Consider the following 144179-nt stretch of genomic DNA (forward strand, 5'->3'; position numbering starts at 1 on the left):
CATTTGCTGGGTCTGTCCCATACATCCAGGCCCAGAAGCAGATTCTCACCCAGGGAATGTGCCAAGTACTATAATCAACTCATTGCAAAACAACGTCTTGCTCTCTTGTAGTTGCAAAACTCCCTCATATATCTTTTGGCCCCTAGCTAAGGCTGCTTTATCTCTCAGGATCCCAAATGTGTCATCGTATTATGGAAATCTGCAGGTCGATATATTCTTAGCTCAGAGGAAGACTGTTCATTTCCTTAAGAAATGTTTTATGGAATTCCTGCCAAGAAAGACCTAACACTGTTCCAGCAACTGGGAGTACAAAGTTAGGCCAAATCACCTCTTTCTCTCATGTGTGTTGGGAAAGTAAAAACAAGAACTACAAAGCCCTTGGTTTTGTGGGACTTAAAATCTATAGGAAAGACTGATGATTGGCCCAGTAGTGTTGGAAGGTAGTTAAATGTGAAGATAGGGGAAGCACACTATAATGGGAGAATGGAGCAAGGGAGCCTGACTCCCAGAAGAGGTGTCAGGGAAAACTTCCCAGAGTGAGGGACATGTTAGTGAGACCTAAAGGGTGAGTGGGCACCCCTGATGGCTCAGGGGTAAAGAACTTCCAAATGCAGGAGATGTGGGTTTGATCCCGGGTTGGGAAGATCCCCTGGAGAAGGACATGGCAACCCACTCCAGTATTCTTGCCTGGAGAATTCCATGGACAGAGGATCCTGGAGGGCTACAGTCCACGGGGTCGCAAAGAGTTAGACGTGATTTAGCAACAGAGCTCAAAAGGGGGAGTAGAAGTTAGTCAGGTGAAGAAGGTTAAAAAGATTATCAGGCAGTGGGAACAGCACATGGAGAAGACCAAGGGTGAAAAGAATCTCAGTTTTGCTAGAGAATGAAGTGCGTGAGTGCATGTCTCCCCACATGAGGTGGGGAGACAACAGGGTAACAGAAGGCATCTCAAACATAAGATGCCTACCAAGTAGCCAATCTGCCGCTTCTTTCTAAACAAACCCCAGTGGACATTCCTTAATCACAGGGAAGAAGACACATGAAAAGAGAAGCCTCCCCTTGAGAGGGACACAGGAAACGGTTAGCCTCTGGGCAGAACTGGACTCCAGTTGAAGCCAGAAGAGAGTTAAAGATGGAGAAAAGCTTGTCAGTTATAGGAAACATTCCGTGGAAACTTTGGGTGGGAGGACAACAGCAGGAAATTGAATCAAAAGCACAGAACACAGGGACTTCCCCTGTGGTCCAGTGATTAAGACACTGTGCTTCGACTTCAGGGTTGCAGGTTTGATCCGTGTTTGGGAAGCTAAGATCCCACATGCCATGGCCAAAAGATTTTTTTTTTTAAAGCACAGAACACAGAGATGTGAGTGGAGGGGTAGATAACCAGAAGAGATTGCATACTAGGAGGTGAAAAAAAAATAAATGGTTACATGGCAAAACGGACTTAGCTAATTAGGATTCTTTTAGTTAAAAGTAATAGAAAGTCCCTTGAATTGGTATGATATAAAAAACAAGTGAAGGGGCATTTGGCATAAAGATACAGAGATCTTTCATGGATCCGAGGGAGAGAATGCAGGAAGAATGAACCCTGAAGAAGAAGCTAGAAACAAGAACTATTACGTCTTTGCTTCTCTCTGCCTATTTTCTTATATATAGCTAATTAATTTTATCTGCTTTTTTGTCCACAGAGTGGATGCAGATCTCAAATTTACACATTCTGTTTCTAATAAAATGCGCTAGCAAACCATAACCAACTTCAGACCCAGTTCCAAAATTCCTTCAGTGATTTGATTGTCACAACCTGGGTACATGTCCGTTCCTTTTCCACATGGGACAAATGTGACAGTTAGCCCTGAACTCAGGAGCAGGGCTCCAAATTGTGATTCAGGAAGTTGACTCTAATACCCTCAAAATAACTTTCAAATGCTTTTCTGGCTATATGGGGTTGTCAGTGGTGGAGGGGTCCCTCTGGCCTTTCAGGGATTAGCAAACTCCTGGGTAAGTTCTTACTGAGGCGTATTGGAGGTCTGATGACTGTGAAGACCCCAGTTGCTCCGCATGGTGTCTCCTGTGGCCCAAAATGAATGAGACTTCCAAACTACACAGCTCCCAAGGAGGTGACTTGAGGCCTACAGTATATTGTGTAAAGGTACAGGTGGAGAAGTTCCCTCTCTTTCCTCCATGCAGCGGCTGCTCTTTGCCCTCCAGGTGCTCATTACACTGCAGAGGGTCTCATTTTTTTGTGGACACCAGAATCTACACATGCCATGGTTAAAATTCAAATTCATGGGTCCAATCTTAACAATTCCAATTCACTGGTTTGATTCAGTATCTAGGAATCTTCATTAAAATTTTTTTTTAAATTTTATATTGGAGGATAGTTGATTTATAGTGTTATGTTAGTTTCAGGTGTACAACAAAGTGATTTAGTTATACATATGAATATATCCATATCCATACTCATATTTCCATTCTTTCTCAGTTTCTTTTCCCACATAGGTTATTACAAATTGTTGAGTTGAGTTCCCTCTACTACACAGTAGGTCTTTGTTGGCTGTTTTATATATAGTAGTGGGTAGGAATCTTCATTTTAAACAAGTACCTCAGGTGAGTCCAGTGCATGAAATCCTTGAATCACACTGAGAAATTTGGCAATGCCAGTTTGATGGCAACTTTCAGGATCTTAATCATGCAACCAGCTAAAAATCACTCCTTAAAGCTATATTTAACTCATTTTATATATCTACATACATCAGATTATTTCATTTGTGACTCAAATTTGTATTAAATACAAAAATGTCTTTTTTTGCATCATGTTTATTTGTTTTCTGATTTCACACCCAACATTGAAATTGCTCCTGCTTAATAATTCTTTTTTTTTTTTTTTTGTCTCTGCTTTTTATTACACTGTCTAGGCTTGTCATAACTTTCTTCCCAAGGGGCAGGCATTTTTTCTTTTTCTTTTTTTAATTTTATTTATTTCTTTTTTTTTACTTTACAATATTGTATTGGTTCTGCCATACATCAACATGCATCCGCCACAGATGTACACGTGCTCTCATTCTGAACCCCCCCACCACCACCTCCCTCCCCATACCATCCTTCCGGGTCATCCCAGTGCACCAGCCCCAAGCCTCCTGCATTCTGCATCGAACCTGGACTGGCGATTCACCTCCCATACGATATTATACATGTCCCAATGACATTCTCCCAAATCATCCCCCCCGTCCCTCTCCCACAGAGTCCAAAAGACTGCTCTACACATCTGTGTCTCCTCTGCTGTCCCACATACAGGGTTGTCATTACCATTTTTCTAAATTCCATATATATGAGTTAGTATACTGTATTGGTGTTTTTCTTTCTGGCTTACTTCACTAATGTTTCTGACTCTGTCCTCTGAGCAAACTCTTTTTCTTTAGTAAATAATTTACTACCGGTGACAGTCTGGTGATCTTTGCTTGTATCCCTTGGCTAACTTAGTTGTAGAGGTAGGAAACAATGTTTTGCTTTTTAACCTGTTACTTCTGTACTTTTTAGGTCAGGCCTGCATGCACGTGTGTGTGCTAAGTCACTTCAGTCATGTCTGACTCTTTGCGACCCCATGGACCACAGCCCCCCAGGATCCCCTGTTCATGGGATTCTCCAGGCAAGAATACTGGAGTGGGTTGCCATGCCCTCCTTCAGAGGATCTTCCTGACCCAGGGATCAAACCTGTGCCTCTTATGTCTCCTGCATTGGCAGGCAGGTTCTTTACTATTTGGGTCAGGAGCAGGTATAATAACATGCAACAAACAAAAATGTTAGGGTAAGTATGAAACTGAGAACCAGGAGTTCCAAATTATCTGTTTATCCTGAAAATAATAAAATCCCAGAATGCCAGAAGTGGTAGAGATTTAGAGTCAATCCATCATTAGGTTGGCTGTAATAATATGAACTGTTTGTTAAGTAACTTCTATGTGTGGGGAATTCTATGTGCTTTGTATGTATTATTTCATCTAATCTTCACAGTAACACTTGAGAAAGGGATCATTATTCCTAATCGAGCCAGGGTTTTAAGAACATCTCAATAGGCTTGATCAGTGAGGACAGTCAATTAATAGGGATTAATATAAAGCCAGTCACAGCCGCATGGACAGGGAGGCCTGGCGTGCTGCGATTCATGGGGCCGCAAAGAGTCGGACACAACTGAGCGACTGAACTGAACTGAATATAAAGCCGTTTACCTGGCCTCCAAACCTGGCTGCACGAGTTTGGGATGGGTAAGATTGGACTCCACAGAATTTTTGCATGAAATGACATGTGTGTTTTCACTGTGTCTGTAAAGCTACTAATAAATAGGCAATAGAACCACTGCCAGCAAAGCTGTTTTCCTAAGCATCAATACACGGACAGAAGTTTTGTTCACTCTTTTCTCTGCTCATTGTTCTGTGTGGTTGATTCTAGACTCCATAGTTTATGAGAAATTTTGACCAACCAATCTCCAAAGGAGAGATACAGGGTCCTCAAAGACATTTCCTCTGAAGAACATATAAAGGAATGGAGGTTATTTAAAACCCCCTCAACATGAAAGCTACTTTGAATCCTTGAAGAGCTATGAGATGCACTCAGGAAGACAATGTGTGGTTCTGAGAACAGTAAGAGGTATGATGGATGGCCCTCATAGGGAGACAAATTTCAGCACAAGGTAAGGAAGCACTTTCCAACAACAAGGGCTGTACAACTACAATATGGAGCCCTGTGTGAGGCAGCAGGCTCCCCTCCCTGGAGCATCCATGAAGATGAATCACTTACCCGGGAAGTTTGGGAGGAGATTCATTCCAGGATGTGGGATTGGGTCCTATGACTTCTCAGATCCCTTCCAATTCTGAGAACTTATTATTCTGGTACCACAGATAGGTTTTAGAAAGCTACCATATAAAAGACACTAAATCAGTGCTTTGAAGCACAGAAAATAAGGCATGATTCTTGCATTCAAATTACTTACCACCTAATGGATAAAAAGACAGGTTAAAAAGTAAATATAAAAATGCATAGTTCCTATTTGCAGGAAAGGAATGGAGATGAAGAGAATGGACTTGTGGACACAGTGGGAGAAAGAAAGGGCTAGGCAAACTGAGAAAGTAGGACCGACACACACGTATATATATATATACTATCATGTGTGAAATAGATAACTCCTGGGAAGTTACTTTATAACACAGGGAGCCCAGCCTGGTGCTCTGTGATGACCTAGATGAGTGGGATAGGGGGAGGGGAGGAAGGCATAAGAGGGAGGGGATCTATATATAATTATGGCTGATTTGCATTGTTGTATGGCAGAAACCAATACAACACTGTAAAACAATTTTCCTCCAATTAAAAATCAAATTAATAAAATGTGTAGTTCAACCCCCTTTTACAGCTGAGGTTAAAGTCAACATCTTCGTAGCTTCATTTATTGATGAAAAGAATTGAGATTGAGGGATAGAGTGGATATTGGATCAGGTGTTGTACATAATAGAATGGAGATTCTATTATAGGGTGACGTTAATACTATATTAAAGTGATATTTTATTCAGGGGTTTTTGGGATTCTGTATAACCCTTCCGTTTAAATGATTCTGATGGTTATAGACAAAAGGTGAAGTAAACCAGAGAAAGTAAAGTAATATTGTGCAATGTCTGTAGACTAGTCTCTATGTTCCGGTGGTCTAGGCTGTACTGTTTGGAGAAATTGTTTCTCTAAGTGGGTTGGATTGAATTGCACGGAAACAAAGCAGGCTGTTGGGCCCACTCTTTGTAAATACCTTCCACAAAACCAAACCCTCCTCCCTGATCCTACAACTATAACAGGCAACAAGGAAAAGACAAGTACCAGTTGCAGTTTGCATGTGGACTTGACCTCTGCTACCTGCCATGGATCTTCTCACTCAGATCCTGCCATCACGTGGGAGACAAGGAGGAAAGATTGCCAAGGCTGCCCCTGGAAGGAAACAAAAGGAGAGAAGAGAAGAGAAACAAAACACACTGAGACTGTTTTCTTTAAGAGCTTTACCCGCTGGTAACTGGCCAATCCAAACTTGGACTCCTCCTCTAGGGGAGAGTCTCCCACTGTATCCCAAGTCACCCTGTGAGAGGGCAGGAGACAGGAGTATTAGGTGAGAGAGCCCAAGAGAGTCTTGGACTTTATTCTCCCAGAGGTCAACATTGCTGTTTTATATCATAAAGTTAATGATTCCTGTTTCTAAGTTACCTTTGGTGTGTTCATCACACCTTTTTAAAATTAATTTTTATTGGAGTATAATTGCTATACAATGTTGTGTTTCTGCTGTGCAGCAAAGTGAATCAGCCGTACGTATACATATATCTCCTTTTTTTGGATTTCCTTCCCACTTAGGTCACCACAGAGCATTGAGTAGGGTTCCCTGTGCTATCGGAGAAGGCAATGGCACCCCACTCCAGTACTCTTGCCTGGAAAATCCCATGGATGGAGGAGCCTGGTAGGCTATAGTCCATGGGGTCGCTAAGAGTCGGACACGACTGAGCGACTTCCCTTTCACTTTTCACTTTCATGCACTGGAGAAGGAAATGGCAACCCACTCCAGTGTTCTTGCCTGGAGAATCCCAGGGACGGGGGAACCTGGTGGGCTTCTGTCTATGGGGTTGCACAGAGTTGGACACAACTGAAGCGACTTAGCAGTAGCAGCAGCCCTGTGCTATACAGTAGGTTTTCATTAGTTCTCTATTTTATACACAGTATCAATAGTGTATGTACACGAACCCCAATCTCCCAATTCATCCCACCTTCCTTACCCCACTTGGCATCCATATGTTTTGTTTCTACATTACATCTTTTTAAGGGCTATGAGCTCTTTGAATAAATGTTAACTAGTTGTATGGCTTAAGACTTGAACATTAGTTGGAATCTCAGATAATTTTTTGAAATACCTAGACAAGAATTTAATGATTATGAACTATGCAATAGGCATTCTGCATAAATTAATAAGTTACAAAATTTATTATAATAACCCTGTGATTCAAGGATTATTATTAACAAAAGATTTTGTTTTCCATCACACTGAAGTTTCACACAAACATACTTCTGTTCATTCTGCGGCAAACTGAAAAACTTCTGAGAGTGTAGTTCTTAGTAATCTGAGGTGTGTTTGTGTTTCACAGGTTCCTTCAATCTTGGATCTTCTTTGCCAGTACCCAGCCTTGGGTTATTCCTCATGTAATTCTTCATGTCTGTTCTGTCTGCTGCCACCCCTAGGCAGCACAAAGAATTTCTGTGAGTAACAAATAGCTCAGTTGGTAAAGAATCCACCTGCTGTGCAGGAGACCCTGGTTCAATTCCTGGGTTGGGAAGATCTGCTGGAGAAGGGATAGGCTACCCACTCTAGTATTCTTGGGCTTCCCTTGTGGCTCAACTGGTAAAGAATCCACCCATAATGTGGGAGACCTGAGTTTGATCCCTGGGTTGGGAAGATTGCCTGGAGAAGGGAAAGGCTACCCACTCTGTATTCTGGCCTGGAGAATTCCAGTACAGTCTATGGGGTCACAAAGAGCCGGACACGATTGAGCGACTATCACTTTCATGAAGCCACACTCCCAGGGTTCACTCTGATATATGCATGCTCTCCTGGGCAGGAGTCTCATTGCTCTTCATGTAATCACTTTACACATCACTGTTAACTCCCTGACACATCCCTCTTAGTATCGATTCTATATTTTTCCATACTCCCTAAACCTTCCACCTTTGACCCGACTCCTTCTCCACAACTTCATTCTTAGCAGATGGCCATTCTACTATAATATGCCCCCCACTTCAAATGGATGCTCACTGACTTTTCTTCATAGAGACTTGATCACCATAGCAACCACTGCTAGCTTTGGTTCATTTCCTCAGAAGCCCATACTGGCAGAGATAGCTGAATCATGGAACTTTTGCAAGGAAATGCTGGGAACCCTTGGTTCTGGGGCCTGAAATCTCAAGGGCAGCTGTAAATTCAACTAACCAGAAAGAAACAGATCCAGAAGGACAAAGGGAAAGCAAAAGGGAGTCTAGAAATAGCCATCTCTTGTCCTGCCAGCTTCTTGAGGGAAGTCATAGGTTCTGTGAAAAAATAGAGGTAGAGCTGAAATTTGAAAGCCTAATATCAAAAGACATCATGCCTTGTTTCTTGCATTACTTTGAATGCATTAAAAATGTGAACTTTAAAGAAAGAAAATGAATATCTGACACTGTTTATCCCTTCAGACTTACAGAGTTAAAAGATGGAGTGATATAGAAGGATCCGCAGGGCTCCAGACCTGCACGCCCGCCAAGTGGCCCCGCCGCCAGAAACGCAAGCCTCAAACACCAAGGAGGCGCCCCGTGAGCCCGGCTCCCGCTGCCCGCCGGCCGGCCCCGTCCTTAGGCACGTCCTCCCGTCCACTTGCTCGCCGGAGACATGGAGTCCTGAAGGAGATCCGAACTCTTCAGAAGACCACACACCTGCTGTTAAGAAAGAACCCCTTATGCCGCCTGGTGAGCTCCAGGGAGCCTCCCGCCAACCCCTGTGCAGCCTCCTTTGTTTAAATTTCCCGGGTGTTGGGGCCCTGTCATCTCTTGCCCAAACGGCAAGGGACCTCTTCTATAATCTGATCAGGGACACTTCAGCTCCTGAAAACTTGAGCCTGCCGAGGGCAACTTCTCATTCTTTATAGAGTTCGTTTCTAACCCCCACCACCTTTGAAACTGTGCTCTTTGATTTTGTAAAAGGAACTCTCTCATCCAACCACCCTCTCATCCCTTCTCCTGCCCTAACAGATTCTCTCCTCCTCTCCCCACACCATGACCAGGATAGATGTGCCCATCTCTGACCTCCTTGGAGTTGACACCTAGTTAGGTGTTAGCTACTAGTTAGGTCCCAAGGTTAAGCACCAGGAAGGAAGAACAGAAGTGAAGATTCATGGAGGCTCACAGACAGAGTCTGTCTTCTTTGAGTCTCCTTTTCCTCTCTACTCTTCCCCTTGCTCCCCATCCCCGCTCTTTCACAGGCAAGAGAAATATGTGTTCAATTCACTCGTGGTGTGGACTTCAATTGGCAAGCCCAGGCCCTGTTGGCCCTACAAGAGGCGGCAGAAGCATTTCTAGTTCATCTCTTTGAGGATGCCTATCTCCTCTCCTTACACGCCGGCCGCGTCACGCTCTTCCCGAAGGATGTGCAGCTGGCCCAGAGGATCCGAGGCATTCAGGAAGGGCTTGGCTGAGCTCTGGCCACCCGCCCAAATCTCTGGTTGATACCAGAGCTTCTGCCTGTAGCCAGGACCAGATCCACGGAGTACAAGGTGTTGCCTGGACTTGCTCTCTCAAAGCAGAGCGTGCGAGTTGCTTTTGTAGTTAGTTGTTTTTTAGAAGAAGACTGCATGGCTTTCCTCTGTAACAGAGGCAATATATGAGAGAATCAACACATTCCAGAAATCCTGAGAATAATTTTCAGATGAAGAGACTCTAAGGTTGACTTCACTTTGCAAATTATTCATGTGACTGATGATTTGGAAGACATCAGATTTTCTAGGTTATAGGCAAAAAGGATATTTACTGATTATTTTAAATCTTCTTGTACCATTTAAATTTTTTTACCATATATATATATTTACTTTTATTTAAAACATGATGGAAAAAAATAAGAGAAAACCAGTCAGTTGCATGGAAGAGCCTGGTGCATCCAGCGTACAAATCTCTGTCTTCAGATTGACTTCATCATTAACGGCAGAAGCAAGTTTGTATGTGGACTGTACCTGTCAACAGATTATACAGCTTTTCAAAAACTCAATTGGGATGAAAACAGAAAATTGTTAAGGTTTGATGTTCTGGCTCCTTCTGGTAAATTCCTGCCAAAATCATTCAGAAATTCCAACTTGTAGAATTTATTTTATTCTTTATTTGCAAATCATAGACAATGTATCATAATTTATACTTCAGAATTTTTCATTCCAGGATTTTAAAGAGCCTTTTCAATGTTTTTACAGGTATTTTTATAACTTCCTTGTGGAAAGAGAATAAAAATAATTCTTAATGAAAAAAAAAAAAAAGATGGAGTGATAGTTTAAGCCTATTTAACAAACATTTGTTATGGTCCTCTTTAGATAATGAAAAAGAATGAATATAATATAGAATCTGTACTAATGGGAGATATATACAGCTAGGGGAAAACAAAAGGTTTCCAATTAGACTTAAGTCAGTTCTTACAGAGGCATTTCTGTCACAAAGCACAAGCCTACATGGAATCTCCATGAATTTGGGGAATGCTGTCCAATAAAGAAAGCATTTAGCCTTTACAGCACATCCAAATTACCAAGGCAGTTCATTCTCTTTTGATTTAGTTCACCATGAGACAGTAGCTTCCTTATAGGGGACTTATCAGTCACAGTTCTTGGGGTTTTGAGTTTTCCCTTTCCTTCATCACCCTTAACCTTACTTCTACAGCAGCTGAGAAAGAAGTGCTCTCTTGGTCAAATTTTGAGGACAAGTTTAGGCTACACCAGAGAAGGCAATGGCACCCCACTCCGGTACTCTTGCCTGGAAAATCCCATGGATGGAGGAGCCTGGTGGGCTGTAGTCCATGGGGTCGCTGAGAGTCGGACACGACTGAGCAACTTCACTTTCACTTTTCACTTTCCTGCATTGGGGAAGGAAATGGCAACCCACTCCAGTGTTCTTGCCTGGAGAATCCCAGGGACAGGGGAGCCTGGTGGGCTGCCGTCTATGGGGTCGCACAGAGTTGGACACGACTAAAGCGACTTAGCAATAGCAATTAGGCTACACAACAAAGCACTACAATAAAACAGAGTCACACTGTACCCACGTAAGAACAAAGTACAGTGAAAACACAGACAGGGCAATTTATGTTGTCCTGGGGACTTGAGAGAGGAAGGGCTGGCAAAAGCTTCATAAGAGAGAAAATATTTGAGCTGTATTTTGCCCTCCTCCTTTATTCCTAGGTGATATTTTAAATCATAGTCTCTTTTGGAGGAAATTTTTTAAAATTTATTTTAATTGGAGGCTAATACAATATTGTGGTGGTTTTTGCCATTGACATGAATCAGCCACGGGTGTACATGTGTCCCCCACCCTGAACCCCCCTCCCATCTGCCTCCTCATCCCATCCCTCTGGGTTGTCCCAGTGTACCGGCTTTGAGTGCCCTGCTTCATGCACTGAAGTTGGACTGGTCATCTAATTCACATATGGTAATATTCATGTTTCAATGTTATTCTCTCAAATCATCCCACTCTCACCTTCTCCCACAGAGTCCACAAGTCTGTTCTTTACATCTGTGTCTCTTTTGCTGTCTTGCATATAGGGTCGTTGTTACCATCTTTCTAAATTCCATATATATGCGTTAATATACTGTATTGGTGTTTTTCTTTCTGACTTACGGAAATTTTTTTTTTTAAGTTGGAAAAGAAGGGAAGCTATCCAGAAAGCTAATTCCTTTATAATTCTTCTCAGCCTCAGTCTAGGCTTGCCAGGGTCTCTGCTAGGTTATGCTCTTAGGTGGTATTACTGAGGATTGTGTGAGATATTCCCTCTCTATCCCAGAAGGCAGTAAATAGTTACTGATTCACTCTCCATATCCCTTAAGCTTGCATTACTTAATTTATTTCTTCCCATTAAATTATTGATAGGGAAAAAAAATCTCTTACTCTTTTCCTCAAAGTGTTTTGAAACGATCAAGGAAACTATCATCTTAAGAGTGTTGGAAACCTTGGGGACATATGGCATTCAAATATTAGAGAGAATCTCTAATGATATAATTTTTAAAATGTCTTTCATTATTCTGTCATGTCCTGAAATCCCAATCCCATAAAAGCATAACAGAAATGGGGTTGGGGATTTTACTAAATTAAAATTTGTAAAGGAGGCAGGAAAGAAATTATGGTTTTCCTTACTTTCATTATTGTTCATTCCCCATTCCAGAAAACAAGTAAACTATTAGTTAAGAGTCACAATTAGATAATTCTATATAGGAAGCCAAGGCTAGAAGTTCAAAATTTAACAGGGCTGATGAAATTAGAAAAGTATCAGCCATCAAAATCTCATTTCCCTTTGGCAGCACTTTCTATGCAACCCCCCAGAAGTTTCTAGGGCTTCACCTATTATACTTAGAGTCATCAACATTACTGAAAGCACTTTAAAGGTATTAATTATTTTACTTTCCTAATTAGTGATGGAGCACACCTCTGAAGAATCGGAAGGGGATGGGTATCAGGAACCTCTGCTTGATGACAGGAAACCAAGTGACAAGAGAGAGTTGATCTGTCCCGAGACATCTAAAGGCAAATTGGAAACGACAGCTAGACTCAGGTTTGGTTCAACCTGAAAAAAGAAAAATGCTACCTCACTCACTGACACCAAAATATTCACCTTCACTTACAGAATGATTTTCTTCCTGGCATAATTTTTTTCCTTCGTTCAGCCTCAGAGATAATACTAATGATTACCAGAGATGGTAGTGAAAGCCAAACTTAATCACCATAATTGACAATTAAGTTGGGTAACAACACAGAGACAGGTGATTTCACACAGGGCTAATGAAAATGGGCTATTAAAATCTGCACACGTTTGGCAGCAATTATGAGCTCCTGGAACCATTTGCTTTGAAATGTGCGCATTTCACAGGCGGCTGCCTGCCAATGAGACAGCTCTGAGCAGGACCAAGAAAGAAAGAGGAAAAGGCAGAGTCACCAGAGGTTTTTGTAGGTGCCATTTGCTTTTGTGGTTTGCTGGATCTTTATTATTACATACCTGATATTTTAAAGCCAAAGAAAAATGCTCAGTTCACAGTTTTAGGGAATGATGACCCATTTTCCTACAAAACCACAGTGGGACTGGCAGATGATAGGGAGTAGGCATGGACAAATGCGTTAGAGTTGAGTAGAATAGAGGGGACCCGTGGAGTTTTAAGTGTGGGCCATGTGGGAGAAAGTTGGGTTTCCTGTCTAGAGTGCATCAGAGACCCTTATTTTAACAATTTTCATAAAATGAAAGGGCTCAGACTAAAGGATCTGCCTGCAATGCAGGATACCCGAATTTGATCCCTAGGTTGGGAAGATCTGGAGAAGGGAATAGCTACCCTGTACTCCAGTATTCTTCCCTGGAGAATTTTATGGAAGGGAGCCTGGCAGGTGTTAAAGTCCATGGGGTCACAGAGTCGGACTTGACTGAGTGACTAACGCTTTCACATTTTTACAAAATGTAAAGTAGAAGTAATAATCTCTGCTTCCCAAGGATAACAGAGAATAGTCATCCTTAAAGGCACTTGGATTAAGAAGGTGAGGTTACTTGACTGGTTCAACACTATTACTCCTTTATGTTCAGTCTGCCACCATTTTGCTAAAAGCCTCTCTCTATGAAGTTCATACTATCTGGATATGCCAGTTAGTAGGGAAGCTAATTAACTATTTTTAATAACAGGAAACCAGATGACAAAAAGCAGTTGTCTTAAGGCAATCTGGGAATAACATCTATATTTAAATATGGTGATTGAATCTTACTTTTTATTCACTCTGATAATCTCTCTTTTAAATGATACATTAGGACCACTCATATTTTAAGTGATACTCCTTAACTTAATCCTTAATCTAAGTGATTACTGGTATCACTGGATTAATACCTACTATGTTTATACTGCCTCTTGAGAAATTTGTATGCAGGTCAGGAAGCAACAGTTAGAACTGGACATGGAACAACAGACTGGTTCCAAATAGGAAAAGGAGTTCGTCAAGGCTGTATATTGTCACCCTGTTTATTTAACTTACATGCAGAGTACATCATGAGAAACGCTGGACTGGAAGAAACACAAACTGGAATCAAGATTGTCGGGAGAAATATCAATAACCTCAGATATGCAGATGACACCACCCTTATGGCAGAAAGTGAAGAGGAACTCAAAAGCCTCTTGATGAAAGTGAAAGAGGAGAGTGAAAAAGTTGGCTTAAAGCTCAACATTCAGAAAACGAAGATCATGGCATCCGGTCCCACCACTTCATGGGAAATAGATGGGGAAACAGTGGAAACAGTGTCAGAGTTTATTTTTCTGGGCTCCAAAATCACTGCAGATGGTGACTGCAGCCATGAAATTAAAAGATGCTTACTCCTTGGAAGGAAAGTTATGACCAACCTAGATAGCATGTTCAAAAGCAGAGACATTACTTTGCCAACAAAGGTCCATCTAGTCAAGGCTATGGTTTTTCCAGTGGTCATGTATGGATGTGAGAGTTGGACTGTGAAGAAGGCTGAGCGCCGAAGAATTGATGCTTTTGAACTATGGTGTTGGAGAAGACTCTTGAGAGTCCCTTGGACTGCAAGGAGATCCAACCAGTCCATTCTGAAGGAGATCAACCCTGGGATTTCTTTGGAAGGAATGATGCTAAAGCTGAAACTCCAGTATTTTGGCCACCTCATGTGAAGAGTTGACTCATTGGAAAAGACTCTGATGCTGGGAGGCATTGGGGGCAGGAGGAGAAGAGGACGACAGAGGATGAGATGGCTGGATGGCATCACTGACTCGATGGACGTGACTCTCAGTGAATTCCGGGAGTTGGTGATGGACAGGGAGGCCTGGTGTGCTGTGATTCATGGGGTCGCAAAGAGTCGGACACGACTGAGCGACTGATCTGATCTGATCTGATGTTTATAATTGGCTTATTTATTGAACTTGTTCTTTTTATCTGCCCCTCTTTTTCTGCCTATTTTGGTTTTAACTGAGTATTTTGCGTGATTCTATTTTATCTCCTCTGTTAGCATCCCAATTACACTCACTTTCTGTGTAATTGAGTGTATTTTTTTAGTGGTTGCTCTATAGTTTGCACCTGCTGCTGCTAAGTCGCTTCAGTTGTGTCTGACTCTGTGCAACCCCATAGACGGCAGCCCACCAGGCTCCACCAACCCTGGGATTCTCTAGGCAAGAAGACTGGAGTGGGTATAGTTTGCAGCACGCATTTACAATTAATTTGCCTGTTTCTTCATGCTTATCGGAGGTATCTTATAACAAAGTATTCCCAATTCCTCCCTCCCATCTCTTATAAAATTTTTCTCTTGTGTTTTATTTTTTATTTACTAAATTAATATATGTTGCTTTTTGTTTAACCCTTTACATTCCTCTCTGGCTGACATGCACAAAACAAGAAAAACTGGAAAGGCCCAAAGCTAATAGAGTTAGCAAAGACAGGTGAGAAATTTCTAGAAGTAAATGGTATGGTTCTGATCTAGAATAGCCTTTATATCAATAGAATTTAAAACTTTTTTTTTGTGAATCACTTGAGAAGGCAAAATAGGTGACACTTCATCCATTTCTGAAGGAAGAACTTGGTGACAACAGATCTGAAGGAACAAAATGTACATTGCTGCTATAAACGTTTTCAGAGTAGCTTTTTATGAATCTGTTATTTATTTGTTAAATATAGAATATACTGATAAATCATGGGCCCTAGAGATAAAAATTGCCTAGATACTCGATTATACTTACACTGAGTGCACACTACAACTGTCTTAAGTGGCAGAGCTCTGTAAGTAGTATGCTGGCTTCTCGTCAAGCTCATTGCCTCTCCCCTCAGCAGTATCCAGTTTACCCTCAAAGGCATTATTCACTTCTCTTACAGTGTTTTTGATTTATAGCATTTATAGCATTAATAGAAATAAAATATTTTTTATAAAAAATAAGGTTATAAAACAAATGATTTATAGCATTTCCTTTGATTTGTAGAGTTTATTTCTCCTTGCTTATATTACTTATCAGTTATTTGCATGTTTTCTACTTTTTCCACTAGAATCCTTAACCTATTAATCAGTTATTTTAAGTTCCCTCTTCAATAATTCCAAAATATGTATAATATCTGAATCTGGTTATGACACATGATTTGTCTCTTCAGATTTTTAAATTTTTTTGTCTTTTAATGTACCTTGTGATTTTTGTTGAAAGTAGGTGTCTTTTTCTAGTTGATAAGTTTTCTAGTTTTCAGTAATTTGATTGTGGAATGGTGTGTGTGTTTTGCTTAAGAGTTCATTGATAGTCTTCATTCTGTGTGTTTATTCCCCACCCTCCCCCCCAAATTAGAAACTGTTGAGCCTTTATTTCTTCAAATATTTTTCTGCCTCATTCTCTGTCTTTGACACTAAAAATCTGGGATATACTATACATCTTTAACATTGTCCCAAAAGTCACTACAACTTCTTTTTTCAGTCTTTTTTTCCTCTTTGATTCATTTTGGATAAATTCTATGTCTTCAAGTTTAATGAAAATTTCTTCTGCACTTTCTAATAGCCTATGAACCATATCTAGTAATATTTCTATTTATGATATTTTATCATCTTTTGGAGTTCCATTTATAGTATATCTTCCATTTCTCTCCTTATGCTCATATTTCTTTTCCTTTTTGAACATGTAAGAATAATTAAAATATATGTTTTGACATTTTTGCCTAATTCCATCATCTCTTTCATTTCTGAGTTTGTTTTGATTGTCTGAATTTTATCCTGGTTCTGGGTCATATTTTCCTGTCCTTAGTGTATTTTGTTTTTAAAGATTGTTGAAATTTGTTCTCAGAAGTTACTTGTGTTCAGTTTGATTCTTTTGAGAGTTGTTTTAAAATTCTTTCAGGATGAGTCTATAGTAGTCATTGCTCAAGGGCACTTGGACCTGCTTTTAAATCTTGGCCCTTTCCTTCATTTTCTACTGTGACTGTAATGATCTCCAACCCAGTGTGATCTCTAGGAATTATTTGCCTTCTCCTAGTCACTCTTCTTTGCCTGGTATCTGTTCTTTCCCACTACCCTACCATACACAGACTTCTATTCAGCTATTGATTCGTGGTGCCCATTATATATACTTTGGTAACTCTTCTGCGTGTCTTCCTCCTGTCAGTTACTCTGTGCAAAAATCCAAGATTCCTTGTCTTTAAAAAAAAATTTTTTTTTTAATTTAACTCAACAGTTTTCCACACCTTTTTTGTTTCTTCCCTGTGCCATATCCCAGGAATTGTCTTTAAGAAGAAAACTTGGGTGTGGTAGATTTCACCTTATTTCTTTCAGAGATCACAGTTCAGAGCTTCCTGTTGTCCGATGTCTGAAAAGTTTTTTTCCTATATTTTTTCCAGTTTTCTAATTGTCTATTCTGGCAGCATAATTCTGGACCCAGTTTCTCACTCATGATCAGAAGCAGAAGAAACCTCCCAGTTTTTGGAGCTATTTCTCTTAAAGCTCATCTAAGAACTTCCACCTATATTATTACTAGCCAGAACATGTCATTACATGGCTGTTTCTAACTGCAAAGGCCGTTGGAATGTGTAATTGTTTAACTGAATACATTATGCACATACATAGATTCCCAATAAAACAGTATTCTGTTACATGGAGAAAATAGAGGAAAGGAAGAATTAATATTTTGGCAACTAGTAGTTCCTGCTATAACTCTTTATCTTGTTTTTATCAATAATATAAAACTTTTAAATGGCTGCAAAGTGTTTTACAATGTGAATATTATCATTTATATGTCCATTCCTCCTCTGTTAGTGGACACTTGTCTGTAGTTTGGGTTTTTTGTTTTGGTTTGGTTTTTGTCACTACAAACCTAATTTACATACATACATTCTGTCATATATATACATGTATCTGAGATATTAATGTCCAACCTTACAACAACTAAATTCTTGCCTGGAGAATTCCATGGACAGATGAGCCTGGTGGGCTACAGTCCACGGGATCATAAAGAGTCAGACACGATTGAGCAACTTAACAGTTTCCTTTACTTTTACAGCAACAAAGAAAAGGGATGATTTTCATGAGAATACTAATTACCAAAACCTTGACCTAAAAAGAAAGAAGTAAAAAGCTAGAATAAACAGGACTAAGAAAGAAGAAAGAAAGAAAGAAAGAAAGATAGTGCTAAGTCATGTCTGACTATTGCGATCCCATGAACTGTAGGCTTCCAGGCTCCTCTCTCCATGGGATTCTCCAGGTAGGAATACTGGAGTGGGTGGCCATTTCTTTCTCCAAGACTAACAAGACTAGACCATAGGAAAAAAAGTAAATAGAAAAAAGAGCAAGTCCAAGTGGTTAGCAAATATATAAAAAGTCTCTGCCAGCACTGTATGTGGGTGTGTGTGAGAGAGAGATGTACAAACTGCTGGCAGTAGACATGATCACTCTAATTTCTGGTGAGATTATATTATAGTGTTAGTTGCTCAGTCGTGTCTGACTCTTTGTGACCCAATGGACTGTAGCCTGCCACACTCCTCTGTCCATGGAATTCTCCAGGCAAAAATACTGGAGTGGGAAGCCATTACCTTCCCAGGGGATCATCATGACCCAGGGATAGAACCTGGTCCTCTGCTGTGCGGGCAGGTTGTTATCATCTGAGCCACCAGGAAGATTTTACTGGAGTGATGTTAGAAACAGTAGTAATCAGTATGACATAAAACCCAACCAGCCAGAAGTTTTGCTAACTCTAATAGATACTAGCTGTACACAAACAGTATGATCATTCTAGTGTTCAGTGACGAAAATCATCTGTGCATCAGTTCAGTTCAGTTCAGTCGCTCAATCGTGTCTGACTCTTTGCAACCCCATGAATCGCAGCACGCCAGGCCTCCCTGTCCATCACCAACTCCCGGAGTTCACTCAGACTCATGTCCAATGAGTCAGTGATGCCATCCAGCCATCTCATCCTCTGTCGTCCCCTTCTCCTCCTAACCCCAATCCCTCTCAGCATCAGAGTCTTTTCCAATGAGTCAACTCTTTGCATACATATATGTAAACATATCATTACATATTTGTGCTCATATCTATGTAATAAATCTCACAGAATGGGAACATGCAGTATGTTGGGTGTGTGTGCAGATGAGAAGTCTGACACAAGTCTCATCTTTTCATTTTAAGAACAGCTTGATTTTTCTCTTTGGGAATTTATAAGATTTACCTTCATGCCTGGAGTTCAAGAATTTTAGCTCAGATGGTAAAGCATACACCTGCAATGCAGGAGACCCAGGTTCAATCCCTGGGTTGGGAAGACTCCCTGGAGAAGGCAATGGCAACCCACTCCAGTATCCTTGCCTGGAAAATTCCATGGACAGAGGAGCCTGGCAGGCTACATTCCATGGGGTCGCGGAGTCGGACATGACTGAGTGACTCACACACACACACCTTTGTGCCTGGAGTTCAATAATTTTATACTAGAATGTATGCCATTTTTTATGGAGAAGGCAATGGCAACCCACTCCAGTACTCTTGCCTGGCAAATCCCATGGACGGAGGAGCCTTGTAGGCTGCAGTCCATGGGGTCGCTAGGAGTCACAGACGACTGAGCGACTTCACTTTCACTTTTCACTTTCATGCATTGGAGAAGGAAATGGCAACCCACTCCAGTTTTTGCCTGGAGAATCCCAGGGACGGGGGAGCCTGGTGGGCTGCCGTCTGTGGGGTCGCACAGAATCGGACACAACTGAAGCAACTTAGCAGCAGCAGCAGCCATCTTTTAATATAATATCTCTGAGTTTGGAGTATTTCTTTCATTTGATCTTACAGGTCATCCTATCATTTAGTTTCATCCTATCCTAAAATGTATTATAAAATTTCAGTTCAAAAAACCATACTGTTAGTTCCAGGAAATATTTGGGGGGGCATTCTAATTATTTTTATTTTCAAATTGTTGTCTATCTATCTCTTTCGGCTGCTGTAGTTAGTAAGGGGCTTATTCAGAATGTTTACTTATCCTTCCCTCTCTCTGGCTGCTGGTCCCTCATAGGTGTGGTGTTACTTCTCTTGTCTCCTTAAACTAGCTGTGTTCTTCTGCCTTAAGTGGTGGAATAGTAGAAGGCATAAGAGTATCTGTCCCTGTGGGTCAGTAAGACAGGTTGTTGTCTGATTCCAGTCAGGTTACTATGAGGAAGCTTCTTTACCTTGCTTTCCTTAAGCTTTCCAAGTCTTAGGTATGGAAAGAAATCAGGAACTCAGTCACTCCAGTTCAATAGCCACTCAGCTCATTCTTCTTCATTAGTTGAACCAGTTTTAAAAAATTTTATAGCTGCATATTATTTCATTGTGTGGTTGTGCCATAATTTTTCATCCTGTATTCTATGTATGAATATTTAGGTGGCTTCAGTATTTTGCAATTAAAAATAACGATTAAAATGAATCACGAGCATTTATATTTTCTTCAGACATATATCTTCAGGGTATATTTCTAGAAGTGGGATTAATTGTTTAAAGAGTAAATGAATATGTAGTTTTGTTAGATACTGCCATACAGGTAATTTGTATTCCCACTAGCAATATAATAATAGTGCCTATTTACTTATATCTCTAAAAAAGCTTGTCGTCAAGTATTTACATTTTTGCCAATCTGGTAAGTGAGAAATGGTTCATAAAGGAGTGTTGAATTTCACTAATCATGCATGAAGTTGGGTATCTTTTAGGGTTATTGTAATAAAATTCTTGTAAGTTATCTGCTCATATCTCTTGTCCATTTCTACCCTGGTATTTAAGAATTTTTGGTATATGTCTATCTCACAGGTATTATTAATATTTTTCTGCCACTTTATCACTTGTTTTGATTTTGCTTATTTTTTGTCATGAGTGGTTTTAAGTATTTGAATTTATCAATATTTATCTTTTTTGGATTTTGAGCTCTAGTTAGGAAGACTTTTCAAAACCCAGTTTACAGAGGAACTCTCTCACATTTTTCTAGTATTTATATATTTTCATTTTTTTCTAGTTTTATTAAGGTGTAATTATTATATAACACTATGTAAGTTTAAAGTGTTCAGCATAATGATTTGATTTATACATATCATGAAATGATTATCACAGTAAGTTTAATGAAAAACTTTCATCTCATATAGATACAAAATTAAAGAAATAGTTTTCCTTGTGATGAGAACTCTTAGGATATACTCTGTTAACAACTTTCATGTATAGCATACAGCAATGTTAATTAAATTTATCATGTTGTACCTTACATCATTGAAAAAAAAAAAGGATGCTGAATTAAAAGATGCCTGCTCCTTGGAAGGAAAGCTATGACAAACCTAGACTGCATATTAAAAAGCAGAGACATCACTTTGCTGACAAAGGTCCATATAGTCAAAGCTATGGTTTTTCCATTAGTCATGTAGGGCTGTGAAGAGTTGGACCATAAAGAAGGCTGAGTGCCAAAGATTTGATGCTTTTGAACTGTGGTGCTGGAGAAGACTCTGGAGAGTCCCTCGGACTGCAAGGAGATCAAACCAGTCAATTCTAAACGAAATCAACCCAAAATATTCATTGGAAGGACTGATGCTAAATCTGAAACTCCAATACTTTTGCCAGTTGATGTGAAGGGCCAACTCACCGGAAAAGACATTAATGCTTGGATAGATTGAAGGCAAGAGGAGAAGAGGGTGGCAGAGGATGAGAGATGGTCAGATAACATCACTGACTCAATGGACATGAATTTGAGCAAACTCTGGGAGATAGTGGAGGACAGAGGATCCTGGCATGCAGTTCATGGAGTTATAGAGTTGGACACAACTTAGCAACTAAACAATAACCTTACATCCATAGTATTTATCTTATAACTGAAAGTGTATCTTTTGACTCCCTTCACCCAGTTCCCCCTTCCCTCACCCCACCCCCGACCCCTGCCACTAGTAACAAATCTGTTTGCCAGAGGGAAGGGTTCTGCTTTGTTATGTCTGTTTATTTGTTTTTTTAGATCCCACATGTAAGTGAAATCATACAGTATTTGTCTTTTTCATCTAGATCTGATTTGTTTGTTTGGTTTTTTTTCTTGTGTGAGATATGCTTCCAATTTTCTTTTTCCAAATGGTTATCTGGTTGTCCCAATACTATTTATTATAAAGTTCATCATTTCCAGTAAGTTGAGATTCTACTCTAATCATACAAATTTTCATTATATTTCAAGGACCTACTTTTAGACTTTCAATTCTATTGTCAAGTAACAGTAAGACATTTATTTATAGAAAATTTACCCTATACTTTTAAATCTTCTTTTCTTATTTAGGCCTTCTTCACTAAATACTAAATACTGTGAAATTCAATATGAAACTCTAGGTGAAAATACATGGTGTTTTCATTTGGATTGCATTTAATTTCTCAGAGGACATTTTTGAGTAAACCTGCATCTGGTAGTTTAGATGGTAAAGAATCAGTCTGCAATGTGGGAGACCCAGGTTTGATCCCTGGGTCTGGAAGATCCCCTTGAGGGCATGGAAAGCCACTCAAGTATTCTTCCCCTGAATGAACCCCATGGATAGAGGAGCCTAGAGGGCTACAGTCTGTAAGGTCGCAAAGAGTTGGATATGACTGAAGGGACTTAGCATGCATGCACCTATGCATAACTGAGTATTTAGGTAAACTCTCATAATACCTTTTAACATAGATAGTCTCACATCATCTTTTCCAATTCTTATGTCTCTAATTGTTTTTGCTTTCTAGTTACATTTTTTTATTGGATTATAATTGCCTTACAGGATTGTGTTTCTGCTATACAACATGAATCAGCTATGTATACATATATTTCCTCCCTCTTGAGCCTCCCTCCCAGCCCTTCCCTACTAGGTCATCACAGAGCACCAAGCTAAGCTACCTGTGATATACAGCAGCTTCCCACTAGCTATCTATTTTACAAATGGTAGTGTTAAAGTGCTGTACTCAATATGCCAGCAAATTTTGAAAACTCATCAATGGCCACCGGACTGGAAAAGGTCAGTTTTCATTCCAATCCCAAAGAAGAGCAATGCCAAAGAATGTTCAAACTACCACACAATTGCACTCATTTCACATGCTAGCAAGGTCATGCTCAAAATCCTCCAATCTAGGCTTCAACAGTACGTGAATCAAAAACTGTCAAATGTTTAAGCTGGATTTAGAAAAGGCAGAGTAACCAAAGATCAAATTGCAACACCCGTTGGATCATAGAAAAAGCTAGAGAATTCCAGAAAAAAAAACTACTTCTGCTTCATTGGCTTCCCTGATAGCTCTGTTGGTAGAGAATCCACCTGCAATGCAGGAGACTCTGGCTCCATTTCTGGGTTGGGAAGATCCCCTGGAGAAGAGAACGGCCACCCTCTCCAGTATTCTGGTCTGGAGAATTCCATGGACAGTATAGTCCATGGGGTTGCATAGAGTAAGACACAACTGAGCAACTTTCATTTTCACTTTTCTGCTTCATTGACTTCACTAAAGCCTTTGACTGTGTAAATCACAACAAAATGGAAAATTCTTAAAGAGATGGGAATATCAGACCACCTTACCTGCCTCCAGAGAAACCTGTATTCAGGTCAAGAAGCAACAGTTAGAACTGGACATGGAACTGGAACATGGAACATGCAAAATTGTGAAAGGAGTACATCAAAGCTATATATTTTCACCCTGTTTATCTTAAATGCAGAGTACATCATGTGAAATGCTGGGCTGGATGAAGCACAGGCTGGAATCAAGATTGACAGAAGATTAATAACCTCAGATATGCAGATGATACCATCTTAATGGCAGAAAGCAAAGAGGAATGAAAGAACCTCTTGATGAAGGTGAAAGAGGAGAGTGAAAAAGCTGGCTTAAAACTCAACATTCAAAAAATGAAGATCATGACATCCAGTCTCATCACTTAGGGGAAACAGATGGGGAAACAATGGAAACAGTGACAGACTTTACTTTCATGGGCTCCAACATCACTATGGATGGTGATTGCAACAATGAAATTAAAAGATGCTTGTTCCTTAGAAGAAAAGCTATGACCAAACTAAACAGCATATTAAAAAGCAGAGACATCCCTTTGTCAACAAAGGTTGGTATAGTCAAAGCTATAGTTTTTCCAGTAGTAATTATGGATGTGAGAGTTGGACCATAAAGAAGGATGAATGCTGAAGAATTGATGCTTTCAAACTGTGATGTTGGAGAAGACTCTTTTTTTTTTTTTTTAACTCAACACTTTATTTATTTATGATTTTTTCTTTTTTTTAAAGATTTATTATACTTGGAGGCTAATTACTTTACAATATTGTAGTGGTTTTTGCCATACATTGACATGAATCAGCCATGGGTTTACATGTGTTCTCATCCTGAACCCCACTCCCACCTCCCTCCCCATCCCATCCCTTTGGGTCATCCCAGTGCACCAGCCCTGAGCACGCTGTCTCATGCATCGAACCTAGACTGGCGATCTGTTTCACATATGATAATATACATGTTTCAGTGCTATTCTCTCAGATCATCCCACCCCCTCCTCCTCCCACAGAGTCCAAAAGACTGTTCTATACATCTTTGTCTCTTTTCTTGTCTTGCATATAGGGTTATAGTTACCATCTTTCTAAATTCCATACATATGTGTTAGTATACTGTACTGGTGTTTTTCTTTCTGGCTTATTTCACTCTGTATAATAGGCTCCAGTTTCATCCACCTCATTAGAACTGATTCAAATGCATTCTTTTTAATGGCTAAGTAATATTCTATTGTGTATATGTACCACAGTTTTCTCATCCATTTGTCTGCCGATGGACATCTAGGTTGCTTCCATGTCCTGGCTATTATAAACAGTGCTGCGATGAACATTGGGGTACATGTGTCTCTTTCAATTCTGGTTTCTTCGGTGTGTATGCCCAGCAGTGGGATTGCTGGGTCATAAGGCAGTTCTATTTCCAGATTTTTAAGGAATCTCCACACTGTTCTCCATAGTGGCTGTACTAGTTTGCTCTCTCACTAACAGTATAAGAGGGTTCTCTTTTTTCCACACTTTCTCTGGCATTCTTTGTTTGTATATTTTTGGATAGCAGCCATCCTGACCGACGTGAGATGTTACCTCATTGTGGTTTTGATTTGCATTTCTCTGATAATGAGTGATGTTGAGCATCTTTTCATATGTTTGTTAGCCATCTGTATGTCTTCTTTGGAGAAATGTCTGTTTAATTCTTTGGTTTATTTTTTGATTGGGTCACTTATTTTTCTGGAATTGAGCTGCAGGAGTTGCTTGTATATTTTTCAGATTAATTCTTTGTCAGTTGCTTTGTTTGCTATTATTTTCTCCCGTTTTGAAAGCTGTCTTTTCACCTTGCTTATAGTTTCCTTCGTTGTGCAAAAGCTTTTAAGTTTAATTAGGTCCCATTTGTTTATTTTTGCTTTTATTTCCATTACTCTGGGAGGTGGGTCATAGAGGATCCTGCTGTGATTTATGTTGGAGAGTGCCTATGTTTTCCTCTAGGAGTTTTATAGTTTCTGGTCTTACATTTAGGTCTTTAATCCATTTTGAGTTTATCTTTGTGTGTGGTGTTAGAAAGTGTTCTAGTTTCATTCTTTTACAAGTGGTTGACCAGTTTTCCCACCACCACTTGTTAAACAGATTGTCTTTTCTCCACTGTATATTCTTGCCTTCTTTGTCAAAGATAAGATGTCCATAGGTGCATGGATTTATCTCTGGGCTTTCTATTTTGTTCCACTGATCAATATTTCTGTCTTTGTGCCAGTACCATACTGTCTTGATGACTGTGGCTTTGTAGTAGAGCCTGAAGTCAGGCAGGTTGATTCCTCCTGTTTCATTCTTCTTTCTCAAGATTGCTTTGGCTATTCAAGGTTTTTTGAATTTTCATACAAATTGTGAAATTATTTGTTCTAGTTCTCTGAAAAATACCATTGGTAGCTTGATAGGGATTGCATTGAATCTATAGATTGCTTTGGGTAGTATAGTCATTTTCACTATATTGATTCTTCCAATCCATGAACATGGTATATTTCTCCATCTATTTGTGTCCTCTTTGATTTCTTTCATCAGTGTTTTATAGTTTTCTATATATAGGTCTTATATTTCTTTCAGTTCAGTTCAGTTCAGTTGCTCAGTCGTGTCCGACTCTTTGTGACCTCATGAATTGCAGCATGCCAGGCCTCCTTGTCCATCGCCAACTCCCGGAGTTCACTCAAACTCATGTCCATTGAGTCGGTGATGCCATCCAGCCATCTCATCCTCTGTCATCCCCTTCTCCTCCTGTCCCCAATCCCTCCCAGCGTCAGAGTCTTTTCCAATGAGTCAACTTTTCGCATGAGGTGATTTCTTTCTTTAGGTAGATTTATTTCTAAGTATTTTATTCTTTTCATTGCAACGGTGAATGGAATTGTTTCCTTAATTTCTCTGTTCTTTCATTGTTAGTGTATAGGAATGCAAGGGATTTCTTTGTGTTAATTTTATATCCTGCAACTTTACTATATTCAGTGATTAGCTCTAGACTTCTGGTGGAGTCTTTAGGGTTTTATAGGTAGAGGATCATGTCATATGCAAACAGTGAGAGTTTTATTTCTTCTTTTCCAATTTGGATTCCTTTTATTTATTTTTCTGCTCTGATTGCTGTGGCCAAAACTTCCAAAACTATGTTGAATAGTAGTGTGAGAGTGGGCACCCTTGTCTTGTTCCTGACTTTAGGGGAAATGCTTTCAATTTTTCACCCTTAAGGATAATGTTTGTTGTGGATTTGTCATATATAGCTTTTATTATCTTGAGGTATGTTCCTTCTATTACTGCTTTCTGGAGAGTTTTTATCATAAATGGATGTTGAATTTTGTCAAAGGCTTTCTCTGCATCTATTAAGATAATCATGTGGTTTTTATCTTTCAATTTGTTAATGTGGTGTATTACATTGATTGATTTGCAATATTAAAGAATCCTTGCATCCCTGGGATAAAGCCCACTTGGTCATGATGTATGATCTTTTTAATATGTTGTTTTCTGATTGCTAGAATTTTGTTAAGGATTTTTGCATCTATGTTCATCAGTGATATTGGCCTGTAGTTTTCTTTTTGTGTGTGTGTGTGGCATCTTTGTCTGGTTTTGGTATTAAGGTGATGGTGGCCTCTTGGAATGAGTTTGGAAGTTTACCTTCCTCTGAAATTTTCTGGAAGAGTTTGAGTAAGATAGGTGTTAGCTCTTCTCTAAATTTTTGGTAGAATCCAGCTGTGAAGCCGTCTGGTCCGGGGCTTTTGTTTGCTGAAAGATTTCTGATTACAGTTTCGATTTCCGTGCTTGTGCTAGGCCTGTTAAGATCTTCTATTTCTTCCTGGTTCAGTTTTGGAAAGTTATACTTTTCTAAGAATTTGTCCATTTCTTTCAAGTTGTCCATTTTATTGGCCTATAGTTGCCGATGTAGTCTCTTATGATCCTTTGTATTTCTGTGTTGTCTGTTGTGATTTCCATTTTCATTTTAATTTTGTTGATTTGATTCTTCTCCCTTTGTTTCTTGATGAGTCTGGCTAATGGTTTGTCAATTTTATCTTCTCAAAAAACCAGCTTTTAGCTTTTTGATTTTTGCTATGGTCTCCTTTGTTTCTTTTGCATTTATTTCTGTCCTAATTTTTAAGATTTCTTTCCTTCTACTAACTCTGGGGGGTTCTTCATTTCTTCCTTTTCTAGTTGCTTTAGGTGTAGATTTAGGTTATTTATTTGACTTTTTCCTTGTTTCTTGAGGTAAGCCTGTATTGCTATGAACCTTCCCCTTAGCACTGCTTTTATAGTGTCCCATAGGGTTTGGGTTGTTGTGTTTTCATTTTCATTCATTTCTATGCATATTTTGATTTCTTTTTTGATTTCTTCTATGATTTGCTGGTTATTCAGAAGCGTGTTGTTTAGCCTCTATATGTTTGAATTTTTAATAGTTTTTTTTCCTGTAATTGAGATCTAATCTTACTGCATTGTGGTCAGAAAAGATGATTGGAATGATTTCATTTTTTCTGAATTTACCAAGGCTAGATTTATGGCCCGGCATGTGATCTATCCTGGAGAAGGTTCCGTGTGCACTTGAGAAATTCATTGTTTTGGGGTGAAATGTCCTATAGATATCAATTAGGTCTAGCTGGTCCATTATGTCATTTAAAGTTTGGGTTTGTTAATTTTCTGTTTAGTTGATCTAGCCATAGGTGTGAGTGGGCTATTAAAGTCTCCCACTATTATTGTGTTATTGTTAATTTCCCCTTTCATACTTGTTAGCATTTGCCTTACATATTGCAGTGCTCCTATGTTGGGTGCATATATATTTATAATTGTTATATCTTCTTCTTGGATCGATCCTTTGATCATTATGTAGTGTCCTTCTTTGTCTCTTCCCACAGCCTTTATTTTAAAGTCTATTTTATCTGATATGAGTATTGCTACTCCTGCTTTTTTTTTTTTTGGTCTCAATTTGCATGAAATATCTTTTTCCAGCCCTTCACTTTCAGTCTGTATGTGTCCTTTGTTTTGTTGTGGGTCTCTTTTAAACAGCATATATAGGGGTCTTGTTTTTGTATCCATTCAGCCAGTCTTTTTCTTTTGGTTGGGGCATTCAACCCATTTACATTTGAGGTAATTATTGGTAAGTATGATCCCGTTGCCATTTACTTTGTTGTTTTGGGTTTGAGTTTATACACCCTTTCTGTGTTTCCTGTCTAGAGAAGATCCTTTAGCATTTGTTGAAGAGCTGATTTGGTGGTGCTGAATTCTCTGAGCTTTTGCTTGTCTGTAAAGCTTTTGAATTCTCCTTCATATCTGAATGAGATCCTTGCTGGGTATAGTAATCTGGGTTGTAGGTTTTTCTCTTTCATCACTTTAAGTATGTCCTGCCATTCCTTTCTGTCTGAAGAGTTTCTATTGAAAGATCAGCTGTTATCCTTATGTGAATTCCCTTGTGTGTTATTTATTTTCCCTTTCTGCTTTTAACATTTGTTCTTTGTGTTTGACCTTTGTTAATTTGATTAATATGTGTTTTGGGTGTTTCACCTTGGGTTTATCCTGTTTGGAACTCTCTGGGTTTCTTGGACTTGTGTGACTATTTCCTTCCCCATTTTAGGGAAGTTTTCAACTATTATCTCCTCGAGTATTTTCTCATGGCCTTTCTGTCTTCTACTGGGACTCCTATGATTCAAATGTTGGGGCATTTCATATTGTCCCAGAGGTCCCTGGAGTTGTTCTCATTTCTTTTAATTCTTTTTTCTTTTTTCCTCTATGCTTCATTTATTTCTACCATTCTAATTTCTAACTCACTTATCCTATCTTCTGCCTCATTATTCTACTGTTGGTTCCCTCCAGAGTGTTTTTTATCTCATTTATTGCATTATCCATTATTAATTGACTCTTTTCTTCTAAGTCCTTGCTAAACATTTCTTGCATCTTCTCAATCCTTGTCTCCAGGCTATTTATCTGTAACTCCATTTTGTTTTCAAGATTTTTGATCATTTTTATTATCATTATTCTGAAGTCTTTTTCAGGTAGACTCCTTCTCCTTTTGATTCCCCCTTTTCTCCCCCAGCTCACCTCTATCTCCTTCCTCCCTCTTCTCTTCTCTATGGAACTCCGTGAACCTCTCTGAGGGTTCCAGACTGTGGAGAGCACATAGGGAATTGTTTACTGGCTAGACTGCTCTCTCCCCTTTTGATTCCCCCCTTCTCCTCATGGTCACCTCTATCTCCCTCCTCCCTCTTCTCTTCTCCATGTAACTCTGTGAACCTCTCTTTGGTTTGGTTTGGTGGGCATTTATTATGTTCTTTTACCTGCTGAGTATTTCTTTGCCTTTTCATCTTGTTTAGATTGCTGCATTTGGGGTGGCCTTTCTGTATTCTGGCAGTTTATGGTTCCTCTTTATTGTGGAGGTTCCTCCCTGTGGGTGGGGTTGGATGAGTGGCTTGTCAAGGTTTCCTGGTTAGGGAAGCTTGTGTCAGTGTTCTGGTGGGTGGAGCTGCATCTCTTCTCTCTGGAGTGCAATGAAGTGTCCAGTAGTGAGTTTTGAGATGTCTATGGGTTTGCTGTTTGGGCAGCCTGTATATTGAAGCTCCAGGCTATGTTCCTGTGTTGCTGGAGAATTTGCGTGGTATGTCTTGCTCTGGAACTTATTGGCTCTTGGGGGTGCTTGGTTTCAGTGTAGGTGTGGAGGCTTTTGGATGATTCCTTATCAATTAATGTTCCCTGGAGTCAGGAGTTCTCTGGTGTTCTCAGGCTTTGGGCTTAAGCCTTCTGCCTCTGGTTTTCAGTCTTATTCTCACAGTAGCCTCAAGACTTCTCCATCCATACAGCACTGATAATAAAACTTCTAGGTTAATAGTGAAAAGATTCTCCACTGTGAGGGACACCCAGAGAGGTTCACAGAGTTACATGGAGAAGAGAAGAGGGAGGAAGGAAATAGGGGTGAGCTGGAGGAGAAAAGGGGAAATCAAAAGGAGAGAGATAGATCTAGGCAGTACTATTCCCTAAGTGTTCTTGGCAGCCCGGAACACCCACAGAGATTCACAGAGTTGGGCTGAGAAGAGAAGGGGGACGGAGGATATAGAGATGACCCGGGGGAGAAAAAGGAGAGTCAAAAGCGGGAGATAGTAATCAAGCCAGTGTTCACACTCCTAAGTAAAAATGGGTACTGAAGATTGGATTCTTATATGTACAAAATTCATAACAATTACTATAAAGCAAAGATTAAAAATCTAGAGCAGAGGTTAGACTCTCAAAAATACAATATTAAAAAACAATTACAAAATGTATAAGAAATATACATGAAGTTTGCTTTAAAAATAGGGTCTTTTTTTTTTTGCAAGGTAGTAGTAGGTTATAAAAATGAAAATTAAAGGAGTAATAGAGGATTTAAAAAAAAGAAAAAAATTTTAATTAAAAAAAATGATAACAGTACAAATATATCTAGGAATTTCTCTGGAACTGTTACGGGCAGTGTAGGGTCAGCTCAGTTTCAGATAGTTCCTTGTTCCAGCTTATAAGTTTCAAGATCTATAGGCCCCTTCCAGTGTAGTCAGTGTTAACTACAGGGATTTTAATCTATCACTTCCAAAGCGCTTGCCTCTGTTTATTTGGCTACTTCTGTTTGCACGTCTCTTCAGTGTCTAATTTCCGCCCTGACACAAGGGGGCGAAGGTGGTCTCTTGTTCAGGCTCACTTGTTCAGTCGTGCTGTAGGGAGGGAGGAACACTGCAAACAAATATCACTGGCGTGTGCTCACAGTGTCTCGGCCACACTGGGTTTGCCCCTGCTCACGGCGTGTGTGCTTCCCCAGTCTACACTGCTCAGGCTTCAGGTTGCTCTGCAGGGAGCAGGCCCTGGGTTGCGTGCACTTCCCAGGTCTAAGCCGCTCAGGTTCAGGTTCTTGGGTACTCCACAGAGGCGCAGACTCGGTTGGGCCTGCGTTTTGTGCCGTTCCCGGTCGGAGCAACTCAGGAAACCTGGTGCTTGGCGAATGCACTCTCTTCAGGTGCAGTGCGTCTTATCACCTCCCTGGTCCCAGCGCTCAGGTGTGCCGTGTGTCTCTTCTGAGGAGCTGATCTCTGGCTACGACCCTCCTGGTAGATGTCAGCCGTCCAGAATCTCAGGAAGTCTTTGGTTAGAAATTGGAAGCCTGTTCGCAGTTTGGTAGGGGATGCCCTCTCTGGGGCCGAGTTTGCCCCTTTCCGGCTCTGGCTGGCACCCGCCTGCCCACTGTGTCCGGCGGGGGATGGGCCGGTCCGCAGCCGGCTAGCTCTCCTCTGGTATTCGCTCAGTCCTTTGTTCTGTGAGCCGGGCGGCAGTGCCTTAGGTTAGGGCTTTTCGCGGGATAGTTCTCTCTCTCTCTCTCCTTCCCCCGCCTGCCCCCCCCCCCCATCCCCCGTGGCTATCCCACAGTTTAGGTTGCTGTCTCACGTTAGCTCCCTCAGATTGCCCTCAGGGCATTCAGGGCTGGTCCTTACCCTAAGCAATGCAGCCCACTCCTCTCCATTCAGCCCCCGCTTGCTGGTGGCAGATGTGAGGGTCTGGGGTACTTCTCTGCTGGGAGTTGCCTTTATGCATGTAATCTGTGGGTTTTATTTATTTATAGTTCCCCCCAGTTATTTTGCCCACCAAGATTCGAAAACTTCCCTGGTGAGAGGGTTTCCTGGTGTTTGGAAACTTCTCTGTTAGGACTCCCTTCCCGGGACGGATCTCCGTCCCTAACTCTTTTGTCTCTCTTTTTATCTTTTGTATTTTGTCCTACCTCCTTTCGAAGTGGGTGCCTGATGTCCTCTGCCAGCGTTCTGAAGTTGTTTTGTGGAGTTTGCTCAGTGTTCAAATGCTCTTTCGATGAAATTGTGGGGGAGAAAGTGGTCTTCCCATCCTATTCCTCTGTCATCTTAGGACCAGCTCTGGAGAAGACTCTTGAGAGTCCCTTGGAGTGCAAGGAGATCAAACCAGTCAATCCTAAAGGAAATCAACCCTGAATATTCATTGGAACCACTGATGCTGAAGCTGAAGCTCTTCCTGTGGTCATGTATGGATGTGAGAGTTGGACTGTGAAGAAGGCTGAGCGCCGAAGAATTGATGCTTTTGAACTGTGGTGTTGGAGAAGACTCTTGAGAGTCCCTTGGACTGCAAGGAGATCCAACCAGTCCATTCTGAAGGAGATCAGCCCTGGGATTTCTTTGGAAGGAATGATGCTAAAGCTGAAACTCCAGTACTTTGGCCACCTCATGTGAAGAGTTGACTCATTGGAAAAGACTGATGCTGGGAGGGATTGGGGGCAGGAGGAGAAGGGTATGACAGAGGATGAGATGGCTGGATGGCATTACTGACTCGATGAATGTGAGTCTGAGTGAACTCCGGGAGTTGGTGATGGACAGGGAGGCCTGGCGTGCTGCGATTCATGGGGTCGCAGAGTCAGACACGACTGATCACCTGATCTGATCTGATCTGAAGGCACTGCCGGCCTGCTCACAGAACAAAGGACTGAGAGAATACCACAGGAGAGCTAGCCGGCAGCAGACTGGCCCATCCCCCGCTGGAGGCAGGGAGGCAGGCAGGCAGGCAACAGCCAGAGCTGGAAGGCAAGGGGCATCCTCTACCAAACTGCGAGCAGGCTCCCAATGGCTAATCAAGTCATCCTGGGATCCTGGATGGTTGACATCCACCAGGAGGGTTGCAGCCAGATCAGCTCCCCAGAGGAGACACATGGCACACCTGAGACAGCACTCTCACTGTGCACCCAGGAAACTGAGCAGCTGGGACGGGGGAGGTAATAAGATGCACCGCTGGCCAAGCACCTGGTTGCCTGAGCTGCTTGGACCTGGAAACGGCACAAAAGGCCGAGGCAACTGAGTCTGTGCCTTTGTGGAGTACCTGAGAACCAGAACCTGAGCAGTGTATATCTGGGAAGTGCACACAACCCAGGGCCCACCTTAGTGCCCCTGCAGAGCAACCTGGAGCCTGAGCAGTGTAGACTGGGAAAGCACACACGCCGTGAGCGGGGGCAAACCCAGTGCAGCCCAGACACTGCGAGCACTCCCCACACATGCCAGTGATATTTGTTTGCAGTGTTCCTCCCTCCCCAGAGCACAACTGAACAAGTTAGCCTAAATAAATGACCACCCTTGTATCAGGGCAGATGTTAGATATTGAAGAGACTTGCAAACAGAGGAAGCCAAAATAAACAAAGAGGGAATCGCTTTGGAAGTGACAGGTGCAACAAATTAAAACCCTGGAGTTAGCACTGGCTACACTGGAAGGGACCTATAGACCTTGAGAAGAAGTATAAGCTGGAACAAGTAACTATCTAAAACTGAACAGACCCCACACTGCCCTCAATGGCTCCAGAGAAATTCCTAGATATATTTTAATCTTTGCTTTTTATATTTGGTATCAATTCTGTACCTTTAAGAATGCAATCTTCAGTACCCATTTTTACTTAGGAGTGTGATTACTGGCTTGATTGCTCTTTCCCCTTTTGACTTTCATTTTTTCCCCCCAGGTCACCTCTATCTCCGCCCTCCCCTGTCTCTTCTCTACTTAACTCTGTGACTCTCTTTGGGTGTTCCGGGCTGTGGAGAACACTTAGGGAACTGATCACAGGCTAGACTGTTCTCTCCCCTTTTGATTCCCCCTCTTCTCTTCCTGGTCACCTCTATCTCCCTCCTCTCTCTTCTCTTCTCTATGTAACTCTGTGAACCTCTCTGAGTGTTCCAGACTGTGGCGAGCAAATAGGGAATTGATTACTGTCTAGATAGTTCTCTCCCCTTTTGATTCCCACTCTTCTCCTCCTGGTCACCTCTATCTCCTTCCTCCCTCCTCTCTTCTCTATGGAACTCCAAGAACCTCTCTGAGTGTTCCAGACTGTGGAGAGCACATAGGGATTTGATTACTGGCTAGATTGCTGTCTCCCTTTTTGATTCCTCCTCTTCTCCTCTTGGTCACCTCCAACTCCCTCATCCCTCTTCTCTTCTCCATGTAACTCTGAACCTCTCTGGCTGTCCCCCATTGTGGAGACTCTTCTAATGTGAGAAGACATTAGCCTAGATGTTTTATCATTGATGTATGGATGGAGAAGTCTTGAGGCTACTGTAAGTATAAGACTGAAAGCCAGAGGCAGGAGGCTTAAATCCAAAACTTGAGAACACCAGAAAACTCCTGACTTCAGGGAACATTAATCGACAAGAGCTCATCCAAAAGCCTCCATACCTACACTAAAAACAAGCTCCACCCAAGAGCCAACAAGTTCCAGAGCAAGACATACCAAACTAATTCTCCAACAATGCAGGAACATAACCCTGAGCACAAAAATAAAGGCTGCCAAAAGTCACACCAAACCCACAGACACCTCAAAACTCACTACTGGACACTTCATTGTACTCCAGAGAGAAGAGATGCAGCTCCACCCACCAGAACACTGATACAAGCTTCCCTAACCAGGAAACCTTGACAAGCCACTCATCCAACCCCACCCACAGGGAGAAGCCTCCACAATAAAGAGGAACCATAAACTGCCAGAATACAGAAAGGCCACCCCAAATGCAGCAATATAAACAAGATGAAACGGCAGAGAATATTCAGCAGATAAAGGAACATGATAAAAGCCCACTACACCAAATCAAAGAGGAGGAGATAGAGAGTCTACCTGAAAAAGTATTCAGAACAATGATAGTAAAAATGATCCAAAATCTTGAAAACAAAATGGACACAAATAGTCTGGGGACAAGGATTGAGAAGATGCAAGAAAAATTTAACAAGGACGTAGAAGAAATAAAAAAGTCAATCAATAATGAATAATGCAATAACTGAGATCAAAAGCACTCTGGAGGGAACTGACAGTAGAATAACTGAGGCAGAAGACAGGATAAGTGAGGTGGAAGATAGATTGGTGGGAATAAATGAAGCAGGGAGGAAAAAAGAAAAAAGAATCAAATGAGAACCACCTCAGAGACCTCTGGGACAGTGTGAAATGCCCCAACATTTGAATCATAGGAGTCCCAGAAGAAGAAAATAAAAAGAAAGGCCATGAGAAAATACTTGAGGAGATAATAGTTGAAAACTTCCCTAAAATGGGGAAGGAAATAGCCACCTAAGTCCAAGAAACCCAGAGAGTCCCAAAAAGGATAAACCCAAGGCGAAACACCCAAAACACATATTAATCAAATTAACAAAGATCAAACACAAAGAACAAATATTAAAAGCAGAAAGGGAAAATAAATAACTCACAAGCAGATCCTCATAAGGGTAACAGCTGATCTTTCAATAGAAACTCTTCAAGCCAGAAGGGAATGGCAGGACATACTTAAAGTGATGAAAGAGAAAAACCTACAACCCAGATTACTGTACCCAACAAGTATCTCATTCAAATATGAAGGAGAAATCAAAAGAATTAAAGACAAGCAAAAGTTCAGAGAATTCAGCACCATCAAACCAGCTGTTCAACATATGCTAAAGGATCTTCTCTGGACAGGAAACACAGCAAAGGTTTATAAATGGGAACCCAAACAACAAAGTAAATGGCAATGGGACCATGCTTATCAATAATTACCTTAAAGGTAAATGGGCTGAATGCCCCAACCAAAAGACAAAGACTGGCTGAATGGATACAAAAACAAGACCCCTATATATGCTGTCTACAAGAGACTCACCTTAAACCTAGGGACACATACAGACTGAAAGTGAAGGGCTGGAAAATGATATTTCACGCAAATGGAGACCAAAAGAAAGCAGGAGTAGCAATACTCATATCAGATAATATAGACTTTGAAGTAAAGGCCGTGAAAAGACAAAAAGAAGGACACTACATAATGATCAAAGGATCAATCCAAGAAGATATAACAATAATAAATATATGCACCCAACATAGGAGCACTGCAATATGTAAGGCAAATGTTAACAAGTATAAAAGGGGAAATTAACAGTAACACAATAATAGTGGGACACTTTAATACCCCACTCACACTTATGGACAGATGAACTAAACTGAAAATTAGCAAGGAAACACAAACTTTAAATGATACAATAGACCAGTTAGACCTAATCGATATCTATAGGATATTTCACCCCAAAACAATGAATTCACCTTTATCTCAAGTGCCCACGGAACCTTCTCCAGGATAGATCACATCCTGGGCCATAAATCTAGCCTTGGTAAATTAAAAAAAACTGAAGTCATTTAAAGCATCTTTTCTGATCACAATGTGGTAAGATTAGATGTCAACTACGGGAAAAAAACTACTAAAAAGACAAACATATGGAGGCTAAACAACACACTTTTGAATAACCAACAAATCACAGAAGAAATCAAAATATGCATAGAAATGAATGAAAATGAAAACACAACATCTCAAAACCTATGGGATTCAGTAAAAGCAGTGCTAAGGGGAAGGTTCATATCAATACAAGCCTACCTCAAGAAATAGGAGAGAAATCAAATAAATAACCTAACTCTACTAGACCTAAAGCAACTAGAAAAAGAAGAAGCACCCCAGGGTTAGTAGGAGGAAAGAAATTATAAAAATTAGGGCAGAAATAAATGCAAAAGAAACAAAGGAGACCATAGCCAAAATCAACAAAGCTAAAAGCTGGTTCTTTGAGAAGATAAATAAAATAGACAAACCATTAGCCAGACTCATCAACAACAAAAAAAAAGAGGAAGAATCAAAACAAAATTAGAAATGAAAATGGAGAATCACAACAGACAACAAAGAAACCCAAAAGATCATAAGAGACTACTATCAGCAACTATATGTCAATAAAATGGACAACCTGGAAGAAATGGACAAATTCTTAGAAAAGTGTAACCTTCCAAAACGGAACTAGGAAGAAATAGCAAATCTTAACAGACCCATCACAAGCACAGAAATCGAAACTGTAATCAGAAATCTTCCAAAAAACAAAAGCCCAGGACCAGATGGCTTCACAGCTGAATTCTACCAAAAATTTAGAGAAGAGCTAACACCTATCCTACTCAAATGCTTCCAGAAAATTGCAGAGGAAGGTAAACTTCCAAACTCATTCTGTGAGGCCACCATCAGCCTAATACCAAAACAGACAAAGATGCCACAAAAAAAGAAAACTACAGGCCAATATCACTGATGAACATAGGTGCAAAAATCCTTAACAAAATTCAAGCAAACAGAATCCAACAACATATTAAAAAGATCATACATCATGACCAAGTGGGCTTTATCCCAGGGATGCAAAGATTCTTCAATATTTGCAAATCAATCAATGTGAAACACCACATTAACAAATTGAAAGATAAAAACCACATGATTATCTCAATAGATGAAGAGAAAGCCTTTGACAAAATTCATTATCGATTTATGATAAAAAAAAAAAAAAAACCCTGTGCTCGCTTCGGCAGCACATATACTAAAATTGGAACAATACAGAGAAGATTAGCATGGCCCCTGCACAAGGATGACACGTAAATTCGTGAAGCATTCCATATTTTTAGCGATCTTGAGAAAGAAGAATGGAACTGGAGGAATCAACCTACCTGACTTCAGGCTCTACTACAAAGCCACAGTTATCAAGACAGTATGGTACTGGCACAAAGACAGAAATAGATCAATGGAACAAAATAGAAAGCCCAGAGATAAATCCACACACATATGGACACCTTATCTTTGACAAAGGAGGCAAGAATATACAATGGAGAAAAGACAATCTCTTCAACAAGTGTTGCTGGGAAATCTGGTCAACCACTTGTAAAAGAATGAAACTAGAACACTTTCTAACACCATACACAAAAATAAACTCAAAATGGATTAAAGATCTCAACGTAAGACCAGAAACTATAAAACTCCTAGAGGAGAACATAGGCAAAACACTCTCTGACATACATCACAGCAGGATCCTCTATGACCCACCTCCCAGAATATTGGAAATAAAAACAAAAATAAACAAATGGGACCTAATTAACCTTAAAAGCTTCTGCACATCAAAGGAAACTATTAGCAAGGTGAAAAGACAGCCTTCAGAATGGGAGAAAATAATAGCAAATGAAGCAACTGACAAACAGCTAATCTCAAAAATATACAAGCAACTCCTACAGCTCAACTCCAGAAAAATAAATGACCCAATCAAAAAATGGGCCAAAGAACTAAATAGACATTTCTCCAAAGAACACATACAGATGGCTAACAAACACATGAAAAGATGCTCAACATCACTCATTATCAGAGAAATGCAAATCAAAACCACTATGAGGTACCATTTCACACCAGTCAGAATGGCTGCGATCCAAAAGTCTACAAGCAATAAATGCTGGAGAGGGTGTGGAGAAAAGAGAACCCTCTTACACTGTTGGTGGGAATGCAAACTAGTACAGCCACTATGGAGAACAGTGTGGAGATTCCTTAAAAAACTGGAAATAGAACTGCCTTATGATCCAGCAATCCCACTGCTGGGCATACACACTGAGGAAACCAGAAGGGAAAGAGACACGTGTACCCCAATGTTCATCGCAGCACTGTTTATAACAGCCAGGACATGGAAGCAACCTAGATGCCCATCAGCAGATGAATGGATAAGAAAGCTGTGGTACATATACACAATGGAGTATTACTCAGCCATTAAAAAGAATACATTTGAATCAGTTCTAATGAGGTGGATGAAACTGGAGCCTATTATACAGAGTGAAGTAAGCCAGAAAGAAAAACACCAATACAGTATACTAATGCATATATATGGAATTTAGAAAGATGGTAACAATAACCCTGTGTACGAGATGGCAAAAGGGACACAGATGTATAGAACAGTCTTATGGACTCTGTGGGAGAGGGAGAGGGTGGGAAGATTTGGGAGAATGGCATTGAAACATGTAAAATATCATGTATGAAACGAGTTGCCAGTCCAGGTTCAATGCATGATACTGGATGCTTGGGGCTAGTGCACTGGGACGACCCAGAGGGATGGTATGGGGAGGGAGGAGGGAGGAGGGTTCAGGATGGGGAACACATGTATACCTGTGGTGGATTCATTTTGATATTTTGCAAAACTATTACAATTTTGTAAAGTTTAAAAAAAAAACAAAACCCTCCAGAAAGCAGGAATAGAAGGAACATATCTCAACATAATAAAAGCCATATATGATAAATCCACAGCAAACATTATCCTCAATGGTGAAAAATTGAAAGCATTTCCCCTAAAGTCAGGAACAAGACAAGGGTGCCCACTCTCACCACTACTATTCAACATAGTTTTGGAAGTTTTGGCCACAGCAATCAGAGCAGAAAAAGAATCCAGATTGGAAAAGAAGAAGTAAAACTCTCACTGTCTGCAGATGACATGATCCTCTACATAGAAAACCCTAAAGACTCCACCAGAAAATTACTAGAGCTAATTACTGAATATAGTAAAGTTGCAGGATATAAAATTAACACAAAGAAATCCCTTGCATTCCTATACACTAACAATGAGAGAACAGAAAGAGAAATTAAGGAAACAATTCCATTCACCATTGCAATGAAAAGAATAAAATACTTAGGAATATATCTACCTAAAGAAACAAAAGATCTAAATATAGAAAACTATAAAACACTGATGAAAGAAATCAAAGATGACACAAATAGATGGAGAAATATACCATGTTCATGGATTGGAAGAATCAATATAGTGAAAATGAGTATACTACCCAAAGCAATCTACAGATTCAATGCAATCAAGCTACCAATGGTATTTTTCAGAGAACTAGAACGAATAATTTCACAATTTGTATGGAAATGCAAAAAACCTTGAATAGCCAAAGCAATCTTGAGAAAGAAGAATGGAACAGGAGGAATCAACCTGCCTGACTTCAGGCTCTACTACAAAGCCACAGTCATCAAGACAGTATGGTACTGGCACAAAGACAGAAATATTGATCAATGGAACAAAGTGAAAGCCCAGAGATAAATCCACGCACCTATGGACACCTTATCTTTGACAAAGGAGGCAAGAATATACAATGGAGAAAAGACAATCCCTTTAACAAGTGGTGCTGGGAAAACTGGTCAACCACTTGTAAAAGAATGAAACTAGAACACTTTCTAACACCATACACAAAAATAAACTCAAAATGGATTAAAGATCTAAATGTAAGACCAGAAACTATAAAACTCCTAGAGAAAAACACAGGCAAAACACTCTGACGTAAATCATAGCAAGATCCTCTATGACCCACCTCCCAGAGTAATGGAAATAAAAGCAAAAACAAACAAATGGGACCTAAAAGCTTTTGCACAACAAAGGAAACTATAAGCAAGGTGAAAAGACAGCCTTCAGAATGGGAGAAAATAATAGCAAATGAAGAAAGTGACAAAGAATTAATCTGAAAAATATACTAACAACTCCTGCAGCTCAATTCCAGAAAATTAAGTGACCCAATCAAAAAAAGGGCCAAAGAACTCAACAGACATTTCTCCAAAGAGGACATACAGATGGCTAATAAACACATGAAAAGATGCTCAAATTCACTAATTATCAGAGAAATGCAAATCAAAACCACAATGAGGTACCATCTCACACTGGTCAGAATGGCTGCTATCAAAAAGTCTACAAACAGTGCTGGAGAGAGTGCAGAGAAAAAGGAACCCTCTTACATTGTTGGTGGAAATGCAAACTAGTACAGCCACTATGGAGAACAGTGTGGAGATTCCTTAAAAAACTGGAAATAGAACTGCCATACAACCCAGCAACCCCATTGCTGGGCACACACACCAAGGAAACCAGAATTGAAAGAGACACGTGTACCCCAGTGTTCATTGTAGCACCGTTTAAAATAGCCAGGACATGGAAGCAACCTAGATGTCCATCAGCAGAGGAATGGATAAGAAAGCTGTGGTACATATACACAATGGGATATTACTCAGCTATTAAAGAGAATGCATTTGAATCAGTTCTAATAAGATGGATGAAACTGGAGCCTATTATACAGAGCAAAGTAAGTCAGAAAGAAAAATACCAATACAGTATATTAATGTATATATATAGAATTTAGATGATGGTAACAGTGACCCTATATGCGAGGCAGCAAAAGAGACACAGATGTAAAGAACAGACTTTTGGACTCTGTGAGAAGGTGAGGGTGGGATAATCTGAGAGAATAGTATTGAAACATTATATTATCATATGTGAAATAGATCGCCAGTCTAGGTTCAGTGCATGAGACAGAGTGCAGTGAGCTGGTGCACTGGGATGACCCTGAGGGATGGGATGGGGAGGGAGTTGGGAGGAAGAGTCAGGATGGGGAACATATGTACACCCATGGCTGATTCATGTGAATGTATGGCAAAAACCACAATACTATAATTAGCCTCCAATTAAATTAAAAAAGAAAAAGTTCAGGAATCATGAACTTAGTCTTCAACTAAATTGGTCTTCAACACAGATTCTAAATTGTTGACGGGTGAAGAAGCCAGGGAGGAAGTCAAATAGAACAGTACAACACAGATGCTAACATCACTGCTTTCCTTAGAAGGTCATGGCCCCAGCTCTGAGACCCCCTAGTAGCCAAGGTTCCCTGAATCAAGAGCCCAGGCCTGAGGCTTCTCTAGGTATTAAGGGCCTCAAAGCAGCAGAAACCAGGTTGGTTGAGGACAGCCAGCCAAGACTGAGACTTCATGTACAAAAATGTGAAAAGTCACAGATTCTATGGTATCTCCTCTTACAATTCCTTCTCTGGTGGTTCTCATCTCTCTGTCCTCCCCAATCTGACATTTGCTGTCAGTTTTGTGCCACTTCCACAATTCCCTTCTTTTTATTTTTTTTGTTTGTGTCAAGTCTTAGTTGCAGCACATGGGATCTTCCATCTTCGTTGTGGCATACAAACTCTTAGTTGTGGCATGTGGGACCTGGTTCTCTGACAGGGATTGAACCCGGGCCCTCTGCATTGGGAGCACAGGGACTTACCCAGTGGACCACTAGGGAAGTCCCCACAATCCCTTCATTTATTGAAGCTGAACTGAATTTAATGGAAGGGGGAAAGGTGATCCTTGGCTTCTATGAAGCCACTTGTGTTCCTCTGGATCTGAATGTTGAACTGTATGAACAGAAGGCAGGAGGGACTCTGGTTGTCTGGATCAGCAATCTCTCTTCTCAGTCTTTCCCCTATAGACCTGTCTTTCCAAGGCATGAACTGACTGAAGGCATTTCCTTCCGCCAGAACCAACCTGTTCTATTTCCCTTCCTTTCTCCTTAATGCACTTACCTTTCTCACCATAAAGAAATCAGTCTGAGAGGAAGAAAACTAGATTGAGGGGAAAGCAAGCTAAGAAACCTTTAGAGAGAGAAAATGTATTTTTTATTATTATACAAATAGCTATGCATACTGGGGCACTGGCAAACTGCCAAAGGATTTTCCCAAATAACTTTTGCATAGCTGTATTACAGGTATTACACATCAGTATAACACATTCAGGAGAACAAAATTAGAATTCAGAAAACAGAGCCTCTCAGAGGCCCACCAGATCCTGATTCCTTGAATACTCTATTACAGTGGCTTTGACCAACTAGCTTTTTTTCCCCAGCTTTTTCAGCTGGTTGCTGAAGGCTGAATCTGATGCTGAGCTGATTGTTAAGATACTAGCTGTCCTGAGGATGAAGATGAGGCCTGTAGATGAAGGATGGCAGCCTTGCTTCTAGGAAAATAGTAGCTGAATAGGGCGGTCAAGGAATATTTTTCATCACTTTAAAATCGACTCTACTAAAACTACTAGTTCTTTAGTAATTACTGAAATAATCACTCCAGAGGCGTACGCCTTAATTTCCTTTTACCATGTAATAAATCTTTTCAATATTGTTAGTACTTATTACTGTAGAATTATGATGATATACTAAAACTCTTCTGATACTGTCTGAATTGTGCAAATGTATAAAACTTCTCTGCTAAGTTTTTATAGTGATTTAAATAAATCCCCACCAAGTGAATTAATTTCAGTAATTATCTAAGTAAAAGGAGGAAGTTTCTGTATAATTATAGCACTTGGTAAATTCAGCTTCTTCTAATAATTCTGGACTCAGTATTGTGGTTCAAACAATGCTAACTTACAGCAAGCAGATCACTGGAAGAAAATACTAGTCTAGCAAAACTAGATTATGTCCTCATGGTCAAAATGAATTTCATACTGCTTAAGAATACACTGAATTGGTTCAGAAATAAAATACGTCACTTGTTTGCTTATTTTAGTGAACAGAGTGAAGTTCTTAGAACTAGGCCTTGATCTATGGGCCTGAAGGATCTCCAGAAAAGTGATGTGAAACAGATTCAACATGAGAGCAAATGGCAATTGTTCAATTAATTCCCCTCTTCATGTATCTTTTGGCTGTTGGCATGTACAAATGCTGGGGAGTGTTTATCTCCTTGGATATATACACAGTAAGAAAATGCTTCTTAGTTTTTTCTTATTGAAGTGGGGGTAGAGTGAAAAACATGGCAGAAGAGGACCTGGCCTTGGATTAAAAAATGACACCAGAAAAATGCAAGACACTGTCCCCTTCTGAGCTGAAAGTGTACACCATTAGGATAATAAAAGGATACATGTAAGTTGGGATGCCTCTTGAGGCCAAGTGTTTCCGAATAAGTCGCTCAGTACCATACCAGTTAAAACCTTTCGTGGCATGTCCAATGCGTGGAAGATGGACACTTGCTGTTAAAAAAAAAAGTTCATGATGTCTTCATTCATCAAATTGAGTAATGTGTATAAGATATACATAGATGATAATGTATTCTGAGTCACTTTGTTGTTTCCAATGAACAAAATGTATATAATCTTGGTGAGTGCCACTCAAAGCATATGATTATTATATGAGGAGTGACTGCAACATGGGAAAACTAATTCTATAGAACATGAGGACCTACATACAGGCTATGGTAATAAGTAGGTACAATGGGAATAGAATATGATTGATGATTGAGATGTAATTTAAAAAGCAAAGATTCTTTAACAAGTCCATCAGTTTGACAAACTCTAAGACATGCTGGGTTTGGAAACAAAATTAAACTCAGGTCTTTTGGCAGAGAATTGTCTGCTAATGCAGACTGTGACTCTCCGAGAGGGGACAGGATAAAAAGCGTTTCTCAACAGCATGTGACCAGTTTACCTCATCTCTGGTCCTCTGCTTCCTCATCTGTAAAATCATGATACAAATACCCAGAGAATGCAGGTGGTCCAGAGACAAAGGTACAGAAGTGATCAAGAAAGGAAAAGGACTTTGAGAATACAAGATGAGGAGAGTGTTACTTGTGTGGCCTTTCATACTGGGGCTTCCCTTCACCACATATACTGAATGGGATCTTGGCATTTCTCACCTCCCTTTAAAAATCACATCCTACGCTTGGAAACAGAAATTCATCTGTTCCTGAGCAAGTGGAAGGACTTACCTTTCCTTTTCTTTGCTGCTAAAAATATCTTCTTTAGGGCCTCTTCTAGGGCTGCCATCTTAATGCCAGACAGGACATTGGCACGATCTCGGTGCTGGGCCACAATCAAGGCCAACTAGGAGGAATAATCCATTTACTGAGTGGGAGCAGGGGCAGTTTCCCGAGGAGGTGATGGGAGTCAAAGTTTAGCTCCAATAAATTGATGTGGTTTTTTCACTTACCAAATCTTGTCCTTCGTTTCTTGACTCTTTATCATCAATAGGAAATAAAAGGACACCTCCCAAACTCAAATCTGAGGTAAAACAAGACGAAGCAACAGAAAGAACATAAAGTTCACTACAGAATGAGACCCCTGAGGAAGGGCTACTCTGTATTGTCCCTATGCTGTGCCTTTTCCAAAGCTACTCAGGTATAGGTAACAGTGGTGCCCTGTCTTGTTCCTGATATTAGAGGAAAAGTTTTCAGTTATGTGGAATATAATGCATGCTGTGGGCTTGTTGTATATAGCTTTTGGCTCAGTGGTAAAAGAATCTGCCTGCAATGCAGAAGATGCACAGGAGACTGGGGTTTGATCCCTGGGTCAGGAAGATCCCCTAGAGAAGGAAATGGCAACCCACTCCAGTATTCTTGCCTGGAGAATCTCATGGAAGAGGAGCCTGGTGGGCCCCAGGACATGACTTAGCAACTGAACAACGAAACAAAAAACATACTGAGGTATGTTCCTTCCATTACCAATCTGCAGAGGGTATGTCATCACGAAATTGTACTGTCAGATGCTGTCTCTACATCTATTGAGAGGATCATTTTTATCTTTCATTCTATTAATGTGATATATAACATTTATTGATTTGTGTATGTTGAACTATCCCTACATCCCTGGGATAATTCCTACTTGGTCATGTGTGTAATCCTTTTAATAAGTAACTGAATTAGGTCTGCTAATATTTTGTTGAGAATTTTTGCATTGAAGTTATCAAAGATATTGGTCTATAGTTTTGTTTTCTTGTAGTGTCATCTGGCTTTGATACCAGGGTGAAACTGGCCTCATAGAATGAGTTTGGAAAAGTTCCCACCTCTTCAATTTTTTGGAAGAGTTTGAGAAGGACTGGCGTTAATTCTTCTTGAAATGTTTGGTAGAATCTGCCAGTGAAACCATCTGGTCCTAAAGTTTCCTGTGTTGGGAAGTTTTTAATTACTGAGTCAATCTCTTTGCTCATCACTGGTCTGTTCAGATTCTCTAGTTCTTACTGGCTCAGTCTTGACAGTTTGCAGATTCTATAAACTTATCCACTTCTTCCAGGTTATCTAGTTTGTTGGTGTACAATTATCCATAATAATCTCTTATGATTCTATGTATTTCTGTAGGGTCAGTTATAATTTCTTTTCTGGTTTTATTTGGGTCTTCTCTTTTTTATTCTCACTAAAGATTTATCAATTTTGTCTATCTTTTTGAAAACCTCTTAGTTCCATTAATCTTTTCTATTGTTTTTTCTGTCTCTACTTCATTTATTTCTCCTCTGAACTTGATTTCCTTCCTTCTGCTGGCTTTGGGCTTAATTTGTTCCTCTTTTCTATCTTCTTGAGGGCTATGATCTTTCTAATTTCTTAATACTGGCATTTATTGCTGTAAGCCTCCCTCTTAGAACTGTTTTTGCAGGGCCCCATAGGTTTTGGGATGTTGTGTTTCCATATTTTTTTTTGAGATATTCTTTGCTTTCCCTTTCGGTTTATTCTTTGACCCACTGTTCAGGAGTACACTATTTGGTTTCCACATCTTACAGATTTTCCAGTTTTCCTCATTTTATTTCTAGTTTCACACCATTGTGAGCAGAAAAGATAACTTAGTATGATTTCAATTACCTTATTTTGCTAAGACCTGTTTTTTGCCCTATCGTATGATCTATTCTTGAAAATGTTCCATGTGTATTTAGAAGAATTTATATTCTGCTGTTGTTGGATAGAATGTCCTATAGATACTTGTTAGGTCCCTTTGGTCTGCTGTTTGGTTCAAGCCATCATTTCCTTGTTCGTTTTCTGTCTGGATGATTTATGTATTGCTGACAGTGGGGTACTGAAGTCCCCTATTATTATTGTATTGTCTACTTCTCCCCTCATATGTAGTAATATTTGCTTAATATATTTAGGTGCACCAATGTTGGGTGCACATATATTTACAGTTGTTACAACTTCTTGATGAATTGATCCCTTTATCATTATATAGTAACCTTCTTTGTCTTATTACCATTTTTGGCTTCGAGTCTATTTTGTGTAATACAAATATAACTACTTCTGCTTTCTTTTGGTTTCTACTTGCATGGAATATGTTTTTCCATCCGTTCACTTTGAGATATATAATTGGGTCTTGTTTTTTATCCATCTAGACACTCTGTGCCTTTTGACTGATGAATTCAATCAATTTACATTTAAAGTAATTATATATAAGGACTTACTAATCCCACTGTGTGCATTCCAGTTGTTTTGTAATTCCCGTTTCTTTTTCCCTCTGTTTCTGCTTACCTTTGTAAACTGATTCTTTTCTACAGTGGTATGCTCTGGTTCCCTTTTGTCTTTTGTGGATCTGATCTAGGTTTTTACTTTGTGGTTACTATGGGGCTTTACATGAAACATTTTATAGATAGAACAGTGTATTTTAGGAGGACAGCAACTTATATCCAATTGCCTATAAAAGCTCCACCCTTTCACTCCTCCCTTTTATATTACGCATGTCACAATTTACCTCTTTGTATGTTGTGTATTCATTAGTAATTTATAGTAGCTGTAGTTACTTTTACTGTTTTCCTTTAAGCTTTATATTATAGTTGAGTGGTTCACACACCATCTTAATACCAAGTTGGTTTTCTAAACCTTACTGTACATATTTTACTAGTGTGTTGTATACTTTGACATGTGCTCGTATCAGTGATTAGTGCCTTTTCATTTTGGCTTGAAGAACTCCTTTCAGCATTTCTTGCAAGGCAAGTCTAGTGGTGGTGAACTCCCTCAGCTTTTGTTTGCTGGGAAAGCCTTTATTTCTCCTTCATAGCTGAAAGATAACTTTGCTGTATAAAGTATTCTTGGTTGGCAATTTTGATCTTTCAACACTTCAAATATGTTATTCTACTCTCAGGACCTGTTTCTACTAAGAAATCTGCTGATAATCAAATACGGGTTCCTTTGTACATTATATTCTTTTTTTCCCTAGCTTCCTTTAAGATTTTTTATCATTCAAAGTCTTGAAGAAGGTCTTTTAGCATTGCAATAGCAGGGTGACCTATTAGCTTCATGAACATGTATGTTTTGTCTTTCCCCAGGTTGGGAAAGTTCTCAGCTACTATTTCTTAAACTCGTTTTCCCCTTCTCCTTCTAGAAGCCTAATTATTCTGATTTGTGTTTTTTTGATTCAGTCTCATAGCTTACACAGGCTTACTTCACTCTTTAAATTTGTTATTTCAAAATTCCTATCTCCCACAAATCACTTATTCTTTCTTCCACATGGTTTCCCCTGCTACGCATGCATGCTCAGTCATGTCCGACTCTTTGTGACCCCATGGACTTTAGCCCACCAGGCTCCTCTGTCCATGGGATTTTCCAGGCAAGAATACTAGAATGGATTGCCGTTTCCTACTCCAGAGAATCTTCCCAACCCAGGGACTGAACCCACGTCTCTTGCATCTTCTGCACCAGCAGGTGGATTCTTTACCACTGCACTACCTGAGAAGCCTACCTTGTTCTCTACTGCATTCTTCATCTCATCCACTGACTTCTTCGGCTCTACAATTTGTTTGGGTTTTTAAAATTTCAATCTCTTTGAAAAGAAGTCACTATGTTAACATATTTTATTCCTGATTTTATTGAGTTGCCTTTCCGAGTCTTTTTGTAATTCACTGAGTTTCTTCATAACTGCTATTCTGAATTCTTTGTCAGTTAGATCACAATATTCTGTGCCTTTGAGCATGGCTGCTGGAGAACTGTCATCTTCTTTCTGTGATGCCATATTTCCTGATTTCATATTCCTGGTACTTATGCACTGGTGCTTTTGCATTTGAAGTAGCAGATATCTCCTTAACTCAGTGCTCATTACCTTCAGCAGCAGACAGGGTATTACATTATTTAGTATTGGTATTATCTCAGTTTTTCCTGTATGTTTGTGCTCCACTCTTCTTGCTCTGTCTTGTGGCCAAATTTTTAAGCTTTTGTGTATTCTCTGACTTTTACAATTCATCAGGCTGGCTGGGTACCTTTTTTCCCAGAAGGTGGAGCTATAGCTCAAGTCTGTGGTTTCTTCCTTGCCTGCCAACATGACCTGTTTTGAGTAGGATCCTGGTCTACCAGAGTTCACTTTCATGGATACACCAGGGAGCCGGCAGCAGAGCCGAGGGAAAGTGTGGGTTTAACACTTAGTGTGTTGGGACTACCACACACCTGCAGGGAAATTTTCAGTTACTTGTGCATGAACTTTCTACTGAGCACGTGCCTTTGACACCATTTGAAATTCGTATCTGCCTCTTTCCCAATATCCTTCACATGCCTTTGACACCATTTGAAATTCATATCTGCCTCTTTCCCAATACCCTTCCTCCGCCCAGGATGGGGAGCTACCACCTTAGTACTCCAGATGCTGGCAGAGAGAAACAGGTTTTTCCAGCTGCATTCCACCTTGTGATGGTAGCTGCCAGAAAAATCAGCCCTTTGCAGTGTTTTCCTTGGTGGGCCAGGGTTGGGGTTGGGAAAGTTTCCCTTACCACCTATGCTGCAAACAAACTTATATTTTTCTCTTTTCTCCAATGATGTGCCAGATCTCCCTTCAGGAAGGATGGACTTAGGCAAGTTCCATGTGTGAGTACCTGCAAGGGCAACACTCACCTGTTTTTTGCCCTACTGCAGTGAGAGGGGTCTAGGCAGTTTCACACTCTGCTGGTTCTTGCCTGTAATGGAGATTTACCTCTGTCTTACCAGTTACAGTGGTGGGTGAGACTCCTCTTGGGTCTTCTAAAAGACCCACCAAGGCACTTTTGTTCAGGTGGGGATGTCTAATCCATGGGGTAAAAAAGAGGGATTAAAAAGAGGAATGTCTTTCGGTACCATGTCACCCCCTTCACTCTTGAATTTTTATGCTTTTCTACTTCAATGCTCCTCAAACACTGCCTATGAAGTATTCCTGCAGGCACTGGAGAGTGAATGAAAAACCCAGAAGTATCTGGGCTGGGAGGGGGTGGGTCACTATGAACTTAAAATTCCTTTTAGAAGAGTCTGATGTTTGTTTTAAATTATTCAAATACTGTATTCTACTATACATATTTGTATTTGTATATTTTCCTATCTCATCCAAATCAAATTCTCTAGAGAAATGTTTTAATTCTAGGCCTCGAATATTTCAGTTTGAACCTTTTGTCCTCTCAATCCATCCTGCATACCCCAATCTTTTTAAGTCATTCTAAAATACTGGGCTGGCCAAAAAGTTTGTTCAGGTTTTTCCATATGATGGTATAGAAAAACCTGAACAAACTTTTTGGCTAACCCAGTATTTGCTCTGCTATGTCATTCTTCTACCCAAATCTCCCATGTCTAGACATTGGATAAGGTCCTGCCTTAGAATGCCATCTCCCTGGACAAGTCATTAGTCATGTGCAGTCTTCTATAATGTGGCCCAAACCTCTCTTCTTTAAAACCTAACTTTATTCCTCAGCCTAAACTTTCTACTCCACTCTGTCCGGCCTACACACCATTCCCCTAAAACATTCACTGTAACTACCTGGGTCATTCAATACCCCATACTGGGACTGGTGGGGTTACAGGAGATACCAAGAAGAATGAGATATGGTTATGGACTCTCCTACCCTTTCTCTCCACCTATTTAATCTCAACCCATCCTTCCAGGCCCAAGATAACTTTCACGACTTCCTTCAAGCCCACATTTCATCTACCCTGCTCTACACTATTCCAGTTCTCCCTCAGAAAAGAATGCACACTCCCATCTCTGATTCCTTACTGACCATTTACACCTTACTCTGTGCCACCAGGTTTTACTTTTCACACTTTCTTCAAAATGCTCCAGGGTGATGTGACTGCCCTTGGGGGGCAAATCTAGTGGGCTTTTCCCAGTGCTCATCCTCACTTCAGTGTCTGACACTGCAGACCACTTCTTGACACTTCTCCTCCCTTGTACCCCAAAGCACTACACTGTCAAGGTTCTCTTATTTTTCTGACAATTCCTTCTTCCTTCTCCTAAATGGAGGTGTGTTCTCTGCCCTCCCATTTCTCCATCCTCTCTCCTTCAGGGTTTTAAACAAGGATCCAAATGGAGACTCCTCAGTCTGTATCTGGCTCCAGCCTCCCCTGAATTCTCTCCTTTTCAAACTGCCCAGTCAGTATCTAGATTGGGTTAATCATGGCAACACATATTAAACCCTGTAATGTGTTTCAGTAGAAAGACTATTCACTCTAAGTCCTTGCATCCCTTTCTACGTTAGAGAAGTGAGCAGAAAAACCAATCTCCAAGAAATCTGAAGAGCTCTTCTCTATTGGACAAGATCCTTTAACCTCTCAATTCCACAGGAAATAATCACAATAATCATTTTACTCCTCTTGCCACTTCGTGATTGCCACACATAAAACGAGGTGCCTGGCCCCTTCTCTCTGCCGAGGGAACACCATTCAGCCTTCAAGTTTCCCCAGACAGCTCTGCTTCCGTCTCCGGGGAGTGTTACACCCTAGTCTGTGCTAACTTCATAATACAACCTCCTTCCTCTCAGCACCCAGCTCCTGTTAGCCCTTCAATGGTATGTCTGATTTCTCTCCCACAGGTGTCTGACATTTCCAGGAGAAATTCCCTCAAGAAGATAGAGTGAACTGGGTAAACAATGAAATGAACTTCAAGCCAATACTTCAACATGCATGCAGGGATTGACATTTATCAAAATACTTACACATTCATTATCCTCATTATAGTCCCAGGAGGTAGATGGAAAAAGTATTATTTTCAAATTACAAATGAGAAGGCAGGTACAGGGAGGGGGAAGGGATTGCCTTAAAGTCACGTATCAACTAGCTTTAACTAATGGCAGAATTCAGACTCCAACTAGCTCTTCTGACTCCTCATCTAGTGTTTTTTAACCCACCTAATGTCCTCTCCCTCTTATTCCATCCTTAACCCTTCTCTCTGCTTTGCTCCTTACCTTTCATTTTTCCAGCCAACTCATATCTTTTTCTTGGCTCAGCAGATCTTGTTTCCAGAGCTGTGAATAAACCACCTCTGCCCCAGCGGCCAGAGTCATCTGATAGGAGAAAGAGAAGATTTTCTTCTATAGGAGGCAAAATCCAGTCCACAATTTAAAAAAAATGGTATGCCAAGTATACTTGATTTTTCAAAGGGCAGAAACAACTATCTAACCTCCAAGCATATTACACACTGGACTTGTCAAGTATGTTTAGGTTTTCTGGAATATACCTGGCCATCATAACAGAAAAGCATCAAAAGAATCAGTGTTCTCAAAGAGCAGAAGCTCTGTAGTCCTTCTGTAATTCCTGGAAGATGGCTAAGGAAGGATGTAGAGTAGATGTAAAACCAGAAAGAGTTGAAGCATTGATAATACAACAGCTTACAACTCCCATTTCATAGGTAAGAAAGGGGAAAGGTTAAATGACTTATTCAAGCTGGTACTAATACAGCTGGTTAATACTCTGTATTCAGTCATTCATTCGATCATACTATAAATATTTGTCAGTATTACACGTCAAGAACTCTTTTATGCTCTAGGGTTACACCAGTGGGGGGAGGGGGGAAATCTCTGCTCCCATGAAAGTGTGAAAACAGAAGTGTCCAACTCTTTGCAGTCTCTTGGACTGTAGCCTATCAGAATCCTCTGTCCATGGAATTCTTCAGGCAAGAATACTAGAATAGGTGGCCATTTCCTACTCCAGGGGATCTTCCTGACCCAGGGATTGAACCCAAGTCTCCCGCATTCCAGGCAGATTCTTTACAGTCTGGGCCATCAGGGAAGCCCAGTTCAATGAAACACCACATGATATATTATGTATATATCTGCTTGTTTCATTGTTTGTTCACTCAATGAAACAAACAAGCAAATACATACATAATATGTCACGTGGTGATGTGTCATCAAGTAAAATAAGGTAAGAAAGTAAACAGAGAAAAACAGGGGTGAGTATGGGGTGTGGGAAGTCAGGGGAGACCTCTCTTTGAGATGTAGACATCTGGACAATGCTTGATGTTGCTAAGTGGGGAAGGAGCATTCTAGGAAGAGGAACTTCCCTGGGGGAAAAAAGTGCAAAGGTCATGAGGGAGACTATGTTTGGAGTTTTGTTTTTTCTCAAACCATTTATTTGGCTTATAGATGTAGCCTCTGTGTACTCTCTTAAAAAGTTTGTGCAGGGAACAAAGCAGATATTATCCCATTACACATATAAGAGAATTGAGGCCTGAAGAAGTTGGATTTGACTCTTACCTTTCTTCTTTACCTGGTTGAGCACCCTAGTCTCCTGGTTCTAAAGTTCACACTCTTTTTGACCACACAAGGCTGCCCTAAGCCCATTAATCTCCCCTAAGACAGGGCTCTGCCTTGTCTTCCCCAGTTCTTGGCACCTTAAGGATTGAGGCCCCACCATGTCTACCTACCTACGCAGTGCACAATGACAGCATCCTCCGCCCCAGCCTGGGGGTGGGTGACGTCACCGCTTACATATCTGATGGAGGTTGAGTCTGGGTCCTCATATTCCAGTTGGGCAGAGCTCTCATCTTCGCCGTCCTCTGGTTCGCTCTCCTCAGAAGGCAGGCAGAAGGACTGGTAATTGTTGGACTCCCACCAGGCCATCCTTCGAGAAACCAGAGGGGAGAGGAATTAACTGGGCCTATCACTAGTTCCCTCAAAGCACATCCTGGGCTGTGATTCATAAACGGTGAGTGGCAAGTGGAGATGCAATTAGAAACTCACCCTGTCCTTCTGCCTGTTTGTAAATAAACAAGAAGCCTTACTGATTAGCCTAACTGCCTCCTGACTACACTTCAAAAATGAGCAGCCACCAGATGTCACTGTTTTTAAGAACATGTGACTAAACGGGACTGTTCAAGTAAACTACTCTTGTCAGATAGCTGCAATCAAGTCCTAAAATGTTCTCGCTTCAGCTGAATGCATCTTCTCTGCCTGAGGCACTCGGGACTGTTCTCTTAAGTAGATGGACTGCTAAGGTGAAAGTTTAATCTTTATAAAAGTATTCTATTACCAGTGGGAACTACCAGCATTACAGACACTTTCTGCAGTTGTAAAGTGATGTTTGACTGTGGGCTCACTATGCAGTAGTGATCCCTTTACCAACGGCGACCTTCAGCTTTGTTAATAACACCATCAAATAACACACACGTACTTTTTCTTATGTTCTGCTTCTTCCTTCTTCTTCCTCTTCTCCTCTAACAGTCTCTTTCTCTTGGCTGCTGCTTCTTGTCTTCTCTTCCTTCTGTCCTCCAGTTCTTCTGGGCTCAGAATCCGCTTCCTTTTGGTGGACCCCTCCACAAGGCCTGGGATGGGAACCTATAGGAAGAACAAGCTCTATAACCAGGGGAACTGGGGTCTACCTGTTCCTTCATGAGTCTCATTCATCACACTGAGCAATGAGCTCAATATTTCACAGTATTTCACCATGGGTGGTTGAGAAGTGCTGGCAAGATACTTCAGTTTACACATCTGGTAGGCATGGTAACCAGGATACTATGCTCTAAACTCAACCAAAGCACTGGCACGTCAGTATAGCAATATGTCATTTTGATTAATTTCATTAGGAATAAGGTACTTGAGAAAATAACTTGTTTTTTAATTGAAAGGATGCTGTTTTAGGTTTAACTCATTTTAATGGAAATATTCCTTAATGTATTTTATCTTTCAGTCTTAAACACAATATTCCAACATCATGATCACCTTAACAATAACTAGCATTTAATGTATACAGACTAACTGCCAAATGCTATGGACATTACAGACATCGTTTATGATTGCTATCCATCCTTAATGACATAGGTCATGACTGTCAGCAGCAGGGTATGGTATTTTGATGTAAGACAGTGATCCCTTCAAGAGTGGCTTACTATCACCCACAATAAATGGTAAAATATAACTTCCTTGTTATTATTTTTATGCCATCTTCTTATACTTTTTTTCAACAAATAGATACATTCTTATTTCTTAACAAATCATTCTCAGCATCACTTTCTGTTCATTTTTATTGAAACTTTGGAAGAATTTATCCTCACATAAATTAACAGTTCTTACACTGCCTTTATTTCGGAGTAACCGGCCCTCTTGACTAGTCTTCTCCAAAAGGGTTTTCTGAAGATTCACCAGTTGCTCAAATGATTCTCTGTCTTCTTTACTAGGCTCCTTAGAATAATCTTTACCTTCAAATAAGTACATGTGGTTTTCTAAAAACATAAAACACAGAGAGAAATGTTAGATACTAAAGAAAACTGGATTGATTCTAGTCAAAGCAATAAGGAGGGTGAACAAGAAAATGGCCTGTATTCTAAATGGGCCAAGAATAGCTTGTGATGAAGGTACTGGAATTCCCATCCCACTAATGCTGACGGGTTTGGGATCCACCTGGGGATTTCATATATTTACTTTTTAAAGGAGTGAGCATGGCTAAAGCCCTTTTGGTCTATCTTCAGGTGGCCCATAAGTCTCAGTTTGATGCCTGCCAAGTCCTGGATCACTCATCACTCATTCATCCCACACTATTCCCCAGCACAAATCTCAGTGACATTAAGATCTCCTAAATAAAGGTAACCAACAGCATATTTTTTTTTAATTACAAACAGACTTTTAACACTCAGCTCTTCCCCCTTTTCTGTAATATTACAAGGATCAAGTAGAAAATCTATGAGGAAATAATCACAAAAATAATCCCTTAGATTTACAACTTTCTTTGTAGAGCTCATGAAGCATCTTCATGAGCTTCACCACAGTCTTGGTATAATTAACCCCACTTAAGAAAAAGAGAAAATTGAGGGCTTCCCTGGGGGCTCCCAGATGGTAAAGAATCCACCTGCCAAGGCAGGAGACACAGCTTTGATCCTTAGTCCAGAATTAGAGAGTAGCCCTCACTTGCCACAACTGGAGAAAAGCCTGTTCAGCAATGAAGACCCAGCACAACCAAAAATAAATAAAATTATAAAACTCCTGAGTTATTAAGCGCCTCCCCAGTTCAAATTGCTAATAAGTGAAGAAAGCAGGATTTTCTGAGTCTGCTGCCAATGTGCTCTTTTCAGTATACAACTGTGTCTATAGAAGGATGGAAAGATAACAGGCCAGCAAACAGTAACTACAGTAATAACACAAATGGTGATAGTCTGAACTTGAATAGCAGTTTATGCTGTCAGAGCACCTTCACATTTATAATCACATCTGACTTTTGCAACTGTGTAAAAGGGTAAGGTACACACTACTAGCACCACTTTACAGATGAGGACACAGAGACTCAAAGAGGTTGGGTAATTTGCCAAGACCATGAAACACATGATAGAAAGAAGTCATAACAAGCCAAGCCTAGTAACTAAGAGAGGTAAGACAACGATTCTAAATTGAAGCATATTTAATAGCACGTTACCAAAGAATGTATTTTCACAGCATTATAAAATCAGCTATGAATATAAGTATGTTTTTCTCTAGAGAGTACGAAAGCAAAACATTTTCATTCTCAAGAGATCAACTGCTTCACACTTGTACCCAAATCCAACCAGCTGTAATTCTAATTGGCATTTGCTAATTAAGTCAGCAGGGGGCTTTCAATGAGGTGCTCTATCAACAAGTGAGGAAAAAAGAGCCAAGAAGAGGCAAATATGATCACATATGTAGCTGCATGTGATTCTCAACTTACAAACATGCTTTAAAAAAAGATCCTGCCATTCAAGATAAAAGCTATCCTGCTTTTTTTTCCTACAGCCCCCTTTCATAGGGGATGCTGCAGTTATGAGTCTTTCATATTCATTTCTCTTTTAACCATGCTCTGTCTTCACTCTGCAGCCAAGAGAAGGTTGGCGACCATAGGTATGGACACTCATCCTGCCAATGGAACCACCTACCACAGACTGGACCTGTACCCACTGATCAAAGACAGAACTCCAAATTTTAATACAACTGGGAAATCCTTGCGGCAGCTGGACTGCCTGAAAAAATATATATAATTTTTTTTGGCAGTTGGACTGACTGAAAAATATAATTATCTTTCTGGAAAACAGTGAAATTTTACTTTGTTCTACTAAACATTAGCAAAATAAGCTAAAATTAATCTAGATGAGTGCAGAAATGAGTGCAGGCTTCAGTACTTAATGTAATCAAAATGCAACTTAAAAATAGGACCACATACATCTATTTCTCTTCCCACCTAAAACCTACATGGTAGTAAAGGGATTTTAAAAAGATATATGAGACGATAGTGGACAAAAAGTTCAACAACTTTTTAGAAAATTGTAAGTGGCTCAAGGGATAACAGAGCTAAAAGAACAGTGGAAGCAAGACACAGGTGCCTGGTCAAGGGATGACTGTGAGAGCAGAGACCCTTTGAATCCTCCAAAAGCTCAGAACTTCCATGGACAAGGAATCGCAGGGAGGGATAACTGAGAGAAAGTCTGCACACCAAGTAACAGGAGCTAAAAAAAAGTATCGCACATTAATGCATATATGCTTCTAGGAAGCACAGTGGTAAACAATCCGCCTCCCAAGGCAGGAGACACAAAAGGCGTAGGTTTGATCCCTGGTCAGGAAGATCCCCCGGAGAAGGAAACAACAATCCACTCCACTATTCTTGCCTGGAAAATTCCATGGACAGAGGAGCCTGGCGGGCTATAATCCATGGGGTTGTGACTGAGCACACACAACACATGTATGTGGAATCTAGAAAAAGGCATAGATAATCTTTATTTGCAAAGCAGAAACAGAGACAGAAAAACATATGGATACCAAGGAGTAAGGGGGTGGTGGTGGGATGGATTGGGATTGACATATATACATCACTACATATAAAATATTTAGATAACTAATGAAAACTGACTGTATAACACAGGGAACTCAGTGCTCTGTGGTGACCCAAATCGGAGGGAAATCTAAAAAGAAGGGATATATGTATATATATGGCTGATTCACTTCATCCTACAGCAGAAACTAACACAACATTGTAAAGCAACTATACTCCAATTAAAAAAAAAAAAAGAAGTAACAGGAGCACCCTGAACACCTTCATTCATGTTGTCTCCTCAATCTGAGCAAACAGGTTACTCCAGACCCTATTCACCTCTTCCAGAAAGATATTAAAGGATTAGTCTTCGGAAAAATGGAGTTGCCCAGAGAAAAGACTCCAAATACAGACATCTGGGAGGGCCCCTTCAGTGAGAAGGCCAGCTCACCAATCAGTGATGCTGGAGTAAGCCCAAGGAATCCACATACCTGCTCAGGCCAGACCTGCCCATCAGCTCTGCATTTCACCTGCAAACATGAACAGATAGCCACGGCACACCAGATATTTCAGAGAAACTACCAACAAGGACAAGACAAATACACAACACAGGGCGTAGAGGAATACTTTTTTAAAAAGCTATAATAAAAGTGTTCAGAGAGGATATTCTATCCCTGCAAACAGAATAGGACACAATTAAAACAAGCAGAGAATCAGAAAGGGTTCTTGAAGAATAAAAATGGGATGCTAATATTCAAAAATGTAAAAGCTAAACAATGAGAAAAGTTAAAGAGCAGTGTCTTAGAGAATAATGCCAGCTGTCCACATTCTCATCTTCCAAACATCCTATAAAAACCATAGGGAATAACAAGGACAACAAAGCCACCCTGAACCCATACCTTCTAAAAAGCTAGGAGTCAGAGAGTACTACAAACCTCAATTTGCAGGAAGGTAGAGAGATGAACATCCCAAATGAGCTGAATTAGCTCCCAAGCCCACAGTGGAGTCAGGCAGAGACTGCATGGAAAAGAGGCAGCAGAGTTCTAACAACATCATACACAGATCAAATTTGTCCCCCATGAGGAGGACACATTCCAAGTGGGAAAATAATGAGGAAAGGTCTGCAACTGGGAAAATCAGAGAAGCAACTGCTAAGGAACTGACAGAAAGAGACTAGAAAGTACTTGAAGGTAGCAATTTGGGAAGGCATTGCTTCTGGAGGTCGTGTCTTGACAGTTTGGTGGCAAAGGGAAAGAATGAAGCAGGTGATGGAAACTCAGGGTCCTGCGGAAACGAAAAAGAATCACAAAACGAGAAGTCATGCCGGCCTACTCTCCACTCAAAAAAGGAAGCAGCATCGGGTAAAGAAACTGCCCTTCTCTGCATGAATGGAATAAAGTACTCTCGAATCAAGAAGCCTAGGAAGACTAGCAGACCTCTCACCCCATTCCACACTGAATTTGTGTTGCCACTGGTACAGACAAATAAATTCATTACAAAATAACATCAAGGAACATCCTTACAAAGCTACCATGTGGGGGGAAAAAAAAAAACATTTCAAATCAGAAATCCAAATACCTCAGAAATAGAAATGGGGACCCATCTCCTGCTCTAGCTTGGGGTGGCCATGACATTAGCTCTGTTCTCACCCCCCACTTACTTCCTTCCTCTGGCTCTCTGCTTCCTTCTTCTGCTGTAGGCAGGGCATCAGAGACCCAGTGGCCATCTTCTGTTTCTCCCAGGATAGACTTCAGGTCTATTTCATGCATGGTGCTCCCCTCCGAGGACAGCAGTTTATCCAAACCAAATTTGAGTATCTCGCTCAACTTGAATGAAGACAACAAAAAAGTCCAGTTGGCCCTCATGAAAACAAACATTGGGCACCAGTGATTTGCAAAGTGGCTTAGACACCAGGCGCATCCCTGTCCTGATGCTCAGCCTTTCTTCCCTCCCTGTGACAGATGACACCAACAAGGCTGTTCTGTAATTGGATGATGGATGAGCAGAGAGGTGATAAATGACAGTCAGAGCCTAACTTTGACAATTCTCAATAAACAGAAAATTTGACCCTCCAATCTTTGTTCTGAAGAATAAAAGTCACTTCCAGCATTATCTTAGCACTTCTCACAGAGTTTCACAGGCATCCCCAGCAGTCACGTGAGACATCACAGACCCTGTTAGCCTCTCTCCTACCCCTCCTACTGCCAAACTTCTTGGAATGAGAAGGCTACACAGCATCTTTCTTAAGTGACTTTCCTTTGGCAGTTTTGTTCCTACCACAGTGCTCAGTGGAAACCATCTTCACTAAAGACCAGCAACATCTCCTGACCACTGGACGGGAGAGCCGTTTCTCAATTCTAATGCTGCTTGCTGGACATACCTACCCTGGACATTGCACTACCCTGCTTCTCTTACCTGCTCTCTAACGAACCCTCAGCCTCTCCCTAGGCTTGTAGGAACCACCTAAAAAAGTTCAGATCATCTTTCCTAGCTGTAGTTTTCTCCTTTCAATTGTGTACTTCCCTAAGTGCTAACTCTGAGGCTCTGAACCAAGCTGCATTCACACTTTGGCTCATTTGCATCTTGTCTTTTTGGGTTAGCTATCTCTAGCTGGTTTATTTTGTGAATAACTTGGAAATCTTACAATACTCTGTAACAACTGGAAAAAAATTTAGATAGCTCACTGGAAGAATTGAACAAACCTAGATATACTTATCTTTAACCTTGATATATACAAAAAAGCAACTGAATTTGGCAACTGGCTTCCCAGTAGTTCAGTTGGTAACGAAAACATAGAGCTAAGTTGTATCCAACTCTTGCCATCCCATGAACTGTAGCCTGCCAGGCTCCTCTGGGATTCTCCAGGCAAGAATACTAGAGTGGGTTGCCATTTCCTTCTCCAGGGGATCTTCCCAACCCAGGAATTGAACCCAGGTCTCCCGCATTGCTTACTCCTTGGAAGGAGAGTTATGTCCAACCTAGATAGCATATTGAAAAGCAGAGACATTACTTTGCCAACAAAGGTCCGTCTACTCAAGGCTATGGTTTTTCCTGTGGTCATGTATGGATGTGAGAGTTGGACTGTGAAGAAGGCTGAGCGCCGAAGAATTGATGGTTTTGAACTGTGGTGTTGGAGAAGACTCTTGAGAGTCCCTTGGGCTGCAAGGAGATCCAACCAGTCCATTGTGAAGGAGATCAGCCCTGGGATTTCTTTGGAAGGAATGATACTAAAGCTGAAACTCCAGTACTTTGGCCACCTCATGCGAAGATTTGACTCATTGGAAAAGACTCTGATGCTGGGAGGGATTGGGGGCAGGAGGAGAAGGGGACGACAGAGGATGAGATGTCTGGATGGCATCACTGACTCGATGGACGTGAGTCTGAGTGAACTCTGGGAGTTGGTGATGGACAGGGAGGCCTGACGTGCTGCGATTCATGGGGTCGCAAAGAGTCAGACACGACTAAGCGACTGAACTGAACTGAACTCCTGCATTGCTGGCAGATGCTTTACCAACTGAACTACGTGGGAAGTTCGATGCCTGGGTTGGGAAGATCCCCTGGAGAAGGGATAGGCTACCCACTCCAGTATTCTGGTCTGGAGAATTCCATGGACTATATAGTCCATGGGGTTGCAAAGAGTTGGACATGGCTGAGCAATTTTCACTTCAACAACTGGCACCAAAAATAAAAGCCACTATTTATGAAAAAGACTGGTCCACACCGGGATACTCCCTTTAGTCTACGTCTCACTTGTGACGTGTCTCAGTTATCAAGGGACCACATGTATTTTTAGAGAAAAAATGTGCATGCACACTAAGTTGCTTCAGTCGTGTCTGACCCTTTCATGATGATACTATGGACTATAGCCCGTCAGGCTCCTCTGTACATGGGATTCTCCAGGCAAGAATACTGGAGTGGGTTGCCATGCCCTCCTCCAGGGGATCTTCCAAACTGGGATCAAACCCACATCTCTTATGTCTCCTGCATTGGCAGGCGGGTTCTTTACCACTAGCACCACCTGGGAAGCTCAAGAGAAGAAATATACTACAGTAATTAAAGGCAAGGGCATGTGCTTGGAGGTTAGAGAATCCTTGGATTGGAGTCTTAATGAATTAACATTCTTGGGCAAATTATTTGAAATGGGAATAAGGAGAGTACCTACCTCATTCTTCTGTTATTCATATCACAGAAATAATTGGGAAGAACCCCTTCATATGATACTTAGCACACAGTGAGCATTCAGTTAATGTTCACTCCATCTGCCTCTGCCTCTGTTTCCTATAATGTTCTTCCTGCTGGGTAATGAATCCGATTCCTTCTTTGAGGATTTCATGATCCAGTACTTCTTAGATTTACTGAACCACAGTCACATCTTTGACTATCGGATTCTTTTTATTATACAAACCCTGCTTTCTCTGGAGATAAGGGCATTGGGGTGTTATCTTTGCTTCTGGCAACCAGAGATAACTTGCAGAGGCTTGGTAGGTAAGAGAAAAATCAGAAGTAACCTTCTACTAACCACGAGCTGGGTGAGATTCTGACAGAGCCCCTCTCAAACAGCTGCGGGGGGGTCTATGTTCCCATTAGGATCTGGCCCATGGCACAGAAACATGTTTACACAATTACATGGACATGCCCAGCAGCCTACGTCACAGGGACACCATCACTGAATCCCCTGAGCCCCTCTCCAATTGGGAGAGAGTTCAAGCTTCTTACTGACAACTCCTCCTCCCACACCCAGAATGTGGGCACACCAAGGCTCAGCCATTCATTCCCCTCACCAGACCCAATACTGAACTTGTCACTCATGAGGTTCTACAGGAACTCATGGTTGGAGAACTGTAAGAGCCTCTGCAGTCTGCCCACACCTTTCTCTCAAGCTGCCATCTGACATTTGTAACTGCCTCTTGGATAACGTGAACACATGTACGATCTGCTTTGCCACCAGCATGGACAAGCGTGCACACATCAACTGGGAACCAAAGAAAAAAACCGAAAAAAAACCACACTTTGCACCTTAAGAGAAACAAGAACCAAACAAGTAAACACACAAAATCCAGGGTTACTTTCTAGTTCAAGTTCCAAAATAAATGAAACCTTGAGCCTTTCCCATAAGTTACTGACTTCCTAACAAAACCAATGTGAGCCCTGTCTTCTGCAAAGCAGATGTGTAAAGATATGCACTGGTCTTTGTGGATATAATGACCATGTGAGGAAAACCAGACTAACCAAACACTTGGCAATTTCGCTTTTAATAGTAATTTTTCCTTTTAAATACTTGTTGTATTTTCTGTTTGATAAACTAGTCCCTTTAAAGTCTACTCTCTTACAAACTTTTGCAAATGAAATTTTTATCTCTGAGCTTTTCCTCTAACAGTATTTTTTTTAATACGTTTTTACTGCAAACTCTGTTGACTAAAGCCTAAATTATCTTCCTCTTCCTAAATCTCTACCTAAACTTCTTGCTTCCTAATTTCTATCCTCCTCATTATCCAGGCTGAAGACCTTATAGACATCTTTACATTTTCTATTCTCCCTAGCTCCCCACCTCTAAGCAGCAGCTCCTGTCATTTCTTCTTCTGTAATGTTCCAGACCCTTCCATTGCTACTGCCTATGTCAGAGGTTTATAACTCACTTCATGCCTGAATCTTTCCAGCATCCTAGAAGACAGTCTCTCTGCTTCTAGCCCCTCATCCCTGGGTCAAATGGGAGGACCTGGTCTATATGATAATATGGGTTCTAATTTAAACCCAAGGGCTGCTACAGAATATCTCCAAGTCCTCTCCCAGAAGAGTTTTCTCTAACATCTTCCAAGCCTGCATCTGCTTCCTAGCTGGTGTCTCCTCCTTTAAGCAATTAACTCTAGTTCTTTCATCTGTTTTTCCTACGGCATAATTCTGAATTCCTGATCTTGTCTACCCTCCTCTGAGTGTGAAGAAGGTGATACAAAGCACTGATCAAAGGGTCTGGGGTTAAGATGGAGGTACAAGATAAATCATTATTATGCTGAGTTGTTTATTTTACCTAATTCTCTTAAGGCCCCCTGATGGAACCTGTGGTATCCTCATTTTCAGAAAGCAAAGGTTAAGCTATCTGCTCAAAGCAACACAGCCAGTAAGAGACAAGGCTTGGATCTGAATCCAAGTAAAAGGGATCCACTGCTACTGCTAAGTCACTTCAGTCGTGTCCGACTCTTAGCGACCCCATGGACTGCAGCCCACCAGGCTCCTCCGTCCATGGGATTTTCTAGGCAAAAGTACTGGAGTGGGGTGCCATTACAGTCCATCCTTATTCTGTATTCTGCTGCCTTTATTTATCATATTCATTTTCACTCCCATAGCAGCCTGCATGTAGTATATATATTATGTGCATGCATGCTCAGTTGGGTCTGACTCTGTGACCCCATTGACTACAGCTCGCCAGGTTCCTCTGTCCATGGAATTTCCCAAGCAAGAATACTGCAGAGGGTTGTCATTTCCTCCTCCAGGGGATCTTCCTATGGCAGGAAGGAATCTGGCTAGGGAACAAATGTGTAGCAGGAGAGAGTGGGTGGTTAATTCATCTACTTTCTCACTGATGGAACCACTGACTAAAACCATGAAATCTTCTAATATGAAGAACAGGGACTTCCCTGGTGATCCAGGGGCTAGGACTCCATGTTTCCAGTGCAAGGGCCCCAGGTTTGATCCCTGGTCAGGGAACTAGGTCCCACACGCTGCAACTAAAAATTCCACATGCTGCAAACAAGACCCAGCAAGGCCAAATAAATAAGTAAGTTAAAAAAAAAAAACAAAAAACAAAAGTGAAGAACAGTGTATCTTACCTGGAGGTCAGCATCCGCAGCAGGTTTCTGGGCTCCCAGAGTGAAATGGCCTCCTTCTATGATCATGTTGGTGAGCTGCAGCTTGGAGGCCGCTTTCCTATAGACAATCTCTTCCACAGTGTCTCGTCCAATCAGCCGAATAACTTTAACAGACCTGTAGAGAAATCACAGAAAACTAATGTGCTAAAATAGAAGGGTCCGCAAAGAAGCACACAAGCATGCCAGGTCAAGACGCAAAAAAGGAAACAAACCTAAAATGCCAGCTTCAGGGTACAACTAACAGGGGATTGCTGTATGTGAACCTGAGTTATTTGTTAGAGAGAATCTGGCCTCTAATGCTCACTGAACCTTTCCAAAAGAGTCAAGGGAGGGATGACGAGGTGGTCATGATTGGGGTTCCTTATCCGTGGTAGAGGAAAACCTCTGTTAGATCTAAATCATCACCAGGTCAGCGAGTAAGACTTATCTTTTTATCTTAGGTCCATAAACCCATAACTTCATTTTTAAACTGAATCACACCTTAACTCAGGAAGGATGTTAAATAACTTCTCAGAGTCCCTCCTAGTCCTTTCACAATTTGACTTTGCTCTTTTTACCAAAGCAAGTCCCAGCCCAGTACTACTCTGGAGTCAGCAACAGAGATGGGCTAAAACCAACTGGTCTCTCACCGCCCAGTCTAGAACTGTCACCAGCCCACATTCTTCACCTTCCCCCTGAACCCAGAACTACTGAAGAGCCAAGGAAGTGGAACCAGAGCTATGCTTAAATCTCTCACTTGTTCTGGCCAATTCGGTGAGCCCGGGCAGCTGCTTGTAAGTCATTCTGAGGATTGAAATCACTGTCAAAAAAAATAACAGTATCTGCTGCTGTTAAGTTCATGCCAACTCCACCTGAAAACAATACAAAAGAGAATGTTGGCAGAAGTACAAGGGCTAAGGACCAAACTATGATGACACAAGGCCACAGCGTTCAGACTGATAAATTGAAAGCAGCCAAAATGACTGGCTTCATCCTTCAAACTGACACCCCCATCCTCAACTCTAGACAGAGCTTTGTAGTGGTTAAAAGTCCTACATGGGCTTTTGCTGCCTGACTCGGGCAAGTTTAACAACTGCAAGTAACGGAAGTGAGTGGAGCGAGGTAAGAAGCAAAAGTAGGTACTTAAGTTAGCGCCCTGAATCCATTTTAAATCTCTCCAGTTTAAAAATCTTCATTGAACTTCGTTTAGAATAGTCTGTGGAAAAGGAAACATGCTCTTTCAGAAACAGTTTTAAATTTGAGCGAGGTCTGCTGTGGGCACCATCAAGAGAAGACCTCCTAATGTCCACTGCAAGGTACAACCAGGCAGCATGGGCTCCGACACAAGTTAATGAGAAGAGGAGATGCCATGTATTACACCCCCAAGCGGAGCAGGGGGCTATCTCCCTCTGATTGGAGAAGACTTTAGTATTCTCTTCTGTTACTTGTCCACATTAATTAAGGAGAAGGTAACAAAACCAACCAAAGGACAAAAACACTCCCTGGGACAACTTTCCAGTCTTTCTTTAGGAAGAGGGCTGTGGAGGCTCCTTGGACTACGGGAATTAATGAGAAGAACTATGAAGGCAAATTACAGCCTTCTCTTTGATTAATGTGGAAACAAGCACAAAATAGACTCCCTCTTGCCAGGGTCATTACAGCTCGTTGCTGAAACAAGCAAGCCTGAATGGCTTGTTCCAGGAGCCAGAACTAAGGACCAACTTCTGAGATGGGCTACTGCCTCCAAGCTAGATCTTAAGTCAGGCAGGAACATTCTAATTAAAGCCTTTATATAAAATTAAAGTTGGAATAAACAGATAATAAAGACTGATTACCGAGAGATGCTAATATACTGAATAACAACAACAGCTACCCAGGTGCTATGCTTTACTCTCTGCAGGCACCATTCTAAAGTGCTTTACATATATTAACTCCTACAATCCTCGCAACAATCACGGGTACTCGTTTTATAGACGTTGCATGGAAGCACGGAGAGGTTGAGGGATGACTGGAAGCGAAAGGAGCCAGATTCAGTACCACATGGTCTGGCTTCAGAGCCTATGTTTTTTACCCACTATTCCATAATACTTTCAGGCACTTATTTCATTGAAGTGTTTTAATTTTTTTATGAAATGTTTTTTTCATAAAAATTTTCTTCTTCTTCTTGGGTTACTGTTAAGTTCAGCTCTTCTTCATTAAAGGATGATATTTTATAAATAAGCTATAGCCAGACTTGTCTGAGACATATTCATGAGCTCTCACTGCCACCTGGTGGCAATATGACTCAATAAGAAATACCTGAAAGTTGGAGAGAAACTTGAATAAATGATAATGATGCAAATCAACAACTAAAATGTGACAGCAAACAGGACAGCTGGTGTTTGGAAAAGGCTCAGGACTGCTTTGGCTCCTATGAGATCCCTCTGTTCTAATTCCAAGAACTCCAAGGAGATTAGTTGAAAAGCAGAGATCTTTCTTCCTAATTTCAAATGTTTCAAACAATGCTGCTGAGTATGACGGTGTTGAAATCAGTAAGGCATCAGTTCAGTTCAGTTCAGTCGCTCAGTTGTGTCCGACTCTTTGCGACCCCATGGAGTACAGCACGCCAGGCCTCCCTGTCCATTGCCAACTCCCGGAGTCTACTCAAACTCATGTCCATTGAGTCACTGATGACATCCAGCCATCTCATCCTCCATCATCCGCTTCTCCTCCTGCCTTCAATCTTTCCCAGGATCAGGGTCTTTTCTAATGAGTCAGTTCTTCACATCAGATGGCCAAAGTATTGGAGTTTCAGCTTCAGCATCAGTCCTTCCAATGAATATTCAGGACTGATTTTCTTTAGCATGGACTGATTGGATCTCCTTCTAAGATCACACAGACTGCACCCTCGATCTCAGCCACTTATTATCAGGTTACCTAATCAGTCTCTCCTAAGACTACCCTAAGACAACTGTGACATGAATAAGTGGCTGAGATCAAGGGTGCAGTCTATGATCTTAGAAGCGAGCAGGACCAAATGAATTTCATTATATCTCTTTAATACAGAGATGAGACATACACAGGTAAAACAATCTCCTTATGGTCAACGATTACATTCAACACTACTTTTTAATACCCTATAGTACCAGGGACTTAATAAATGCTTACTAAATAAGACTGAACTCTCTTTTCATAAATGTACTGATCTCTCTTTACAATAGAGGATATACATCCCTTTAGAGCTCCTAATTCTATTCCATCAAGATTTAGGTCTACCAAAAAAAGAGACTGAGAGAAAAAAAAGAAACTTAAGATTCTGTGAATTCAAAATTAATTTAAGGTCTGCTTGTTCCGTGACATGAGAATAATTTCATCTCCAAGAGCTGACATCATTTAAGTAAATGAAAGCACTCCATAAGTGGTATGGCACTACAAATGTCATATAAAATATTTATGACTTAAGTCATATACAGACAATGTTACAATTAATTCTGAAGAGCTGGAAATTTCATAACAATCACACTTTTTAAAAGCAGATTTTTTATTAAGCTTTCACAACACTTTCAGAGCTACCTGTCAGAAGGACAACTAGTAGGCAGGCTGCTATCTTGTTTCCCAAATTCATGGTTGGGAAGGAGAGCTGTCTCTACTGAACATGACTAAAATTAAAATTTCTATACAAAATTACAGAAATCTTTCAGGATGTTCACAGGTCAATGGTCAAAAGAGATCAGAATTACTTTCCAACAACCCCAGGTTTTAACCTTACTTCTCTGATGAGATGAAAGCTTAAATCAGTTTGACAAAAACGAGTACCATGCTAGAAGTCTAGGACAGTGATAAACTGATGTAACCTACCTCAATTCCCCCCACTCCTTTTTTTTTACACTCCTCAGTAAAAACCTCACCTTTCAGTGAATTAAGGAAAAATCTAATGATTAGGATTTAAATGTACTGTTTCACCCTTTCATTTGTCTGCTTTCATCAATAGGGATGCGGCCTACCTGCCCTGGTACTCAAGAGAAAAGTAAAGATGGGCTGCTGTCCAAAGTTCTTAATGGCCAAGTGTCTCTCTTCTCCTCTTACAGAACCATCCACACGCTCATAGCTGTAGCCTTCACACAGAGGGAGAAAACAGAGAAATAGAAACCATTTTCAATTACTCACTGTGGAGTAAAACACTGTCTGCTCAAAACCAAACACCAATTTTGTCTCTCTCATATACAGTCATGCCCCTACTGTAAGCTATCTTCCTTTGATTCTGAATAATATTCTTAATAATGTTTTTCTCTGTAACATCCCCACACCCCAGATAATTCTTCACAGACCCATCTGGACTGTTAAGTCTAAAAGTCTTGATTAATGTAATGGCCAAGGGATGTCACCTCTATAATCCAGGTAGTCTTGGAGAATATCCAACATCTGGGTCATCTGAGAGAAAAGTAAAACTCGATGGCCTCTGGCAAGAAAAAGAAAAGGAAAAACTGCCAACTCCAATAGTATTTAGGGTGGATTTCCTGCAGGTGAAACTTAGTGAAGAATACAAGTTTACAAAGAAATGAAATCCTGAAGTAGAAACATAAACGTTATAATCATTTACAGAGCCTTCTTCAGTAATGTAAAATGTTTTATACAAGCATGTAACTGCATCAGTAGCTGAGTCCTTACAGCACTTCTCACTGGTGCTGTAAGTGTTGGGATATTCCCAGGAGTCTGCGTCAATGCACCAGAGGGCGTAATAAGCCCTAGATAACCAAGGTGCTTTGCAGGACTCCAGCTCCAGCAGCCAGGGGATCAGCCTGAAGGGATGAGCAGTGTCCGAGGGAAATGATGTAGCCTCTGACTGGAGGTACAGGACTACATGTTTACTTCAAGCATCAGGTTCTCTTTTATACTTTTTCAAAAGCATTAGGTCAGAGGTTTGACATTTTCAGTTCCCCCTCACCCAGATTATTGTCTCATTGTTGCCCTTCAAACAGAGTTCCTGCTTCAGCAATTCTCTCAGAATGGTGTTTACTTGTCATTACATTGTAACTCATGCTTATGTCTGGGCCGCATAAAAGCTCACTATCTCCTAAAAAGGCTTCTAACTATTCTTAATTATTCCTAAACCCTAAACTCAACAAACTTCTTTTGCCATAAACATTCCCCTCACAAACAGGTCTCATGTAACAATCCTTCCCATGGCCTTAAGCTGTGGCCTATGTGCTCATCCTGGGACATTCTTTGCAAAAATCCTTGAACAAATGACAATGGTTACTTTATAGATTATTTTCTGGGCACAACTGCAGAAGGCTTTGTGCTGTCTCACGCTTCTCTCAAGAATAATAAGCACCTTAACATTCTTTCCAGCCAACCCAACTGACGAAAGGAAGAAACAAGTCAGAATCACAAGAGCTAACTCCTTCATCCTGGGTCCATGCCTGCAGAATGAGGAGAGGGGGTTGGGGCCGTGCCTCCATTTTGTCAGTAATGCCTAACGTGGCTCCTGACAGTGCTTCTTTCCAGGATGGCAATTACTAAATGGAAAGAAACATACCGTTTTAACAGCAAAATAAAAGATATGTGAAGAGAAAGATGCAAAATTCAAATGTACAAAAAATGAAACAAAAACTGATGACCTTAAAGAGCTTATGGTTGGCAATCAATAGCTCTTCTCTACTTTGGGGTGAAAGTCACTATCCTTTCAATTATAGCTTTATTGGTTGAAAATTTTGAGAAGCATCACTTTAGAGAAGGAAGAGGCAGGTGGCATTTCAAATCCCACATGATACATAAGAAAACTTATGTACGGAGAGGAGAAAAGAAAGGAGGTGGCAAAATGGATTAGGTCAAGGACTAATTCAAGGGAATTCCCTGGTGGTCCAGTTATTAGGGCTCTGCACTTTTCACTGCCAAGGGCTGGGTTCAACCAAAAGCTCCATGGTATGGTCGAAAAAAGAAAGTTCAAACCTACAGCCCATGGTTATCAGCTATTAAGTTTGCATAAACAAAGAAGTACTGTATGGCACTCTCTAAACATGTCTAAACAACATTCTATTAGGAAAACTAATTTAATCTGAGTTTGTGATAGGTGTAGATGAACAATTATGAAAAACTCCTTCAAGACTCTAGCCTCAAACTGGTAGAAAAGGTGTTGAACTTAAAATCTAATCCTCATGTAATCCCATTAGATTAGAACTTCATCTAATCCCATTTCTGTCATTTGCTGGCTGTGGTGGCCTCAGACAAGCCACAAAGCCTCTCTGGGCCTGTTTCATCACCTGTGAAATGAAAAGGTCAAAGAGAAGCTGTTTATGGGTCCTTCTCCCAACACTAGGACACTTAGAGGAGATACATCATAGCCTATAAAATACAATCAGGCATGCAGCTGTTTGACTTGCACATTCCTAATTTTGGACACTTTTGCCAAATCTCAGGTTTTAGGTTGGTTCAGGCCTTCTTGGGTCAGTTGTCCCTAAGGGACAACTTAGAAATCCTTGGGAAACGGATTTTTTTCTAGACTGCTCTGTACCTCCGAGAACCAGAGGATCAGATACAGGCCAGACACCAGGCCACTGAACACTTAGCTAAATCTTTACAGGCCCCAAAAAAGTGGCTTAATTCTTCCAATACCCAACTTGCATCTCAGGGAAAGAGTCCTCGAGTTCTCCTTGAGTTCAAATCAAGCCCCACAAGTTAACAAGAGTAAATATTTGCTAAGTACTTAATATGTGCCAATTCAAAGCAAGGTACACCAGCAGGCCTTTTAAAAAGAAACGTTTGATGGTATCTTTGTCTTTGTTGAACTAAACAATACAGCTAGAGTGACATGGTTAATATAACAATTAACCAGACAGCGGATTAAGGCAGTATGCTGCCAAATGCTGGATTAGGATCCTAAGTGCTATAGGAATTCAGGAAAGGAAAGGATGATCATAGAGGGGATGGCATGGGATGAAGGGTATAGCTGCAGAAAAGGTGGAACCTGAATCAGGGTCTTGGAAAAAAGGAGAACTGGGATTAGTCTCAAGAAATCAGTGAGTTGCACATTATTCTGGTTTCAACAATCACCAGCTCAGAATAGAAAATATGAACCTATCACCTACTTGGAATACAGGAATGCCAACAGCTTATCCAGCAGGTGAAGTTTCCCACTAGCCTCAATCAAGTGGTCTCCAATTTCAAAAGGCTCTGGTTCCACACCTGGGAAAGAAAGAACCCACTCCCAGTAAATGTGTTCCCAGTTGGGGCAGACTCTGAATGGAGAAGCTGATGGCGAGGCTACAGAGAAGCCAAGATCCTTCTAACTGATAATGAGCCCAAGTCTCATATCTCTTTGAGGCATTTCATAATTATTTGTTTATATTATGATATCAGCACTACCCAATATCAATCACAGAGACTGGCACATCCAATATGTCTAAGAAATGTTTACCCAAGGAACAAATCTACTCTTTGGGAAAGTGAAGCACAGGGACATGCTAAAGACCAAACAGACCCAAAACTGAAACCTTCAGGCTCTCACTGTAGAAAACAAATCAAGACAAAGAGTTAGATATAAATTAGTCATTCTCATGCTGAAACTGAAGCACAGGGAGACGCTAAAGACCAAACAGACCCAAAACTGAAACCTTCAGGTTCTCACTCTAGAAAACACATCAAGACATAGGGTTAGATATAAATTAGTCATTCTCATGCAGGGTACAAAATAAACTGGAAGGCTTCTTTTAAAATCTACATGTTCCCAACAGCTCTTCGCATAAAAGAAAAGCTCTGACATGCACCTCATTAAGATCCTGTGACATTTTAAAACAATTCATATGGCTACTTGGCAACAACTTCCTTCAAATGACTGCAGAAAAGCCTCTGCATTGATCCTGTCAATACTAGAGCCCTCACAGCATAAAATGCCTGGAACTGTCCCACAGGCTACCCATCAGAGTGAATTAAAAAAAAAAAAAAAATCTGAATGAAAATGAAAACACTACATATCATGTGTAGAATGCAGCTAAATTAGTACTTAGAGGGAAATTTACAGACATCCATAAGATGAAATTCCCTCAGCAAAGGAGGCAGAGAAGACATAAGGCAGATGGAAAAGCAAGAGAAAGTATTGTCCCAGAAGCCAAAGGAAAAAGGTGTTTCAAGAAGTGATCAACTGTGTCAAAGGTTTTGAGAGATGGAATTAAAAAAAAGTGAACTGATAACCATCAGTTGAGCCACACAGAGACCACTGATAAACTAGCAATGGTGGTGACAAAAAAGGTTCACTGACTGGGTTCAAGACAAAGGGACACGCAATCATAAAAATTCAGATTATGAGATATCCCATAAAACATAGAGCCATGATTCTTTAAAACTGTCAATTTAATGAAAAAGTAAAAAAAAAAAAAAAAAAAAGCTGAGGAGCATTTCTAGATTATAGGAGAATAAAGAGACATGACAAATGCACTGTAAGATCTCTGACTGGATCTTGAATTTGAAAAGAACAAAGATGGACACAGGCAGATTCACAGGAGAGAAGTATTCACATGATTTCCCATAAGTAGCTCTCCAAAATAAATGAAGACCCAGAGAAGTGGCAAAATTTAAAAATGCTTTTCTACCATAATGAAATCAAGATCGCCAGGAGAAATATCAACAACCTCAGATATGCAGATACCACTCCAATGGCAGAAAATAAAGAGGAACTAAAGAGCCTATGGATGACAGTGAAAGAGGAGAGTGAAAAATCTGGCTTAAAACTCAACATTCAAAAAAATGAAGATCATTGCATCCGGTCCTATCACTTCATGGCAAACAGAAGGGAAAAAAGTGGAAACAGTGACAGATTTTATTTTCTTGGGCTCCAAAATCACTGTGGATGGTGCCTGTAGCCACAAAATTAAAAGACACTTGCTCCTTGGAAGAAAAGCTATGACAAAGCTAGACAGCATATTAAAAAGTAGAGACATCACTTTGCCGACAAAGGTCCATATAGTCAAAGCTATGGTTTTTCCAATAGTCAGGTACAGATGTGAGTTGGACCATAAAGAAAGCTGAGAGCCAAAGAATTGATGCTTTTGAATTGTGGTGCTGGAGAAGACTCTTGAAGAGTCCCTTGGACTGCAAAGAGATCAAAACAGTCAATCCTAAAGGAAATCAACCCTGAATATTCATTGGAACGACTGATGCTGAAGCTGAAGCTCCGATACTTTGGTCACCTGATGCGAAGAGCTGACTCACTGGAAAAGACCCTGATGCTAGGGAAGATTGAGGGCAGGAGGAAAAGGGGGCAAGAGAGAAGGAGATGGTTGGATGGCATCACTGACTCAATGGACATGAGTTTGAGCAAACTCCATGAGTGAAGTACAGGGAAGCCTGGAGTGCGGCAGTCTGTAGGGTCACAAAGAACGGGATACGACATAGTGACTGAACAACGAACAATTATACTGAACAAAGAGAAGCAGTTGTGGAAAAGGAACTACAGTATGTGAGGAGGCTGAGTAAAATGAAAATTATGTTTAACAAGGTCTGTTCATGTGCTCAGCCGCTCAGTCGTATCCAACTCTTACCGAGGTCAGCTTACATAGAATTCTCTCATTCTCCAGTTTCTGACCTTGAGGATAAACATGTCACTCTCCTTCTAGCAGAGGGAGGAGATGTTCATGCTGGGAGGGGATGGGGGAATGGATATGCTATCATTTCTGGGCCTGCGGTTTTGGGGTTGTAGTGTTTGGTTTTGTTTTTGCTATTGTTTCTTTTTAAGTGTCCATAGCTCAAAATTATAACAAAATGCAGATCAGATCCTATCACTCCCCTGATTAAAATTCTCCTGTGTTTTCCCACTGTATCTAAAATAAAAATAAATTTACTTTAAAAAGATAAAAGAAAAAGTAATAAGGGACGTTTAAAACTGAAGAAATCTGAATATGAACAATACATTAGATAATCAACATAAAAAATTAACAAGAGAAAATGGGGAAAAATAGATAGTAAATATAGGCAAATCTTTTTAAGAACTTTTCTATGAGGTTGGCCATAAAATGACAAAAAAAGTAATGCTGAGAAAAAAGGGCACTGCCTCACCGTCAAACAAATATGGGTGATCCACACACTTCCGAAGCTGGGACAGGACATTCTGAAGTTTAACTTTCTTCGCCGTCTCATTTTCAAATGCATCTGAAATTTTAAAAAGAGAGAGAGAGATGGATTACTGAACAACAACAAAAAACCCTGCAAGTTTCCATACATAACCTTACTCATTTCAATAATGTATCTTTCAAATCTGTATCTCCCAAATTTCACTGAAGTGCATTAAGAACAGCACACTGATAAGAAGTTTTCTTAACTATCACCTTGTTTTAAGACAGAAAAGTAAAAGTGTTAGCTGCTCAGTCGCGTCCAACTCTTTGTGACCCTATTGTAGCCTGCCAAGCTCCTCTGACCATGAAACTCTCTCAGCAAGAATACTGGAGTGGGTTGCCATTCCCTTCTCCAGGGGATCTTCCCAATCCTGGAAACGAACCCAGGTTTCCTGCATTGCAGGTAGACTCTTTATCATCTGAGCCACCAGGGGAAGCCCTTAAGGAAAACCTGGAGTGGGGGGATGGGAAGGAAATCTCACAAAGTCAACAAACAACAAAGTCAGAGTTATACTTTGACTGGAAAAGGTACTCTGCCAGTCTCACTCTAGTTGACCTGACTACTACTCAGAATAAAAAATCCCATCCCATTTTCTTGCTATACAAACTGAGTGTGATTATAAAGTGCATGAAAATCACATTCTCATTAGTTTCTAAATGGACAAGTACCCTCTGATTACCTAGGTCTTTCATCAAAATGGCCTTGTAGTATTTTTTCTGCAGTGCTGACATGCCATGGTATATCACTACTTCCGTCTTCCTGGGAAGCTCTGTGGCTACCTCAGCCTTTACTCGTCTCAGCAGAAATGGCTGTAAGAGTTTGTATAGTTCACTTGCTGTACAAGGAAAGAAAAAACACACACAATTAGAGTGGGACAAAAGCAAAACCAAGGCAATGAACTATTAGAGAACATACAACAGTTTACTTTTGTTTCTCATTTTCATACCAATTCTGCCTTCTAGGCCAGCAAGGTAATTCTTCACAGTATTTCGTCCTTCCTTGGATTCTTCTTTCCAACTTCTTCTGTTTCTTTTAATAATCTCATTTGCATAGAACTATTCTTTTTCCAGGATACTTTTGCATTTGATCAGCATAACAGCTCAGAAATGTAGGCAAGGTGGTAACATTGTCCCTATTTGTAAAACTAAGTGAAGTTCAGAGAAGTCAAATAAATCCCTTATCCAAAGTCACACAGCTGGTTGATAAAGGTGCTAGTACTCACACTTAGTTCTTTGACTTCCATACCCTTTTTCCTTCCTGAGCTGTCAGAAACTTTTAAAAACTAGCCTAAACTAGAATTACACTGCATGCAGGATTGCCAGAAACAAAAAATAAAAATAAAAGTTAAATTTGAATTTGAATTTGATGAACAAATAATTTGTTGAAGATCAGTATGTCCTGTGTAATATTTGACTTGGAATATTTTATATAGCAACCTTAAACATGGGAACAATCCGAGCAGGTTCCCCAGGTAAAATTCAATCTGTGGAATGGAGATTTCTGCTGTGAGAAGCCTTTCCAACTCCTCCTCAGCTAGTACATACAGACCCACTAGTTGGCATGCCTATCAATTATTTTGAATAATGAGCCTGGGATAATATCACATAGATAGACAATTTTAAGAGGCAGAGGAGCAAAGGTATGAGAAGAAAACTACAAATGACCATTGTACAAACCAGAATGGCTTCCTCCTTTACTTCCAACACCATCCAGCCCAGACTTTTGGTTCTTATGTACTGATAAAAGTGTTAAAAGAAACACTAGTGCTATGGAGCCCTGAATGACAGTTTCAGACTACGGCACCCACATATTTCTCTGCCTCAAGAAGTACCATAGGAAGTTATCCAAGTCCTCACAGAAATTATACGTTGGAAAAAAAAGTCTGCAAACCAGCAGACACTATTTCTTCTGATAATGACCCAAATAAGCACAATTATAGAGTCATGTGACAAACAAATAGGAGAATCACGAACAGCAGGCACTGGGAACAACAGGAGGGCTCTGACAGCACCTTATCTTTGTGAGGCTCTTTACTTCCTCAGAAGGGGTTCTCTGGTTATAGATTCTCCTTCTTTTCTATCTGTAACCCTTATGCCCTAGGGAAGTTGCTGGGCCCAGACCTCTTGGGCATGATTTGTAAGAAGGGAACTTGCCTGACTCAGACTCTTTCTCAATGTCCTGGTAACGCTGAACAAAATCTTCCACCTGCTCCTTGGAAAAGAGATCAGGCTCCACAAAACTGAGGAGTGAGTAGAGCTCCTGGAGGCTGTTCTGGATGGGTGTTCCAGTCAACAGGAGGCTGAAGACAACTGAGAACTCAAATATACAAATGAATAAAATGAAAATCTGTAACGCTGGAAAGCAAGACTGAGTGACCCATCACAACCTTAACACAGAGAGGCATGATTCAATGAAATGAATTCAGGGACATGAAATCAGAAAGCTCAGATTCTAAATGTATATAACTGTTTGATGTAGGAAATAATACCTCTTCAGTTTCAACTATAAGAAGGGGATAATAAATCTTGTGACGGAGATACCATTTATAAAGTAAAATCACTTTGTGAACCCTAAAGTATCGATGAGTATTCAAAATGGTTACTGTTATGCAACCTATGTGGAAATTCAAGCACACAGCATATACTCATGCAGTTTGAGAAGCCCAAAACTACAGCAGCAGGACCCACCACTATAAGAAAGAAGATATATTTTTTAAAAACATCCTTTCGTAAAACTTAACACGTGTAGCCAATGTAAGACAACAAGAATTCTGGACGTTTCTGGACTATATACCACCCAAAATGGAAAGACACTTGTTCAATTTTGAGCAGAGGAATAAGAACCCCATGAATAACAGACTAATGAAGTAAAAGGTTAGGAAAAACAGTAACAACAGTTGTTAGGTCAAGCAAAGGACAATCTCTTAGCTAACATAAAAAGACCTTATACTACTTGAGTTAAATAATACAGTACAAAGAGAAAGCTATATGCTGTACGTGTATATATGTATATGTATATGTGTATATATATATATATATATATATGTATATGTATGTGTATGTATATATGTGTATATATATATATATATATATAACATGGAAATACATTATGTATGTATATATGCATATATATATATATATATATATACATACACACACTGAATTCTGGTATTTAATATATTTTTATTTTTTTAACAATATTGGAGAAGGAAATGGCAACCCATTCCAGTATTCTTGCCTGGAGACTCTCATGGACAGAGGAGTCTGGAGGGCTACAGTCCATGGGGTCGCAAAGAGTCAGACACGACTGAAACAACTTAGCATGCACACATATATACATTTAGGTTTGGGTGTACACATGCGCTGTAAAGAACGTGGCAGCATATATACCAAATGTTAACGTACACAGTGGAATAGGATTATTGGTGGCTTTTACTTTTCCTCTTGTGTTTCTATAATTTGATTTGGGAGGGGGTCATAAGAAGATATCAAAGGTGATAAATGAAATGATACAATCAATGAAAACTGTTTTCAAAATCTTTTGGGGGAGCACTTTCACTTGGTTTGTTTCTTTTTAAATTGTCTAATCAATGCCCACCCACTCGTGCTGCTTATAGTGCAACGTATTCACAATATTTCAAGTATGGGAAATGGTTAACAACGAATGTTTCCAATAACCAAATCACATTTTTACAATATGCTCAAAGAACTAAAATGGCCAAAAAATATGAAGTCAACAAGGATAACCAAGGTTGTCAATCACTAAAATGAAATTACACTATCACATGGATTAACATTTTAATTCAAAGCAGTGTTCATTCAGCATCAAAAGTTATAATCGGGAAAAAGAAGCCTAGAGACAATCTCTGCTTATATTTAAAATTTTGGAAACTTTTTTGTATAAAATATTTTGCAAATATTTCCTACATTATTAAATATTCTTCTACATAATTTTTCATGGCAGCCTTACTCTGTAAATATACTGTTTGGGTATACCACAAATTGTACAGTATAATCAATTCCTACATTGACATTTAGGTTTCTTCCAAATTTTACAAACAAGCTGAAAACAGTATTTGGAAGAGGAGAAAATAAAAGGCAGTACCCTTCTCCCCGCCTCTCAGCCCAATCAATAAATGCGTTTTTTTCCTGACCAACTAGCTGTCTGCAGTTCAAACCTCACCTAAAAAGGAATACTCAGAAAACATAAAACAATCTCCTCTGAGCCTGTTTCCTTACCAATAAGAAGAAAAGGCTCTGGAGCCAGCAACAGACTTTAGCTTCCCCACTCCAAACACAGGCTTCCTTTACTGTGTTTACTTCCTTTCCTGCTTCTCTTTTCCCACTATAAATCAATAAACTGGCATAGCAGCTGATGAAGCAGTATCTTAGAGTCTCTTAGGTGCTGGATATGACAATCTTTTGGAAAAGAGACAGTATTAAAGAGTCCTTAAAAAGAAGGCAAAGGACACCACAGAGCAGAGGGGGCCCTACTAGGGGACAGCAATCTTTGAGATCGGGGTAATAATAATAATAGTGGCCATATCTGCATTTAAACACTAAAAACTGTTAACTTTTAACCAGTAAATAAAGAATTCAGATCTAAGACTTTCCTCCAAATGACCTCTAAATTCATTAATTGATCTATTATAGGAAAAGGGACCAAAAGTCAATGACAATCCCAGAAATTTGCACACCAGGTCACAGGAATTAATAAGTCTTTACTAGGTCAACAACAAGAAGGACACTTCATACTCATAAGCTCTTCAACTGGTTCCTCAGAAAAGAGGGCAAATGTAAGGCTACAATGACATTTCTCATCTGCTTTGCCAGAATGATGCCAGAGAACTGAATGGAGTAAGATCAAAGGTTTCATACTCAAAAAAGTATGACAGAGACAGGTGAGACTGAAGGGAATATTCAATGGCATGAAATTAGTCTGTTCATGACTCTGAATTGTCAAATTTTTTAAACAGGTAAATGGGGGAGTGGTACAATAAATATGTCAGATATGTTTGTTATTGCAGACAGAAAAACTACATTAAGATTATTTTTAAAGAAACTGAAAATCAAAAAGACAGTTGAAGCATTTCCAAAAATACAACGTATTATCCTGGGGTAGAGTCCTATTCATTTGACAACCAGATTTTTAATAAACATTATCTCCTATGTAAAAGACAAGAGAAACTAGGACATGTTAAGCATTACTTCTGTCACCATAAAATGTTCACTGAACCCTGCAGAAATCTCACTGAAAAAAATGTGTCAATTTAATTGGCTCTATACAGGACCAAACTAATATTAACATTTTTTAAAAGGGAGTGATATACAAACTAAAAGCATCCTATGAGTTTACCTCTGAAAGAGTCTTATGCAGCAAGGAGCTTTGGTTTTTCAACCTGTGAGCTTCATCCACAACAAGAACACTCCAAGGGAAGCTGTAAGGGGAACATCCATGTTTTCAGTTTTATATAACTCAAACACATATCTCACACCCAAAAGTCTTACTACAAAACTAAGACTCTTTCTGGGAAGACCAATATCAAGCCCATTCTGTTAGAAACACACCCAAATTGCCTTCTCCAAGAGCCGACCAAGTACATCAGGCAATATCTGGATAATGTAGTAAAATTAAGGGAATTTATTTTCTGAGATGGAAAAGTTCTATGCATTGAAGGTAGAAAAGAGGCGCTGGAGACAGAAAGCAGAAGGAAACACGACCATTTACTATGTGCCACTTTAACATACCTAAAGTTTGGAGCTTTAGGTATGTTATTTAACCCCAAAAAATAAAATGAGTAGACATTATTGTGCCCTTTTTACTAATATAAAAAATACTAATAAAAAAGACTGATACTAAAGCTCAGTTAAGGTCATAAAGTTAGTATGAGGCAGAACTAAGATACAGACCCAGAAGAAAAATCAAGACACAATGATGTCACGTTAGCTAAAAAAAAAGTGTGATTTTAAAATGGGGACATGGCAGACTTCCCAGGTGGTACAGTGGAAAAGAATCTGCCTGCCAATGCAGGGAACGCAGGTTCAATCCCTGGTCTGGGAAGATCCCATATGCTGCAGAACAACTAAGCTCCTGCACCACAACTATTGAGCCCACACTCTAGTGCGCACAAGTCACAATTTCTGAAGTCCATGTGCCTAGAGCCTGTGCTCTGCAACAAGAGAAGCCACTGCAATGAGAAGCCTGTGCCCTGCACTGAAGAGTAGCTCCTGCTCGCTGCTACTAGAGAAAGCTGTCAAGCAGCAAGGAATCAGAGAAGGCAATGGCACTGCACTCCAGTACTCTTGCCTGGGAAATCCCACGGACAGAGGAGCCTGGTAGGCTACAGTCCATGCGGTCGTGAAGAGTCAGACACGACTAAGCGACTTCACTTTCACTTTTCACTTTCATTCACTGGAGAAGGAAATGGCAACCCACTCCAGTGTTCTTGCCTGGAAAATCCCAGGGATGGGGTCGCACAGAGTCGGCCACGACTGACGTGACTTAGCAACTTAGCAGCAGCAAGGAATACCCAGTGCAACCAATAAATAAATAAATTATAAAAAATGGGGATGTGGTGAACAGATCAAATGTTACAACAAGAAGATACATCACTGGCACTGTTAATGTAGAAGTCACTGGTGGCTATGCCAGTGCCCTTTGGTAGCATAATAGTTATGACCACAAATTCCCAAGAAGATATCCTCTGTATATACTCCTGGGAAGCTGTTTAGCCCACAAAAAAATTTAAAATATGTATGTATTACTATGTTCAAAGCTACATTATTTAAAACAGCAAAAAACCTGAAAATAATAATAGGTCCAATAATGGGTGATGAAACACAGCATTTTAAATGATAAATATGTTATAATTTAAAAGGCCTATATAACTAAAAAATATATAAATATTATATATTTATATAATATATATATAATAAAAACCATGCAAAAGATAAAGTGGAAGTTATGAGGCTCTTATCTCATTTGTAAACATTCTGTAATCCCATTACATTATTCTTATACTTAAAAAACTAAATGTACAGGACTTCCCCTAGTGTTTCAGTGGTTAAGAATCCAGCTTCCAATGCAGGTTTAATCCCTGGGCGGGGAACTAAGATCCCACATGCTGCAGGACAACTAAGTCCATGGTCCACAACTACTGAGCCTGTGCATCTCAAATAGAGACCCCAAGGGCCACAAATTAGAGCCTACACACTCTGAAGCCTGTGAGCCACACCTAGAGAGAAGCCTGCACATCGCAACAATAAGCCCATGCACCAGCACACCACAATGAGAGATCCAGAGGGCTGCAACCAAGACCCTGACACGATCAAAAATACATACATACTTACATATTAAAAACAACTAAATGTACGTACAAGTAAAGCAGAACACTGGAAAGATATATGGAAATTAAAATCCCTCAAATATTAGAGGAAGATCTTGAGCAGAGGTTGACCTTAAAAGAGGAGGAAGCCTTCTTCCTCTGAGGCCATAGAGAAAATCCAGAAAATGGGTACAGAGACAGACACTTAGGCCCATTCACCTACTGAGTGGTGCAGGTAGAGGGAAGAACTGGGTCCAAGAGAGGGTGCAGGAATCAGGGTCACTCCTGCCGGGTAGCAGGAGTTGCACTGAAGGATCATGAGGAGTAAGAGTCCAGCTGATCTTGGACGCTGGTCACAGCATGACAAGGGTGTGAGCCCTTTTCAAGGGGCTACAGGACAGTGCCTGGCTCCTGTTTAAATGACCATTCAACATAGATTAGGTACTAATCTGTTAAGATCATTACAGTATTATTATGGTATTAAGAGCTGTATACTCAGATTTTTTTTCTTTAATTTCTATTCTTTTAATTCAGTTTGCCACACAGTGTGGCATGTGAGATCTCAGTTCCCCAACCAGGGATCAAACCCATGGCCCTGCAATGGAGGCATGGGTTGTTCTTAACCACTGGACCACCAAGGAAGTCTCAATATTCAGGTTTTTACATATAAAAGCAACCAGTAAAAAGCATGTTTAATGAATCAGACTATAAGGAGGTGAATTTGGGCTCAGTAACAGAAGGTCGTCAAATTACTCTCTGAAGGACATGCCAAGGGATGCTCCCTGGAGAGGAAGGGGTGGAGGGAATTCCAGGACTGAATGGAGAGTGGGAAAAGTAGTTTCTAATCCTCTTGATCCAAAGATTTTATGTTTATTATCAAAAAACTTTCCTATTTTTCATATTGTTACATGCACAGTCTCAACCCTCCCTAATAAGCCTCTTTAGGGCTGCGATTGCATTACACTTTCAGGCTGTTCTCAGTATGCAGTACAGTCATACAAAGTATAACCCTGCCAAATACATCAAAAGAACACAACTGTGTTCTTAGGGGTCATAATGAGTAAACATTATAAATGTCCCTTTACTACTTAGTTTCTTGAATTCACTTCGAATGGATTTAAGATAATAATCTCATATAGAAAGATTATATTTCTACTGAAAATGTAAAACTCCAGTGCATTTAAATACTTTGGAAAGTTCTCTTTTAAAAAGCTCTACAACAAAGTGGGTTTGGAGGTTTGCTTTGCCATTTACTAGCAATGTGCCCTGGGATGGGTCACACCTCATCTCTTACCATTCTCATCTATAAAATGGATGACGATACCTACTTATTAAGGTTTTCATGCTGATCCAATAGGATAATTTATGGAAAGTACCCAATAACATCTATGTCCTAATCTTCTTGCCTTTTGAGACTTTCCATATATTGCCTAATATTATGGATATTATGGATATCTATACCTCTTATTAACTCTACTGGAGTTTTATGTTCGCTTGGGGTCACCGTATGGTTTACTTTCCTGGTGTTGTTGGTAACTCCCAGAACAATGTCTTTCCAGAGAAGAGATCTTTAATACATATTAAGTTGGATGTTGACAATAAAAAAGAAGTGAGAGGGAAAGCGTATCCTTTTTTTAAGAAAAGTAAAGTAATACGCGTATTTAAATGAAACATGAATGAAACAAAACACTACATGGAAGTCATGAAATCTGTGACTGAGTCTTTAGTGTTTCAAAATAAGATGAAAATAAAAATCCAACTCAGAAGAGCCTGGGTATGAAATAACATTTATATTATTGATAAAGCACTCTGTAAAGGTCCTGAATATTAAAGAAACAAACCCCACCTAACCATAAGTACACATGCTATGAGAATGAAACTGTCAATATATCTTCTTATTCACCCAAAACTGAGCTCTTGTTTAATTTATAAGGTAAGTGTTGGCTTAACCACATACTGCAACACGGCAGCCCTACCACTGTATAAGTACCAGGTAGTATAAGAGTTACACCTAAGTTGCCTGTACTTTATGAGCTGATTTGAGACCTGTAAGCCAATAACTGGAAAGAAATTTACTTAAAAATCCCTCTCTAAAAAGCTAATTTTAGGGCTTTCCTGGTGGCTCAGTGGTAAAGAATCCACCTGCCAATGAAGGGGACACAGGTCTGATCCCTGGCCAGGAAGGTCCCACATGCTGCAGAGCAACTAAGCCCGTGTGCCACAGCTCTTGAGCCCGTGCTCCGCAACGAGAGGCCACCACATGAGAAGTCTGTGCACCGCAGCTAGAGAGTAGCTTCTATTTGTCACAACTAGAGAAAAGAAAAAGCCTGTGCAGCAATGAAGACGAGGCACAGCCAAAATAATAAATAAAATTATTTAAAAAATAAAAAGTTAACTTTATAGCACTGATGGCTATTTTAGGATTTTTCCAGAAAAAAGCTCAAATAATTCCCCTATGTTGTAGTAGAATTTCCACACAGCAGTCCTGACAGGCATCTATACAAGCTGTGATGTAAAGAATCTGGTATCTACTAACCACCCACCACATACAGCTTATCTCACTTAATCCTCACAGCAGCTGTCCTCATTTTACAGATAAAGAAGCTGAAGTTCACAGAGGTTAAGTCAGGGAATCTACGTAGACACAGTAAAGAGTACGGGCTTGGACTGTAAGACTCCTGCCGTGCCACACACCCAGTAAGACTCACAGATGACAAACCAGGGGAAAAAATGTGAAGGAAAGACATTACTCTCATGACACATTCAGGACAATTTCTGAAGTAGTGCAACATACTCACGACTTTAGAAAAGATGCATCTTTCAAGCAAATCTGAAAATTAAGGAAAACGCATTGTAAAGGCTGATATTGATATACTTCTGACATTACTAAGCTAGTCTTTTATTAACTCTCCTAAACTACTGGATTTAGCTGTCTCATTCATTGACTATGTACAAGAGTTCCGAGCATAACCTCTGGATGGCAGCATCTTACAGACAAAGGGAGGCATGAACGCGTAGAAGGGCTTGCTTACAGGAGTCTGGACATTCTTAGCTTGAAGAATGAGAACAGAGACGAGAACTAAGTATCTTCATCTTCCTTTCCCATCCTCTAGTAACAGATGATGCCTCAGCCCATCCTACCTTCTTCTACTCATTGCCCAAAAGACAGCTCAAGTGCTGCCTCCTTGGGAAGCCCTCCCCCTTGATCCACCAAGAAAGAGGGAGAGATATCGAACTAACAATAGTTTTTCACTCCCTTTGCTCACAGGACCTCTGTGAGAATCAAACGAAAACAGACTTTCCTCAGACTTTCCTCCTAGAATAACATGAGCCCTCAAAAAAACTAAATATAATTCCAGAGGATTCTACAACTTCTAAGGTCCCAGGTTAAGAGTTCTGGCTGTAGAATAACAAACAGATACCTCATAGGTAGTTAGCAGCACATGAAAACGTGACTCCTGCTTCAGGTCTTGCTGTAGGCAGGCTCTCTTGTCCTTATCACCTGCATATGTTACACAGGAAAGACCTGGAGCAAATCTGAATCCAAGAAAAGAGGTAAATGAACACAAACACAGAGCCATGGACAAGGGGTGCATGTCTGGAAAATGACATTTCATGGAAGGATTACAGATGTACAGACCTCAGGATGCTTTGCAGCCAGAACGAGTCCTGAGACCCTGAAACCTCAACTAGAGTAATGGACAAACCTAAGGGTGACTAAGTCCCCATGTGAAGAGGGAGAAGGGTCAGATGAACATCTAAAAGGACCTTGTGTTAATTCTTAAAAGAAAAATATTTTCCCACATTCATTACTTCCTATGAAATGTCACTGTATCACTATGAAAAGGATGGTTTCTTCCTCAGTTCAGCAAATTTACTAAAAACGAGTACTGACCTTCAAATTGCCAAAAGGCAACAAAAACATCCATTGGACCCTCCCTCCCTCATCTGATCCTCATTCTTTCTCTACACTGCCTCAGGTCAGAGTTTTCTGGAAAAAATAAACTCACTGCTTAGGACAATATGTTGTTTTATCATATTTCACATAGTACCCAGAAAAAAAAGTAAAAAAAAATTTTCAACTACATCTACTCCTCTGTACCTCTCCATCTCTTCTTTCCAGTTGCTCAAAACAGACAAGGGACAAAGAATCAGAAATGGTCCTTCATCATTTAATCTTCCTGCCAAATAAATGAAGAGTGCAATAGTCTGGAACACAGAAAAAGAAGGCAGTTTTGATCACCTTTCCGCATGAGAAATAATTATAAAGTTCCCACAGCCTTGCAGAGAACACCTATAATTGCACCAAAAAGAATACAGTATAAACACAATCTATTAAACAAGACTGGCTTTACAAAAAAATAATGTACAATCTTGCACACATTAGGAGAGTCATCCATTCCTAGAGTGAAATCAGGTAAGATTTGATACAACTGCCGAAGACATTGACGGTACTCAATTACATCAACAGTCAACAAGCAATAGTGCTCAAAATTTATGTAACTGAACCTTTCATACAAAGGAAAGTATCAGGGACAGACAGCAGAAATCAATGAAAACAAGGCAAATGAGGCACAAAGTTAGGAATGCTCTAAAAACACATGCTAAGAAGAATCAAGATATGACTGTGAAGACGACCAACCACACGCTGGCCTCTGCTGTTGGCCAGGTCTCCTAAAGGAGGATGTTTTCCTTCCTTCCTAACTTCCCCCCACATGGATTTATGCGTGCATGCTTGCACACTAATCTGCTTCAGTCTATCCAACTCAGCAATCCCAGGGACTGCAGTCCGCCAGGCTCCTCTGTCCACGGGATTCTCCTGGCAGGAATACTGGAGTGAGCTTCTGTGCCCTCCTCCAGGGGATCTTCCCATCCCAGGGATCGAACCCACATCTCTTTATGTCTACCTGCACTGGTAGGCAGGTTCTTTACCACTAGCATGAGGATGGCATGGCAACCCACTCCAGTATTCTTGCCTGGAGAATTCCATGGACAGAGGAGGCCTGGTGGGCTACAGTCCATGGGCTCGCAAAGAGTTGAACACAACTGAGTGACTAAGCATTGCATTACCACCAGCACCACCTGGGAAGCCCATGCACTAATGGAGTGCCCTCTGTTCACCGGGCTCTATTCTGAACTCTGGTGTAGAACAGTTAACAAAATAAACAAAACTCCTAGCTCTCCTGGGGCACACATTCCAGTGAGGAAAACAAACAATAAATAATGCCTCATAAACTCACATCAGGGTCTAAATTGAAAATCTCTGTAAAGCCTAATAGCCTATTTTAGGACCTGGCTGTACACATTTTTGACTAGAGAAGTTTCTTTAAAAGCTTGCCATGATAAATGGATACTGCACAGGAGACTACACAGAGGGCTCTGTACCTGAATCTAAGAGTCCATTGGCCTGCCTCCCAGAAACACTGGGATACTTCTCTTTGTTCCATAGCTCTCAGTTCAGGAATATACTAGAACCAGGATTACTGCCTGAGACATCTGAGAGTGATAAATAGCTACCTTGGGGAACCATGCTCAGAAGTCATACTGTATCCTGAAAAACCCCAAGACTGATGAGGTACATCTAGATTAAGGCATCGCCAACATGGTCAGGGGCTTCCTTGATAGCTCAGTTGGTAAAGAATCCACCTGCAACGCAGGAGACACTGGTTCGATTCCTGGGTCAGGAAGATCTGCTGGAGAAGAGATAGGCTACCCACTCCAGTATTCTTGGGCTTCCCTTGTGGCTCAGCTGGAAAATAATCCACCTGCAATGTGGGAGACCTGGGTTTGATCCCTGGTTTGGGAAGATCCCTTGGAGAAGGGAAAGGCTACCCACTCCAGTATTCTGGCCTGGAGAATTCCATGGACTGTATAGTCCATGGGGTCACAAAGAGTTGGACATGACTGAGCAACATTCACTTTCACTTTCAACATGGTCAGACTAGACTCTGAGCAGAATTGCTCCAGCTTGATGTTTACTATGTGAGGTCAGACTTAAGGGGAGAGGTTAGTCCTTCTAAAAGGACTAATGGGAACTTCACTCACTCTGTGGGTTCAATGATGAAACCTTTGGAATCAAGAAACTTATACTTCCATGGTTTCTACTCAATTGCCTCTGCTGTATCCCCTGACTGCACTGACTTTCTTTGGTACACTACAGAGGAATAAACCTTGTGTGATGAACCCAAGGGGTATCTGTGTCTGGACTTTCCATCAATCCAAGACTACCGCTGACCTCTGTCAACATGAGCTGTACTGGTGATTATCCTACTGGCAGGATCAATCTCAAGACAAAACCTGGTAATCCATGCCCAAGGAAGTCACGTCTGATTCTACCCAAGGAGGTAGGTCTGATTCCTACCACTGGAAGGCCAGGTCATTTTAGCAAACAGAGTACCTCCTCTGTAATTCTCTAGCATGGCGGAGAAATGCCAAGTAGCCCCACCATCCACTGAGGGAGACTAATATTAAAAGTGATCCAGTTAACTAGTAAAGTATTACTAAAGAGGGAAGAGCCAATTTGATCCCTGGGACAGGTATATTTGCTTTATATAGAAAATCCTGCCCATTAATTGTAATTCTATATGTCAAGGGTTAGATTAAAACAAAGGTAGTGACAGTTCAAAACCACCCCCATAATGAGAAAAGCCAAGTCCAAGGTCATGATCTCGTAACAAAAGCTCAGGTATAAAAATACCTGTATACCTCCTAGTATAAAAATACATCCCAATAGTTGGCAGCTAAAAACAGGAATGAGTTGTAAGGAGGTATTCCAGTAGAGGTAAACAGTACTCGCTCCACAGTAACATACCTGGCAGGTCTTACCCAAGCCCATCTCATCCCCCAGGATGCAGCCATTCTGACAGTGGAAGCACTGGGCTAGCCAGTTGACTCCCTGCAGCTGATAAGGGCGTAGATGGATCCCTAGAAATAAAAAAACAAACAAACAGCAAGTCAGAAGAGTAGACATTTCAGCACACACACAGGCTATGTTCAAGACCTTCAACCAAAGAACACAGGCTAATTACCCATACCCCAAGCCTACTGGACGTATCTTTTGCCGAGAAGTTACAGATATGTAAATATTTGCTGACTTTCACACTATTTTTTTTAACAAACTTTGCCACCACTATAGTCAAAGCCCTAAAACAGCCTGTCAGTGTTACAGGATCCACTTGGCAGATGAGAAAATCAACCTGGGATCTGGCCTCCAGACTGCCTGAGTCTCATGCCAGTGTCCATTCTAGGAAATGAGGTTTTACTGATGCAACGTAACAGCAAAAAACAACACATGGGTGATACACGTGTCTGCTTGCTTAACTGCAACCATTTAAATCTGCCACTGGATGCTAAAGGAAACAAAAAAAATCAAGACAGGATGAGATTAAATCAAGTTTGAATCCAGAAGCAATGCTGTTAAGAATGCAAACAGTGTTGCACCGGCGGTGTTTACCAATGTACAAGGACAGCAGAAAATAGATGTCTGAAGTCCAGAGAGCTCCTGCTGCCTCTCTTTCTCTGGGATGGGGTGGGGGAAATTCAGTTTCAGAGACTAGCCATATCTTCCGAAGGGGGGAAATCCCAAACATACTTTATAGAAAAACTATTAACAAAAGTAAAACTCTGGTTTGAACTCATCACCTTTAAAAAGGAACTGGGCAACATACAATTGTAAAACATTTAAAAGATTAACAAGTTATTTTTTATGTAGGTATATAATTATAATTTTTAAATAAAGACATTTACTTTATATATGTAATTTTTGTTTAGAAAAGAAACAATAATTTAGTACATTAAAAAAAAAAACCCTCCATAAAAATAAAAGGCAGACCTCCCTGGTGGTCCAGTGGTTAAGAATCCACCTGCCAATACCAGGGACATGGGTTCAATCCCTGGTCTGGGGAGATTCCACATAGTGCAGAACAACTAAACTCCTGTGCCACAACTACTGAGCCTGCACTCTAGAGAGCACTCTGGTGCTGCCAACCACTGAAGCCCACACACCCTAGAGCCCGTGATCTGCAGAAGAGAAGGCACTGCAGTAAGAAGCTGTGCACCACGACTAGCGACCACACTGCAACTAGAGAAAACACGCACGCAGCAACAAAGACCAGCGCAAACAAAAATAAAGCGTTTTTTAAAAGGCAAATGACAAATGAAAAAAAGATACTGATGGCAAGTAAGGCAGATAAAGGATTACTATTTTTGATATTAAGTACTTACTAAATACCAGCTGCTGCTAAGTTGCTTCAGTCGTGTCCGACTCTGTGCAACCCCACAGACAGCAGGTCCACCAGGCTCTGCCATCCCTGGGATTCTTAAGGCAAGAAAACTGGAGTGGGTTGCCCTTTCCTTCTCCAATGCATGAAAGTGAAAAGTGAAAGTGAAGTCACTCAGTCCTGTCCAACTCTTAGCGACCCCATGGACTGCAGCCCACCAGGCTCCTCTGTCCATGGGATTCTCCAGGCAAGAGTACTGGAGTGGGGTGCCATTGCCTTCTCCACTAAATACCAGAGAGAGTAGTAAACAATGTACATTAATTTACCCAATTTAAAGTAGTAACAAGCTCATGCTAGGTATCATCCCCATCATATTGCATGTGGGAAAATCCAGAAAATTTAAAGAAGATTAAAATATGAACCTTGGAGACTTCTGCTTTTGGGGACATAGAGATGTTCTTTTCATCATTCCTCTGGATAATACAACTAAAAATTCTGAATATTACAAAGAAAATGAACATAACAAGATGACTCTGAAAAGGTGGGGCCAAAGAAGGCAGACTGGTTAGTAACCTTGGGAGCCAGCAAACAACAGTTATGAGTTCCCTGGGTTTCTTTTTGCCTCATATAGCTCAGACTTAGAGGTGAAGAAATTAACCACCCAGAAATGCCAATGTACACAGTAAAGAAAAGTTTAACAAAAGCCTGTTTCCATAGCCAAAGGGAAAAGAAAGCCTAGAGAGACAAAACTTATAACTTCTGGACAATAACCACTCTAGTTAAGCCAAACACTAAAGGGAAAAATCTGTGGCCCCATCCACACCAGCAAAGGCCAAATGGGAGCCTAGACCTCCACCCTCAAGAGATTCAGTGAAGTTCCCATCACCCCTAGGAGGAAGGTACTGGAGACGGCTAACCAGGCAGTCAGGATCTTCATCCCATTCACCAATAATGAAGCCGTCCCACTTCACTTTTCCCTCCCCTACAGTGTCAGTAGAGACCACATAGGGAGCCTGAACTTAGATTCCTACTAGATCATATGAGCCCCATCCCCAACCGGCCCTACAGTGTTAAAGGAGGCCTAGTGGAGACTCAGGATTTTTATCACTGCCTTGGGTTAATGAGACCACCCCTAGCACAGTGCCCATGGGGACCAGATTAGGAACTAGTACTCTCATTCTCACCCAGAAGGACGGACAAACCCCCTCCCTATTTCCAGGTATTAAGAAAAGCTCAGAGGTGGAGTCTGATTTCTATTTCCACCTGGTAGTAACAAGGCAGCAACCACCTTTCCCTGCTAGAGCAGCATAGACAACTGAACAAAAGGTTTAAATGAGACCTTGAGTCTCAATATGTAAAGTAAGAACTTCCCTGGTGGTCCAGGGGATAAGACTTCACGCTCCCAATGCAGGAAGCCCAGGTTCAATCCCTGATGAGGAAACTAAGATTCCACATATGGAAACTTACTCTGCACACCACAACTAGGGAAGCCCACGTGCCACAATGAAGACCCTGTGCAGCTAAAATAAATTAAAAAAAAAAAAAAAGTCCAGTTTTATTAAACATTCATTATACCAAGAACCAGGAAGATTTCAAACTGAATGAAAAAAGACAATCCAGAGATGCCAACATCTAGATGACACAGGTGTTACACTTATTTTAAACCAGCAATGATAAAAGTGCCTCAACAAGCAACTATGAACATGTTTATTAAAATAATTGAAAAAAAAATTGAAAGCATCAGTAAAGAAATAGAAAGTACAAAGAAAAATAATATACTAACAACTACAATAACCGAAGTAAAAAACTCAGAAGATGGGCTTGATAGCAGACTAGAAAAAAGAATCAGTGAACTGGAAGGCAGAACCACAGAAATTACTCAATCTAAACAGAGAGAAAACAGACTGAAAACAGAGCTTCAGGGAACTGCAAGTCTCTAACAAAAGATCTACATTCATTCATCGGCATCCCAGAAAGAGAGAGAAACAGGACAGAGCTAAAAAAGTACTCAAAGAAAGAATGGCTGAAAAATTTCCACAATTTGGCAAAAGATCTACAGATTCAAAAAGCTGAATGAACTTCAAAGAGAATAAAAAAATAAACCCAAAGAAATATATACCAAGATACATCATAATTAGGTTTCTAAAAACTTAAAAGAAAGTATCTTAAAAGCAGTCAGAGGCAAATGACATAAATTACCAGAAGGAAAAAACCAGAAGGCCAACTGTCAGCTTTCTGCATATTCCAAAAAAAAAACTGCAATCCAAACACACCTTTATGATACAATGTATTTTGAGTTTCTAAAGTTCACCAAATGAATGGGATGTATCTCTGACACTATTAAGAAGACGACTGCTTACCGCAGAACAAAATACTTATTTAAGTCAGCAATTTCCAAAAAGCAGGCACTCTGTTCCATATTTGGGGGAAAGGAATAGAGTCAAGTTCTCTCCTAATAAATTTCTGGGGAAATGAAAATTTTAATGTAAAATGAAAAACCATAATTATACTAGAAGAAAAACATTTAGGCCATTAAGTACAAATTCAGGATAGCAGTCCTTTCTAAGCAGAATGCTAATGGCAAAACTCACATGCTACAAGGTTAAAAGTTCTGACTACAAAGAATTATTAAACATCATCACTGATATACATACACACATGCAACAAAATCAAAAGACAAATAACACGTCAGAAAACATATTTCCATTATACATGACAAATATTTAATTTTTCAATGCAAGCAAGAGCCTACAAAGCAAAAACAAACCTCAATAAAAAATGCTCAACAACCCTTTGAGCATGCATATGGAGGCCTATGCGGGCACGTGTGCTCCAGGCCAGCTTCAGGAACAGATGCTGGTGAGAGGAACACACGCAAAGGTGGGGCTGACACAGAGAGTCCAGAGACCTAACCAGAGAAGTGTTGAGGTCTACTGGGGAGGCAGGGATAGGCTACAGCTCACCATGGGGGGCAAGAACATGGCTAGAGAAAGCACCAGGGAACTCTTTTTCTTTTTTATCTTTTATTTTTATATTATTTTTTTTTAATTTTTTTGCTGTTGTGGTTCTGTCTTGTTCCACTTTTATTTTTATTGTTCTCTTGTTCTATATGTTTTTAATTTTTCTAATTTTATCTTATTTTTGTCCTTTGGTATTGTTCTGCTCTTTTTCTGTTTATTGCTTTTTTTTTTTTGGCTATGCCACATGACTTGCAGGGTCTTGGTTCCCAGGCCAGGGCTTGGATCTGAGACCCTGTGGTGGGGGAACTGACACCACGCCATTGGACTAATAGAGAACTTCAGATCCAGGAAATATTAATCAATGTGAACTCTCCCAGAGGTCTTCATCCTAGCACCAAGGCCCATCTCCACCCAACTGCCTGCAAACTCCAGAGCTGGACCCATTTCTTGGCAAGGATAGAGAAAATACGAGAAATGTTTAACAAGGACCTAAAGAATTAAAGAACAAATAGACAGTGATGAACAACACAATAAATGAAGACTCTCCTCAGAGGCAGAGAGGCAGGTGAGCAGCAGCCAGAGGCAGAAAGCAAGGAGCCGCTGCAATCTCAGCCCCAAACACCGCATCTCCCCCAAGCTGTGAGCAAGCCACCAGCCGCTACCCACGTGTTCCCAGGATCCTGGACACCACAGAGCTATAGAGGGTATCACAGCCTGAGACCAACTCCCCTGAGGAGATGCATGGCCCACCTGGGGCTGTGCCCCCACGGTGCACCCTGCACTCGGGAGCCCTAGCACTTGGACTCAGCAGGTGCACACCGCCTTGAACTATGGCAATTCCTGGGTGATCCATCCATTTCAAGGGCTCCCCACACACACCAGTGGTGCCTGTTTGCAGTGTCCCTCCCTTTCCACATCTTCCCTCATGGCTCAATCAGTAAAGAAACTGCCTGCAATGCAGGAGACCTGGGTTCAATCCCTGGGTTGGGTGGGAAGATCCCCTGGAGAAGGGAATGGCAACCCACTTCAGTATTCTTGCCTGGAGAATCCCATGGACAGAGGAGCCTGAAGTACAGTCCATGGGGTTGCAAACAGTTGGACACAACTTGGTGACTGACACTTTCACTTGCTGTCTCCACAGCACAAGTGAGCCTGAATAAGTGGCCAGTTTCACCCCTTCATGTCAGGGTGGAGATCAGACACTGAAGGAAAACTTGCAAACAGAGGAGGCCAGCCTAAGCAAAGAAAAGAAGGGGGAACTGCCCCAGAAGCAGCAGGTGCAACAGATTAAAACCCCACAGTCAAACTGAGACTGTGCATTTGAGGGGCAACTGTACACGTTGGGAACAACTACAGCTGGAACAAGGGAATATCTGACACTGAACTGACTCCACGCTGCCCACAACAGCTCCAGAGACATTCCTAGATATACTGGAGGACTTTCTGAGTAGGCAACTCAACTAGCAGAAACACAGAGAAATCAAATGAACATTCATCTCACTACCACCATATATATCCCTCTGCTTCTTACTGAAATATTTAAAAGAAACTTTTTTCTTCATTATTATTTTTTTAATTTTCAAAAATTTTATTATTTTTTAATTTCTCATATTTCAATTCCTATTTTTTCTTTCTTCCCCTCTTATTTTTCTTTTTTCCCCTCATACTGTCCTAATACAGCTCTTTGTTACTCCTTTAGTTTTTATAGCCTAATTTCACTTAAAAAAAAAAAAAAACAACTTAATTTTGAAATAAATTCCGTATTTTTACATTGTGCTTTTGAGAGTCTAATTTTTATTCCAGGTTCTTAATTTTTGCTTTTCTATCTTTTGTTATTAATTTTGTATCTTTAAGAGCCTAATTTTTAGTACCCATTTTCACTTAGGGAGTTGATTATTAGCTTAATTGCTCTGCCCTTTTGACTCTTTTTTTCTCCTGGTCACCTCTTTCTCCTTCCTCCCTATTCTCTTCTCTATATAAACTCTGTGACTCCCTTTGGGTGTTCCTGGCTGTGGAGAGTTGTTTCATCATTAACCTATGGGTTTTGTCTTTTGTGCTATGTGGATGGAGAAGTCTTGATGCTACTGTAAGATGTCAGGACTGAAACCCAGAGGCAGGAGGCTCAACTCCAGAACTTCTGACCATCATAAAACTCCTGACAACAGAGAACATTAATACACCAGAGTCCACCCAAAACCCTCCACACCTACACTGAGTCTAAGCTCCACCCAAGAGCCAGCAAGCTCCAGTGCAAGACATCCCAAGCTAATCCTCCAGCAAAACAGAACACAATCTTGAACATTAACAGACAGGCTCCCCAAAGCCACACCAAATTCACAGATACCCCAAAACTCTCTACTGGACACTGCACTGCCCTCCAGAGAGATGAGATCCAGCTCCATCAACCAGAATACACACACAAGTTCACCCAGTCCGGAAATCTTCACAAGCCACTGGTCCAACCCTACCCATAGGGAGCAGACTCCACAACTAAGAGGAACTACAACCCTCCAGCCAGAAGAAAGGAGACCGCAAACACAGCAAACAGAATGAAAAGCCAGAGAAATACCCAGCAGGTGAAGGAACATGTAAAAACCCACCAAACCAAACCAAAGAGGAGATAGAGTCTATCTGAAAAAGAATTCAGAATAATGATAGTAAAGATGATCCAAAATCTTGAAAGCAAAATGGAGATACAGATAAGCACACTAGACACATGGCTTGAGAAGATGAAAGAAATGTTTAGCAAGGATCTAGGAGAAATAAAGAATAGTCAATCAGCAATGAGCAATGCAATAACTGAGATTAAAAACACTCTGGAGTGAACCAACAGTAGAGTACCTGAGGCAGAAGAAAGGGTAAGTGAACTGGAAGACAAAATGGTGGAAATAAATGAAGCAGAGTGGAAAAAAGATAAAAGAATAGAAAGAAATGAGAACAGTCACAGAGACCTCTGGGACAATGTTAAGCACCCCAACATTTGAATTATAAGCATCCCAGGAGAAGAAGACAAAAGGAAAGGGCATGAGAAAATATTTGAGGAAGTAATAGTTGAAAACTTCCCTAAAATGGGGATGGAAATAGCCACCGAAGTCCAAGAAACCCAGAGAATCTCATACAGTATAAACCCAAGGAGAACATGCCAAGATACTTATTAATCAAACTAACAAAAATTAAATACAAAGAAAAAATAATAAAAGCACCAAACAACTTGAAAGGAGAACAGTCAATCTTTCAACAAAAACTCTGCAGGACAGAAGGGAATGGCAGGATATACTTAAAGTGATGAAAGGGAAAAACCTATAACCAGGATTACTCTACCCAGCAAGGATATCATTCAGATTCGAAGGAGAAATCAAAAGCTTTCAGACAAGCAAAAGCTAAGAGAATTCAGCACCACCAAACCAGCTCTTCAACAAATGCTAAAGGATGTTATTTAGACAGGAAACACAGAAAAAAGGTTTATAGAAACAAACCCCAAACACAATGGTAACAGGATAATACTTATCAATAATTACCTTAAATATAAATGGGTTAAATGCTCCAACCAAAAGACAGAGACTGGCCAAATGGATACAAAAGCAAGACCCCTTTATATGCTGCCTACAAAAGATCCATCTCAAACCTAGGGACACATACAGACTCAAAGTCAGGGGCTAGGAAAAATATTTCATGCAAATGGAGACCAAAACAAAGCAGAAGTAGCAATACTCATATCAGATAAAATAGACTTTAAAATAAAGACAGTTATAAGAGACAAAGGACACTTTGACAAAGAAGTACATAATGATCAAGGGATTAATCCAAGAAAAGAACATAAAAATTGTAAACATATATATGCACCCAGCATAGGAACACCTCAATACATAAGGCAAATGCTAACAACTATTAAAGGAGAACTCAACAATAACACAATAATAGTGGGGGACTTTAATACCCCACTCACACTGATGGACAGATCATCCAGACAGAAAATTAACATGGAAACTCAAGCTTTAAATGATACATTGGACCAGTTGGTCCTAATTGGTATCTACAGGGCATTTCACCCAAAAACAATGGATTTCATCTTTTTCTCAAGTGCATGTGGAACATTCTCCAGGGTAGATCACATCCTGGGCCACAAATTAAGCCTTGGTAAATTTTTTAAAAATTGAGATCATTTCAAGCATCTTTTCTGATTACAACTAAGATATCAACTACAGAAAAATATAAAAGTATAAAAAACACAAACATATGAAGGCTAAACGAAATGCTTCTGAACAACCAACAGATCACTGAAGAAATGAAAATGGAAATAGAAATATGCATCGAAGCAAATGATAATGAAAATACAACAATGCAAAATCTATGGGATTTAGTAAAAGCCATGCTTAGAGGGACTTCATAGCAATACAAGCCAACCTCAAGAAACAAGAGAAACATCAAACAAACAATCTAACCTTAATCCTAAAACAACTAGAAAAAGAAGAATAACAACAAAAAACCCAAAGTTAGTAGAAGGAAATAAATCATAAAAATCAGAATAGAAATAATGAAAAGGAAATGAAGGAGACTATAGCAAAGATCAATAAAACTAAAAGCTGGTTCTTTGAGAAGATAAACAAAATACACAACTGTTAGCCAGACTTGTCAAGGAAAAAAAGACTCAAATCAATGAAATTAGAAATGAAAATGGAGAAATTAAGACAGACAACACAGATATACAAAAGATCGAGTGCTGGAGTGGGGTGCCATTGCCTTCTCCACAAAAGATCATAAGCGACTACTATCAGCAACTATATGCCAATAAAATGGACAACTTGGAAGAAATGGACAAATTCTTAGAAAAGTATAACCTTCCAAAACTGAAACAGGAAGACAGAAAATGTGAACAGACCAATCACAAGCATGAAAATCGAAACTGTAATAAAAAAATCTTCCAACAAACAAAAGCCCAGGACCAGATGGCTTCACAGGTAAATTCTACCAAAAATTTAAAGAGCCAACACCTATTCTACTCAAACTTCCAGAAAATTGCAGAGGAAGGAAAACTCCCAAACTCATTCTATGAGGCCACCATTACCCTGATACCAAAACCAGACAAAGAAGCCACAAAAAAAGAAAACTACAGGCCAATATCACTGATGAACATAGATGCAAAAATCCTCAAAAAAATTCTAGCAAACAGAATCCAACAACATATTAAAAAGATCATATAGCATGACCAAGTGGGCTTTATTCCAGTGCAAGGATTCTTCAATATTTGCAAACTAATCAATGTGATACACCATCTCAACAAACTTAAAGATAAAAACCATATGATTACTTCAGTAGATGCAGAGAAAGCCTTTGACAAAATTCAATACCCATTTATGATAAAAATTCTCCAGAAAGTAGGCATGGAAGGAACATACCTTAACATAATAAAAGTCATATATAATAAACACACAACAAACATTATCCTCAATGGCAAAAAATTGAAAGCATTTTCTCTAAAAGCAGGAACAAGACAAGGGTGCCTACTCTCACTACTACTATTCAACATAGTTTTGTAAGTCCTAGCCACAGCTATCAGAGAAGGAAAATAAAAGGAATCCACATTGGAAAAGAATTGACTCTCACTGCAGATGACATGATCCTCTACATAGAAAACCTAAAGATGCCACTGGAAAACTACTAAAACTAATCAATAAATATAGTAAAGTCACAGGATATAAAGTTAATACACAGAAATCCATTGCACTCCTATACTCTAACATTGAAAAATCATAAAGAGAAATTAAGAAAACAAACCCATTCACCATTGCACTGAAATGAATAAAATACTTAAGAATAAATTTACCCAAAGAGACAAGATTCATATACAGAAAACTAAAACACTGAGGAAGTCAAACAGAGAAATATACTATGTTCTTGGATTAGAAGAATCAATATAATGAAAATGAATTTACTATTCAAAGCAATCTATAGATTCAATGCAATCCCTATGAAAACTACCAATGGTATATTTCACAGAACTAAAACAAACAACTTCATAATTTGTATGGAAACACAAAAGACCCTGAACAGCTAGAGCAATCTTGAGAAAGAACAGAACTGGAGGAATCAACCTTCCTGACTTACGACTACACTACAAAGCTACAGCTATCAAAACAGTACAGTACTAGCACAAAGACAGAAATATAGATCAATGGAACAAACTAGGAAGTCCAGAGCTAAATCCACTCACCTATGCAGAGTTTACCTTTGACAAAGGAGGCAAAAATACATAATGGAGAAAAGATAGCCTCTTCAACAAATGGTCCTGGGAAAACTGATCAACTACATGTAAAAGAATGAAACTAGAACACTTTTTAACACTATACACAAAAATAAAATGCAAAATGGATTAAAGACCTAAATATAAGACCAGAAACTATAAAACTCTTGGAGGAAAACACAGGCAGAACACTCTCCATCATAAATCACAGGAAGATCCTCATGATCACCTCCCAGAGTAATGGAAATAAAAACAAAAATAAACAAACGGGACTAATTAAACTTGAAAGCTTTTGCACAACGAAGGAAACTATAAACAAGGTGAAAAGACAGCCTTCAGAATGGGAGAAAATAATAGCAAACTAAACAAGTGACAATCTCCAAAATACACAAGCAGCTCACGAAGCTCAATACCTGAAAAATGAACAACTCAGTCAAAAGGTGGACAAAAGACCTAAACAGACATTTCTCCAAAGAAGTCATATAGATGGCTAATAAACATATGAAAAGATGCTCAACGTCACTCATTATTAGAGAAATGCAAATCAAAACCACAATGAGGTGTCATCTCAAGCTGGTCAGAATGGCCATCATCAAAAAGTCTACAAACACTAAATGCTGTAGAGGGTGTGGTGAAAAGGGAACCCTCTTCCACTGTTGGTGGGAATGCAAACTAGTACAGCCACTATACAAAACAGTGTGGAGATTCCTTAAAAAACTCGGAATAAAACAGCCATACAACCCAGCAATCCCAATGCTGGGCGTATACCCTGAGGAAACCAGAATTGAAAGAGACACATGTACCCCAATGTTCATTGCAGCACTATTTACAATAGCCAGGACATGGAAGCAATCTAGGTATCTATCAGCAGATGAATGGACAAGAAAGTTGTGGTACACATACACAATGGAATATTACTCAGCTATAAAAGAATGCATTTGAGTCAGTTCTAATGAGATGGATGAACCTAGAGCCTATTATCAGAGAAGGCAATGGCACCCCACTCTAGTACTCTTGCCTGGAAAATCCCATGGATGGAGGAGCCTGGAAGGCTGCAGTCCATGGGGTCGATGAGGGTCGGACATGACTGAGCAACTTCATTTTCACTTTTCACTTTCATGCATTGGAGAAGGAAATGGCAACCCACTCCAGTGTTCTTGCCTGGAGAATCCCAAGGACGGGGAAGCCTGGTGGGCTGCCGTCTATAGGGTCACACAGAGTCGGACACGACTAAAGTGACTTAGCAATAGCAATAGAGCCTATTATAGAGTGAAATAAGCCAGAAAGAGAAAGACAGATACTGTATACTAATGCATATATGTGTATATATACATATATATATATATATATACACACACACACAAAATTTAGAAAGATGGCACCGACAATCAATGCTACATACAGGGCAGCAAATACAGACGTAAAGAATAGACTTTTGGACTCAGTGGGAAAAGGAGAGTGAAGGATGATTTGACAGAATGGCACTGAAATATATACATTACCATATGTAAAACAGATGACCAGTGCAAGTCTGATGCATGAAGCAGGGCACCCAAAGCCAGTGATCTGGAACAGCCTCGAGGGGTGGAGTGGGGAGGGGGGTGGGAGGGGGTTCAGGATTGGGGGGACATGTGTGTAGTATACCTATGGCCAACTCATATTGAATATCGCAGAAACCATCACAATATTGTAATTATCCTCCAATTAAAATAAATAAAAATGAAATTAAAAATACACTAGAAGGAATCAATAGCAGGATAACTGAGACAGAAGAATGAATAAGTGAGCTAAAAGGTAGAATAGTGGAAATAACTGCAAAGGAGCAGAATAAAGAAAAAGAATGGAAAGAAATGAGAGTCTCAGAGACTTTAAACTCACCAACATTTGAATAACAGTGATCCCAGAAGAAAAAAGAGAAAGAAAAAGGGTCTGAGAAAATATTTGAAGAGATTATAGCCGAAAAATCCCCTAACATGGGAAAAGAAATAGCCATCCAAGTTTAAGAAGCAGAGTCCCGTACAGGATAAACCCAAGGAGAAACATGGCAAGACACATATTAATCAAACAAATACTAAAAAAAAAAAAAAAATACTAATGCAAGGGAAATGCAAAGCAAAATAACATACAAGGGAATCTCCACAAAGTTATCAGCTGATTTTTCAGAAGAAATTCTGCAGGCCAGAAGAGACTGGCAGGATATATTGAAAATAATGAAAGGGAAAAACCTACTTTACTCTACCTAGCAAAGATCTCATTCAGATTCAAAGGAGAAATCAAAAGCTTTACAGACAAGCAAAAGCTAAGAGAATTCAGCACTACCAAAACAGCTTTACAACAAATGCTAAACTCCAGGCAGGAAACACAAAAGAACAAAAAGACCTACAAAAACACACCCAGAATAATAAAGAAAATGGTAACAGGAACATGTATATTGATAATTATCTTAAATGTAAATGGATTAAATGCTCCAACCAAAAGAAACAGATTGGCTGAATGGATACAAAAATAAAATCTGAATGTATGGTTCATCCCTGGTGGCTCAGATGGTAAAGAATCTGCCTGCAATGCTGGAGACCTGGGTTCGATCCCTGGGTTGGGAAGATCCCCTTGGGAAGGAAATGGCAACCCATTCCAGTACTCCTGCCTCGAGAATTCCATGGACAGAGGAGCCTGGCAGGCTACAGTCCACATGATCGCAAAGAGCTGGACATGACTGATCAACTAAGCACACAGCACACTAGAGACTTACTTCAGACCTAAAGACACATACAGGCTGAAAGTGAGGGGATGGAAAAAGACACGCCATGCAAATGGAAATCAAAAGAAAGCGGGAATAGCAATACTTAGATAAAACAGACGTAAAAATAAGAAGACTTAAAAGAGACAAAGAAGGTCACTACATAATGATCAAGGGATAAATCCAAGAAGATATAACACATAAATATGTATGCACCTCAATAAATAATGAAAATGCTAACAGCCATAAAAAGGAAAACTGACAGGAACACAATAATAGTGGGGGACTTTAACACCCAACTTACACAAATGGAATCATCACCTAGACAGAAAATAAGGAAACATGGCTTTAAATGCCAATATAGACCAGGCAGGTTTAATTGCTAGTTATAGGACATTCTACCTGAAAGCAGCATATTACACTTTCTTCTCAAGTGCACATGGAACATTCTCCAGGATAGATAACATCATGGGTCACAAATTAAGCCTCAGTAAATTTTAAAAAACTGAAATCGTATCAAGTATCTTTTCTGACCACAACATTATGGGACCAGAAGTCAATAACAGGGGGGGAAAAATGTAAAAAACAAAAAAACCCCACAAACACAAGGAGGCTAAACAATATGACATAAAATAACCAAGACATCACTGAAGAAATCAAAGAGCAAATTTAAAAATACATAGAAACAAATGAAAATACGATGACCCAAAATCTACCTATGAAGCAAAAGAAGTTCTAAGAACGAAGTGTATAGCAATTCAGTCCTACCTCAAAAAACAAGAAAAAACTCAAACAACCTAACCTTATACCTAAAGCAATCATAAAAATCAGAGCAGAAATAAATGAAATACTGAGTTGGCCAAAGAATTCCTTTGAGTCTGTCCATAAGATACTATGGAAAAACTTGAATTAACTTTTTGGCCAACCCAGTAGAAATAAAACAATAGCAAAAATCAATGAAACTGCAGCTGGTTATTGATAAACCCTTAGCCAGACTCATCAAGGATAAAAGGGACAAGATTCAAATCAATAAAATTAGAAATGAAAAATGGAGAAATTACAACTGACACCATAGAGATACCAAGGATCAAAAGAGACTACTTAAAACAACTATTTGCCAATAAAATGGACAACATGGAAAAAATGGACCAATTCTTAGAAAGGTACCATGTTCCAAGACTGAACCAAGACTAAACCAATAGAAAATATAAACAGACCAATCACCAGTAATGAAATTGAAACTATAATTAAAAATCTTACAACAAACAAAAGTCCAGGACCAGAATGGCTTCACAGGCGAATTCTATCAAACATTTAGAGACAAGCTAACACTCATTCTCAAACTCTTCCAAAAAACTGCAGAGGAAGGAACACTTCCAAGCTCAATTTACAAGGCCACCATCACCCTAATACCCAAACCAGACAAAGATATCACAAAAAAAGAAAATTACAGACCATATCACTGATGAACACAGACACAAAAATCCTCAACAAAATACTAACAAACAGAATACAACAACATATTAAAAGGATCATACATCATGATCAAGTGGGCTTCATCCTGGGGATGCAGGGATTCTTCAACAAATGCAAATCAATATGATATACCATGTTAACAAATTAAAGAATAAAAACCATATGGTCACCTCAATAGATGCAGAAAAAGCTTTTGACAAAATTCAACACCTATTTATGATAAAAATCCTCCAGAAAGTAGGCATAGAGGGACTCTATCTCAACATAAAGGTCATATATGAAAAACCCACCACAAACATCATTCTCAATGGTGAAAAACTAAAAGCATTTCCTCTAAGATCAGGAATAAGACAAGGATGTCCACTCTCACCACTATTATTCAACATAATTTTGGAAGTCTAGCCATTGCAATCTGATAAGAAAAAGAAAAGGAATCCACACGGGAGAAAAAGAAGCAAAAGTGTCACTGTCTGCAGATGACATGAAACTATACACAGAAAATCCTAAAGACGCCAGCAGAAAACCACTAGAGCCAATCAATGAATCTGGTAAAGCTGCAGTATACAAAATTAATGCACAGAAATTTCTATTACTCCTACACACTAACAATAAAAGATAGGAAAGATTAAAAAAAAAAAAAACCATTTACCACTGCAACAAAACAAATAAAATATCTAGGAATAAACCGACCAAAGGAGGTAAAAGACCTGTACTCAAAAAACTATTAAGAAACTGATGAAAGAAATCAAAGATAACACTAACAGGTGAGAGATATACCATGTTCTTGGAAGAATCAATACTACCCAAAGCAACCTACAGATTCAATGCAATCCCTATCAAATTACCAATGGCATTTTCCACAGAATTAAAAGAAAAAAATTTTACAGTTTGTATGGAAACACAAAAGACCCCAAATAGCCAAAGCAATCTTGAGAAAACAAAATGGAGCAGGAGGAATCAGACTCTCTGGCTTCAGATTATACTACAAAGCAACAGTAACCAAGACAGTATGGTACTGACACAAGAACAGAAATATTAGATCAATGCAACAGGATAGAAAGCCCAGAGATAAACCCACATTCCTATGGTCACCTAATCTATGACAAAGGAAGCATGTAAATACAATGGAGAAAAGACAGTCTCTTCAATAAGTGATGCTGGGAAAACTGGACAGCCACGTGTAAAAGAATAAATTAGAACACTCCCTAACACATACACAAAAATAAACTTAAAATGGATTAAAGACCAGATACTGTAAAACTCTTAGGGGAAAACACAGGAAGAACACTTACATAAATCACCGCAAGATCTTTTTAGACCTACCTTCTACAGTAATGAAAATAAGAACAAAAATAAACAAATGGGGCCTAATTAAACTTAAAAGCTTTTGTACAGCAAAGAAAACCATAAATGAGATGAAACGACAATCCTCAAAATGGAAGAAAATAGCAAACGAAATAAATGATGAGATTAATCTCCAAAATAAAAATAAAAAATGAAAAAATCAGCCTGTACCTACTAAATATGCAACCCACTCCAGGAGCCTGGCAGGCTACAATCCAGAATCACAAAGAGTTGGATATGACTGAAGTGACTTAGCACACATATACGCACTAAATATATTGAAAAATAAATGACAATAAGGAAAAAATTTATGGTTTCATAAAAATGAAAGCCCATTTTTGCACTTCTCCCTCAGTCCTGGCCCCACCATGGAAAAGAGAGAGAAAAAGAAATTATATATACAAACATATGCATGCATGCAAAGGCCAAGAACTGGCAGGAAACATAATAGTATGTCATAGAATTATGTATATTACTGTTCTCCTTTATGCATAGAATATTACCCTAAATGTTTTACAGAAAACATGTACTACTTATGTTAAAAATGAAAAAATCAGAAGAAAAAAAAACACAAATAATTTTTAAAAATACAAAAAATAAAAATGAAAAAATGAAAATTCAGTAAGCATTTTTAACCAAAGAATAGTTTCTCAGAACATTAATTTATTCAAATAGAAATAGGAATTTCAAGTTACAATATTAAATGGTTATTCCTCTGAGTATACTTTTCTACTTTTTCCTTTCTCCACACTACGCACTTATCCATGCCCAGCACCAAACTTCCGTATTTGTCTATTTACCTCTTCATTCACTCACTCTAATTCTTCCAGGCAAACCTGCAATCTCGTACCTATCTTGTCAATTTTACTATAACAGCACTGGTCCATGTGTATATTTCTCCAGGTGAATTATCAACAGTCCAGTATCAATGTGCACATTTGATCTAGCCTTCTCTCACACATCGTATCATACCCAAAAACACATGCAAGGAAATAGGCAAACACACAAGCACGTATAAACTCTGGCTTTATAAACAGATAAACTTTACACCAAACACATAAGCATCAGACCATAAATTCACATTTAACATGGATAACATTCCTTACGAGCTTCCCGGGTGGCAAAGCAGGAGACGCAAGAGATATGGGCTCGATATCTGGGATGGGAAGGTCCCCTAGAGAAAATGGCAACCCACTCTAGTATTCTTGCCTGGGAAATCCCACCGACAGAGGAGCCTGGCGGGCTACAGTCCAGGGGTCGCAAAAGAATAAGACACGACTTAACGACTAAACAACAACAAACAACAACTCTCCACCCTGTGGTCTCCATCCAGAAACACGATCAGCCTCCCTGCCTGAAGACCTCAAGGGGATGCAAGCTTTGCGCTTCTAAGATTCTAGGGAAGGGCCAGTACAAATAAAATAGTTGCACGCAGAAAAGCGCTGATGAACTTTGCTTAGCTTCATATTTCAAATTATAACGCTGGAGGAGAATTAACCAGTGGAGAACTATCAAAGAACTGTGCGAGCCGGGTAAACGAAGAAGAAAACTGAAGCTCGGAGACGAGTTCTGATCGTTTTACAGAAGCAACCAATTAAACGCCCCGAGCTAGGCCTCCAAACCCTCCAGAACACAAACTTGAAACCCACACCCTTGGGGCGCCAGGACAGTCTCCGCCTCTTGAGAGAGAGGAACGTCTTACCTCAGCGACAGGGGCCTCAACAAGTTCCCCCTCCCCAGGGCCGGCGCGCCGGGTAGCTGGAGCAGCGGGCTTCCCCTCTGGGAATCCCATTTCTCCCGCGTCCGCCGGCCGCGCGCGCTGCGCAGGCGGGGCAATGGCCACCCGGCACAAGGTGGAGTTCCTCTCCGCCCAGCCCCGCCGCAAGGGCGGGAAAGGAAGGCCCTGGTGTCTGTAGGTTTGAAACCGACGGGAAGATCCACCCGCGGCGCCGCCGGACCGTTCCTGGCAACGGGTACAGAGGCCCGGGCGAGGAGAGTCCCAGCGAGTCGGCCGGCGTGGGCGGAAGTTCGCCTGAAGCCACTGACCTGTGAGGCCCCACTGTCGCAAGTCCTGCTCCTGCACCCGCGCCCGCGGCGCCTGGGCTCGGCTCTTGCTCTGAAGAGCCATAAGAAAGCCGGGCATGTCGCCCTCCGGGGTCGCAGCTCCCACACGCTCCATCCACTCGGGCGAAGCACCGCCCCGCGCCGCCGCCCCGCGCCGCCGCCCCGCCCCTCGAGCGTCCTTCCCGACGTTCTCGGCCAGAACCCCCGGACGCCGCCACCGCCAGAGGGCGCTCCTGCTCTGAGTTTTGAGAGCCGAGGGTGCTCGAAGGTCCCCTACCCGCTGTTGAATGCTTGCAGCTGGGTGCATGTGGGGCCGCTCACACGTGTGTCTCTGGGCTGAGCTTATGTCCGCTCTAGGCGACTGATCACCTGAAACGCTCGTCATTCACTTGTTATTTAATCAACATTAAATGTGCTCTGTTGGCTTCTGGGGTTATAGCTCTGCCCCCCAGCGATTTTCGGCAACATTGTAGAGTTCAGTTTAAAGTATTAATTGGTTTGGGCCCTGAAATCCTTACTTGCTCCCTGTAGTCTGTAGGCCAGAACCTCTGAATGGTAGTAAATTAAACATACGAAGAATGTCATGGCCACAATGGATTTCTCAAGTGAATTATAGAGAGCAAATTGAAGCTATGTGTTAGCGAGTTACCATGACTCAGCATCAGCTTTGATTGAATACACTGGTTAAGGAAATGGCAACCCACTCCAGTATTCTTGCCTGGAGAATCCCAGGGACGGAGGAGCCTGGTGGGCTGCCGTCTATGGGGTCGCACAGAGTTGGACACGACTGACGCGACTTAAAAGCAGCAGCAGCAAGGTGTAGTAATTTATGATTCACTTCAGTTCAGTTCAGTAGCTCAGTCGTGTCCGACTCTTTGCGACCCCATGAATCACAGCACCCCAGGCCTCCCTGTCCATCACCAACCCCCGGAGTTCACTCAGACTCACGTCCATCGAGTCGGTGATGCCATCCAGCTATCTCATCCTCTGTCGTCCCCTTCTCCTCCTGCCCCCAATCCCTCCCAGCATCAGAGTCTTTTCTAATGAGCCAACTCTTCCATGAGGTGGCCAAAGTACTGGAGTTTCAGCTTTAGCATCATTCCTTCCAAAGAACACCCAGGGCTGATCTCCTTCAGAATGGACTGGTTGGATCTCCTTGCAGTCCCAGGGACTCTCAAGGGTCTTCTCCAACACCATAGTTCAAAAGCATCAATTCTTCGGTGCTCAGCCTTCTTCACAGTCTAATTCTTACATCCAAAAACTATAGCCTTGACTAGACGAACCTTTGTTGGCAAAGTAATGTCTCTGCTTTTGAATATGCTGTCTAGGTTGGTCATAACTTTCCTTCCAAGGAGTAAGCGTCTTTTAATTTCATGGCTGCAGTCACCATCTGCAGTGATTTTGGAGTCCAAAAAAATAAAGTCTGACACTGTTTCCACTGTTTCCCCATCTATTTCCCATGAACTGATGATTAGTAGTGTACAAATTGCTGCATTTATTGATGCAGTTAGTTACTCCCCTAAGAGCTTTCTGTGATTTTCTCCTGTAACCCACCCAATAACCCTATAAATAGGTACCATAATTGTCCCCACATGACAGCTGAGGAAACTGACTTGGAATGGTAATTGAACAAAGCTGAGCAGGACCCATAGGAGAAGGCAATGGCAATCCACTCCTGGAGAATCCTGGAGAATTGCCTGGAGAATCCCAGGGATGGGGGAGCCTGGTGGGCTTCCGTCTGTGGGGTCGCGCAGAGTCAGACACGACTGAAGTGACTTAGCAGCAGCAGCAGAGCTGGACCCATATACTATTCTCTGGGTAATATGAAAATACTAAATTCCTGTTTAGGTTAATCTTGGCGCTTCCACCTTCAGTAAACACAGATTAAAGTTGCACTCCCCATATCTCCATGCCCTATAAATAAAGGGTGAAAATTGCTACAAAAGACATGCCTTCCGGTTGATTTATTCATAAAAATACTCAAAGCATTGCAAAGTTAATGTTGAGTCATTCTGTCTCAAAGATGTCTGACTGAACATCTTTGTGCCAAGAACTCTTTTGGCCCTGGAGACAAAGGCCACTCATTTCATCTATAGAACATTTAAGTAAATTATATTGTTTGTATTTTAAATTAGGGTTATGTTTTAAAAGGAGGAGACAGTGAAAGTGAAAGTGAATGGGCTTCCCTGGTGGCTCAGAGGTTAAAGCCTCTGCCTGCAATGAGGGAGACCTGGGTTCAATCCCTGGGTCAGGAAGATCCCCTAGAGAAGGAAATGGCATCCCACTCCAGTATTCTTGCCTGGAGAATCCCATGGATGGAAGAGCCTGGTGGGCTACAGTCCACGGGGTGACAAAGAGTCGGACATGACTGGGGGTTATGTTTTAAAAGGAGGAGATAAGTGGTAAGCAAATAAAATTAGGTAGAGATAAATGTTAAGTTGAAAGAGAAACAGAGTTGAAGGAGTCTTTGGGCCTAGAAAAGAAAACAATGGTCTCAAAGGCCCTTGCTGAATCATCTAACTTCGGAGAAAACAAAACCAAACTTTAAGTCCCATCCTGATGCTCCCAGCCTGTTGCATCTACCTGGGACTTATCACCCCCTGCCCAAAACCTCCCACCCCCTGTTCAATTACAAATGCCATCTCAACCAAAGATTACCCAAAACGTTCCGCCTGACTAACGTTTCCCTTATTGCTTCCACAAACCTCCCTTTAAATATGAAGCCTCCCTGATCCATCTCGTGCTCAGCCTGGTCGTTTGGCCGACTGTCACCCCTCCTTGCCTGAATAAAGGTAACCTGGCTCCACTGAGGTCATCTCTCCTTTTCTGCCTTGCCCGAACTATACCTTACATTCTTGGTGCCGAAACCCGGAGAGGGCGAGGCACTCGTCTCTCCCATTCTCTCTCACTCTCCCTCCTGTTGTAGCCACGCGTTCCGCGTTCCGGGAAACAAACTCACTCAGAAGGACAATGCAGATAGTGGAGTGCAGTTTATTGCACCGGCGGGCCCAAGGCAGAGTCTCCTCTTAGCCAAGGACCCTGACCAGCATTTGTGAAAATCTTTTATACCCCATGTGTACGTGTCTGAACCCACCACTCCAAATTCCTTGAGACTTACATAAACCAAGGAAGATACAATCCCAATAACCCCATCATTCACGTGCTATGTGCTCATGTGCTCAAACAGTCAAACAATTAGCCAATAATCAATAAACCCGAGGTTACACTCCAATAGATACAGAAAAATTTATGGCCTGTCTGGAGGAAGGGGTGACTAGTGTATGTTTTCTCTTAGGCGATGAGTAACATAGATACGATCTTCAAGGTTCCCCTGTCTAGAGGGAGTCTTATCCTTCTGTTGCTGTTTTCAAAGGCTAAACTAAACACAGAGTTCAGAGTCCATTGGAAAGGTGGCCGAGCATGATCAACATGAACAGGCCTAAGATGGAGTCCAGGCCCTATGAATTCCTTCTTCACTGCCTCTCATCGTTTTCCCTTTTCCTGGAGTCTGGAAACAGGAACACCCACTGAGCTCACTTTCTGCCAGGGCTCATAAGTTCCCCTCGAGGATACCTAGTGCCTTCGTGAGCGGTGCAAGCCTTGTCCTAAGGTTTTATTGGTGCTTTGCATACCCCCAGGCCTCCGGCACTGTCCCCTTTCTCTCTCTCTCTCTCTCTCTCTCTCTGACGACCTCTGGAACAGGGAACTCTTGCCATTCGACCGCTCTACATGCAACACTCCACTCAAGCCAGCCCCTAGATTAAGGTAAGATCCGGACGGTGTTCTAGAGGCGCTCTAGAACCCAGTCCTCTCCGGGTCCTGGGGACCCCCAGCCTAAGGCCACTCTGTAGGTGACGGTGGGGGACGCTCCACCTCGACACAGAGCTCTCTTCTCATAACTCCTATTGCGACTACGGGTGACGACTCGAGCTCCCAATAGGAGCCTCTGCTTGCCTTTCAATTATGGGGTCTGGCCAATGTGTCCCAAAAGATTCTCCTCTAACCTGTGTTCTCGAAAATTTCAAATCGCTCTTACTCACTGAACTCAAAGGTAACCGCTTAAAACAACTATGTATACAGATCTGGCCTCAATACCAATTAGACAATCAAGACCGCTGGCCTGAATTAGGCGCATTTGACTTTAACGTTCTTCAAAATCTCACCAACTTCCTTAAACAGAATGGCAAGTGGTGTCGGAGGTCCCCTATGCCCAAGCGTTTTGGGCCCTTCAGAGCAGGCCCCCCCTATGCAAGGCCTGCTCCACCATGAGGTCCTTCTATGCACCTTGCCTCCCAAGCAAAAGGGCTCTTCTTCAACTAACCGCCCATCTCGACCTTCCGCATCCCCAGAGTTCGACTCCCTACTCACCACCCTGCCAACCCTCTCCTCCCCACTCATGCAACTTACCTACTGACTCTGAAACCTCTCCTGACTCCTCCTCGACCGCTACCCCATCTCCCCGACTCTCCCTCCCCCCTCTCCCCTTCCCCCGCCACCTCCACCACACGGTCACATACTCAACACATATTTCCCCTGAGAGAGGTGGCAGGACCAGAGGGCCCCACCTGAGTCCATGTGCCATTTTCATTCTCAGACATGAGCCAGATAGGAGAAAAGTTAGGATCATTTTCTGAAAATCCTACCAGATACAGAAAAGAATTCCTGAGACTCTCCCAGGCCTATAAGCTCACATGGAGTGACTTATATTATATCCTACATGCCATCTCTCACCCCAGATGAAAAAGACCATATTTGGCAAGCGGCAAAAGCCCATGCCCATCACTTGCATAACCAAGACTGGGATAGCCCAGTTGTTGATAAGGCGGTGCCTCAATTAGGTCCCCACTGGATGTACCAACCCGGTGACCCAAGTATCAGGAGACTCAATCACATGATTACCTGCCTTCTAGAAGGAATGCAGAAAAATACTCATATCCATGTCAATTATGATAAAGTCAGGGAAATCACCCAAGGGGCAGACAAAAATCCAGCCTTGTTCTTGGCACTCCTCACAGAGGCAGTACAGAAGTATACCAACCTAGATATCACCACCCCTGCTGGGTTACTCTACCTTTGTCTTCATCAGCCAGTCCGCCCCTGACATTAGATGCAAGCTTCAACAACTAGGGAAGGGCCCTGAGACCCCCCAAAGAGACCTTCTAGAAGTGGCCTTCAAGGTGTTCAATAATAGAGAGAAGGAGGCTAAGAGAGAAAAAGACTGTGAGAGAAAAGTGAAATATGCCTTTTTGGCAGCAGCAACTAAGGGAAGAGATCAGCCTCCGCCCTAGTCCCAGACCAGGGCTTAAGACCCTCCCCCGCCAGACCCTGCTTCCGATGCAACCAGTCAGGACACTGGGCAAAACTTGCCCAAACCCACGGCCCCCTACAAAAGCATGCCCGACCTGTGGCCAGAGGGGACACTGGAAGATGGACTGTCTCCAGGGACGCCCTGGCACCCCTGGGGAGTTCCCCACCTCCCAGACCTGGAGAGTGGAGTGTCTACAGGGACACCCTGGCACACCGGGGGAGATCTCCACTTCTCCCCAGAATCCCAGTCCAGCCCTACAAGAGTTGTTCCAATGACGGGGCCCAGGTTCCAGCCGCCCGGCCCATGTCCCAGACATGAGCTCAGAACTTAGGGTGGACAGGATAGTGGCCGGGAAAAAGACCTCCTTTATAGTAGACACTGGAGCCGCTTTCTGTCTCTTAACTTCCTACTTTGGCCCAACTCAAGACTCAGAACTCACAATCAAGGGGATCTCTGGAGTTCCCCTAAGGCCAAAAATCAGCTCTCCATTACTCTGTCAATTTGGAAAATCAACCCTCATACACTCATTCCTCATAATGCCTCAGTGCCCAATAGCACTCTTAGGGAGAGATTTGTTATCCAAACTGGGGGTCTTTATTACCATATCCCCCCTCAATATAGTCTCTATATTCTGCATGCAGATGGCACCTGGACTGTCCCTATCCCTCACCTCTGACCTTCCCTTGGATCTACCCCCACCTTAGACTTCGAAGTCTGGGACACTGATCACCCATCCATAGCCAAACATCATCCCCCAGTCCACATTACCTTAAAAGACCCCTAGACTATAATCACCCAACAACAGTACTCTCTCACCCCGGAGGCTCACAAGGGACTTAAGCCTATCATAGACTGTCTTCTTCAAGACTCTATCTTAATTCCTACCCATTCACCACACAACACCCCTATTCTGGCAGTAAGGAAGGCACCAAACTCTTGGAGACTGGTCCAGGATCTTCGAAAAAATCAATGAGGTCGTCATGCCGACCTTCCCAGTAGTCCCTAACCCTTACACCCTTCTGTCTGCCATACCCGTGACTGCAACCCACTTCATGGTATTAGATCTCAAAGATGCCTTTTTCAGCATCTCCCTCCACCCCCTCCCCCAACCCCTTTCACTTTCACCTGGCAAGACCCTGGGACTCACGTTTCCCAACAACTAACATGGACAGTTGTCCCCCAGGGGTTCAGAGACAGCCCCCACTTTTTTGGAAAGGCTTTACAAAAGGACCTACAAACCCTCAACCTAGTCCTGAGTCATCTCCTCCAATATGTAGATGACCTCCTCCTTTGTAGCCCAGCCTGAAAACTCTGCCTCCAACATACTGCCAAACTCCTTGGGGCCCTGGAATCCTGGAGTTATCAGGTGTCCCGATCCAAGGCCTAAGAAGTACGGACAAACGTCACCTACCTGGGGCTCTCCATATCCCACCAACAGAGAACTATTCCCCCAGATAGAATCCAGGCCCTGATTAACTGTCCACTTCCAAAAATGAAAAGGGAATTCCTGTCTATCCTCGGCCTCCTAAACTTTTCCCGTATCTGGATCCTTAACTTCTCCCTCGTTGCAAAGCCGCTCTATGAGGCAACTAAAGGATGTCTGGATGAGCCCCTTTTTAACCCCTCCTCGCTGGCCAATCCTATTCGCCAGCTCACCCAGAGCCTCCTCCGAGTGCCAACTCTCCACCTGCCAGATCACACCAGACCATTCTTTCTCTTTGACCATTCCAACCAAGGACACGCCCTGGGACTTCTATGTAAGCAGGCCAGAGACACCTGGGCTCCCATAGCCTATCTGTCAAAACAGCTTGACATGGTGACCAAGGGGTGGCCTCCCTGCATACAGGCCATGGCTGCTATCGCAGCCCTCATACCTGAAGCAAATAAACTCTCTAGGAAGCCCCTTTAACAGTCTGTTCTCCACACACCTTCCAAGACTTACTATCACTTCGGACTTTCCTCTCTCTTCCCCCTTCCAGGGTACAGGTTCTACATGCTTTTCTCCTTGACCCTCAGCTCTCATTCTCCCCCTGCTCTCCCCTTAACCCCTCCAGCTTATTACCCTCGTCCCCTACAACAGACCCTCTCCTAAATAGCCACAGCCTAAAGTAGATCTTACCCAAAACCCCTCCCAACATTTAACAGATCAGCCCATCCTAGGCCCAGACAACCCACACTGGTTCATTGACGGCAGCTCTCAAGAATCCCCACCCTTCGAGGCAGGATATGCCATCATCCAGGGGGACCTTTGTCACAATCACGGGACCCAGACAATTGAAGCTTGACCTCTGCTATCTTACACCACCTCCCAACAGGCAAACTGATAGCTTTCTCCAGAGCTTTGACTCTGGCTAAAAATCTAAGGGTTAACATCCACACAGACTCCAAATATGCTTATAACATACTTAACTCAAACATCCTAATATGGAGAGAAAGAGGTTTCCTAACCCAAAAGGGATCCCCCATTATTAATTCAGACCTGATCCACAAACTTCTAGAGGCAGCACTCTTACCAAACAAAGCCGCCATCCTCCACTGTAGGGGACATCAAAAGGGAAGTCTCATATCAGCCTACAACAATGCTGCAGACCAGAAGGCAAAGGAGATAGCTCTGTCCCACCCCTCTCTCCAGTCGCCTGTCATCTTAGCCCTGACTCCATCTGACCCTCCCACCACCAGAGAAATCTACTTTTATCTACACTCACTTTTTCATCCCTCATCCAAGACACTCCAACAGTTCCTTGGTAACCACTTTCCCCATATCCACTGCTGACCAACAATATTTAGATAACCTTACCTGCTCCTGTCAGACATGTCACTGTACTAATCCCAGTTCCAACCTTAAACCTACATCCTTTCCAACCCATCAAATGCGAGGCAGCTTCCCAGCACAGGATTGGCAGATACACCAGGGCAGATACCTCCTGGTCCTTGTGGACACTTTTTCAGGATAAGTAGAAGCATTTCCCACTACAAACAAAAGAGCCCACACCGTGGCCCAAATCCTCCTCACAGAAATTATCTCCAGGTTTGGCTTACCTTCATACTTAAAGTCTGATAATGCCCTGGAATATACTTCCAAGGTCACCCAACAACTTGTCCAATTCTTACAGATACCCTGGAAATTTCACATTCCATATCATCCCTAGACCTCAGGAAAGGTAGAAAGGATGAATAGAACAATCAAACAAACTCTTACCAAACTATCCCTCGAGGTACATCTGGATTGGACTAAACTTTTGCTGATTGTTCTCCTCAGAGTACAGACTTTGCCCAGAAAGCCCCTGGAGCTGAGCCCCTTTGAGGTGATGTACAGAAGGCCCGCGCTCCCTCCTGGACTCCCCCCGAACCTCCTCCCATACCAAGCTTCCTACACTCCCCTCTGCTGGTGGAACTCCGCAATTTCCTCTGGAAATACGTCAACCACAACTAGCCTGCCTCTGACCCTCAAGTTCCCCTTGGCGGGGGGACTTGTCCCCATTTACAAACTGGGAACATGCTCTATCTGGCTGATAATCCCCAGGCTGACCTAACCCCAAAGTGGCAGGGACCATTCAAAATCATCCTTCTTACCCCGACTACAGCTAAACCTGAGAAGGTCACCTCCTGGGTACACCTCTCTCGCCTAAAACGGGTCACCTCCGATTCTGCACTGCCCTCCTTAACTGACACCTATCAGGTCTCCCTCACAGGACCTACCTCCTTAAAAGTCACCCAGTGACAACCCCCGTCAACCATCCAAGAGGACACTGAATGACCTGGACTCTCTTCAACCTGCAACTGCTCCTGATCCAACTACTATAAGACCTCTGGACCAGCGCCACAACAGGAACCTCCTTCGAAGAACTGACCACGCTGGTGTCTCAACTATGGCTTCAGGGAACCTTCTACAACCTGACTCCAGATGAAATTGATTTCTTTATTTTCATTCTCTATGTCATTCTTCATCCTTATGAACACTGTTCCTCCTCATATTCAAGCAACCACCAACTTGGGGCCTTCTGCCCCTCGCCCTGACTGGGCTCTCCCCATCTCTCTAACTATAACTACACTCTTAATCTTAGTCCTTGCTATAGGCCTAGTAACTGGCTCCCCTCAGGACTGGTCACCTATCCTTCATCTCTTTGTCGGTATCACCTACATCGGTAGCTGTGTTCTACTCCTAGGGTGCTATTTCCTCGGCACTGCCTAACTAACAGACCCATGACTCCCCTGTTCCTTATCCTTGTTGCACTCCCCTGCATTCTGGCTACTCCCTGCCCCTGCTCAGACATTTATTCCTGTGTTCATTCCTCATGTTATAATACGGCTCCAAGACCATGCATCATGAACCTTGGGGCAGGCGGTGGGCAGGGGGAGTCCAAATCCCTATTCACTGGTAAAGTACAAAAGAGAGGGAGTTTCGTGAGCACCTGCCATAAGCCAAATGGAAGAAACATATGTTGCTATCCCATTACCCACTGAGGGTACTCAGACTGGGGCAGGGTACTAAAAATCAGGAAAAGAAACAAGTCATAAAGAACATAATTTCCCAGTTACAGGTAAGCCCTGAGCCTTCTAAATGCCTAGACCTCCTTTCCCAATTACGGCCTCTCCTAAAACCTCCCTTTGGCAACCAACACCTTATCCGCCTTCTCAACTCTTCTCTTCAATTCTTCTTTCCAATTCAGTACACACAACATACATCCCAGTGTTGGATATGCATATCAGTCTCCCTCACTACACATGGCAATTCCCTTACCCTCAACCTGGCTGTCATAGGGCAACTATACCTCCCCTTCCCAACAAAAAACTACATGACTCATTGGGCCAGTCTCTGACAATGTCCTACTCTCAGCCTCCTCCAACCTAACCTGTATCAGCTACTCTAGTCCCAACTACACTGGTCTTACAAACTCCGCTCCCTCCTTCTGTTCCACTTGGGTTCTCTGGAACAACACAAATAATTGCACCAACTCAGGAATCTTCATTCTCTGCGGGACCTATGCATAATCATGTCTCCCCCTTGACCCCTCTGGACCTTGCATTTTGGTCTTCCTGACCCCGGGTCTAACATTTCTTAAAGAAGAAGAGATAGAACAAATAGTCTACCCCTGAGAGAGTCATTTCCTAGGCAGGTTGATAAGGAGTCTAGGGTCCCCAAGGAGAGAGGGGTCTGGAATTCTCAAGGAGGAAGAAAGGACAAACTTTTTTTCCTTCTCTACATTCCTTAGGATTATATAACAATAATGTATCCTGCCTGAGGACAGTCTCTGGATTAAACCTGGCTAATTCTGTTATCTTCAAATGTAAATTATGGGAGTAGGTCTGGTGAGGTCTTTACAACCTCCAGACATTCTTTGGATTCATTGGAGAGTATATAACTTCATTGCTAACACTAGCAAGGGGGTACTCTTTCTACCCCCTTCTGATGCCTATGTCAGAAGCTTTCTCTATCTCCTTTATACCTTAATAAAACTTTATTACACAAAAGCTCTGAGCGATCAAGCCTGATCTCTGGCCCCGGATTGAATTCTTCTTCTCTGGGGGCCAAGAATCCTGGTGTCTTCGTGTGATTCAACAACAACCTTTCACCCCCAAGGGGAACTTTTTCACAGAAGAAAAACAAGCTGCCATAGCCCCTCTCCTGATTGGGACCGGCATAGCAGCCGCCCTAGGCACCGGGATTGGGGGCATCTCAACCTTGGCCCATTTCTACTACAAGCTGTCCCAAGAACTTAATGAGGATATGGAGCAGGTAGTGGAGTCCTTCGTTTCAGTCCAAAGACAAATTAGCTCATTAGCTTCTGTGGTCCTACAAAATAGGCAAGCCCTAGACCTTCTCACCGTGGAAAAGGGAGGGGCCTGCCTTTTCCTAGGAGAGGACTGCTGCAAAATGAAACGGGCATAGTCCAGGGCAGAGTCAAAGAACTTAGAGACAGATCGAATGCCACAGGAATGAGTTACAAAACCTTTACACTCCCCAAAACCTGTTCCAACAGGCCCTCCCTTGGTTGCTCCCTTTCTTGGGACCACTGGTACTTATCATTTTATTCCTCTTACTTGGACCCTGTCTCTTCAATCTCTTTCAAAGGTTTCTCCAAGAACGGATTCAGGCCATCTCTGGAGACCAGGTCAAGACCATTCTTCTTGAGAGCCTGGCACCTCCAACCTCAGGAAAAGGAGACCCTGGGCCCTAGGATGATCCTCTGTTCCAGACCCAAAACCATCGCCCCTAACCAGCAGGAAGTAGCCAGAGAGATATGGCGCCCTTTTCCCCAATTTTTTGTGATTTCAGGGTCTAGAATGAAGGAGTCTTTGGGCCCAGAAAAGAAAATAACGGTCTCAAAGGCCCTTGCTGAATCATCTAACTTTGGAGAAAACAAAACCGAACTTTAAGTCCCACCCTGATGCTCCGGACCTGTTGCATCTACTGAGACTAATCACCCCCTGCCCAGAAACCTCCCACCCCTACATCTGCCTGGGACTTATCACCCCCTATCCAGGGGATTTATCACCCCCTGCCCAAAACCTCCCACCCCCTGTTCAATTACAAATGCCATCTTACCCAAACCGCGTAACATTTCCCTTATCGCTTCCACAAACCTCCCTTTAAATATGAAGCCTCCCTGATCCCTCTCGTGCTCAGCCTGGTCGTTAGGCCGACTGTCACCCCTCCTTGCCTGAATAAAGGTAACCTGCATCCGTTGAGGTCATCTCTCCTTCTTTTCTGCCTCGGCCCGAATTATACCTTCCTTACAAGAGTCACTTGATGGGGCTACATTGATTTCCTACTTGGGTGTTTTCTCAAAACCATAACACAGACTTGTCTCCTTTGCCAGCTTTCCTGGAGGAACTTCTGTCCTATGTGGTTACTCCTGAGTGGTTTTTGCAAACTGGTCTCTGTGTTTGACTTATTTTTTCCCCTCCAGGTTCTGTGGATAGACTTATCCATTAAAGTTGCAATAACAACCACCTGCAGCTCAAACAAAAGGGTGTTTGTTATTTTTAACTTAAAGTACATTTGTTTTCTTATAATACCAGAGATAGGATACTAGCTATAAGCTAAGTGTTCTGTTGGTATATTGAGTCTGGCATCTAAAATACAGCTCAGTTCAGTTCAGTCGCTCAGTCGTGTCTGACTCTTTGCGACCCCATGAATCGCAGCATGACAGGCCTCCCTGTCCATCACCAACTCCCAGAGTTCACTCAGACTCACGTCCATCGAGTCAGTGATGCCATCCAGCCATCTCATCCTCTGTCGTCCCCTTCTCCTCCTGCCCCCAATCCCTCCCAGCATCACAGTCTTTTCCAATGAGTCAACTCTTCGCATGAGGTGGCCAAAATACTGGAGTTTCAGCTTTAGCATCATTCCTTCCAAAGAAATCCCAGGGCTGATCTCCTTCACAATGGACTGGTTGGATCTCCTTGCAGTCCAAGGGACTCTCAAGAGTCTTCTCCAACACCACAGTTCAAAAGCATCAATTCTTTGGCACTCAGCCTTCTTCACAGTCCAACTCTCACATCCATACGTGACCACAGGAAAAACCATAGCCTTGATTAGATGGACCTTTGTTGGCAAAGTAATGTCTCTGCTTTTGAATACGCTATCTAGGTTGGACATAACTGTCCTTCCAAGGAGTAAGTGTCTTTTAATTTCATGGCTGCAGTCACCATCTGCAGTGATTTTGGAGCCCCCCAAAAATAAAGTCTGACACTGTTTCCACTGTTTCCCCATCTATTTCTCATGAAGTGATGGGAGCGGATGCCATGATCTTTGTTTTCTGAATGTTGAGCTTTAAGCCAACTTTTCCACTCTCCACTTTCACTTTCATCAAGAGGCTTTTTAGTTCCTCTTCACTTTCTGCCATAAGGGTGGTATCATCCGCATATCTGAGGTTATTGATATTTCTCCCGACTATCTTGATTCCAGCTTGTGTTTCTTCCAGTCCAGCGTTTCTCATGATGTACTCTTTATATAAGTTAAATAAACAGGGTGACAATATACAGCCTTGACGAACTCCTTTTCCTATTTGGAACCAGTCTGTTGTTTCATAAAGGTAGCTGAGAGACTCTAAGTCATTTAGTGATATGACACCTATTAAGTTCTACTCTGAATGCTGTATGAAAAGTCTATAGAAGAGGGCAGAGTGGATGCAGAGAGACTAGTTAGGAAACTATTGTAGGAGGCTGGGAAAGAGATAATAGTTGTTGGGTCAGGGTGGTGATGGAGTGGAGTAATGAGGAGTGGTGACATCCTAGATATATTGAAAAGGTAGAGCCTACAAAATACGTTGAGTACCTAAGAGAAGATGAATAAAGGGCGATTTCAGGGATTTGGTCAAAGAAAATGGTAGAATGGATTTTCCATATATGGAGGAAAGAAGACTGCTAATGAGGAGATTTGAGGAACATGAAGAATTCGTTTTTGGACATAGTAGCATGAAATGGTTATTAGATATTCAAGTGTAGGGTTTGACTAGATAATTGGATTAGTCTGGAATTCAAGGGAGAGATTGGAACTAAATATATAATATAAATATGGAAGTCCTCATTTTAGGATAGACCTTAATCCTTGATACTAGGTAAGTCCCCCTAAGAGATGACTGAAGCTATAAAAGAGATTAAGCCTTGGACAACTAATATTTAGAAGTTGAAAGATGAAGCAGAACCAGCAGAAGAGACTAAGAAGAACAGTCTGTGACATAGTATAGGAACTAAGAATGTGGTGTCCCTGAGCCAAATGAAGAGAAGTTTCAAGAAGAAGTGATTGTGTCACATGTAGCTAAGAGCTGGAGTAAAGATAGGAGAGAGAAATAAGCATTGGACTGGGCAATATAGTGGACATTGATGACCTTGACAAGAATGATTTCTGTACATTGAAATGGACTTTTAAAAAGGGAATAGGAGAAAAAGTGGAGACAAAATGTCTCACGCCTCTTTGGTTTGTTTTGCTTCAGTGGTTCTTTTAAAGAATTCAAGATGTAGTCTACAGGTTGGTAGCTAATGCCAATTTATCAGGTACAGGGAGGCCTGGTGTGCTGCGATTCATGGGGTTGCAAAGAGTCGGACACGACTGAACAACTGAACTGAACTGAACTAGCCTAGTACAAATCAAGGATCAAAGTTAAAGGAAAGAAGTGAATTTACAATAGCACTTAGTAAATGAATCTCACCAGTCCCGGGGAAAGCTCCTTCATCTGGCTCTCAGCAGCTGGTCAGTGCACCAGAGTCCCAGTGGGAGCACCATCCACTACATGCATCCATGCGTGGAGGGGACCTTGTCATGAGTCTGGGGGCCCACCATTTTATACCTTACAATGTTCTTTGTTCTCAAAGGAGTTCAAAGAGTTTATGCATGAGGGTAGTGGAAAATAACCTGGTCCCCGCTTTGATTAGCCAGATCAAAGAAGGAAAACGGTATTCCCCAAATGTCAATTTATCTACTTGACACCTTTTCCCCCTTTTTGGGCAGATGTTTTCATGATGTTCTCATTCTTTATTGTGTTTAAATACATAGTTGCTTAAGTATAAGTTACGTTTAAGTATATAAGTTGTTTGGGTACAAGCAATGAACACAATACATCAGGTCACCATCTGGTGCATGCTTCATCAAAATGGTGACTGAATGGTGCAGTAACATTAAGTTATTAACCATACCATTACACTCTTCCAAAGAGTTTTGCTATAAAGGGGAACAGAAAACAGGGAGCAATAACCGAAAGAGGGCATTGTGCAGAAGGCGGTGAACAAGACCATCCCCAAGAAAAAGAAATGCAAAAAGGCAAAATGGTTGTCTGAGGAGGCCTTAAAAATAGCTGCGAAAAGAAGAGAAGCAAAAGGCAAAGGAGAAAAGGAAAGATACATCCAACTGAATGGAAATTCTAAAGAATAGCAAGGAGAGATAGGAAAGCCTTCCCAAGTGAACAATGCAAAGAAATAGAGGAAAATAATAGAATGGGAAAGACTAGAGATCTCTTCAAGAAAATCAGAGATGCCAAGGGAATATTTTGTGCAAAGATGGGTACAATAAATCACAGAAATTGTATGGACATTATACAAGCAGACGACATTAAGAAGTGGCAAGAATATACAGAAGAATTATACAAAAAATATCTTGATGCCCAATAACCACGATGGTGTGATCACTCACCAAGAGCCAGACATCCTGGATTCAGAAGTCAAGTGGGCCTTAGGAAGCATCACTATGAACAAAACTAGTGGAGGTGATGGAATTCTAGCTAAGCTATTTCAAATCCTTAAAAATGATGCTGTGAAAGTGCTGCACTCAATATGCCAGCAAATTTGGAAAACTCAGTAATGGCCACAGGACTGGAAAAAGTCAGTTTACATTCCAATCCCAAACAAGGTCAGTGCCAGAGAATGTTAACACTATGACAAAATTGCACTCACTTCACATGCTAGCAAGATAATGCTCAAAATTCTTCAAGTTATGCTTCAACAGTATGTGAACTGAGAAATTCCAGATGCACAAGCTACATTTAGAAGAGGGAGAGGAACCAGAGATCAAATTGCCAACATCCTTTGGATCATAGAAAAAGTAAGAGAATTCCAGGAAAACATCTACTTCTGCTTCATTGACTATGCTAAAGCCTTCGACTGTGTGGATCACAACAAACAATGGAAAATTTCTTCAAGAGATGGAAATACCAGAACACCTGACCTGCCTCCTGAGAAACCTGTATGCAGGTCAAGAAGCAACAGTTAGAACTGGACATGGAACAAAGGATGGTTCAAAATTGGGAAAGGAGTATGCCAAGGTGCATATTGTCACCCTGTTTATTTAACTTATATGCAGAGTACATCTTGCAAAATGCTGGGGTGGATGAAGCTCAAGCTGGAATTAAGATTACTGGGCACTGGGATGACCCAGAGGGATGGTACGGGGAGCGGGCAGGGAGGAGGGTTCAGGATGGGGAACACGTGTATATTTTTTAAAATTAAAAAAAATATATTACTGGGAAATAATCTTAATTACTGGGAAAATATTATTGAGAAATATCAATAACCACAGATATGCAGATAATACCACCTTTATGGCAGAAGGCGAAGAGGAAATAAAGAGCTTCTTGATGAAGGTGAAAGAGGAGAGTGAAAAAGCTGGCTTAAAACTCAACATTCAAAAGACTAAGCTCACGGCCTCTTAGTGATTTTGGGCTCCAAAATCACTGCAGATGGTGACTGCCGCCATGAAATTGAAAAATGCTTGCTTTTTGGAAAGAAAAGGTATGACAAACCTAGACAGCATATTAAAAAGCAGAGACATTACTTTGCCAACAAAGATCCATATAGTCAAACCTATGATTTTTCCAGTAGTCATGTACAGATGTGCAAGTTGGACCGTAAAGATGGCTGAGCACCAAAGAATTGATGTTTTTGAGCTGTGGTGTTGGAGAAGACTCTTGAGAGTTCCTTGGACAGCAAGGAGATCAAACTAGTTGATCCTAAACCGAATCAAACCTGAATATTCATTGGAATGACTTATACTGAAGCTGAAGCTCCAATACTTTGGCTCCCAGATGGGAAGAGCCATCTCATTGGAAACGACCATGATGCTGGGAAAGACTGATGGCAGGAGAAGGGGACGATAGGACAAGATGGTTGGATGGCATCATTGACTCAATGGACATGAGTTTGAGCAAACTCTGTGAAATTGTGAAGGATAGGGAATACTAGCATGCTGCAGTCCATGGGGTCACAAAGAGTTGGACATGACTGAGTGACTGAGCAACAACAGCAAAGGCATAAAATGTACCTGCACTTAGAGAGCTTAGATTCTGTGATCAGATCAGATCAGTTGCTTAGTCGTGTCCCACTCTTCGCGACCCCATGAATCGCAGCATGACAGGCCTCCCTGTCCATCACCAACTCCCAGAGTTCACTCAGACTCATGTCCATCGAGTCAGTGATGCCATCCAGCCATCTCATCCTCTGTCGTCCCCTTCTCCTCTTGCCCCCAATCCCTCCCAGCATCACAGTCTTTTCCAATAAGTCAACTCTTCGCATGAGGTGGCCAAAATACTGGAGTTTCAGCTTTAGCATCATTCCTTCCAAAGAAATCCCAGGGCTGATCTCCTTCACAATGGACTGGTTGGATCTCCTTGCAGTCCAAGGGACTCTCAAGGGTCTTCTCCAACACCACAGTTCAAAAGCATCAATTCTTCAGTGCTCAGCCTTCTTCACAGTCCAACTCTCACATCCATACGTGACCACAGGAAAAACCATAGCCTTGACTAGACGAACCTTTGTTGGCAAAGTAACGTCTCTGCTTTTGAATATGCTATCTAGGTTGGTCATAACTGTCCTTCCAAGGAGTAAGCGTCTTTTAATTTCATGGCTGCAGTCACCATCTGCAGTGATTGTGGAGCCCAGAAAAATAAAGTCTGACACTGTTTCCACTGTTTCCCCATCTATCTCCCATGAAGTGATGGGACCGGATGCCATGATCTTCTGAATGTTGAGCTTTAAGCCAACTTTTTCACTCTGCACTTTCACTTTCATCAAGAGGCTTTTTAGTTCCTCTTCACTTTCTGCCATAAGGGTGGTGTCGTCTGCATATCTGAGGTTATTGATATTTCTCCCAGCAATCTTGATTCCAGCTTGTGTTTCTTCCAGCCCAGCATTTCTCATGATGTACTCTGCACATAAGTTAAATAAGCAGGGTGACAATATACAGCCTTGACGTACTCCTTTTCCTATTTGGGAATGTGGTCCACTGGAGAAGGGAATGGCAAACCACTTCAGTATTCTTGCCTTGAGAACCCCATGAACAGTATGAACAGGCAAAATGATAGGATACTGAAAGAGAAACTCCCCAGGTCAGTAGGTGCCCAATATGCTACTGGAGATCAGTGGAGAAATAACTCCAGAAAGAATGAAGGGATGGAGCCAAAGCAAAAAGAATACCCAGCTGTGGATGTGACTGGTGGTAGAAGCAAGGTCCAATGCTGTAAAGAGCAATATTGCATAGGAACCTGGAATGTCAGGTCCATGAATCAAGGCGAATTGGAAGTGGTCAAACAAGAGATGGCAAGAGTGAATGTCGACATTCTAGGAATCAGCGAACTGAAATGGACTGGAATGGGTGAATTTAACTCAGATGACCATTATATCTACTATTGTGGGCAGGAATCCCTCAGAAGAAATGGAGTAGCCATCATGGTCAACAAAAGAGTCCGAAATGCAGTACTTGCCTGCAATCTCAAAAACGACAGAATGATCTCTGTTCGTTTCCAAGGCAAACCATTCAATATCAGAGTAATCCAAGTCTATGTCCCAACCAGTAATGCTGAAGAAACTGAAGCTGAACAGTTCTATGAAGACCTACAAGACCTTTTAGAACTAACACCCAAAAAAGATGTCCTTTTCATTATAGGGGACTGGAATGCAAAAGTAGGAAGTCAAGAAACACCTGGAGTAACAGGCAAATTTGGCCTTGGAATACGGAATGAAGCAGGGTAAAGACTAATAGGGTTTTGCAAAGAAAATGCACTGGTCATAACAAACACCCTCTTCCAACAACACAAGAGAAGGCTCTATACATGGACATCACCGGATGGTCAACACCGAAATCAGATTGATTATATTCTTTGAAGCCAAAGATGGAGAAGCTCTATACAGTCAGCAAAAAGACCGGGAGCTGACTGTGGCTCAGACCATGAACTCCTTACTGCCAAATTGAGACTGAAATTGAAGAAAGTAGGGAAAACCACTAGACCATTCAGGTATGACCTAAATCAAATCCCTTATGATTATACAGTGGAAGTGAGAAATAGATTTAAGGGCCTAGATCTGATAGAGTGCCTGATGAACTATGGAATGAGGTTCGTGACATTGTACAGGAGACAGGGATCAAGACCATCCCCATGGAAAAGAAATGCAAAAAAGCAAAATGGCTGTCTGGGGAGGCCTTACAAATAGCTGGGAAAAGAAGAGAAGCGAAAAGCAAAGGAGAAAAGGAAAGATATAAACATCTGAATGCAGAGTTCCAAAGAATAGCAAGAAGAGATAAGAAAGCCTTCTTCAGCGATCAATGCAAAGAAATAGGAAAGCAACAGAATGGGAAAGACTAGGGATCTCTTCAAGAAAATCAGAGATACCAAAGGAACATTTCATGCAAAGATGGGCTCGATGAAGGACAGAAATGGTATGGACCTAACAGAAGCAGAAGATATTAAGAAGAGATGGCAAGAATACACAGAAGAACTGTACAAAAAAGATCTTCACGACCCAGATAATCACGATGGTGTGATCACTGACCTAGAGCCAGACATTCTGGAGTGTGAAGTCAAGTGGGCCTTAGAAAGCATCCCTATGAACAAAGCTAGTGGAGGTGATAGAATTCCAGTCGAGCTATTCCAAATCCTGAAAGATTCTGTGATGGAGATATCCAAAATGGGGGCTACAAATGAGTTAACAGGTAGTATTAGTGCTAATCAGATGGTTAAGAAAACAGGTAAAGAAATTAAGAGCAGGGCTGAGGAGCAGCTCTGTATAGAAAGGGTTGAAGAACATGTCACTAACAAGACGACATTTAGGCTAAGATCTGAATGATGAGAAGCCAGCTCTGTGAAATCAGGAAGGGCCATGTTCATGGCAGAGAGACCACAAGGGCTAAGACATTGAGGTGGGGTTAGCAAGGGAGTAAAAGATTTTTTTTTAATTGGTGAGGGTACACTTGAGAGGACTGTCATTGACTGGATAGAGGACAGAGGGAAAGAGAAACACTGACACTGACTTCCAGGCATTTCTGTCTCAGGCAACTGGATGGATGTCAGTGCCACCACTGAGACAGAAAATAGATGAAATAAAAGCTAGTTTGAGGAAGAGAAGATAATGATATCACTTTTGGATATGTTAAAAATGTGACTGTACCCAGAAGAGTGTCTAGCACATAAGAAGTATTATTGAATGTTTGAATGAGGTGCCTGTTCTAAAAGCCAGGACCTAGGATTGTCATCCCCTGGAAAAGAGCATGGCAACTCACTCAAGTATTCATGCCTGGAGAATCCCTGGCATGAGCCTGGTGGGCTACAGTCCATGGGATTGTTACAACTGTGAGGTATAGAGAGGATCTTTCACAATGGGCAAACTAAGGCACACAGAGTTTGGGCAACTTGTGCAATGTTTCCCAGTGAGTCAGTGTTGACTTCCAGAATAAAGTATAACCCCAGTTTCTGTTTCATTCAAGTTATGTAAGTTCAGGTTCTATAAACACGGTATTCTTATTAATGCTTTGTTTAAACCATGGAGGCACAACCTCTGTTAACAGCTAACCAATAAAGATTAATGATATTCAAACTATGCCAGTGATGGATTTTCACATATGCCAACCCTACCAAAACATGTTTGATCAAATACAGTTTATGAAAAAGTTGTGTCTGCTGTCTGGTATTTCCTGCTCTGTTGGATCACAGTAGTACACCAGCTAGCAGCATCTAATGAGTCAGATATGGAGCTTGAGTGAAAGTTGTGATCCTGGGTCAATGTCTGGATAGATCTCTTCCTGAGCACATGGACTTAGACCTTTGGGTCCAGATTAGGATTAGGTCAGTGAGTAACTAAAAAATAGGTCTTTGCTTTTCTAAGGTGCTATGTGCCTCCAGGTCTCCTTCTGGGGGCCCATGAAGGTCTCATTTTCCCCCTTTGGGCTCTAGGTGATGGTGGTTGGTGATTGTGTGTTTTTGTTTTTGTTTGGTTGCTGGGTCCTGTTAGACTCTTTAGTGACCCCATGGACTGTAGCCAGGCTCCTCCGTCCATGGGATTTTCCAGGTAAGAATACTGGGGTCGGTTGCCGTTTCCTTGTCTAGGGGATCTTCGCAACCCAGGGATCAAACTCAGGTCTTCTGCGTTGCAGGCAGATTCTTTACCATCTCAGCTACAGTGGTGAAGAGCCCGCCTGCCAGTTAAGGAGAGGTGGGTTTGATTGTTTGGTCAGGAAGATCCCCTGGAGAAAGGAACGGTAGCCCACTCCAGTATTCTTGCCTGGAGAATTCCATGGACGGAGGAGCCTGGTGGGCTAGAGTCCAAGGGATCACAAAGAGTTGGACATGACCGAGCTACGAACATATTCTTTACCACTGAGCCACTTGGGTAGCCCAACTGTGTGTTTTCTTCAGAAATAATTCAATCCCTTTTCTCCCAAGAGTGAGTTAAGACTGGAAATGAAATCCTAGCCCTGGGTGGGACCAGCAGCTACAATTGGTAGGAGGGATGGGCTAGTGGGATGGGCGGATCCTTTTTCTTTTAAGCTTCCTAGATTGTTTTGAACTCTTGACTTTGGCGGTCCCACAAGCAAAGCCAGGCAGGGTACGCGGTGGGTCTGCGGAAACCGGCGGAGAGTGGGGTCGGGACGGGGTCCTGGCAGGGCCGGGGCGGGGTCGCGGGCTCCCGGTACATTTGCGCTGGGTTGGCGAGGCTAGCCGCTGGCCCACCGGAAGTCCTACGTCCTGGAGCCCCGGTCCTCGGCAGCGGCGGGTGAGTAAGGGCAGCGGGGAGTTGAGCTCGCGGTGGTGGAGGCTAGTGAAAGGTTTGTCCTGCGATCTTCCGCCCCTGACCTCGGCAGGCGAGGGGAGCATTGCGCCCCTAGTCCTGGAGGAGTTTCCAAGCCCTGAGGGCCCCTGGGGAAACCTGGACTGGTCAGGGTGTGGTCCGGTGCGGCGACCACTCACTCCCTGGGGATTCGGCCAAGAGCACGGGCTGCTAGCACGTGTTGAAAAAGTCAGGGTCCCAGCAACGAGGTTTCGGGGCAGACGGGAATCGGGCAGTGCAGTTCCCGTCAGCGGGACCGGTTCAGTGGGTACTGGGTAGCGGGCCACGCAATCTTGAGCAAAGAAAAAAAAATAAATAAATAAAAATAAAAATAAAATAAAAAATAAATAAAAATCACTGCACTAGGATGATAGAGACTGGGTTTCCTTTCTCCCTTGAAAGGAAATACTGTATTTTGCCTTTCAGTGTAATTATACAACTTTGGGATCAAATGTGTGTGTGTTAGTGGCTCAGTCATGTCTGACTCTTTGCAATTCTACAGACTGTGCCCACCAGGGCCCTCTGTCCATGAAATTCTCCAGGCAAGAATCCTGGAACAGGTTGCCAATTCCTTCTCCAGGGGATCTTCTCAACCCAGAGATTGAACCCAGGTCTCCCGCATTGTAGGCAGATTCTTTACCATCTGAGCTACTAGGGACACAAATAACACACAGTAAACAAAAAAATCCAGAATATTACTCAGCCATTAAAAAGAAGGAAGTAATGCCATTTGCAGCAACATGGATGGACCTAGAGAGCGTCATACTAAGTGAGGTAAGTCAGAAAAGGAGGAACATCCTATGACATCCCTTTTATGTGGAATCTAAAAAGAAATGATACCAATGAACTTACAAAACAGAAAGAGGCTGCCAGATTTACAGAATGAAGGAGGGAGGAGGATGGAGGGAAGGGAGAGTTAGAGAGTTTGTGATGGATACGTATGCACTGCTATATTTAAAATGGATAACCAACAAGGACCTACTGTATAGCACACAGAACTCTGCTCACTATTCTGTGGCAGCCTGGATGGGAGGGGAATCTGGGGGAGAGTGGATATATGTATAAGTATGAGTCCCTTCCCTGTTCACCTGAAACTATCACAACATTCTTAATTGGCTATACCCCAATACAAAATAAAAAGTTAGAAAAGTAAATAAATAAAATTTAAAAAAGAAAATCCAGAATTCCAGGGGGAGAAATAGATTAAAGACACTTCACATTTTAGCGTATCAACAAAGTAAGTCTACTTTACAAGACTCTTGCCCAGTCACTTCAGAAAATTGGTGGTAGCCTTTACAATCAAGGGTAAGGGCATAAAAACACTGAAATATTATTAAGAAAATCTTTGAGAACAAAATCTAAAGGTCGTGAACTTGAGCCATGCACTAAAACTTGCCCACAGACCTTTTGTTGACAGGACTGTGTTTATTTTCCTTTTTAGTTATAGATAAATGTCCTTCGGCTGTCATACCTTGCCCTCAAATTAGTCACATGTGATTTCACTCTTTCTGTTCTTCACCCAGCAGTATAATGTTTATGCATAGCTAATCCCCAAAGTCTTCCAAGTTTTCCAACCCTGGAATTTAACTTTTGTCACATTTCCACAGAAGGATCAAGAAATCTCAGTAATAAAGTCATGATGTCAAATGTTTCTCATTACTCAGCCTACACTGAGTAACTTTAGACAGGGTGGACTTGGTACCTGAAGCTACAGTCCTAAGAACCACCTTCTGCTGTGGTTGACAAGAACCCAAAGCCATCTCATGCCCTCACCCCACAAAGCTGGGTCTTGTGTTTGAAAAATAAGCACACCTGTTGCACACATATCTGTATTCTGAGACACTGTTAAAACCTTGATACAAGGGAGCTCTCCCACCCCTCAAAACTGCATGTGAACTCTTAGTTCTGACAGGTGAAATCTAGTTCCCCAACCAGGGATCAAACTGGGCCCCCTGTATTGGGAATGCAGAGTCTTAGCCACTGGGCCACTAGGAAGTCCCTGAATTCCTTATTTAGCATGACTGAGCGACTGAACTGAACTGAACTGATATACTGAAGTTTTGAATTTAAAGGAAAAATGTAAGACTTTTCCTTCACTGTTCTTAGATTTTTGTGTCTTGTTTATGAATGCTTTTCATTTCTCCCAGGTTATACAAATATTTTCCTATATGTTCTCCCATTTTTCTATAGTTTTGTATTTTATGTCTATCTCTGGAATTTGATACAGTGCAAAATCAGGACCTAACTTTAACTTTTTCCCCAAATAGATAATAAACATTATTTATTGATAATTTATTTTTTCTTACAATGATTAGAAATAGCATTTTTATTGAAACTAAATTCCTTTTTATACATGAGGCTATCTTTTTATATAACTAATACCACACTGCTTCAATCACTATAATGTTAGTTTGTTTTTAAATTTTTTTCAGTTTTTGTCTTTCTTTTAATTTTTTCAAATATTTTCTTTTCCAGTATTCAATATAAATTTGAGAATCAACTCATCATGGCCCATGAAAAATTCCACTGAAATTTTGACTGGGTTGCCTTGACATTACCAATTAATGCTGACAAGCAAACAATAATTTTTACAATACTAAGACTCCCTCTCTGGGAACATGATATTTATTCAAGTCATATTTTATGTCTTTTAGTCAGGTTTACTGTTTTCTTCAAATAGATCTTGCATATTACTTTTTGGTTTATTCTTAGGAGATGTTTAGTTTTTCTTGCTATTGTTAATGGGATCTTTTATTCTCTTACTTTTCCTAATTGATGTATAGGAAAAATACCAATTTGTATATGTTGATCTTATATTTTGCCCCTTTATTGAACTCTTTTTAGTACAAATAGTTATTCAGTTGCTTCTTCTAGATTTTTAAAATTACCTCTTCCGTCCATCAACAGATGAATGGATAAAGCAGCTGTGCTGTGGTACGAATCTACAATGGAATATTACTCAGCCATAAAGAGAATACATTTGAGTCAGTCCTAATGAGGTGGATGAACCTAGAGCCTGTTATACAGAGTGAAGTAAGTCAGAAAGAGAAAAACAAATATCACATATCAATGCATATATAAGGAACCTAGAAGATGGTACTGATGAACCTATTTGCAGGACAGGACAGAGGAGCCGGGTAGGCTACAGTCCATCGGATTGCAAAGAGTTTCACATGACTGAGCAACTTCACTTCTTGAATGGAGACACAGATGTGGAGAACAGACTTGTGGACACAGTAGAGGAAGAAGTTGGGACAAATTGAGAGTAGCATGGAAACATATACACTCCCATATGTAAAACAGACAGCCAATGGGAATTTTCTGTATGACCCAAGGAACTCACACCAGGGCTCTGTGACAACCTAGAGGGATGGGATGGGGTAGGAGGTGTGAGGGAGGTTTGAGAGAGAGGGGACATATGTATACCTAAGGCTGACTCATGTTGCTGTATGGCAAAAACCAACACAATATTGAAAAGCAATTATCCTTCAATTAAAAATGAATTTTTTAAAATTCCACTTATAAAAATATTATGACATGTTAGTGTGATCTTTAGTATATGGTTTAAAAGGTAAAATAAGTTTGTTTTCAGAGTGAGAATGCGTCAGCTATGAATAACAGAACTATAGATAACAAATAAAAGATATGGGCACAATATCTGGATAAATAGCAACTATCCTATTTTATTGCACTACCACCCATTAAACTCTAGGTTATGTAGACTTTCAGTTTGACCCAAGATGAGTCCAACCTCTAGTATATTTCAACTTACTTATCTATTAATTGTTTTAAAGTTTACATGTAGCAAATTCACTCTTTTTGTTTGTATATGTTTATCTTATATTTTGCCCCTTTATTGAACTCATTTTAGTACAAATAGTTATTCAGTTTGTTCTTCTAGATTTTTAAATTACCGCTTATGTCCACCAACAGATGAATGGATAAAGATTTTTGTTTCGTTAACTGTTTTTTGAGTTTTAATAATACATAGATTCTTATAACTACCACCACCACAAGCAGGATAAAGAACAATTCTAACACTCCTTAATCAGTTTCTTAACCCAACCTTAATCCCTAGAAACTATTGATCTGTTTGTTATTACTATAGTTTTATATTTTCCAAAATATCATGCAAAGGGAAATATACATTAAGTTACTTTTAGAGACTGGCTTCTTTCACTTAGCATAATGCATTTCAGATTCATCCATGGTGTTTGTGTATTAATAGCTTATTTCTTTTTACTGATGAGTAGCACTCCATCATATGACAATTCCACAGTTTATCTTTTCATCTGTTGAGGGACATTTTGAGTTGTCTTCAGTTTTTGGCAGTTATGAATAGTACTGCTATGAACCTGTGTACAAGTTTTTGTGCGGATATGTGTTTTCATTTCTCTAGGATAAATATTTATTAATAGAAGTAGGATTGCTGGGTAACATTGCAGGTATTTGTGTAATTTTTTAGAAACTATCAATCAGATTCTATTTTCCAGAACCATTACTCTATTTTGCATTCTCGGTAGAAGAGTTCAAGTTGCTATAGATCCTCACCAGCACTGGATATTGTCATTTAAAAAAATTTTAGCCATTATAATAGGTGTGCAAGAGTTTCTCATTTGGTTTCAATTTTAATTTATGTAATGACTAATAGGTTCATTATGTGTTTTTTGCCATCCGTGTATCTCCTCTGGTGAAAGTGAATGAGTTAAAGTCACTCAGTCATGTCCGACTCTTTGTGACCCCATGGGCTATACAGTCTATGGAATTCTCTGGGTCAGAATACTGGAGTGGGTAACCTTTCCCTTTTGCAGCGGATCTTCCCAACCCAGGATTGAACCCAGGTCTCCTGTATTACGGGCAGATTCTTTACCAGCTGAGCCACAAGGGAAGTCCAATAATACTGGAGTGGGTAGCCTATCCCTTCTCCAGCGGATCTTCCCGACCCAGGAATCGAAACAGAGTCTCCTGCATTGCAGGCAGACTTAACCAACTGAGATCAGGGAAGCCCTCTCAGGAAGTGTCTGTTCAAATCTTTTGCCCTCTTTTTTTCAATTGTATTTTTTTCAAGTTTTAAGAGTTCTTTATATATTGCATGTAAAAGTTCTTTGTCAAATGGACGATCAGTACATTTTCTCCCAGTCCATGGCTTTTCGTTCGCTTAATGTCAATGGCACCCCACTCCAGTACTCTTGCCTGGAAGATCCCATGGATGGAGGAGCCTGGAAGGCTGCGGTCCGTGGGATCGCTGAGGGTCGGACATGTCTGAGCGACTTCACTTTCACTTTTCACTTTCACACATTGGAGAAGGAAATGGCAACCCACTCCAGTGTTATTGCCTGGAGAATCCTAGGGACGGGGAAGCCTGGTGGGCTACCGTTAATGGGGTCACACAGAGTCGGACACGACTGAAGCGACTTAGCAGCAGCAGCAGCAGCAGCAATGTCTTTTGAGGAGAAAAAGTTTTAACAAAATCAAATTTTTGCCCTATCCAAGGTCATGAAGATTTTCTTCGATATTTTCTCTAAGAGTTTTATATCTTATATCTGGTCTACTATCCATTTTGAATTCATTTTCTATATAAGTTATGAGACATAGGTCAAGGGTCACTTTTTTTTTTTTTTTGCATATGGATGTCTCATTTTTCCAGGATCATTTGTGCAAAAGACTGTCTTTTCTCCATTGAATTGCCCCTATGCCTTCACTAAAAATCAATAGACTGAATTTACAAAGGTTGTTGCCCTAAAGGTCCAGGAGTGAGCAATGAGAATGAAAACAGAACACGAAATCTGGTGCATTGGGTGGCGGACCAGCAGCCTCTATTGGGCTGAGGTTCAGAGTCCACTCTGAGTCCAGCTTTTATTCCTAATGGCAGACTACAAAACTTTTTTTGATCCATCTTTCCCAAGACGCTACATTGACATAGTCCAGATCTCCTTGTTTTTACCCCAGGCTGTTTTCTTCTGGGATAGTCTTGGGAACAATCAGCAAGTGCGTAGGCAGTGTTCGTACCTAACGCCAACACAGTGTTGGCGTTAGGTATGAACCAAGCTCCATGCTTTCATGATCCCCGTCATACTCCCTCTGGGTCTGGCCTTGGGGTCTGTAACAAGGCTATTATTCTAAGAAAAACATGAAAAATAATAATAATCAATACAGTTTCTTGATATATGCTGTTTTTCCAGGTGTTATTTCTATGAAATTTCTCAAGGCTGTGAAAGTACATTATTAGAAATTCCCACTATAAAAGGTCAAATTCTGGAATCTATTCTGTTCCACTCATCTATGTGTCTATCCTTTTACCAATACCACTGTCTTCTCTATTTAGATTCATGATATATCTTAATGTGAGTCTTCCAACTGTGTTCTTGCTTTTCAAAATTGTTTTGACTACTTTAGTTTCTTCACATTTCCATGAACTTTAGAATTATCTTTTGTAAAGATTTGCAAAGAATCCTGCTGGGCTTTTAGTTGGGATTGCATTAAATCAGTATATCAACTTAGGGAGAATGGACATCTTAACTATACTGAATGTTTCAATCACTGAAAATGGTATGCCTCAATGTCTCACCATTCATTAAGGTCTTCTGATTTATTTCATCAAGTTTTTTTATTTTCAAAATAAAGATCCTACATATTCTATTATAATTATACCTGTTTCATTTATGAGGAGCTATTGGTGCTGTTTTTGACTTTGGGATTCCAATCATTTATAAACAAAAATCAACCTGCATTTCTATATATTCATATGTTGACCTTTTTAATATTGTGACCTTGCTAATCACTTGTAAATTCCAGCAGCTTTTTGTGTAGATTCCTTGGAATCCTCTACATGGACAAATGTATTCTCTGCAAGTAGGGACATTTCCTCCTTCCAGTTTAAATACCTCTCATTTCTTTTTCTTATTTTGTTACACCATCTAGGATTTCTAATATTTCTAGGATTTCTAAATTGGAATCAATATTTTGTAGAATATGAAATAAGAATCAAGTTTTGTGGGTATTTTCCACACAGCACCATTTATTGATAGCTACTTTTCCAATTGCTTTCTAGTGATAACTTCATCATAAATCAAATGTCTTTATGTGCATGAACCAGTTTCTGGATTCTCTATGGTGTCCTATTCAACTATTTGACTATTCTTACACCAACACAACATAACTGTAGTTTAGTACAGCATGTCTTCTTTTTTTTAAACAGAGAACTACTGAAAAAATATTTTTAAGATTCCATTTTTTCAGACTTTACTTTTTTAGAGAAGTTTTAGCTTCATAGCTAAATTGATAAGAGGTATAGAGATTTCCCTTATACTCCCAGCTCCCATACAAGCATAGCCTAGTTCATCATCACCATCCCCAGAGTGGTACATTTGTTACAATCAAAGAATCTACATTGACACATCATTATCACCCAAAGTCCATAGTTTACATTAGGGCTCACTCTTGGTGTTGTATATTCTATATGTTTGAAGAAATATATAATGACATGGATACACCATTATAGTATCACACAGAGTCTTTTCACTACCCTAAAACTCCTCTGTGCTTCACCCATTCATCCCTCTTTCCCTCAAACCCCTGACAACCACAGGTCATTTAAGTATCTTCATACTTTTGCATTTCCCAGAATGTTATATAGTCAGAATCATATAGTATGTAGCTGTTTTAGCCAGGGTTCTCCAGAGAAACAGAACTAATCGTATGTATATAATATACATATATATGTATGTATGTGTGTGTATATATATATATATATAAAGAGAGAGAGAGATAGTAAGAGACTTATAATGAGGGATTGGTTCACTGACTATGGAATCTGAGAAATCCCAATGTCTGCCATATGCAAGTTGGAGCATAGGAAAGCCAGTGGTGTAGTTCTAAATTTGAAAGCCTGAGAACCCGGGAAGCCCCAGTGATTTAAGTCATAGTGCAGTCCAAGAGCCCAAGAACAAGAAGCACCCATGTGTGAGGGCAAGAAAAGATGGCTATTCCAGCTCAAGGAGAGAGCAAATTTGCCCTTCCTTCACCTTTATGTTTTATTCAGGACCTCAATGAATTGGATAATGCCCATCCACATGGGTAAGGGGTGATCTTCTTTACTCAATCTGCCAATTCAAATGCTAATCCCATCTAGAAACATCCTCACAGACACACTCAGAAATAATGTTTTACCAGCTATCTGGGTATACCTTATTTAGTCCAGTCAAGTTGACATAAAGTTAACCATCACAGTAGTCTTTCACTTTAGTTTCACTTAGTAAGATGCATTTCAGTTTCCTCCATGTCTTTTTTATGGCTTGGTATTTCATTTCCTCTTAATATTAAACAATATTCTGCTGTCCAGATGCACTACAATTTATCCATTTGCCTACTGAAAGACATCCAAGTTGCTTCCAAGTTGCAGCAACTACAAATAAAGCTGCTATAAACACTTGTATTCACAAAAGACTCCAAATAGCCAAAACAACCTTGAGGAAAAAGAACAAAGCTGGAGGAATTACACGTCCTGATTTCAAACTATATTAAAAAACCTACAGTAATCAAAACACAATGGTAGTGGCATAAAAACAGACACATAGACCAGTGGAAGAGCATAGAAAGCTCAGAAATAAACTCACATATACACAGTTAACTAATCTTTGACATGGTGCCCAGTACATAAAATGGGAAATGGATACTCTCTTCAATAAATGGTGCTGGGAAAGCTAGATATCCACATTGCAAAAGAATGAAATTGGACTCCTCTCTTATATCACTCACAAAACTAACCTGAAATGGATTCAAGACAAATGTAAGACCTGAAATCATAAAACTCTTAGAAAAAAATATAGGGAGAAGGTCTTGGCAATGATTTTTTAGATAATCCAAAAGTGCAAGCAACAGAAGCAAAAATAAACTGGGACTACATCACACCAAAAAGCTATGCAGCAAGAAATGAACAAGAAATGAGAAGACAATCTACAGAATGGGTGAAAACATTTGCAAACCATGTATCTGATGAGGGGTTGATATCTAAAATATATAAGAAACTCATGCAACTCAATAGCAAGGAAACAAACAAACTGATTTTTAAAATAGGCAAAGAGCCTGAGTAGACATTTTTCCAAAGAAAATATACAAATGGTCAGCTCAGTTTGGTTCAGTTCAGTCACTTAGTCACATCCGACTCTTTGCGACCCCATGAATAGCAGCATGCCAGGCCTCCCTGTCCATCATCAACTCCCAGAGTTCACTCAGACTCACGTCCATCGAGTCAGTGATGCCATCCAGCCATCTCATCCTCTGTCGTCCCCTTCTCTTCCTGCCCCCAATCCCTCCCAGCATCAGAGTCTTTCCCAATGAGTCAACTCTTCACATGAGGTGGCCAAAGTACTGGAGTTTCAGCTTTAGCATCATTCCTTCCAAAGAAATCCCAGGGCTGATCTCCTTCACAATGGACTGGTTGGATCTCCTTGCAGTCCAAGGGATTCTCAAGAGTCTTCTCCAATACCACACAGATACATAAAAAGGTGCTCATTACCAATAACCATCAGGGAAATGCAAATCAAAACCATAATGAGATATCACCTCATACCTGTTAAAATGGCTATTATCAAAAGAAATATATGTAAGAAATTACAAGTGTTGGCCAGGTTGTGGAAAAAGGGAATTCTTGCACATTGTTGGTGGGAATGTAAATTCATACTGCTATTATGGAAAACAGTATGGAAGCACCTCAAGAAATTAAAAATAGAACTATGATAAGATCCAGAAATTCCACTTCTACATATGTATACAAAGCAAGTAAAACCAGTATCTGGAAGAGACATGCATGCTCATATTCATTATAGCATTATTTACCATAGGCCGGGTATGAAAACAACCTAAGTGTCCACCAACATATAAATGGAGAAACTATGTTATATACACATAACAATAGGGTATTATTTAACCATAAAAAGGGAATCCTGTCATTTGTGACAACACAGATGAACCTAGAAAGCATTATGCTAGGTGAAATACACCAGAAGGGAAAGATAAATATTGTATGCTATCACATACAATGTGATGTGGAATTATTATATGTGGAATCTAAAAAAAAAAGTTGAGCTCATACAAATAGAATAGAACGGTGGTTTCCAGGGGCTAGAACATAGAGGAAATGAGAAGATGTTGGTCAAAGGGCATAAACGTTCATTTATAAGATGAATACGTCCTGAGGATCTAACCTACAGCATGGTGTGTATATATATATATATATATATATATATGTAATATTAATATATATATTTAATATATATGTAATATAATATATATATAATATATGTAATCATTAATAATTCTGCATTGGATACTTGAAATTTTCTAAGGAAGTAAATGTAAAGCATTCTTCACCACACACACACACACACACACACACACAGGCACACACATAAAGTAACTATGTTAGGTGATGGAAGTGTTAATTAACTTGATTGTGGTAATCATCTCACAATGTATAAATACAGAAAATCATCATGGTATATACTTTAAATATATATAACTTTGGATTTGTCAATTATACCTCATTTGCTTGGTGATTCAGACAGTAAAGAACCCACGCACAATGCAGGAGACCTGGGTACAATTCCTGGGTTGGGAAGATCCCAAGGAGGAGGGCATAGCAACCCACTCCAGTAGTCTTGCCTGGAGAATCCCCAGGGACAGAGGAGCCTGGTGGGCTACAGTCCATTGGGTGGCAAAGAGTCCAAAATGACTGAGCAACTAAGCACACACACATACATCAATTATGCTGGGGGCACAGCATGGAAATCTGAGTGCAAGTTTATGTATGGATGAAAGTTTTCACCTCCTTCAAGTAAATACTGAGACTCATAATTGCCAGACACATGGTAAGAATATGCATAGTTTGTAGGTAACCTGCAGTGTGGTTGTACCATATTACATTCCCATCAACAATGAAAACTTATCTGTAGCACTGTAGCCTTGCCAGCATTTGGTGTCATCAATATTCTTGGTTTTTGGCCATTCTTACAGATTTGTAGTATTATCTTATCGTGATTTTAATTTGCATTTGCTTGATGACATATGGAATTCCAGTTGAGCTGTTTCAAATCTTGAAAGATGATGCTGTGAAAGTGCTGCACTCAATATGCCAGCACATTTGGAAAACTCAGCAGTGGCCACAGGACTGGAAAAGGTCAATTTTCATTCCAATCCCAAAGAAAGGCAATGCCAAAGAATGTTCAAACTACCACACAATTGCACTCATCTCACACGCTAGTAAAGTAATGCTCAAAATTCTCCAAGCCAGGCTTCAGCAATACGTGAACCATGAACTTCCAGATGTTCAAGATGGTTTTAGAAAAGGCAGAGGAACCAGAGATCAAATTGCCAACATCCGCTGGATCATGGAAAAAGCAAGAGAGTTGCAGAAAAACATCTATTTCTGCTTTACTGACTATGCCAAAGCCTTTGACTGTGTGGATCACAATAAACTGTGGAAAAGTCTGAAAGAGATGGGAATACCAGACCACCTGACCTCCCTCTTGAGAAACCTATATGCAGGTCAGGAAGCAACAGTTAGAACTGGACATGGAACAACAGACTGGTTCCAAATAGGAAAAGGAGTGCGTCAAGGCTGTATATTGTCACCCTGCTTATTTAACTTATATGCAGAGTACATCATGAGAAACGCGGGGCTGGAAGAAGCACAAGCTGGAATCAAGATTGCCGGGAGAAATATCAATAACCTCAGATATGCAGACGACACCACCCTTATGGCAGAAAGTGAAGAGGAACTCAAAAGCCTCTTGATGAAAGTAAAAGTGGAGAGTGAAAAAGTTGGCTTAAAGCTCAACATTCAGAAAACGAAGATCATGGCATCTGGTTCCATCACTTCATGGGAAATAGATGGGGAAACAGTGGAAGCAGTGTCAGACATTTTTTTTGGGGGGCTCCAAAATCACTACAGATGGTGACTGCAGCCATGAAATTAAAAGATGCTTACTCCTTGGAAGGAAAGTTATGACCAACCTAGATAGCATATTGAAAAGCAGAGACATTACTTTGCCAACAAAGGTCCATCTAGTCAAGGCTGTGGTTTTTCCTGTGGTCATGTATGGATGTGAGAGTTGGACTGTGAAGAAAGCTGAATGCCGAAGAATTGATGCTTTTGAACTGTGGTGTTGGAGAAGACTCTTGAGAGTCCCTTGGACTGCAAGGAGATCCAATCAGTCCATTGTGAAGGAGATTAGCCCTGGGATTTCTTTGGAAGGAATGATGCTAAAGCTGAAACTCCAGTACTTTGGCCACCTCATGTGAAGAGTTGACTCATTGGAAAAGACTGTGATGCTGGGAGGGATTGGGGGCAAGAGGAGAAGGGGACGACAGAGGATGAGATGGCTGGATGGCATCACTGACTCGATGGACGTGAGTCTGAGTGAACTCTGGGAGATGATGATGGACAGGGAGGCCTGGTGTGCTGTGATTCATGGGGTCGCAAAGAGTTGGACACGACTGAGCGACTGAACTGAACTGAACTGAACTGATGACATATGATGTACAACATCTTTTCATATGCTTACTTGACATCTGAGTTTGATCCCTGGGTCAGGAAGATCCCCTGGAGAAGGAAATGGCAACTCACTTCAGTATTCTTGCCTGGGAAATCCCATGAACAGAGATATGTGGGCTACAGTCCTTCAGTCACAAAGAGTTGGACATGACTAAGCAACTGAGCACTCAACTCACACCATAACTTCTTTGGTGAGCCTTGCTCTTTTTGAGGTGCCTAGGCTAAGTTTTTAAAATCAGCTACAGACACACACACACATTTCTACACCTTGAGATTCTGACTGGAACTGCATTGAATCTGAAGACTGAATTGCGGTGACCTGACATCCTTGCAATATTGACTCGTAACATGGTATCTCACGCCACTAACTTAGGTCTCTGTAATTTCGTCCAATATTTTTTCCACTTTCTGCATAGAGGATTTGTATGTCTTTTGTTAGGTTTATTCCCAGGAATTTGATATTTTCATATGGTATAAATGGTAACATTTCAAAATCTTCACTTTATACTCTTTTTAAAAGACTATTTGCTGCTTAAAACAATACTTTCAATATATTATGGGGTTCATAACATATTGATATAACATATATGACATTGATAACACAATATTCAGGAAAGATCAATAAAATTATAATTATACTATTGTAGGAGGGAGGAGGGTTCAGGATGGGGAACACATGAGAAATAAAGGAATAAAAAAAAAATTATAATTATACTATTGTAAGGCTTTAGTGCACTGCCAAATGATTAAATACCATTTCAAGATAGAAAGTAATAAAGGATGCATGTTGTAATCATTAGAGTAATACTAAGTATATATTATATGTAAAAAGACAATAAAAGAGGGAAAATGGAGAACTAAAACATACTTGACTAACCTGAAAGCAAGCTGAAAAGGAGAGACAACAACAAGTAACTGATGGAAAAAATTAAAAGGCAAATATGGTATACTTTAAGCCAACCATATCAGTACTTGCGAATTTAAATGGACTAATTGTTCTTTAGGACGGAGAAGGCAATGGCACCCCACTCCAGTACTCTTGCCTGGAAAATCCCATGGACGGAGGAGCCTGGTAGGCTGCAGTCCATGGGGTCGCTAAGAGTTGACACGACTGAGTGACTTCCCTTTCACTTTTCACTTTCATGCATTGGAGAAGGCAATGGCAACCCACTCCAGTGTTCCTGCCTGGAGAATCCCAGGGACAGGGGAGCCTGGTGGGCTGCCATCTGTGGGGTCGCACAAAGTCGGACACGACTGAAGCGACTTAGCAGCAGCAACTCTTTAGGACATCCTAAGTGGCTCAGTGGTAAAAGAATCTGCCTGCCAGTGCAGGAGACACGGGTTTCATCCCTGGGTCGGGGAGACTCCCTGGAGAAGGAAATGCCAACCCACTCCAGTATTCTTGCCTAGGAAATCCTATGGACAGAGAAGTCTGGTGGAATACAGTCCATGGGGTCACAAAAGAAGCAGACATGACTTAGTGACTAAACAACAATAATAGCTCTTTAAAAGAAAAAGATTGTCAGACTATTTTTTTAAAGGACCCAGAAATATCCTGAGTACAAGAGACTTTAAATATAAGTAACTGGAAATAAAACATGGGTAAAGATACTCTGTGAAAAGAGCAACCATATGAAACCTAATGCAGTTATATTATTAATGGTCAAAGAAGATGTTAAGGAAGAAGTAACAGAGGGAAAAAAAGAAATTCATAATAATTAGAACATAAATTCCATAGAAGAAATACATAATCCTAAATGTGTATGCACCTAATAATATAACTTCAAAATTTATTAAGCAAACAATTGACAGAATTGTATGGGAAAGACAAGCCTAGAATTAGAGTTGGAGATTTTAACATACCTCCCCAGTAATCAATAGAACAAACAGACAAAATATTAGTAAGGATATAGAATATTTGAGTAACAATACCAAGCAACTGATACTTGTAGGAAACTACACTCAACAGTTGTAGATTGCATCATCTTTCCAAGTGCATACGGAACAATGAACAAAATATATCATATACTGAGCCATAAAACTAGTAGTCAATTTCAAAGCATTAGAATCACATGAAATGTGTTCTTTAACCACAGGAAAGTTACAATGGAAATCAACAACAATAAGATATCTGTTACGGAACCAAAATTTGGGTCCACTTGCCTACACACAGGAAAGCCAATCTACTGACACCAAGTTGTGATGAAGCAAAGTGCAGCATGTATTGTAAGGTGCCATATAAGGAACCCTGGAGGAGGAAATGGCAACCCACTCCAGTATTCTTGACTGGAGAATCCCCATGGACAGAGGAACCTGGCAGGCTACAGTCCATGGGCTCACAGAGTTGCACACGACTGAAGCAACCTAATTAGCATGCACGCACATAAGGAACCGAGGACTAGTGCTCAAAAAGCCTGACCTCCCTGATGGGTTTCAGCAATGTATTTTTAAAGACAAGGTGAGGGAGTGGCAACCCAGGGTAAATGACCAGCCCCTGCAGAATTCTCTGATTGGCTGATGGTGAGGTAACAGGGTGGTGTCACAGGGGTTAACATTATCAATCCTTAGGCCCCAGTAGGTCTGCAGGTTACAGGCTTATGGTCATCAAGTTAATTTCTTCCATTTGGTGGGAGTTTTAGCATCTGTAAAGCAACTTGGGAAATGTGTGTCAGATATGATTATCTAAATACTTCAGAGGAGCTAAAACAGAGGATATAGGGAAGGGGTTTGTCAGAGGAACGACCCATAGGGTCCTGCTTGGTTACATATCTAGAAAATCCCAAATCATCTGGAAATTAAGTAACTTACTTCTAAATAACTCATCCATCAAAGATGAAATTACAATATAAATTACAGAATATTTTGAAAGTAACAGTATTGAAAATACAACATATCAAAATTTGTGAAATGCAGCTGCAGTAGTTCTTCAATGGAAACTTGATGAATTAACG

At 40.9% G+C, this 144179-nt stretch overlaps 2 protein-coding genes and 1 non-coding gene across 6 annotated transcripts; 2 read left to right on the forward strand and 1 right to left on the reverse strand.

Moving 5' to 3' along the window:
- Positions 1 to 4646: 4646 nt before the first annotated feature.
- Positions 4647 to 9233, forward strand: LOC113890292 (histone H3-like centromeric protein A). The gene is made up of 4 exons (XM_027538230.1): positions 4647 to 4684; positions 7158 to 7212; positions 8239 to 8508; positions 9021 to 9233. Exons 1-4 carry the CDS (start codon positions 4647 to 4649, stop codon positions 9231 to 9233), a joined length of 576 nt encoding a protein of 191 aa, XP_027394031.1.
- A 28339-nt stretch (positions 9234 to 37572) lies between these two features.
- LOC113890662 lies at positions 37573 to 37679 on the forward strand. Its single transcript, XR_003510608.1, has one exon. It is a non-coding gene; the product is annotated as a U6 spliceosomal RNA (small nuclear RNA).
- A 4806-nt stretch (positions 37680 to 42485) lies between these two features.
- On the reverse strand, positions 42486 to 106992 carry CHD1L (chromodomain helicase DNA binding protein 1 like). Of its 4 annotated transcripts, none has more exons than XM_027535401.1 (23): positions 106820 to 106992; positions 88608 to 88720; positions 85899 to 86005; positions 85219 to 85333; positions 84595 to 84626; positions 79828 to 79909; positions 76626 to 76788; positions 75152 to 75307; positions 74416 to 74508; positions 71454 to 71550; positions 68751 to 68824; positions 68370 to 68480; positions 65144 to 65258; positions 64369 to 64522; positions 59205 to 59370; positions 54868 to 55016; positions 53969 to 54132; positions 53223 to 53419; positions 51763 to 51861; positions 44809 to 44879; positions 44588 to 44702; positions 43745 to 43853; positions 42486 to 42860 (listed from the first exon to the last, which is right to left on the reverse strand). In XM_027535401.1, the coding sequence occupies exons 1-23, from the start codon at positions 106950 to 106952 to the stop codon at positions 42782 to 42784; spliced, it is 2694 nt and encodes an 897-aa protein (XP_027391202.1). In that variant the 5' UTR covers positions 106953 to 106992; the 3' UTR covers positions 42486 to 42781. The 4 variants fall into 4 exon arrangements, with proteins under 4 accessions (XP_027391202.1, XP_027391210.1, XP_027391205.1 ...); XM_027535409.1 differs by having other exon boundaries at positions 75419 to 76788; positions 106820 to 106950; XM_027535404.1 differs by lacking the exon at positions 106820 to 106992 and adding an exon at positions 106476 to 106582.
- Positions 106993 to 144179: the final 37187 nt, after the last annotated feature.

This window comes from Bos indicus x Bos taurus, chromosome 3 (genome assembly GCF_003369695.1).
Source record: "Bos indicus x Bos taurus breed Angus x Brahman F1 hybrid chromosome 3, Bos_hybrid_MaternalHap_v2.0, whole genome shotgun sequence".
Lineage (NCBI taxonomy): Eukaryota > Metazoa > Chordata > Mammalia > Artiodactyla > Bovidae > Bos > Bos indicus x Bos taurus.

Bases quoted from the DNA above. Each gene is read 5' to 3' on its own strand.
- LOC113890292 (XM_027538230.1), top strand. From the start codon at position 4,647: ATGGATGGCCCTCATAGGGAGACAAATTTCAGCACAAG. The intron at 4,685-7,157 runs GTAAGGAAGCAC...TGTGTTTCACAG, and splicing joins GAGACAAATTTCAGCACAAG to GTTCCTTCAATCTTGGATCT. The intron at 8,509-9,020 runs GTGAGCTCCAGG...GCTCTTTCACAG, and splicing joins AGAACCCCTTATGCCGCCTG to GCAAGAGAAATATGTGTTCA.
- CHD1L (XM_027535401.1), bottom strand. From the start codon at position 106,952: ATGGAGCGTGTGGGAGCTGCGACCCCGGAGGGCGACATGCCCGGCTTT. The intron at 88,721-106,819 runs GTCAGTGGCTTC...TTTTATTTCTAG, and splicing joins GCGACAGTGGGGCCTCACAG to GGATCCATCTACGCCCTTAT. The intron at 68,825-71,453 runs GTAGGTGATAGG...TTTTCTTGCCAG, and splicing joins TTGGCATTCCTGTATTCCAA to AGGCCATCGAGTTTTACTTT.